This window comes from Haliotis rufescens, unplaced genomic scaffold, assembly GCF_023055435.1.
Source record: "Haliotis rufescens isolate VD_foot unplaced genomic scaffold, xgHalRufe1.0.p SCAF_58, whole genome shotgun sequence".
Taxonomy (NCBI): Eukaryota; Metazoa; Mollusca; class Gastropoda; order Lepetellida; family Haliotidae; genus Haliotis; species Haliotis rufescens.
The window spans coordinates 1802603-1923368 of NW_025964312.1; the positions used below are offsets into that span (position 1 = coordinate 1802603).

At 40.4% G+C, this 120766-nt stretch overlaps 2 protein-coding genes and 1 long non-coding RNA gene across 7 annotated transcripts; 2 read left to right on the forward strand and 1 right to left on the reverse strand.

Moving 5' to 3' along the window:
* Positions 1 to 14795: 14795 nt before the first annotated feature.
* LOC125374511 lies at positions 14796 to 17144 on the forward strand. Its single transcript, XR_007218639.1, has 3 exons — positions 14796 to 14922; positions 16647 to 16748; positions 17055 to 17144. It is a non-coding gene; the product is annotated as an uncharacterized LOC125374511 (long non-coding RNA).
* A 7945-nt stretch (positions 17145 to 25089) lies between these two features.
* LOC124149600 (SPRY domain-containing SOCS box protein 1-like) lies at positions 25090 to 38552 on the forward strand. Its single transcript, XM_046521291.2, has 3 exons — positions 25090 to 25280; positions 29973 to 30837; positions 32318 to 38552. The coding sequence occupies exons 2-3, from the start codon at positions 30132 to 30134 to the stop codon at positions 32446 to 32448; spliced, it is 837 nt and encodes a 278-aa protein (XP_046377247.1). The 5' UTR covers positions 25090 to 25280; positions 29973 to 30131; the 3' UTR covers positions 32449 to 38552.
* A 14846-nt stretch (positions 38553 to 53398) lies between these two features.
* LOC124149599 (protein dispatched homolog 3-like) lies at positions 53399 to 99991 on the reverse strand. Of its 5 annotated transcripts, XM_046521289.2 has the most exons (18): positions 99914 to 99991; positions 99490 to 99530; positions 83622 to 84696; positions 82281 to 82374; positions 73314 to 73585; positions 71779 to 71939; positions 70761 to 70900; positions 69848 to 69987; positions 67925 to 68116; positions 66480 to 66655; positions 65652 to 65910; positions 64208 to 64395; positions 62984 to 63122; positions 61410 to 61567; positions 59737 to 59880; positions 58769 to 58901; positions 57102 to 57268; positions 53399 to 55380 (listed from the first exon to the last, which is right to left on the reverse strand). In XM_046521289.2, exons 3-18 carry the CDS (start codon positions 84685 to 84687, stop codon positions 55009 to 55011), a joined length of 3801 nt encoding a protein of 1266 aa, XP_046377245.2. In that variant the 5' UTR covers positions 84688 to 84696; positions 99490 to 99530; positions 99914 to 99991; the 3' UTR covers positions 53399 to 55008. The 5 variants fall into 5 exon arrangements, with proteins under 5 accessions (XP_046377245.2, XP_046377244.2, XP_046377242.2 ...); XM_046521288.2 differs by lacking the exon at positions 99490 to 99530; XM_046521286.2 differs by lacking the exons at positions 99490 to 99530; positions 99914 to 99991 and adding an exon at positions 90065 to 90191.
* Between the last annotated feature and the right edge of the window lie 20775 nt (positions 99992 to 120766).

Genomic DNA, 120766 nt, shown 5'->3' on the forward strand with positions numbered 1-120766 from the left:
CTCCCACATTAAGCTGACACGCCGCGATATAACTGTTAAAAGCGGCGTTAAACCTAACTCACTCACTCATTGACCTTCATCCATGTCCAGCGCCGTGCGTTTCATGGTGGGAGGCCCAGTGGTTGAAGGTACAGCTGCATCCCTAGGATCCTCTTCTGAGTTTGAATCCTTTTCCTGATTATGGTCTATCGTTTGTCAGCAAAATCCCTGTGCTCATGGGTTTCACCAAGTTTGTAAATTACTCGTGACTTTCCTCACTCGCACGTGTTATTTGTAGGCAGAAATTATGGACCTCCAACAATGATTTGAGCCAAACCGCTTTGGCATTTTGTTGAAGACACTCCCCGCTATTATGTATGTTTCACCAGCATTTGTTCCTTGTCAACAAAGGCGACTACGCTTGTCGTAACAGGCGACTAACTGGATGGCGGTCAGGCTCGCTGACTTGGTTGATGCATGTCATCGATCCCAACTGCGTGGATCGATGCTTGTGATATTAATCACTGGATTGTCTGGTCCAGACTCGATTATTTACAGACCGCTGTCATATAGCTGGACTATTGCTGAGTGCAGCGTTAAACAAACAAACAAACAAACAAACCTTGTCAACAGACACACAGTGAGTGATCTCCCTTTACCAGATACACAGGGAGTGATCTCCCTTTACCAGATACACATGGAACCCACATGGAAGTTTCAAACACGGTGAGAAAACTGAGCCTGACAGCAGACATTGACTTGATGAATTATGAAGACAACATTAAACAAGTGCAACAATATGTTCTTGTTCAGCAAATATTCTTGCTGTTGTTATTACTTACAAACAAAAGGGAGTTTTTAGTGCATATTGAAGTTTCTTGATGAAGTTGTGTGGTTCTTTCAGTGAGTATTGAAATGAAATACTAACATACAAGAAACTTATCATTTGATATGCTGGAGACACTGGGATTTAAAAATAATATAATTGTGTAACGTTTTCCCTAAAAACTTAAATTGTGTGCTGAACATGCTGATGTCCTTAAAAAGCATGTGAAATATAAAGTTTATGGCTCATCCTTTCAATGCAAAAATTGTGACCGAAAAATATCTTGTCTCAAACAAAAGTCGACCCCCAACTGTATATTTACCGTATTTCCTCTATTAGACGCCCAGGCTCTAATTATTTTGGACAAGCCTTTGACCCAGCGTCATTTAGAGGCCCGGCGTCTATTGGAGGCCCGGCTTCTATTAATACCCCCATTTCACTATGACCACGAATTAAGGTCCGAAAAAGGGATTATTAATTGTATCAATTGATCGACCCGGCTTCTATTTTTTGCACTGAACAATTGACCAGGCGTCTAATAGAGGAAATACGGTATTACTCACAAAATAATCTTGTCCAGAATCAACTATCTGGACTTATGATGTGCTACTTACCTGGAAACTGTTAATGTTTCTGATATATTAGCTGATACTAACCTCAAGACTTTTCATACTGTTAAATGTACAAAGGAAGATATTGGCTAGTTTGACCTACCCTGGATCTCCTTTAGTTTGCACTGTATATATGTACTGGTATGTGTATTAGCATGGGGATGCCTGTTTCAGGTAGTTTGGGTGTCTTTTGATGGGCATAATAAGTTTTAGATGCTTGAGGTAAAGCTTTCATATGTAAAACCTTGTTGATCTATACTGCTTAACTTTTGAATTTACCGAGTCATCAGTTTTGTGATTTAATAGGAGAATGTTTTTTACATTTTACGTAAGTAGAAAAGAAGGCTTAAGGTTTAAAAGAAATTGTAGCTGTACTTTTTTTCAAGAATTAGGTTTTGAAGTCTTATTTGTTGATGGATGTAGAACATCATGTCTGGTTGTTTTTGTTACTCATTATGAAACTGTATGTTTTAACATATACCGTTTTCGACGTAATAAGAGCCCCGCTCTAATAAGCGCCCACGGCGATATTTGCTAATATACAGAGCTTGTTCTTTGCTTTAATTCATAAAAAGTATAAAATCTTGATAAAATCTGGAACATATCCCCACAAAGAAAAGTAAAGAATATTTCCTGTTTGATTTTATATCAAGTCAATAACCAATATTATGTTACCTCCGAAATAATAAAATTTGACCATAATGACATGAAATATTGTGTCCCATTTACCAATCCATCACTTTCTCTTAAAAGTTTTGCAAAATATGTTGAATAATACAGCTAGCTGTGTCCTAGTTTATATGTCTAGAGCTAGGGTTGTTTTGTTTAAGTTTTAGGGCAGGTGTCTCTTGATTTCATCTTGTTTTTATGTGTAATGTTGGTAACTGGGGGTGGATACATATCTTGTTCAGGGGGGTTGGAGGGGTGGGAATCTGAGTGAACACTTCACGCCAAGAAAGCCAAAGGCAGTTGATAGTTAAACGGTGCCATGGTATATATCTGTGTAGCTTGTGTATCGGTTGGGTCTGCATCTTTAGAAGCCAGGCCAGAGATAATTGTATTTGAAACAAGTGGAGACGACATCCCAAAACATGACCTGGATTGATGGACAGGCCGTTAGCTTGGCCAGAATCAGTGAGCAGTTAGCTGGGCCAGGATCAATGGGGTCTTTAGCTCGGCCTGGATTGATAGACAGGCCGTTAGCTTGGCCAGAATCAGTGAGCAGTTAGCTGGGCCATGATCGATGGGGTCTTTAGCTCAGCCTGGACTGATGGACAGGCCGTTAGCTTGGCCAGAATCAGTGAGCAGTTGATCAATGGGGTCTTTAGCCCGGCCTTGATTGATGGACAGGCTGTTAGCTTGGCCAGAATCAGTGAGCAGTTGATCAATGGGGTCGTTAGCTCAGCCTGAATTGATGGGCTATTAGCTGGGCCAGGATCAATCTGTTGCAAGATGGGCTATTAGCTGGGCCAGGATCAATGGGTTGTAAGCCCGGCCTGAATTGACGGGCCATTAGCTGGACCAGGATCAATGGGTTGTAAGCTCGGCCTGGATTGACGGGCCATTAGCTGGGCCAGGATCAATGGGTTGTAAGCTCGGCATGGATTGATGGGCCATTAGCTGGGCCAGGATCAATGGATTGTCTTCAGTAACCCATGCTTGCCGTAAAAGGCGACTGTTCTTGTTGTAAGAGAGACTAATGGGATTGGGTGATCAGACTCACTGACTTGGTTGATGCATGTCATCATGTCCCAATTGCGTGGATCGATGTTCATGATGTCAATCACTGGACTGTCTGGCACATTTATTTACAGACCGCCGTCATATAGCTGGAATATTGCGGAGTGTGAAGTTTAACAACAAACAAATCAGAGAATTATATCATTTTATTCATCTTCAAATCCACAAGGATGAGAAGTAGTTTTGATTGTTGCCTTGTTTGTTAGATCAGTGTCGGATTAGTTTGTAAACTTGATGCTTGTTATAGGAAAAGAAGGAGTGGATAGATGATGTGTTGTCAGCAGTAGTTTACACGTCTCACTATACATTTGCCAAATATGTCACTGTACATTTCAGCCCCTTTACACATCACCTTTGATACTTTGGTCATACTGAAATACAAATTTGTGTAATTTATTTTGAAAGAAATATATTAAAATATATATGAAATGTGGTGTATTGTTTTCTTTTCGGTTCTGGTAGAAGTTAGTCAGTATTTGCCATGATATCTTTTGAAGCTGAAAATGAAATCGATAATCTTTGTACGTCATCGTGCATGTTGTGTTCAGTTTCCTGGAGAGTAGTCATGGTTGCTGTGGGGTATGGGGTCACTGGTGGCCCACTTGTCCAAGATGCTGCATTTCACTTTTCAGAGTTACGTTTCTTGGCCAGAATTCTATGATTGTGGGTTCAAATCCCGATCGCCCCAATAATGTTTCTTGGTTTGTCAGTACCATGTCCGTGCTCATGGGTTTCACCAAAGTGGTAAACATCTAACAACTGAATCACTTTGGGCTTTCTTTCCTCATTGAGCTGACACACCATGGAATACTGTTAAAGCTCCATTGACCCGTGAACCCATCAGCAACCCATGCTTGCCGTAAAGGCGACTATGCCGACTATGCTCGCCGACTTGGTTGATGCATGTCATCGATCCCAATTGTGTGGATTGATGCTCATGATATCAATCACTGGATTGTCTGGTCCAGACTCGATTATTTACATATCGATGCAATACCATGTTGGTATAAAATTGTTCATTCCAGATGCCACTGAACTGCACCCTTGGAAGTTGAAAATATGACGTTTTATCTCTTATTACCTGCGTGACCCCTCAGTAATGATGTTCTTCAACTGTTAATGAGCCAACACGCAATCGTAAGCCTAGCTCGGAATGTATCTTGCAGGAGATGGAAAGGCGTCGGCAATGAGAGTCAGTAGCGCCAGATAGAATTGGAGAGCACGAATAGAACAATGGAGGGGATCGGGATGGTCAATGGTAGGTGTCAACGATGGAATGATATAGTGTTTATTGCCCAAAGGTACCGGTAGCAGTGAACTGGTTCTTAGCAACGAAGTCCGGTAGAGAGCAGTTGGGAGCATGAGTAAGAGTGGAATAGTCAAGAGTGTGGAGGTCAGAAACTCTGCTGTGGCTAGGGCCAATAGGAAGGCAGCTTAGCGAGACTGTTGGAGGAACGTGGCATTGGTGAGAGGTTCGTATGGATCAGCTAAGAGAGCAGACAAGACGACAGACAAGTTCCATTATGGGAAAATCCGGGGAGTGCAAACATCCTCAAAGAGAAAAGATTCCTTAGCCTACTAACGTCAGGAAGATTCCCGATTGACAATACGTCATGCGACAGAGCAGAATGGAGGGATCTGTAACCTTCGGACGTATCATGGCAGAATTTGTTATCCTGTCGTAGATGGAGCAAAACATCAGCCACCATGGGGATAGTGACAGCGCCATTAGTTAGGCCACGTCGTTTTTGTCCTAATGGTTGCCATAAATGAGAGAGGAGAAAGCTCTCCATGATCGTACCCCAGCTGAAGAGGCAGATTCAGAGAACGCAGATGCCTGCATCTTTTGCCCAATACTTTCCAGGCTGTGAGATGGAGGCTGGGAAGATTGGCGTAGAACAGATCTGATCTGGGCTTGTGCAGAAGATCTGTGCAAAGCGGAAGGCAGAGAGGATCGTCCATCAGGAGAGATAAGAGCCTGGGAAAACAATTTATCGTCCAGACCAGGGCGATGAAGATGACCATGCAACCTCCAGCCTTTGAAGCACTTTGTCTAGGAGAGGCCATAGAGGGAATTCTTAAGCAAAGAGGGCGGTCGGGTAGCCTAGTGGTTAAAGCGTTAGCTCGTCACGCCGAAGACCCGGGTTCGATTCCCGACATAGGTACAATGTGTGAAGCCCATTTCTGGTGTCCCCCGCCGTGATATTGCTGGAATATTGCTAAAAGGGGTGTAAAACCATACTCACTCACTCGTTCACTTAAGCAAAGAGACCCGCCCAATCCACTGAGAGTATATCGATCTGCAGAGCCATCAGGTTTGGTACCGGGATGACGTCATACCAGAAGCTGATGATTGAGACATGTCTCAAAGAGATCCAGATGCAGAGTATCTCAAAGCGAGGTTATCAAGGTGAAGACGTCTCGAGTCCACACCATGGCTACGATCCTCCCAATTCGGGACAAACTGTCCGCCAGTATGTTCAACTTGCCAGGAATGTGTTTCACTTCCATCCGGCATTTGAAGGAGTCTGCCAAGGCAAACAAATAAGTACTTTCCGTTATCAGAGAACAGGACATAGTTCCTCCTGTTTCTATACATAAGCAACCACCGTGATATTGTCAGATGAGTTGAAAAAACGATCCTGCCAATTTTTGAGAGCACAGAAGATTGCTTTCATCACCCTGCAGTTGATATGGAGATCCTTCTCCATCTCAGTCCCAGAGCCCTTGGCTCCCCAAACTGAGTCCGAGGAAACCGTAAAGAGATGGTGGTCGGGATGGGATAAAGTGAGAGGACAGGGTTCACAAGAGACACATCCACAACCTGATCGAGTGAGTTGGTTGAAACAGTACTGTGTGGATCATCATGAGAGCCCCTGGAGAACAGATATATCCAGCGTGTGGGAGAAATCTGGCCCCGATGTAAACAATGTCCTGTATTCCGGCAGATTTGGGCTGATGGATGATGGATGATGAAACCAAGATAAGTCGATCACGATCTGTCGTAGTTGGGAAACCTCCTGATCAGGCGCTAAGAAATCGTCCAGGTACACGAGCAGGTACACGAGCAGGCGCACCATTTAAAGATGGGCAAAACTGATAACGGGAGCCGTGATCGGGGTGAAGAGCCAAGGCGCTATCAAAATCCCGAACGCCAATACCCGGAACTCGTAGTGTCGACCGTTTATGGACACGTGGAGACAGGCGTCCTGTAGGTTGAGGCTGATGACCCAATCTCCTGTTGGACAAACAGATTTCTAAGCTGGGATTATGGAGTTACATTTTGGCTGGACTAACGAGTCTATGCATAGTCCAAAATCGCGCACCGAAATCGAAATCCGGTTCGTAAACTGTCATGCAAGGTTCGGTCGATTGTGCACCGCCAACTCGTTGTCAACAGATATTTTCCAAATCTGTTCATGTTTTTAATCAAGGTGCTCACGTGATTTGATGTACTTCGCGAAGTAAGAACCGTTTTATCACAAAATAGATCTCGATCAGATCGTCTTGACCGCGCGCGACTTTGAAGCAAATGCAGGTGATACGAGAGGTGGAATCTGATTGGTCCATATGGGAGAGGCATAGAATGGACATAACTCGTAATAGCCACTGGTGGCGTTACGATCGAGCCAAGGAATTCCAGCCTAGTTCGGCAAGGGTGAAAACTGGACTTGTAAAGTCAGTTAACGCTCTTGCCACGGGAAGATGCATTTCTGTGGAGTGTTTCTTCGGGACTTAAAAAAACGGCTGTCGTCAGAATCCCGAAGACGCCGAATGGCGATCAAGGTTTTAGTGGCGAGATCGGCTGCCACCAATTTGGCCCCCACCCGACGAAATCTGCGACCTCGTCTCTCACACTTATAGCCAATATATTAAAGTCAGTGGTGTCTTTGAAATATAATAATGCAGTTTTCCTTCCAATGTGGCTAATTCTGTGGTATGAGTAGGTCATATATAGCTGGATGATTGCTGACTAATCGTCCTCCCAGTCAACGGTGTCCATACATAAACATATGTAACCGGTTCCTTGGCCTAGTGGATAGAGCTTCTGACCGAGAACGGAAGGTCGGTGGTTCGATCCCCGACGGGTCATACAAAAAGACGTTCAAAGACGGTACTCTGCATAACGGGGTCAAAACAAGGACTGGGTTCTCTATACTGTGTCCATATGTCAAAGACCGCCTCTGTGGTCTAGTGGTAGAGCTTCCGCCCGGAGAGCTTCCGGAGTTCGATGCCCGGCTGCGTCATACTAAAAGATGGTACTTGTTGTTACCCTGTCTGGCGCTCGGCATTTAGGGGCTAAAACAAGGACTGGTCGGCTCGGAGTCAGTATACTGTGTCTGAGTGGGGTATTCATGTGAAACATCTCAGTGAGCTAGCACTATAAATCGGCATCAGTCCGGACTAGTACAAGCAGCCACACAAACACACACACGTACATGCACGTCGCTATAAAAGCGCAATAATCTTGGACGCGTTGTTAAACCCCATTTCACCTCACCTCTAAATGTCAAACTGCGGCATGGTATCCCAGTGGACTAGCATTATTAAACCGGCATTAGTCCGTACAAGCAAGTATGCAATCAAGCACACATGAACGCACGCGTGCACATACGCAAACAAATGTACAATAATCTTGAACGCGACGTTAAACCCCATTTCACAAATACAGACTTACACGTATCCAACAGTCCTACTGACCTGTGTACTTTCGGGTGAACATTGCGTGCAGGCTGTCGAATGTGTTTTATCACGAGCCTTATCAGGCAACCGTCTCACGACGGGAAACACGAAACTGCCTATACAACAAACAACATTAAAACAACGTCAATGACCTTGACCTATCACTGCACGTGAGCGTTGTTTCCGAGCAAACACAAATGATGACGACCAACTTTATTACTTTGAGTCATTAATTTCCCAAACCTACACATGAATGTAGCATTCGTCACCACTCGCCCCTTTCCGTAACCTGCAAGAAGATTCGGCTTGTCCCGGAATAACACGAGTTGGTCACGAATGATGAATGTAGCCCAATCAGCGTCTAACTTTTCTTCACATAAAAAAATTAAATTGAGGCAAAAATTGTTTTAATATGACATATGGTATCAATAGAAATGAATTACTTGAAATTTACTTTACTTTAAAAGATATAAGGAAGGCTATGCATGGCTACAAGAAGTAGTTCTGCACACTTGGTCTGCCAGTACTTGAGGAGTTGTCTCCCTTATATCTACACTGCCTCGAATTGACTGAAAAGAGACGGTTGTCCAGATGTTGGGTTTTTGAGTGAGTGAGTGAGTTGGGTTTAACGCCGCGTTTAACAGTATTCCAGTCATATCACGGTGTGTCAGCTTAATGTGGGAGGAAAGCCCGAAGTGATGCAGGTCTAAGACGTTTACCACTTCGGTGAAACCCACGAGCATGGGTATGGTGTTGACAAACCTAGAAACATAATCGGGGCGAACCTGGATTCGAACCCACAATCAAAGGTTTCTGGCGTGCCAAAGGGACTCAACTCCGCACAGCGAATCGCGGCGCCTTAGACGACTGGGCCACCCGTGCCCCTGTTGGGTTTTTGAAACAGTAAAACTAATAGCATTCACAAAATAAAAACGTTCATCGACTAAATCTACCGTCGATGTGTTAGGCGGCCTACAAGTAAAAGTTGAATTTGTATTTTGACATCGACGGTGGCTCACGGTAACTTTACATATTATCTGTTCGGCATCGGGTCCCCTGGACCCGACCTTTGGATCCGCCTATGCCTGGACCTGACAACAAATTCGACAGAACAGTTTGCGGCCGTATATGTATACGTGCACAACATACGTGCGCTTAGCTGGACGATAGATTGAGAAAGTGAGAAATAGTGTAAAAGCATTATGTTTAGTCGTTAAAAGAGTCTGGTTGGTTAAGTTGGTGATGAGTTGCGATGGGTGCAACATTGAAACAGATATAAAACAACATACCAAAATTTGAAAACTGCGCCAAATATTCTGTGATAAGCGGTCTCATTCACGTCGTCGGCCGCCGTGGAAATGTTCCAAACATGATGTACTAGATATACTTTCTAGTTCAATCAAAGAGACTATTGTTATTTAGGAACTGAAACCACGTGAATCGGTTATACTACCATAACATTAGATCAGCTGTTTTACGTGACGTCATCCACGTCACAACACGTGAGGTCAAATCACGCGCACCTGTCCAGACGACACATTCACAGCGGCGGGAAATCACCGACCGTCTATTAGCCTATACAGATAAAATTGCAGATTGTAACGGAAAAAATAAAGTTTACTCAGTGCTGACATTTCAGATAACATATCAAATAAGAGTTGCGAGAGATTATCATACGTTAATCGAGAGTACAGTGTACATCAATAATTTGTACATCTAATATTAATTATATCTAATATCCATGGCAGAATGCTGGAAATACGAGCTGCCGTGTTATAATAATATATTCCATTTTCTGAGCATATTAAAAATGTGTATTTGATGATATATATGCATTCACAATTGGTTGTCAATTATCTTGTACAATCACAGCATGATACATGTACATTGGACTCACGGAAAATACTAGTTCAGTAAACCAATCATAGCGCCATTATCACAGTTTCAATGAGAGGAAAAACAAATCGAAATCAAACTTTGCAGCATATCGTATCCATAAGCGGTTTAACCAAATGCAAAAAGGGATTGCTGTCATTTTAGCAATTGCTATAAATTTGTGTTGATGTTTTCAATAGTTGTATTATGTTTGTATCGCGTGTACCACCGACAGAAACGGGGGCCGAGCTACCACATGTGAAACCGACCTTGACACATTTGTTTACAATATGGCTTCAACTAACGTTAGATGTCGTGGCCACGCTTTTCAAATCTCCTTTTGCGACAAAAGGTGGACAAGTCGTACACAGGGTCAGGTAGTTTGATCAATCACGCATGACTCTTGGTCATTTCATGTGAAAAGAAGGAGAAGCTATTTGTCTAAACGGGCGAGCATGTAGGACAAATGGTAGACAGCCTAGCTATGAAGCGAACCTGCCCTGTCGATCACTTCTTGCATGGCCATTCAATGTTTAGGTTTTGATGATGAACTTCCTACCCATAAATATACATTATACCACCTTAATATAAACGATCATAGCTATCTTTCCATATCTTTGATTTGAATATTTTCTGTAAATCAGCACCATAAACAGAAAGGCAATCTGAAATGTCTCGTTTCTAAAACGCCATGACATACATCCGATAAACATATGCAATACTTGAACAAAAAACTTCCCTTGCGGACTAGACGTTGGTAGTCTTACGCCAATCCCTGTACAGTAGGGGAAAATAAATCTTTCTGACCAGTCTGATCAGATTTCTTTTTCCAATTTATCTGTCTGATATTACTATAGTTACGTGTATTTGGCATGGGTGCATAATAAAAAGATCGCCGTCATTCGCATGAAATTCAACATGGCAGAAAAAGGTCGAGAAGCGCGGTAACCACTTTACTAATCTCACCATATTTCGCAATCCGTAGCACTGTATAAAATATGAGTTACACGATGTTAAAGCTGAGATGATTAGAGTGATGATGGTTATAATTTTGAGTTTGCGCACTCAGTGTTTGACATCTTAATTCACAGTTGCAAAGGGACAATTTCATTATGAGGGTGTGAAAAGTGAGGGACCGACCATATATGGTTCCGTGGCATCCAAGGGGTTAACACTCTGGATGCCGATTTTGTTTATCTAACGCACATTTTCCTAAGATCTGAAAAGTTAAGGTTGTGCGAGAATTGCACTCACGCGGCACTGGATCTACCTCCGGATATAACATTATCTGATGGTATTAATTTAAATGCAAATATTAAATCGGTTTGAAAAAAGGACACTGCTTTGAAAAACAACATATTTCCCGCTTTTTAACGTACCCCGATAAAAGTACTGTCCGCCGATTTTTTTTAATTTAGCTGTTTTACAGAAACTGTGAGGGAACAAAATACTGCCTTATATCTGAACGAAATAAATATATATCAAATGGATTATTATGCGTATGTATAACGTAATACATTCAATACAGAAAATAGCCTGCCGTAAATGACGAAAACTGGTTTTCCTCTATGACGTCAAAAGACGACAGAGAGGTTACCCACGTACAAAGACAAGGGGGCATAACTCCGCTATACTTAGCACAAGTTTGTTGTAACTCAGGTCACATGGTAAGAATTAGCTGTGGATAAGGACAATATATTTTCGTGGTGATTTGTTCACGAGAAAGCAAACTAGTCCAACACAAATATCGATATTGAAACTGTATACGTTTAGGTATAAACAAACCCATAAGAAATGATTAAATCGTACTTCATAAAAGAGTAAGTAAAAGCGAAATAGATGGCCCCATCTTACCTATAAATTAGTGCTTAGATTCCAACATTCTCCTGATTGTGCAAGTGTAATTTGGCTAATGTTGCACCATTATTAATGGAGCACTAGCCTTTTCATCAAAAGTAATGAATTACTTTAAAAAAAGATATTCTATTTGACGTCATAGCTGTCTTTATGGCATTGACAACGTCGGAGAAGGATGACACTGGTTTTTTGTATTAATATATATCTACTTTTCGTTCATTGTATTGGAAATCTCGAGGCATAAAACGGAATTTGACTGCTTTTACAATGTAAATAAATTACTGAATATATAAACAAATAGACAGTTTACCGTGTATCTTAATCGGACATGACACGCACCTGTTTTGTATCAATTTTACGTAATCAAATACCCCAAAGAATATTTGAAAACAACCAAAATTATGTTGAATATTGGACATGAATTTGTTCATTATTATGTGATTTTTTCTCTTCATCTCGTCTCAGAATAAAAGATGCGAAGAATGGTCCTTTGGTAAAGAAGTATCAGGAGAATCGTATATAAGGCTCGACCAACGGGGACGCGGTTTATATTTCTTTATGCTTTTCGCAGTTCTTGGAGAAATAAAGTAACCAGTTCAATATCCTGTGATCACAATATTTAAAAAAAGGTTCACTCATTGATTATATAATACAAAACGAGAGGAATAATTCGTAAATCGTTTGTGACTACAACGCACACCTGGCGTACCTGTCGTTAATGGTATCACCTTTCTGTGTATCAATAACGAAATAAAAAAATCAATTCCAAGACCAAGACAATTCTTCTAACATTGTGCATATATTTTCAGAAAAAAATATTATCCGTTTTCCTAAAGTAATATATTCAGTTATAGTTTTAAAATAGAATGAAACGTCTGTTCATTAACCTGTTTTTATGAAATTACAACATTGACTATTACACTCCAAAGAAATAAGTACATGTTGCAGTTACATTTACATTTCATCTTTCAACACTCGTCTAAAGGAAAAATAATATCGAATACGACACTATAACTTATCAATTTCTTATGTAAACAATGTTCAAACAAACAGGAGATTATCAAAGGTTCATACATTTTGTGGCCAAAATCTACGTTCGATATCATATTGAACATTGATAAATATCCATAGTGAAATTAATTGTGTGAATTTTTTTATAAAAGGTATGCAAAATCAACATCATAATGCATTGAAACTGTCCACAGCAGGATACAATGATCGTGTGTACTTTCATTCAACATGTTCAAGGACCATGTTCATGGTAACAATGACGTCACAGTGGTCTGCAAAGCATTGTGATGCAATTTCATTGCAGCGATATCTACAGTGTAGATATCGCTTGATCTCACCCAAGCCATATCTGCTGTGGGAGCCAGTTTTGGATGGTAAATACAGACAAAATCCAAAGATGAGCTGTATAATTTACCAAACCGGTTTCACGAATTTGATTTTTCAAGAGTAGAGTTATACCGTTAGACTGTTTTAACGCAACAGTGCACTCTCACATAGTATGACGTCATAGTGCAATCTAACTTAGTGACAGCACAATAAGACGCATATAACAGTTTCTGGGGCAGGCGTACGACATATACAGAAATAAGTATTGTAGTGGCAGTATATATATAGAGAATACTACACTCATTCTCGTTAGATACCATTTTTACGAAACGAGTGGACTTTCTATGGTAGCTGATACCATAGAAAGTTCACGAGTTTCGTAAAATTGGTATCTAACGAGAATGATTGTGGTATTTTATTCATTGCCCGCGTTAAATATATATTTAAGTGTAAATACATGAGAACTTTCACTCGTTGACAGACCAAATTGAAACCGGTTGCAAATGGTTGCGCATGGATATTGATATAATGCCCAAATATGGGCATTGTTGACATTTCTATGCATACGCATTAACAACATGCGCCTGCAGTTGTGTTTGCAAACAAAACAGCACCGACGCTCAAGATTCGTTCGGAAGAATTTCTTCAACTTATGGTATTTCAAGCGCCATGTTGTTAGTACGCAGGACAGCTATAAGAAAATTTGAAAAGTCACATTAGCGCCGCGCTTTGAATATGGGACCAACAGTCGGTCACTCGCACTGACGGGGTCCCGTCTGTGCAATCAAAATGGTTCGGTATCCTTGATCTCTCAGCTGAATTTATATCACGTCCGTACCATTTTGGATGAGGGAAATCAGAGTGTTCACAAAAGAGATTCATGTTAACTGTACCACCCTATACTGAAGGCGTGAAAATCAACAAACTCAAGTCTGCTTGCATGTCAGTGACAGCTTCGAACGATCGAAGGGCAAGGTCACCACCGGAATAAGAAAAGACAACCGTGATCTACTCACAGCGTTTTACAATAGAGATAGGGAATGTTATTGTTAATATTTGGGATATTTTGGGCCACATAATCAGAAGTCAGGCACACTTCTACGGAGTTTTCGAATGATTTGTTTCGGAAATGTTCACTTTGAGTGATCTGGTCGTGTAGTTGTAAACAAACAACTCCCGACCCAGCTAACACACGACGTTGTCACAACGTTGTGGAAAGGTTGTGGAAAGGTTGTGGATTGGTAACGTCGTGAAATAACGTTGTCACAACGTTATTATAACGTCAACGTGCAACGTTATTTCACAACGTTATAACAACGTTGCACATTCACGTTGTGAAAACGTTGTGCATCGGACATCGCACAACGTTTTGTAACTACGTTTCTGAAACGTCGGTGAAACGTTATAAAGTTTGCTTCTTGATAGTCATAAAGGAATAGAACTGCTTTATCAAAATCAACATGAATTTGTCAGAATACCAAGGCAGTAATGCATTACCTGTCTGTATATTCGGCATTTGAATTTTCATCTCTTAATACTAAAATTTCCAGAACGTATTTGCGTATCTCTATTACAACGTTAGTATTACGTTACATTGTAACGTTATTCCACAACGTAACAACAACGTTGCAAATTAACGTTTTGATAACGTTATGCTTTGGACATTACAACACTTTTTGTAAATGATGTTTAGGAAACCACTTGTAGATCTACCATCTCGTAGTTGTTGTTTTTTTAAACATATATATCTATGAACGAAGTTATCTGTCTACTAAATGTTGTCTAAAGCAAAATTACAGTTAAAAACAAATTGGCGCGCATTTTTTGCGGCGTGAGAGCGACTGCTGAAAAGTTGAGCCTGTTGCCTCGTGAAGTGACGTCAAAATGACGTCACATTGTCGCGAAAGATTTGTTGTCACCAGCCATCTTAGTTCAAACTCACTCTGGATATATTACAACCAAGTGATTGTGCAGCAACGGGAACTGGACAGATGATCTGTGAATTCGGATAAGGTAAGATATTTTACAAAAGCAGTTTCCGCTTGTTGATATGTTTCTGTACATGCAGATAGTCAAATGATTTAAATGTATCGTATTATTCGGAAGTGGCGGGGTTTAGAATGCAGTTTGCCGGTCACTTTCACTGAGCTAAGCGTCAGTGTTGATAGTAATATTTGATACACAGAACGTGATGTATATAGAGGTGAAGGAAGCCCATGACTTTTTACCATATTATTATTTTATGGATACCAAGAGTAATTACCAAGGGCAAGCAGTAGGTATATATTTGACCAGAATTCAGTCTGGCGGCGTTTTGTGGTCGTCATATTATGTTCGGGTTTCGATCGTAAGCGTATAAGGTCTGTAGGCCTAAATAGGCCTAACGTATGCATCGCCTACTGACCACTGACAGTTATCGCCATTTCTTCCGTGTTATTTCTGAAATCTGAAAGTTTACATGTACTAATATTCTGACTTTTTGTGAAACAATGTGGCTCATTCAGGCCATGGGAAAGGTTGAGTAGATTTCTCTTATACAGCGAAGAGAGGGAATCAAAACAATGGAAGTATTTTCAGATCGACTCTCTGTAGGCTGCTAGTTATAGCCCTATAGTCTAAAGGCCTCAATGATGTTATGAAAAATTGTATTTTCGGGAAGAGACAGAAACATACTCGTTGTTCCCGAAAAGGCCCAATTAGCACTGACTGAAGTAGCCTAAATGTGGATCATATGGTTGTTGGTGCTGTCTATAAAGTTTATTTGAGCAAGGCGCTCATCATGGGTATTTTTAATATTTCCAAAAAAAAGAATCAATTCATCATTTTCCGATAACTAGATCTATGTCCGACTGTCTTCTAATGAAAACGAGCAAAAGTAAAACGAGTCTCGTCGCGCGCTATAACGGGGTGTTTGCGGTATTGTTCTCGCTGGTGATGATAAGCTAGTCGATAATCAAATGTTAAATATCACCATACATTGTCAGTGATTTGGTCATCGTTTGTTGATTATTAAGGTGAGATAGGTGTAGATCTAGTCAATGTGCACCAATGAAAAATACAATGGAATTGATAGCAACCATATTCGTTCGGTTTTCGATCTCCGTATGTTGCCAGGTAGGCTACCATACTACAGAATTATATTTAACGATATTGAACTGTATTATGTTAATAAACGTAGTAAGTATATGATACTTGGTTCTCTGAAACGTTTTCGCAATGAGAGAGAATAAAATGGTGATCGAAAACTGAACGAGTAAGTTCCAGTGCTAGCTACGAAATCGTACTGTAGCTAGATCTATATAAACAGCGCTGCGATGAAGATGTGAGTCGTAATTAGCTACAATGCCTGTCAAATATATCTGTTCCCGTTTGGATTCCGGTTTAGAAAAGGTCCCCAACAAACCATGTTTGTACTAACATGATTGTGTGTCATTGTACTCTGACAGAGGTTGTGAGACGTGGCTCACTATAACAATCACTGGTTTGTCAGACCGGTGTATATGTAAAACCAAATTATATTAGGTGTTTTTTTTATGATGGTACTCATAATTACTTATATCTGTAGCCTGAGTTTATTTCCGATCGGACCTTATACATGAAGACTTTAGATTTACAGTTTTCCTAAATTTTAGGCAATTATACAATGTATGTTATCTTTTTGTTTAGACTACAGATCTAAATGTATGCTTATTGAATATTGTTTTAGTTTTGACTTTTTTAATATGTTTTCGTTGCAGCAAGGGGGAAAATGTTACACGACCATTCCAGGAGATAAAATCAAGAATGTTGAATCATTGAGGAACACACCAAATAAACCGTGGGCTGTGAATTATGTTAACGTAAGTACAATTGTTTACGGTTACATTCCATTGTTTATATCCATGTTAATTGGTGGGGTTTTTTTTTGCTTGAAATGAATGCTAAGAATGTAGATCTATTTATATAAATCTATGCTCGTACCACGTTTTGTATTCAACCTGATTCTTGATGTCTCTGAATGAATGTTAAAATTTGTTTCCATCAGTCACTTGAATTATACATTATAGTTTGAATATTGATAAAACCTTATCTCGAAATGAATGTTTCTCGTCATATGAAATCTTTCAAATACCTGCTCGAGATTTATTAAGCTGTTTGTATTTCAGGGAAGTGGAAGTGAACACCAAAGAAAGAAGATTCTGGCATTCAATAATTTCGAAAAGTGTATACATTTTCTATAATCTAAAAATAATAAAATGTCAATGCAAATGTGTCTTGGAGTTCTTTGTTGAATGGTGACTTCGCATGACTGAAAGTTGAAGTATACTATATGGACTTGATTAGAGACCGACCATTTAATATTCAAGGAGGTGGGGACCTGGAACTTTTCTATGGAGATTACATATGTTTTCGGTCACAGCTACAAAAGCAGATATATGATTTTCTTTAACTCTATGAGCCTGAAGATAAGCACCTTGCACCTAGATCTATGTCATTTTTTTTGTGGCAGGCATATTTTTCACCAGGCTGAACCGTAATTATTTTTGTCAAGAATTTTCGGGGACAATATATTTTTTCGATAATATTCCAGGACCCGACCCTCCCCAGAAAATATCACATGGTCAACCCCTTACAATGTCTGCCATTCTTTTCTCCTTTTTTTCTTTCAGTACAAGCCTAAAGGGTAATGGTGTCTGACTTTGTTATAGTCAAATCATGTATCTAGTTAACAGCTCAGTGGTGTTTTTACATTTTGAACATTGTTAGCAAAACACGATCTAACTCACTGTTAACCGGGCTATTCGACGCCCTGGTTTTAAAATATTGGTAAAAGGTATCTCGAATCATACACATTCACGTGACTAAAGCATATTCTAAAACATTTCCGGAACAAGTTTTGGGGTTGTTTTTACAACATTTTAGTGTGGAATGGTCACAACCGTATTTCATCCTTGTAACACAAAGTTATTTCACGTCGTTGTGACAACGTCCATGGTAGTACACAGAATAACGTTGTAGGGACGCATTATTATAACATTGCCACAACGTAAAATACAACATAACCACAACGTCAAATACAACGTTCCCTCAACGTAAAATTACAACGTTCCCACAACGTCAAATACAACGTCATCACAACGTTGTGACAACGTGAATATGACGTAACACAACGTTAGGCCATGACGTTGTGACAACATAAATGGGAGTCCACAGAATAACGTTATATGGACGTAACATCCGCAACGTTGCCACAACGTAAACACAACGTTGTCACGACGTTCCTACAACGTAAAATACAACGTCATCACAACGTTGTGACGACGTGAATATGACGTAACACAACGTTAGGCCATGACGTTGTGACAACATAAATGGGAGTCCACAGAATAACGTTATATGGACGTAACATCCGCAACGTTGCCACAACGTAAACACAACGTTGTCACGACGTTGTCACAACGTGAAATTGTTAGCTGGGGAGACAGTGCCACAAAATACGTTTCGGAGGGGACACTGATGGCACAACCGATTCATCCCAAGTAAGTCTAGATATCTGTCCAGATAGTTTAAACTGGCTTCATTTCACCACGCTTATCCTTTTACGTTAAATCAGATTGAAAGTTGCGAAAGTGGTCGGGTGCGTCACGCTCATTGGGACCCTCGCTCTATTGATCTGTAGTCGTACATTGTAAATGGATATAGCTCGATTATATAATGTCTGTAGAAGCTCTATGCATAACTTATATAGAATGCAAACCGAATTTCATGCGTGTGACTATCTTGTTTGGTTTAATAAATTGTTTGTAAACAACGCTCTCATAAGATTGCTTCAGTTCTGCCTTGTAGTTGCAAAATGAATTATGTCTCGCGATTTTATATGAATGTCCCGGTGGGACAGAGGCCACGGTTATCCAATCAAAACGAATAAAACAAGGTCAACCTTGTACGACACACGTATGACGTTCAGAATTAAAAGTACTCATGGAAATGAAAAAACCCTGTTTTGCTGGATTTAATAATCGACACAAAGCATTACGTAGATGTAAATACGAAATAACAAAACAACTGGAAAAGTACTAGTCTGGATTTGCTAGTTTTATCTCAGTGCTCAATACAAAATGTACTTTACAGGAGGTAATTTGTAGGCACTTTCAACATTCAAAAATAAAACTAAGTCCAAATTGACATGGCAGAAACAGGCTATAGGCATTATGCAAATTAGCCTGGAAAAAAGTTATCAGAACAACAATAAAAATAACAGCTATGTTTATGTACATAATAATAATGACATGTAAGTTGTTGTTTGAGAAGGGAATATGTTACTTTTACGTTCTGATATTGTGACGATGATTCACTATCCCACAATGCCACTCACAAATCACTAACCACTGACAAATCACATGCACGTGGGTTTCAAGCACCTGTTTTCACCTGTCGTCAAGGTGTCATAGGTCATGGACATTCATCTTGATCTACTAACACCTGGTTATGCTCAGTTTCACAATAGTCTGTTTTGTTCATATTTTTACACACTTTTACGTGTAAAAAGACATAAAAACCTTTGATACGTTGTATTTGTGCCAAGGCCCAATTAGTACTAATTGAGTTGTTTCAATATTTATATATTTTGTATATTAACTGCATTTATTTAAAATCTGAGATCGAAAAAACAGGGTTTTTTTCCATTTCCGTGAGTACTTTTAGTAACTTACCACCTGCTTCTTCACCACGTGGGTAATAAATAGAGGTTATCGACGCGAGTGTGTTTGGGGATTGTAAATATCCTGCATTAGGAATAAACAAGGCCAAGGCTCGCTATATACTATGTTTATTCCTAAATTCAGAATATTTACCATCCCCAAACATACTGAACCTGACAACACAGTCTTCTGTTGCACGCCCTTTCAACGTCCACCAAAGCACCATTTGCCGCCTTTGGGACCGATACACACAGTTCAGTTCCACTGCAGACCGCCTGAGAATCCGCCGACCAAGAGTTACCAACCCTGCACAGGATCGCTACATTCGACTGTTCCACCTACGTCATCGCAATGCCACAGCTACGGAGACTGCAGGACGCATCCCTGGTTTGAGGAGGATATCGGACCAGACTGTCAGGAACCATCTTCGCGAGGCTGGAATCCGACTCAGAAGACTAGTTATCATCCCTGTTTTGCAACAGATCCATCGACCGCAACGCTTGCGTTTCTTCTTCACCGCCGAGATGGAAGACAGCGTGTTTATCGTCGTCGAAATGAGCGTTTTACCCCACATTGTGAACGTTAATTCGATAGTTTCGGTGGCGGGGGGCGGGGGAGGCATACCCTACAAATCGCGACATGAATCAAATTCTTCAACCTCACTTTCTTCCCATCATTGACCGCAAGAGGGAGCTGTTTCAACAGGATAACACTTCACCGCACACAGCTCGTGTCACGGTACACTACCTCATAATGCCAACATCAACGTTTTGCCCTGGCCGTTGAGATCTCCAGATCTCAACCCAATCGAACACCTCTGGGATGAACCCGATCGACGAGAACGTCAACGTCAGAACACGCCGCAGACACTCCCACAACTGGCCAACGCGTTACAAGCAGAATGGCGCAAAATTCCGCAGAATAGCGCAGAATTCCGCAGGAGAGAATTCGTACACTTATCCAGTCCAGGGGATGCAGAGGCGTGATTGATGCCCGGGGCGGTCACACGAGATACAAGAGTTCAGCGCAACCTTGTGGCCTTATGTGGCATGACAATGAACAATTTTCAGTGCCTTCGTACACCGACAACATGTGACTATCGAGCTCCAAAATTTTATATTTCTATCTATACACAAAGAAAATAAGTTAAGCACACCCCTATTTCTGAACCATGACAAATGGCAAAAATCATGGCATGGGATGACTGATCACAGGAGCTGGGCGATACCAATGTCATCGGACAGAACAAACATTTGACAAGATAGGTGAGTTGTGATTGAAATTTACTGACAAAAACATCATGGTAACACAGGTACTGTTTTGGACCTTAGACAATACCGTATGGTGCTGCAGGATTAAGTAAACGAGTTACGTTTGATGTTTCATGCGAAAATGTCCCATATTGTGACCAAATCCAACCTGCAATCATGAGAGATACACTCCCAAACCATTGCCTTGCCGTATGCAACAGTCGGTTTAATGTTCCTGGGGCTGTAGGCCGTGTTCCGGTGCCTCCAAACTCTCGTTCTTCCATCAGTGACGTGGAGCAGAAAGCGACTTTCGTCTGACCAATGGATCCGTCTCTAAGTTCTCAGATTCAAGTTCTGTCGCGCTATTCATCATGCTAAACGAGCAGCTTTGTGGTGATCTCTCAACAAGGAAAGCTTTATGACTTGTCTATCTCTCAGTCCTGCCGCTTTCAGTCGGTTCCTGACGGTTCTGGTGCTGAAACGACGATTGGGCAACCACAGCTGTTTCAGACGAGTACTTGTTAAAAAGAGTTCTCGGCGTATGAGACGGAGAAGGTCCCTGTCTTCGCGATGAGTCGCCACATGATCTGGGACGGTCCTGTACATCACCGGTATGAGCATGTTTCTCGACTAAACCCCAAATTCCGACCAATGGCATTACAAGATATTCCTGCGTTATGCATGCCGATTATTTGCCATCTTGTGGCGTTTGATTATCGCCTTCGTGCCATGGCCACACAATGTCATGGAATAACTGTTTAAAACCGAGCTTAAGAAAGCAATTTTAACGTTTGGATATACTGCTTTTAGAGATACTCGAGGGTAGCATGCTGCACGGGCGTACCATGCATGGCACGTGAGCTTTCGTCACGCATGACTGATTACACCATCTCGAGAAAACATAATTCTTCCCGTAATTATATCTTTCATGACTGTTACAAATATAAGGACCTAACAATAATAAAATATATGAGGCTGTGCTTAACCTTTTTCTTTGTGTATATGATATTAAATTAAATAGATTGACTTTATTAGGTACAATAAATTTACTAAAAATCTACCTGTGCGTGTCTTTATTTGAAGAGTGTATATGGAATAATCTTGAACTCGATGTTACTCTCCACCCCACCTCATTTTATTTTTTTATTAATGCGTCGATATGAGCCTAACCTGGAAAACATCTTCATATGCCTTCAAGTGACAGGCAAAATTCCGAAAAACTATAATGTTATGCATGTCATTAAGTTGCTTTTACTTAAAAAGGATCCTGCCCATTGACAGATGTGTTAATGAACGCGTAAATTCCATGTTTGTTACTCATTTTCCGCAGGGGTATTTGGATAAGCTTGTAATCCATACCGTATCATGGCTGAAGTTTTTTTTTTAAAAATGTAAAGTGACAACAAGTTTCCGACACAAATTTGTGCAGCAGCCAAATCATTGACGCAGCGCATTGCCTTGCAAGAGTTATCTCCCTTCAGCAATCGGCTTGTCTTTATTGATAAGAAGACGAAATACTTATGTTTCTTATCCTAGAAGAACTTTCAGCGGGAAATAAAAGTTGCAATAATATTTTCTCACAATTACGACTCATCAAGGTTAACACTGAAAAGTTATCATGAATATGCGAATAATATTATGATGAAAGAATAAGTTCGCTGAAAAGACACACACAAAAAAAAGAAAAACGATTTAATCGGTTTAATATGGTATTGTCAAATAAAGACCAGACAGGACTACAAAGTGCCCATAAAGTCGGTGTAATCAATGGCATATATACGCTGGTCACAGTTTGAACAGATTTGGGGAATTAGCTTGTCCACGGTCTGGTGGTCATGACCAGCGTAGGTCTAGACAATGTGTTAATGTAATCATCAAGGGCGGCCATTTTAATTAGCGGTGAGTTGTGTATAGGGTTACATTCTATATATAGAACAACTACACCCAACAGTGACTGCTGTAAACCAGCTTTGATTCGTCACGTGACCTCCACCAGAACCCGGTTGAGGATTCAAGGAAAGAATATATTTCAGTATTGACCAGTGGCGGATCCAGGGTGGCGTTTGGTTGTTTGTTTTATTAAAGTATCAGGGTAATACAGAGTAATCGCAGCTGTCATATATCCATGTTTCATGTTCTTTAAGGGGGCACGGATGGCCCAGTCGTCTGAGGCGCCGCGATTCGCTGTGAAGAGTTGCGTCCCTTGAGCAAGCCCAAAACCTATGATTGTGGGTTCGAATCCCGGTTCACCCCGATTATTTCTAGGTTTGTCAGCACCACACCCGTGCTCGTGGGTTTCACCGAAGTGGTAAACGTCTGAGACCCGCATCACTTTGGGCTTTCCTCCCACATTAAGCTGACACGCCGTGATATAACTGTAATATTGTTAAACGCGGCGTTAAACCCAAATCACTCATGTTCTTCAAACGTCTAAAGCCTATCAAAGACTTCATTGATTCACTTGTCAGAGAGGTACACAAAGTACGTGATCTAGATTACCAGTTGTCGGACTTTCATTTTGTCGAAGCTTCGGTGGCTGGGCGGGTAAGACCGCTGGCTTTGTGTGCTGGCAATTAGGTGCCTCACTCTGGCAGTGTGGGTTCAAATCCCGGGCAGGACTCAATCCAAAAAGGTACGAGAATCTGTACTTTACTAAGAAAGTGTTATCCCAAATATAACATGTGTTTCATTGACACAGATTGTTGTTCTAACTTTGTTGAAACTTGAAATAATTGTCCCTCTCTGCTACCTGATTTCTCCTTGTATCTGGTAGGGTAAAAACAACTGGCTATGTAAATATAAAACTGGCTAGTACCAGATTATATATACCCCCTAGCTCGTGTTGGTAAGCATTATTTCACACACTGGTATATATCACAATATATAAGCCACACACCATGCCGTTCCCCTGTTGACCGCCTCCGTGGTCTAGTGGTAGAGCGTCCGCCCGGAGAGCGGAAGGTCCGGGGTTCGATCTCCGGCCGCGTCATACCAAAAGATGGTACTCTCTTCTGGCGCTCGGCATTGAGGGGCTAGAACAAGGACTGGTCGGATCGGAGTCAGTATACTGTGTCTGAGTGGGGTATTCATGTTAAACTGCGGCATGGTATCTCAGTGAGCTAGCACTATAAATCGGCATCAGTGCGGACTAGTACAAGCAGCCACACTAACACACACACGAAAATATACGTCGCTATATAAGTGCAATAATCTTGGACGCGACGTTAAACCCCATTTCACCTCACCTGTTCCCCTGTTCTTGGCAACACGTTTTCCATACAATTACTAAATAAATGATGACAAAATAATATGGATGATCAGCAGTGACAAAAAAACTAAATTCGTAATCCGTATTAGTTTTTCATCAGTTACCTAACAGCTAAATGCCTCTCAAAGACATGTCAAACCTAATTCCAGGCGCTATACTCTATTACTTCGGGATTTTGTCCCCATTAACAAGGGCTATAGTGCTTGGCCTCAATTACCGACAGCTGTCCTGACGCGTGGAAGTCCGTTGCAGCACAATAGATTTCCGCTTGAGTGACTCCCAAAACGACAATCACATTTGGCACGTGTTTGCCTCGGTGTAACAACTGTCCTATTACACAACCATCACGGTGTTTCGGACTAAATCCAATTTTCTCTCGTTCACAATACCAGGGAGTTGTTTTTTGTGTAGAGCAATTCAGAACGACTTATTTCCTGTTTTTAAGTTTTTTAAACGTTTCGGCGAAATGACTTACAAAAACTTAAGACATTATTCCCCCTGACCTTTCTGGCGTTAAGGGCGACATATGTACACTCAAATAGCGTCCCTCGATTTTCATAACAATTGAGCGGAACAGCAAACGCCATCTGCCGCTCTGATGCAAGCGGACACCACAATATACGCCACGTCCCCAAAATATATTTGACTTTAGCCTGCTCCCACATTTAACAGAGACCTGATTTTCTTAGTTGACTTTAAAACAGATACCTACTCACTCCATCCATGTCCGACACAATGTTGCAATTTTGGTGCGGTCTTACGTGGTCTTAGGGTATATACCGGGATAAACTTGTATTTAGTCATTTAAATTATCTAAAGAATGAAATAGATGGCAGATAACTTGCTAAGTACAAAGAATGGGTGAATCGCAGAATCCTCTTTCCTTCTGGCTTTTGAAGTGGTGTGATTATTGATTTCGCGATTACAGCCTATGACAGAAAAGGGAAATCCACGCTGTTAAACTTGTGACGTCACATGATATTGCGAGTCACGTGATACACCAATATAGCTCGCCATTTTGGTTTTCTATTATGGCTCATTTGGACAGAATATGAGTCACTTAGAAAGAGTATATCTATTTTATTTCATTGGTTTTAGTCAGTTTTTACTCCACAGATGTTAGTAGAATGTGTAATAAGTCTGTCCAACCGATAAGGGAGCTTTCTAGACGAGGTGAGTAATGTATGTGGGTAAGTTTGCGAGAGCGACCCTTGTTTCGCTGGGCACGACCATAGTATCGCTACATATGGCGACGACGTTGAGTCTGTCAAGTTTCTCTTAGAAATTCGTGCATCCACTCTGAAAGAGTATACCTCGTGTTACAGTATCTAAAATTCGGACCGATGAATTTCCAGCCTCCAATTCTAGCACAAGGCCTCCAACGTAGCACAATTGATTTTTTTCATCGGCAATGGGTATGTTTTCGCTTGACAACAAAGGCCAGCAAACTAGTGTCATTGTACAATGGGATAATTTAACGTTGAAAGTATTCTTTGTTTTTGTATATTCTATAAATGCTAGTTCAGGTAGATGGCTTATTAAATATAGTTCATAAATACATAGAGAATCACATTCTAATCCAATTCTGTGTAAATCGTCAGCTGGGGGACACGACTTGACCTGAACAAAAGAACATGACATTGTTTGGGGCATGTGTTGAGCGAACGCAGGGAAGGGCCATACTAACTCACAGCTGATCGAGGTGTCCTATTTTTTACTCATGCTTCACTATATACATTCGTTATGTTAATTTTCATCAGCTAATTTGATTTGACGATCTTGACTTACATAAATGTCTTTGTTTACAAACATTCATTGAACAATGTTATGACAAAGATAAGCCTATGAGTTTTGGGCATAACAAAGGCATAGACAACTTCTTTGTCATAATCAGCTGTTAAATTTGTTTTTGTTTTTTATTTGGCCTAAAACATTCACATGTCTTTCAATGCTTGAAAATGGTTTTTTGACTTATGCTAATTGAGATATGTTGTATGCATATACCTTTTGTCATTTGTTTGTATTTAGGGTAGACTTTAGATTTTCTGTATTTTCACAGAAGAATCAACTTACTGTGAAATATTTTAGCTTCCTCACTACTTACTAACATGAGTTTGTGATTAACCAGCATGCATGGCAAGGGACATGATCAGCTGATAATGATGTGTCACATGTCAAACTGTATTTTCATGATAAAATTACACAAATTTAGGCCTTTTTTGTTAAGTAGGTGTTGTGAACCATTTCACAATCTATTGCCAGGATTTGCCAAATGCTGCATGTGCAAATTTTGACAATTAACTTGACCGTTGCCTTAGCACAAATCAGTCCTTTTCTAACCTAATCGATTTGGTCCCATGACTTATGCATGTACTCAACTGACTAAATAGCTGCTGGGATGTTGTTGTAAGGTATGTGATTGTATTAGTACTCTACCAGTGGGTACATTACTTCAATTTTAGATCAGGTCTTAACAAGGAACATTTAAAGCTAACGGGGGGAACTAAAATGAATTACATGTATTCACACAATATCCTTCCAAAAGATTAAAATAGAATATGCATTCTAGAGTATGTTGAGGTTAAGTTTTCTAGTTAAGCATTAATTAACACGATTAATGATTTTGTATTCACTGAACCATCAGAATTCAAAGTCAGAGTTGGGCCTCGTCAGTGTTTCCCTAAAGTTAATAAATGAGGATTGGGTTGTCAAAATGTTTCTTCTGGTTCTTAGAATGTTACCATAGTGTGTGAATTTGGTCTATAATTATAATAATAAATGGTTTGCCTAGTCTAGGGTTATTACACATCAGCGATACTGTTTAAATAACGCTGACTGTGGCTTTAGAGTTAGTAGCAGTACGTGTATTCACCTTACTTTTACTCCACAGTTGAGCTGTATCGTTTTATATTTTCCAATATACTGAATCCCCTAGAGGGGATGCACATTTTGCTTGGTTGCACACTACTCAAGAAAATACAGTATCAACATATTCTAGTCTCTATTGCTGCTATGACGCTGTAAATAAATGATTCTTTTTACTTAGAACAAACAAGCAGACACCATTCATCAGATTTTATTCTCATGAGCTACAATCAAAGTTGTTGACTTAGTGGTGAGATTAGTCGAATGTGCATCCATGCATTCTACATCCTTGAAGTTTGCTATTAGTGATGCATTAGCTGTAGGATCCCCTGGCTATTTGAACCCATTATGACCCAGTGCTGCCCCCTTGTGGGCCTCCAGCTGATGAGCGACATGTGCTAATCGGTGAATTACGTAACATTACTGCTAGAATTGTTACATAAAGCTTTTGGGTCAATTTTCAGTCAATGATACTCTGGGAGATATTTCTTTTTCACTAATTTTATCTGGCTTGCCACTTTTGGATGGTAGTTGACAACAGATGGAAGTAAGATTTTCAATTATTTTGTGTGCTACGAGAAAAGAGTTGCAAGGCTCATGATACGTCTACTGAAAGTTAACCTTAATATTTAAGTGAGTTTTTTAGGGCATTTGCTAATTAAATTTTACAGACAGTGGCTTCTTTTGCAGGATGATGGATACATATTTCAGTGTTGGACGTTGTTAGGGGTCATTGAGATTTGATGCATTTGTATTTTAATGTAGGGACCTTGATGTTCAACTTGTAACATTATGGTTAAGACAAGGACCGCTTGACGTCTTGATTTATTTTGAAATACAGAATTCGAAACCAGATGACAAGTCAATCTTGATTTTGCTATTTTTACGCATTAGATATGTTTGTATATATTACATTGTTTACCAAGCTATGTATGTAATGTATATGTATCAAAGTGTCTGTTTTGGCGGGGGAGCTCTGGTAGCTTAGTGGTTAAAGCGTTCACATGCCGAAGCCCGGATTCGATTCCCAACATGGATACAATGTGTGAAGCCCATTTCTGGTGTCCCTCGCCGTGATATTGCTGGAATATTGCTAAATGCGGCGTAAAACCACACTCACACACTGTTTTGATGTCTTTTGCCACTACAGTATACATAGAAGTATATTATCATAATTATGTACTTTTTATTCATTGCATTGCTATTTTGCTTTTGATACTTTTATATCCCATTTTGTACCCTAGAGGTTTGCTGCAATGGTAGTTGAATCTGAGGGCCTCATACATTTCAACTTTTAACATTTGTGTTATGACAAGGCTCCCATTACTTTCAGGCATTTCAAAATCTGAAATGTTTTGCAGTTAACGTTGCTTAACCATTAGTCTGAGAAAACAGAAGTAGTAGAATAAGCGTAGATTAAACACGTAAGGATATTGAAATGATATTTGTATATTAAATCAATTGTCTTTATGTCATTAGAATGAAGATGAAGGTAAGTGTCGGGTTTATGTGCCCTTTGCTAGAATTGTATCTGGTTTAGTGGTGGAGCTAAACGGCGTTACAGTATTGTATCCTAATATGAGGCCCATGATACTATACATCAATTTACCATGTTTACAAGCACTGTATCGAGATATATTTGACACATTACAAGTTGTATTGGTGTAAAAACATGAATAATAACACAAACTGTTCAACAACCAGTATAGGCAGATTCTCTGGTATTTCATGGTTGACTATACACAACATAACATTCACAGTGCCCTCTAGGCTATATTTCTACCCTACAATATCCCATCTTCCACCTCTGAAATTTAGAAACAAATGATTCAGGATTGTGATTGCCAGGCTGAAAGAAAGAATATCAACTTAATTAAAAGGAGTACCATACTGTATCGGGATACGATACGAATCGTATTGCACCCAAAGTATTATAATACTTAACATATTGTGACATCTCTTTTCGAGTTCACAATGTTGGTCAGGCTAGTGGTTGATGCCATGAGCAACAATCCATTCTTGTTAAATGCTGACTATAATGAGGATCAGGTGGTAACAATGTGTGTCTGTCACCTTTGTTTAAACATGCTCTGATGACAGGTCTCTGTGATAAAACAATATTATTGATGACTTTGGTGTCAGACACCATTCAGCTTACAGGGATCCTATCGTATCTGTTCGTTTAGGACATTGTCATCCAAATTGTCCGAAACATTTATTTTTTTTAAAGTTGGTAATGATTAAGATGATACGTTTTGTCAAAAGTTGAATAAATCAATAGTGGTCACAGGGAAGGCACTGTATTTCACTGTGCAGACTTGTATTCCTCTAGGGGGCACGGGTGACCCATTCATCTGAGGCGCCGTGATTTGCTGTGCAGAGATGCATCCCTTGGGCACGCCAGAAACCTATGATTGTGGGTTCAAATCCTGGTTCACCCCGATTATGTTTCTAGGTTTGTCAGCACCATACCCGTGCTCGAGGGTTTCACCGAAGTGGTAAACGTCCGAGACCTGCATCACTTCAGGCTTTCCTCCCACATTAAGCTGACACGCCGTGATATAACTGGAATACTGTTAAAAGCGGCGTTAAACCCAACCCAACTCACTCACTCATTGCATCCCGGTACGCTCTTTTAGGTTTCAGCGCGATACCCATGCATGGGTTTCACCAAAGTGGTTAACGTCATCACCTCAAGCTTTCCTTCCACAGTAAACTGAAATGCTATGATATAAACCATGATAACTGGAATACTTAAGTGGTACTAAAACCGAATTAACTCCTTCACTCACTCACTTAAAATGTCTAGACACCAGTTTGACTTGCAAATTCACTGACATTACCGTTGTTAGTATTACTCACCTTGGTTCATCAATGATCAATTATTAATTTGTTTGTCATATTTATGGGACCAATTCCCAGTGTAGGTGTTTTGTGGTAGTTAAGTATGGTTGTGATTGGGTTTGAGGAAAATGTAACCTGTGTGTTTTCTGTTGTCAGGAAAGGTGTTGTTGCCGGAGCCAGGAATTGTGTAAGACAGGCAGTGTTGTCCAGCTACCCACCCTGTCAAATGAGCAGTGCTAGTGTAGACTCAGTCTGCTATTTAGGATCACTGTGATCACTATACAGTTTCTGTGTACTGGTTGTGTAGTTCAAGAAATGAACATGGGCCAGAAAGTATCGGGTGGTATTAAAACTATTTCTAATTCACGAGAACCAACATACAAGGCTATCAACAGAGAGCCAGCGTACAATCCAGATTTCCAAAAACCTAGTCGTCTTGACGCACTCTTGGACATGCCTCCGGCGCCAAGGGACGTGCAACTGTCTCATGCCTGGAATCCGGACGACCGATCTCTAAATATATTCGTTAAGGATGATGATGCTATGACGTTTCATCGGCATCCTGTTGCTCAAAGTACAGATTGTATTCGTGGCCGAGTGGGCTACACGAGGGGACTCCATGTTTGGGAAATTGTGTGGAGTACACGACAAAGAGGCACCCACGCAGTGGTGGGCGTGTCTACAACTGATGGGCCATTGCACTGTGTGGGATACCAGAGCCTAGTCGGCAGTAGTAAAGAATCCTGGGGCTGGGATCTCGGCAGGAATAAACTCTACCATGATATGAAGAACAATCCTGGACTAACATATCCCACTCTGTTAAACCCAGATGAGAATTTTGTGGTGCCGGACAGTTTCCTAGTTGTGTTAGATATGGATGAAGGAACACTGAGTTTTGTTGTAGACGGACAATACCTGGGTGTGGCTTTCAGGGGACTGAAAGGGAAGAAGCTGTACCCCATAGTCAGTGCTGTGTGGGGCCATTGTGAAATCACAATGAGGTACATCGGTGGCCTTGATCGTAAGTATTTCAATATAAGTTTGGCTGTGTGTGTAACTCTCCAGATGCTGCCTCTGCAGTGTGTTCTATTAGCAGTCTATCTAGACCTGATTAGAGATCGATAGTCTTTGAAAAATGTCGCCAAAAAAATCCAAATTGGAATTAAACATTTCCGAGTTCATGCTGTTGTAGTTTGTAACTAATGTTATGGCTTGTAGAGGTGACTTGTATTTCAGGACATCAGTATAGAGGAAGGGGCTTCAAGGCTTTGTTTAACATTAGAGCATTGAATGCAAAGCTGTGATTCAATGATAAATTTGTGTTTGAGTTTTGGTAGATAAGTCCCTGACCCTTGATACTATTGATAGCCATTACATGATCTGGGAGAAGTGTAGGAATTATTAATGCCGACACTGCATATTGAAGCAGGGCTGTGGTGTTGAAGTAAATTTAATACAGCTGCCACATCTGTCACAATATAGATATTTATAGATCCTCACAAGGCATCTGTTGTTCAGCTGAAATCTATTTTTGTGTTTGCTTATGTTCAATTCTCAGAGTTAGATCCAATCCCCAAATATTTTCTGACAGCCATTGATTATTTTTATTTTGATATGTTCTGATGTGGGGTGTTACAAGTCACTTGTCTGTAAAATCTGGGGCTTTTTGTCAGCAGTCATTTTCACTGCTGAGTCGGTTAAAAAACCGCTCGAATTGCAGACTAGCTGATGAATTGAATCTAAAATGTGGAATCACCTATGCGGATCGTCAGTCAGCTTGTAGGGAAACATGGGGACACATGTTTCTGCTTTCATTTCATTAGTGCAATTCAACTGGTTTTGTTGTTGTTAGATCTAGTTATATACCAATTGTACACAAAGCAGTTTTTATGGATATACTATGGTTATCTTTTACGATACAACAGGGATAGAAATAACCTAGAAAATCTAGTTGTCGGAATAGTGATAACATTGGGATAAAAACAAAATGTCCGAATTTCTGCCAGCCCTTAGGAACCTTTAGCATTAGTGGAAATGTCGGACTAGTGCTGATTTCTATCCCTGTATAAAGTGGACCCATCTTTACATTAACAAAAGTTTTTCTTGTTGTTTTTTCGCTAAAAGGTGTAAGCCATCACAAACCTCAGTTCACCATTGTCCATTTTGGCAAGTTAATATGGAACGTGCCATCAGCGTTAGAAACTAACAGTTTTCGTCCACTAGTCCATATACATGATATAATGATAACATATAGCAAAACCCTTAAAAATGGCAGTTTTCTACTAGTCCTTGTGATACCTTTACCATTAGGCAGTTTGGCAAGGACTATAGGACTAGTGCCAATTTCTAACCCTGGCCATATGTTTAAAATAGGAACATCTCTCCATAGATCTATTATTCATCAGTTACATTTTAAAAATTAATGTAGTTGTTTAGCATGAGTTTAGCAAGTCACAATGTTCACATGAATTTTTTATTTATGATGTTCATTTCCATTTCAGCTGAGCCATTGCCTCTCATGGACATATGTCGGCGCACAGTTCGACAACAGTTGGGCAAGAACAGATTACATGAAATACACCGACTTCCTCTACCCAATTCCCTTAAGAGTTATTTGCTGTACCAATCATAGCATGGACGGACGGACGGACGACGGACGCATACACAAGAATAGTTGTGACCCAGGACCCCCCTACTGTTTGTCTGCCTTGAGGCGAACCAGTTCATTCTACTGTGAAGGGGGTGTTGGAGATGGCATGTTCCACTCTTCCATTGGGGAGGTTCTGGAATGCAATTTTCACAACACTCCATATCACCAACTTTGACACGCTGGACAATTGAGCCAAATTAGGAACATTATATATTTTTTAAACAATGATGCCGCATGTTCTATGAAATGTGTGATTTTTTTAATGAGCCGTGTGAATGCAGCACTGATAAAATGTGATTTTTGCGGTTTTACGTGGGTATGAACAATGTTTTACAATGATTCCCAATGCTGGTAATTGTTCTAGGACAGAAGATTGCATTGAAGTCTGTCAATGGCAATTCTAAAAGTTGTTTTGTCTCATGCTTTTAGATAGCAACTGGTTTTGGTGGCCATACCCCATATATAGCTTTTTTGAAAAGTATGTCTTGGACGATGGCTGCCCAATACTTCGATGAATTATCTTGAAATAGAAAGCATGTTCTGCTTTTTCTTTTATGGTAACTTGTTGAAGTTTTACAAGTTTATTGTAACATTATGGTATTAATAAGCAGACTTTTTAAGATTGAAATGTTTAAGCAGTGTGTTGCTGAGCTTTGAACACACTGCCCTTGTTATTACCACCTTTAACATTAGGAATCCAAGATTTCAGTGCATATTTGACCATGTTTGCTACTACAACTATTGCACAGATTTTACCAAATTTACTTGTTCCAATTACCACATTTTAATCCTGTTTGTCGGCAAGAAGACAAGAGCGTTGCTCAAGATAGAATTTCCAGAAGAAACCAATTTATATACAATGGTTATGTGACGGTGAGGTCAGGCTTGTGACAAGCTGTTTCTACACATATCAGTATGCAAACCCCAAAGAATGTCGAGATATTCATAGAACATGAATTTTAATGTTACCATAGAAACTGAACATCCACTATGGTCATGTGAGATTGTAGTGGTAGTTATGGCATCTTCCTAATATTCACCAAGAACGCCTCTTTGTCAAGATCGGTAAGTTTGTCAGGATGGCTCTTAAAGCTGAAGAAATGGCTATCTGTTCTTTGTAAGAGAAATCCGATTTAACAGTTAATATTCTGGTTCTCCGGGGAATGATTCTGACAATCATTTTTATGCAGATTGAAGTAATGTGTTCCATTTATTTTGAGTTGGGGCTTGAGTTGGCACTGCAGCTTTATATATCACGCTCATTTGTTCTCATAGAAGACAATCATGATGTTTTTTACTGACTGACGTAAAACACAAAATAACTATAAACAGTGAAATATTACTAAGCATTAGATTAAAATATTACATAAATTAAATTAAAATATTCCGTGGAAAAAGTCATGAATATTGTTTCTCTGTTGTACCTTAGCTGACTAAATAATGACTACACACCTTGTTAACTAAATAAGATTTCAAGACCCAATCAGATGGCTTTTAGGAAGTAGATATATCAAGACCTTCTTACAAAGTTGGCTTGTGTCACCATGCTACTACAGCGAGAGTTGGAACGATACACTGAAGTCACGATACGATACAGATCACGATACTTAGGTCACAATGGGTGCAATATTTTGAAATAAAATCTTATATATTGACAGAAAAGGAAAATCTGTAGACCTTGTGCAGATGTCAACAATTTGTGCCTGGTTTTATTACAGATTGAAGCAGATTGGGGTATTGTATTGTATCACGTCCTGGTGAATCGTTCCTCCTAACAGTACAGGACAGAGTTGTGAGGACAGAGTTGTGTCAGTCGGCTGATATGTCATGCATAAGCTTGGTTGCCGGTTTGTTATCTGGGTCAAGAACTGTAGCATTTTTGCTCTGTACAAAAAATGGTTTGAAGAATCCTTTGGGTAAACCTCTATATTGCTGTTATTTAAATGTAATCTAACTTAAAGAGTCTGATATTTATGTCAATGTTAGTGAAGGGACACTAGACCATTAGAAGGAAAACATATCCTTGCTAGCTTTGGATAATTAACATGGAACCTGTTGAAATCTTTTAGCTGCCTGAGATCTGTCTTCTAACTAAGTCATGTCTTAAACATGGACATTGCTCTTAAAACTGGCAGTTTGTGGTATATGTTAAGATGGATATGGTCACATTGCTACAGAAATTGGCAGTGTGTGGTATATCTTGCAAACATTGCTTTAGTAAGATGGACATGGTCACTTTCAACCAGGAATCAACTAAATCGCTTCTGGGTTATCAAATCTAGGTCATTCGTGAATATGATTAATTCAGTTATATGATTGATAATTCCTAGAACTCGAATTATCAGTTGGAATATTCACACTGATAACCGGCACCACGAGAATGTCAGTTTGAATATTCCGACTCCTTCCCTACACCAGATATTTTGAAAGATAACCGCCATGGTTCTTCAGCTGTCAAAATCTGATTATTCCTATCTATCTGGATGAAGAGGCTGTTCGTGTATGCTTGTCCCAGCATGGGTTTTCCTCCAGTGAATGCTAGTCAAAGAGGTGAGGTTTTAGTCAACCAGTGTACGCCAATGGATAAATTAATTTAATTTTTTACAAATGTGTCATTGTGTGTGTACATATGATGTTTACAAGATGTTCTCACAATGCAGTGATGTCCTGTTGCCTTGTGGGATACTGTGCAATACTATTCATAGCCTAAAGTGTCAGCTCTAGGAACAGGTTGGAGGTCATGTTTGCTCACTTGTGGTTGGAGCTGAAGATTCTAGGAAGGTTGTCCATATCGGTATCCTAAGACAGTTCTTCTAATTTTGATATATTGTTTTTAATTTGGGCTATGGGGGATGTATTGACCAATAAGTTAAAATTTCAATATGCTTCTATATTTAATTCATTTTAGGGCAAAATAGCATTTTCTTGATTCGCATTCTAACGAGGATCTTTGAAAAATGTTTAAATGCATTTAGAATCTATTGATTGAAAATAGCGGTTTTGACTTCCTTCCCAGAATTTCCTCTTTGATTTTGTTATCAACAAGCATCAGATGTTCTGTGTTCCCTTAACAAATTAAGTATTCAGTTGATTCAGTGCACCACTGTGTCTACTCCTGGTCCAATTGAAAGTGTCCGTATGCCACCCACTTTAGGCAGGCAGGTCGTTTCCTGTAACTGGGGCTGATAATTTGGGCTGTGCTATCTTATCTGTATAGCAACTCTGGTCACTGACTAGTGACAACCTGTAGATATGCGTTATATTTAAAACTTGCTTACTTATTAATATATATCTTTGTTGGTCATTTGATAAGTGTGCTTCTGTAGCAAGTGCTTCAGTTAGATGATGAGAATAGCTGTAGCAGGTCTGAAGGTGTATGCTACATGTCTCCTGTGGGACTTAGTTAACAGGTTAACATTACAATTTTCACAGTTAACCTTTTGTTTTTATTTTTGCAAACTCAGGAAGTTCACAATACTGCAGTTAGTAAGGAATAGGGAATTAAATGTTAATGGAGCTATGGCAATATCTTGTCCATATTGCACCATAGAGAAATTGACAAAATACCACATTGTTTTTAAACTATCATGGGATAAAGGGATGTGTTATTCATTCATACTTTAACCAAGTATTAACTTTTTGTTTGATTGCTTTTGGATATACATGTAGAATGTTAAATTTTGCAATTTCAGCTTTGTGATAATTACCAGATATCAATAGGTCAACAAATCTGTGGAGAGTCCTTATTTTCCTGCATTTAGTACATTATTGTTTGTTGGCAATTTTGTATATTTGAGGAATCTCAAACTAGTTGTACATTGTATTTGATGTTTTTAGAATCCAATTTATTGATTTGTTTTTAAATGAAACTCATTCGATTTGAAAACAAATCAGTTTATTTGATTTTAAAATTTCAATTTTGTTTTATTTTGGGGAGGTTATCATCTGCCTTGCCAACTCTCGTACCATCGCCAGAGTGTCTCTTGTTATCATATCAACACAGTCGTCCACCAGATATACTAAGTATGTTCTGTTGGATATACCCAACCATTTCATTCGTATGACATACACCTTCAGATTTGGTAGTTTGTATGTATATTTTCACCATTGGTATAGTGAGGAAGCAGCTGTGGGGAAAGGGAGGTACTACCTTGACAGTGCTGTTTATTTGGTTCATTACTACGATCCCTAGGAAGGCCCTTGACGGGGGGCAAACTGAATCAAACAACCTGCTTCGTAAGACTGTAGTAATAACTTCATGTGTCATGTGATAAAATCATTCTCATTTGACAGTAATGGCATTTAAGTGACATCTTTCAAGCTTTAATTTGTTGAATGTGTCAGTTTTATTTTCAAACCCAAATGGGTATTTCATTTAACATTTTGATGAAAGTGATTTTATGAGTTTATTCTTTAGAGATGTTAATGTGAGGAAAGAATCAAAATTCAAGTCTTGTCAAGAAACTTATGTTAAAACTGATCATTATGCATTCATTTGTCGACAACCAAAAGTTTTTTAAACATACTATCAACTGAAAAGTTAAAACTTAGATGTTGATAATAGGAACATTGGATATGGAACAAACTTTTGTTAAATTAACAGTTCAATCTTTAATGGTCAATGTTGCAGATTGTGTTAACAATGGTTTTGTCACACAAGTAAAACACAGAAAAAACAGTGTTTTTGTTGACGGTATTTATTGAATAATGTGAAATACTAGTATATAAATCCATTAAACGGTGCTGTATGTGTATTGGAAGCTTATTAAGTTGTTGAATGATACGGAATTCATTCTAATTTATAAGTAATCTTTATCCAAAAAGTGTCAATTTCTTGAACGCTGATAGGAATTTACTATTGTACTGATCCTGAGATAGTTTCTTGGAATATAAATTTGGCTTGAATTTTGATTTTGATACATCACATGCACTCTTCATTTTAGTTTTTCATTTTATACTTTTAAGTCAATTATTTTAACCAGGCTGTTTCCTTAATGGAAATGTTGATAATCATTTTAAGTTGTAAACATCCCCATAAGAAGGTCCTGTGACAACTAGATCGCAAGCGACAGCACTAAACTTTTCACACACCTAAATGATCAATTTCTTATTGTCAAATCCATCTGTTCTACACTCTAAATATTGTTCGAACCAACACTTGAACGTTCATAGAATGAACCTTAAAATGACCATGCCAAAGTGTAAGAATTAACCTTTTGATAACAAATATTATAGGCTGGACTAGAGTTGTGGTAATGTGTTGTTGAAAGGGTTAAGCTGTGCATACTGTTGTATTTATTTGCAGCTTGCTGCTAGATAGACTGATTGGGAGAGAGTAAGAGAGAGAATGTTGATGAATGAGTGAGTCCGTTGGAGCATGTGTGTTGTGTTTGAGATGGAAGATAACTCACCATGTCCCAGCACAGCACACTGTCCTGCCAAGTTTTCATGGCGGAAAGTTTTGTATAACAAAGCTTCTTTTACATAATTTTCCAGTTAGGGATGTAAATCTTACTAGCACACCGTAATATCTGTGCGATTGTTTTAAGATTAAGGTAAACACTTTCAGTAAAAAAGAATATTTCTCTTGGTCTTTGTGAATGATAATCGTTCTATGGGTGGACCATATTTGACATTTCAGGAAGCAAATTAAAATTAAAAAATCAAATCAACTCTAGAAATCTTAATCAAATTAAGATGTCAGAGTTGCAATATGATTAATTTCTTATGAAACCTTTGAAAACAGAACATCACATATTTAAAAAAATCTCAACATTTTTTATTTTTTTACATTTTGATAGATTATTCATCTTAGGCTTGCCTGTAAAACAACAAAATTGGTCCGGCCTCATGAGGATTTTATGATAGGAAATAAGTGAGTGTTGTGACAGGTGCTGTGCTGAGGATATAGTGCAGGCGAAGCTGAGCAAATTGTATATACATCCCTGCGTCTGTATGTTCGCGTGCATGTACTGCGTCCAGCGTCCCTGTCTATCTGTTGTGGGTCCACAGTCTAGATGTCTACGGTTGTCTCTGTGGCTCGAAGGTATTAATTTTATGTAATAAAACAGTCACGCAAAGCCTTATAAGTCGACTTGCTGTTGTTATTCCTTGTTCTGTATTACAAGTTGAACAGGCTCTGTTACCAGGCAAGCCAAGAAGTGCTGGTGGTGGTAAACGGAGGGATCACCTTGCAGACGATTGAGTTGGATCCCCCATGAATACAATGTGAGGCCCGTACCCCTGCTCTGATGTGGCTGGAAGATTGTTTGTTGTTATCCCCCGCCGCGCGAAAGCGCGAAGCGGGGGATATAGTATTCACGACCGTCCGTACGTCCGTCCGTACGTCCGTCCGTACGTCCCACCTGTTTGTTGCCGCGATATCTCAAGAACTAAACACTGGATTGTCTTCATATTTGGAACTATGGTGTATATACAGACTCCGCAGACACCAGTCGGTTTTGGTGACCTTGATCCCATTTTCAAGGTCACAGCAGACAAATCTGCTTTTAGAGTTGGAAAACGGTGTTGCCGCGATATCTCAAGAACTAAACACTGGATTGTCTTCATATTTGGAACTATGGTGTATATACAGACTCCGCAGACACCAGTCGGTTTTGGTGACCTTGATCCCATTTTCAAGGTCACAGCAGACAAATCTGCTTTTAGAGTTGGAAAACGGTGTTGCCGCGATATCTCAAGAACTAAACACTGGATTGTCTTCATATTTGGAACTATGGTGTATATACAGACTCCGCAGACACCAGTCGGTTTTGGTGACCTTGATCCCATTTTCAAGGTCACAGCAGACAAATCTGCTTTTAGAGTTGGAAAACGGTGTTGCCGCGATATCTCAAGAACTAAACACTGGATTGTCTTCATATTTGGAACTATGGTGTATATACAGACTCCGCAGACACCAGTCGGTTTTGGTGACCTTGATCCCATTTTAAAGGTCACAGCAGGCAAATCTGCTTTTGGAGTTAGAAAACGGTGTTGCCGCGATATCTCAAGAACTAATCGCTGGATTGTCTTCATATTTGGAACTATAGTGTATATACAGACACCGCATACACCTGTCAGATTTGGTGACCTTGACCCCATTTTCAAGGTCACAGCAGGCAAATCTGTTTTTGGAGTTGGAAAACGGTGTTGCCACAATATCTCAAGAACTAATCACTGGATTGTCTTCATATTTGGTACTATGGTGTACAGGCGGGGGATATTTCGTCACTCTGTGACAAATACTTGTTTAATGCTGCACTCGGGAATATGACAGCTATATGATGGCGGTCTGTAAATAATCGAGTCTGGAACAGGCAATCCAGTGATTGACATCATGAGCATCAATCCACACAATTGGGATCAATGACATGCATCAACCAAGTCAGCATCCTGACCACCCGATCCTGTTAGTCTCCTTTTTACGGCAAGCATAGGTTGCTGAAGACCTATTCTACGCAGGATCTTCAGGGGTCGGCTGGAAGATTGGGGGCGGTAGGGTAGCCTAGTGGTTAAAGTGTTTACTGGTCACGCAAGGGCCTGAGTTCGATTCCCTACATGGGTACAGTATGTGAAGACCATTTCTGGTGTCCCCCTGCAATGATGTTTCTGGAATATTGCTAAAAGCGGTGTAAAACCAAACTCCCTCACTCACAGGAGCATTGCTCACTGTGGCTAGGCCTGTCTTTCAGTATTATATGTGGACATTGACATTGGACCGTATTTCCAGTGTGTATAAGGCACAGTTAGGAATATTCCAGTTTTAGCACAAGAGGCCTGTAAATAATATCAGGTCTGGATGACACAGACCAGTGATTGATATAGTTTCCAGATTTGTAAGTACTAATCCCATGTTTGTTGGTTTCAGTAAAGTGGTAAACGTCTGAGACCTGCATCTCTTTATGCTTTCCTCCCACATCAAGCTGACACGCCATAATATAACTGGAGTACTGTTCAAAGCCTCGTTAAACCCAAATTCTTTCACTCTCTATTCACCCCCAAATGGGGAGGGGCGGTCGGGTAGCCTAGTGGTTAAAGCGTTCGCTCGTCACGCCGAAGACCCGGGTTCGATTCCAGACATGGGTACAATGTGCGAAGCCCATTTATGGTGTCCCCGCCGTGATAATGCTGGAATATTGCTAAAAGCTGCGTAAAACCATACTCTCTCACTCACTCATATAACTGGGGACTATGTTTGGGACGAGTCCAAATCTACTACCCGAGTATCCGACCCCCTATTACCCGACCCTACACGGGTACCCACTGCTGGTCTCAAGAGTTGGGAACAAGATGTGTGATTGGGAATTGTTTCACCGCAGCCCAGGCAGTAACTATTTAGATACATGTATCAAACGATCTGATCATGCGTACGCGGAAGCTGACTGAAGCGTTATCTTTACTCAAACATAAACAAGTCAAAAGGAATTGATGTATCGTCTGAAAGAAATGTGAACATTAGAGACATGTAGTGTAACCACTGAGCTATAGTGAGTTTTATGTCATTAAACAACAGCTCACATTACTAACCACGGGTCCGGGTAGTCCTGTGGGTACCCGCGTCCTACTCATGACCCACCGGACCCGAGTAACCGAGTTACCCGACCCTGCCCTACTTGGGACCATTCTAGACTGGAATTCATATGTGTTACTTGTCATATTTGTTAGACAAAATGCCGATAACATTATGCGAAACTTGATAGGATGACAAATTGTTCCAAGCCAAGTGGGGGCACGGGTGGCCCAGTCGTCTAAGGCGCCGCGATTCGCTGTGCAGAGTTGCGTACCTTGGGCTCGCCAGAAACCTATGATTGTGGATTCGAATCCCGGTTCGCCCCGATTATGTTTCTAGGTTTGTCAGCACCATACCCGTGCTCGTGGGTTTCACCGAAGTGGTGAACGTCTGAGACCTGCATCACTTCGGGCTTTCCTCCCACATTAAGCTGACACGCCGTGATATGACTGGAATACTGTTAAAAACGGCGTTAAACCCAACTCACTCACTCACTCACTCACTCCAAGCCAAGTGTCTTTTTATTACCTCGCACTTCTTTGGATGTTAACACCAGGAACTGAGGATTAGTTTTAATCCTAACAACTGCAAATCACATGAACATTTCACCCCATCGCAATATGACGGTAGCGACTTCAGTGGTACACAAAGGCCCAGTGGGATCAAACCGCATCCGTGGTCTAGTGGTAGAGTGTCCACTCTAAGCGGCGATGGTCGGGGTTCGATCCCCGGCCGCGTCATAACAAACGACGTTAAAATAAGGTACTTGTTGTTACCCTGCCTGTCACTCGGCATTAAGGGGCTAAAACCAGGACTGGTCGGCTCGGAGTTCGTAAACTGTGTCTGAGTGGGGTATTAATGATAAACAGCTAGCACTATAAAATCGGCATCAGTCCGGACTAGTACACGCAGAGACAGACAGACACTCACACATAGACAGCCAGACTGACAGACACACACCCCCACACACGTTGCTATATAAGTGCAATAATATTGGACGCGACGTTAAACCATTCACCTCACCTCCAGTGAGATCAGACGAGTGGGTCATCATGAAGGTCAAAGGTTACATGACCAGCAAATATTGATATGACACTAGATCTCAAAAATTAACTTTGGTGGATTTTGAGCAAATTTGTTTTTATTGACTATCTCTCATGAAATAAATTACACACATTAGACGCATCATTTTTAAGCACAGTTCATATCCTTTAGCCATCTAAGGTCAGGCTTTTTTATGGGAGGGCTTACAGATTTTTGGCCCTACAAGTCAGGTCGGTAGCTTAATCAAAATGTTTTATTTAATTTCAAATTATCAAATCAATGGCGACGATCATAGGGTCACGAGTGAGTGTGAGAGCATGTCGGCATAATGGGGAGGAAGGACTAACATAATCTTTGTTTCATATGTGTGAAAACCAAGAATAATGATGAGGGCAGATCTGGGATTCGATAAAAGGATCCTGACACACTCAAGGGATGCAACTCTGACACACTGCTCAGACTAAGAGGTGGTGAGGTGAGGTGAAATAGGGTTTAAGTCGCGTCCAAGATTATTGCACATATATGTGTGTGGCTGCTTGTACTAGTCCGGACTGATGCCGATTTATAGTGCTAGCCAACTGAGATACCATGCCTTAGTTTAACATGAATACCCCACTCAGACACAGTATACTGACTCCGAGCCGACCAGTCCTTGTTTTAACCCCTTAATGGCGAGCGCCAGACAGGGTAACAACAAGTACCATCTTCTAACGTCTTTTAACGCGACCGGGGATCGAGCCCCGGACCTTCCGCTCTCCGGGCGGACGCTCTACCACTAGACCACGGAGGCGGTCAGACTAAGAGGGAAACAGAATACTAATGATGCTACAATAAACAATAGTCCAGCTATGTCATGGCATTCAGGAAACAGTCAATCCTGGGCCAAGAAACCAATCATTGGTGGCATGAACACGGAAGCCATGGTGCTGACAAACCTAGAAACATTGTCGGGGCGAACCAGGATTTGAACCCGAGATCATAGGTTTCTGGTGTGCCCAAGAGACGCAACTCTGCACAGCAAATTGTGGCACTTCAGACGACTGGACAACCCGTGCCCTGCACAAGTAAGAGTTAGAGTGAGTGAGTGTTGTTTTACGCTGCATTCAAAAACAAACAACCTGTCCGAAGTAAACTTGTGCTTGATAAATGGAGATTACCGAATTCGACGTAATAAGCGCCCAGGGCGCTCTCAAAATTAGAAATAGGGGGCTCTTATTGGAATAGTATTTTGGTGAAGAAAAAAACAGAGTTGAAAGATAAATTTCGCGGTTTATGCTGACAGCCTGAATATTTATATGTTTATATACGACAGATATATTTTTCCAGAATTTAATTGCCCATAATTAAGGGTGCATATAACACACAAGTGCGTATTATACACGAATAAATAAGTCTTATGTACATTGATCAATCGGAAGGGGTGCTAATTGGAATGTTTCACTAGCCAATATATTAACAAATATCGCCGTGGGCGCCTATTAGAGCGGGGCGCTTATTACGTCGAATACGGTATTATACGAGCATGTGTGTCATACTGACTTTATGAAATGAGTGTCAGAATTCTTGTATTTACCCGTGCATGAACAATCAATCCATGCCATTAGGGTACGACGAACCTATCCTCACCTCAGTCGGCCATTATTAAATGCATGGGATACTGGATCCTATAGTCTTCCGAATTCCAAATGTTGATCTGTGAGAGGTCTTTTACAGCAATATAAAAGATAGCTACGCGATAAATCGCATAGTGAGTGAGTTGGGTTTAACGCCGCTTTTAACAGTAAGTCTTATGTACATTGATCAATCGGAAGGGGTGCTAATTGGAATGTTTCACTAGCCAATATATTAACAAATATCGCCGTGGGCGCCTATTAGAGCGGGGCGCTTATTACGTCGAATACGGTATTATACGAGCATGTGTGTCATACTGACTTTATGAAATGAGTGTCAGAATTCTTGTATTTACCCGTGCATGAACAATCAATCCATGCCATTAGGGTACGACGAACCTATCCTCACCTCAGTCGGCCATTATTAAATGCATGGGATACTGGATCCTATAGTCTTCCGAATTCCAAATGTTGATCTGTGAGAGGTCTTTTACAGCAATATAAAAGATAGCTACGCGATAAATCGCATAGTGAGTGAGTTGGGTTTAACGCCGCTTTTAACAGTATTCCAGTAATATCACGGCTTGTCAGCTTAATGTGGGAGGAAAGCCCGAAGTGATGCAGGTCTCAGACGTTTACCACTTCGGTGAAACCCACGAGCACAGGCATGGTGCTGACAAACCTAGAAACATAATCGGGGCGAACCGGGATTCGAACCCACAATCATAGGTTTCTGGCGTGTCCAGGGGACGCAACTCTGCACAGCGAATCGCGGCGCCTTAGACGACTGGGCCATCCGTGTCCCCGATAAATCGCAAAGACCAATGAAGAACGAAGCGTGGTTTATGTAATGGAGAAAACACTCCTCCTCGGTTTTGGTAGAGAATGTAAAACCTCGGGAGGAGGGATTTCCCGACCCCCGAGGTTTAACATTCTCTACCAAAACCGAGGAGGAGTGTTTAATCCGGCTTAGAAACCGTTAAACGTTTAGAATTACTGTAAATTTAATTGTCTCCCATTTAGGGCACTATAACGGGGATTTACTACCTCGCTATTGCCAGGATAAGCGTATAGAAAGAACCCGAACCGTGCACGTGGGATACATGCGGTAAGAACACGTAGTTGTCTTCCTCAGTCGAGTTCGAGTTCGAGACCTATTTCTGGAAGTAAGCGAGCAGCAGATTTGCGAACAAACTGGTAAGTTTAGTTCAATGTATAGGACAGTCCTTTACCAATATTTTATGATTATCACTGTTTCGAATATTATCTGTGAATAAAATGAAACGCCCTTAACAAGCGTATAGAAATGGTTAATTTTTACTATAAAAATGTATTTTGATGTAGCCATATTTTCTAAACTGGCTTAATGCTTTATAGATGTTTAGAACATACGGTTGTATACTTTGTTGTAATTAACTATAACATATTTTTTAGGGCACCGGAGTAGTGCTGTCCGCATCTACAAACGCACCAGCGACGATCTAAAGTCCAAGGCTTCAGACATTATCGGAAGGAAGATTCCTAAATAGACGGAGACACCAACTTCAGTGACTGAGACACCAACTTCAGTGACTGAGACACCAACTTCAGTGACTGAGACACCAACTTCAGTGACTGAGACACCAACTTCAGTGACTGGGACACCAACTTCAGTGACTGAGACACCAACTTCAGTGACTGGGACACCAACTTCAGTGACTGAGACACCAACTTCAGTGACTGAGACACCAACTTCAGTGACTGGGACACCAACTTCAGTGACTGAGACACCAACTTCAGTGACTGGGACACCAACTTCAGTGACTGAGACACAAACTTCAGTGACTGAGACACCAACTTCAGTGACTGAGACACCAACTTCAGTGACTGGGACACCAACTTCAGTGACTGAGACACCAACTTCAGTGACTGGGGACACCAACTTCAGTGACTGGGACACCAACTTCAGTGACTGAGACACCAACTTCAGTGACTGGGACACCAACTTCAGTGACTGGGACACCAACTTCAGTGACTGAGACACCAACTTCAGTGACTGGGACACCAACTTCAGTGACTGGGACACCAACTTCAGTGACTGAGACACCAACTTCAGTGACTGGGACACCAACTTCAGTGACTGAGACACCAACTTCAGTGACTGAGACACCAACTTCAGTGACTGGGACACCAACTTCAGTGACTGGGACACCAACTTCAGTGACTGAGACACCAACTTCAGTGACTGAGACACCAACTTCAGTGACTGGGACACCAACTTCAGTGACTGAGACACCAACTTCAGTGACTGAGACACCAACTTCAGTGACTGGGACACCAACTTCAGTGACTGAGACACCAACTTCAATGACTGAGACACCAACTTCAGTGACTGGGACACCAACTTCAGTGACTGGGACACCAACTTCAGTGACTGAGACACCAACTTCAGTGACTGAGACAACTACTTCTGCAGGTACTTCGGCAGGTACCTCTGTAGACTCATCGACTGAGGCAAGTCTGGAAGGTCTATCCCCAAAAGGGTCTCTCTACTTTACATTTAACTTTCATTAAAGGATGTTACTGGCTGTTGTTTTCTGTTGTCTTTGTGATGAAATCAGTGTGTATCGGGAATGTTTTTTTTTCAGTGGCGAGACCTGGTATGGAGGTCTTACCTTTTTACAAAGACCCTGGGATGAGGTTTTACTAAATTTACAAAAACCTCATCCCAGGGTTTTGGTAAAAATGTAAAACCTCTTCCCAGGTTTTACCATTGGCAGAAAACACATCTTGTCATAATGGCGATACCCACATCATAGGTTTCTAATTCACGATAAAACATTGTTCTATCATGACGACATTTCTGAAGATTAAAAAATACGCTCGCAACTTAAAGATGTCGTACTTTGGACAACGTTACTTTGAGAGGGAGGTGTCAAGTGTGTTGCCTCATAGATGTAGCTGGGCAACGCGGATAACGCAAAGGTCTAACGATCGCTTCCAAAACTGGGAGAGATATGACAATCTGTATTGGGAGAAAAGGTACAGATTGTCGACGTGAAAATTGTAAGAGTATGCGGGAAAGGCGGAACCCTGTTCATAAAATGGACTTGTCCGACATTGTTGCGGTCGAATTCTATTCAGGGAGTAATCATTATTTAAATACGGGTAAATATTTTTAAAACGTGTACTTTTTACTAACATCCTTAAAGAGTCTGTATATAATGTAGATATCTCATATAAAAAATAAACTCCTACTCGTTGTTAATTTCTAAATATCAACCGAGGACACTCAAAATGCTTATGTTGTACCAATGATCCCAATTGCGTAGATCGATGCTCGTGATATCAATCACAGGATTGTCTGGTCCAGACTCGATTATTTACAGACCGCCGTCACATAGCTTGAATATTGCTGACTGCAGCGTAAAACAACCAACCATCCAACCAATCTTTAGGAAGAAACAGGATACAGATTTTTGAACATGTTCACTGATAAATGTACAAATAATGACATGAATTCAATAATTTATTCAGGAATCAGTTTGTGTTTGAAATGGTTGTTATTTTTTCTGAAAACGTTCCCAATGACCCAGTTACAAGTTTTTTTTATATATGTTATCATGATAAGTATGTTTCAAAAAAGGGTTTTAAAACACCCAGACCCCACCAATAGATTCGCATACAATCTTCTTTCCGGTTCCTGCTTCAAAATCCACCCTCTAGGGGTAGAGTGTGTCCTCTTGGACGTGTCAAACCAAAAGACGTTAGAAGATGGTACTTGCTGTTACACTGCCTGGCACTCGCCATTTAGCGGCTAAAACAAGGACTGGTCGGCTCGGAGTCAGTATCCTGTGTCTTAGTTGGGTATTCAGCAGCCACACACACACACACACACACACACACACACACACACACACACACAAACACACTTGCCATGTAACAGATGCTGTTGCTTTAAATGATGATACAGCTGACAATTTGTGACAATTATCATTTTTAGAGGATGATAATTTTATTTCGGAGAATATGTTAGTTTGAAACAGGGCCAACAGACAGATGATGGCACGCAAGTAACAGCGAGTTGGGTTTATGCAGCGTTGTACAGTATTCCAGCTATATCGCGGCGTGTCAACTTCATGTGGGAGGAAAGCCCGAAGCGATTCAAGTCTCAGACGTTTACCATCCACAAACAAGGTGCTGACAAACCAAGAAACATAAGCGGGGAGAACCTACGATCATAGGTTTCTGGCGTGTCCAAGATAGTCAGTGAGTAAGTGAGATGGGTTTAACGCCGTTTTTAACAGTATTCCAGTCATATCACGGCGTGTCAGCTTAATGTGGGAGGAAAGCCCGAAGTGATACAGGTCTCGAACGTTTACCACTTCGGTGAAACCCACAAGCACGGGTATGGTGCTGACAAACCTAGAAACATAATCGGGGCGAACCGGGATTCGAACCCACAATCATAGGTTTCTGGCATGCCCAGGGGACGCAACTCTGCACAGCGAATCACGGCGCCTTAGACAACTGGGCCACCCGCGCCCCTATAGTTCCAGAGCCAGTGCAAGTGTAATAAATGAATTCTTACATGAGTTCGTAAATCAGTATGACATGTGAGTGTAATAATTTCGTTACTACCCATTATGTCTTAATCCTTCTGAGCTACCCTTAAGAAAAATGCACTGATCACCACCGATGTCCTAGAAAAACAGTTTGTCGAATTACATCGACAATCTTCAATTATAACGTCGTTTCTAGTTTGACGTCAGTCCGACGTTACGTCACATTAAGATTCGAATGAAGTCAACAATGCCATTCTGATAAGGGAAACAATAACTGGTGTACAAGAAGTGATATTTACACTAATGCAAGCATGATTTATATGAATTTGGTTATGTCTGACCCTATGGGTTATAACATGAGCATGATCAATGCCTCTAGTAAATGATGGACCCATGAAGATCCGGGGTAGAATAGGTCTTCAGCAACCCATGCTTGCCATAAAAGTCAACCCATGCTTGTTGTAAGAGGCGACTAACGGGATCAGGTGGTCAGGGTCGCTGACTTGGTTGATGCATGTCATCCTATCCCAATTGTCTGGACTGATGTTCATGATGTCAGTCACTGGATTGTCTGGTCCAGCGGTGGTTGGGGCAGTGGGGCAGCTTGTGGTTAAAGTGTTTGCTTGAGAAGATGGCCTGAGTTGGATTTCCCACATGGGAACAACATGTGAATCCCATTTCTGTGACGTGTCAAAAAATGAAACAAAAGTTTGGTGCTGATGATGGTGCCTTCAGTACCATCAAAACAGTTTACCTCCATCACTCATTCTCATCAACATCAGGTAAGATTCTCCTCTACCACTCAAAGAATATTTGTGTTCTGCAGGGGCAGATCCAGAGGGGATAGCCCCCCTCACTTCTTTTTTCATATCTGATGAGGGGGCACGGGTGTCCCAGTTGTCTAAGGCACCGCGATTCGCTGTGCAGAGTTGCGTCCCCTGGGCATGCCAGAAACCTATGATTGTGGGTTCGAATCCCGGTTCGCCCCGATGGTGCAACTAGGTTTCTGTCACTTGCAGCATGTAAAGCACTGATTTCACACTTCCAATGTTCAACAAGGGTTTACATGGCTCAATAGTAGGACTAGGGCTGTTCTCTCATAATGGACATTATGATCGGTCACTTCCTTATTCTCCAAGAGGGGGCACGGGTGGCCCAGTCGTCTAAGGCGCCAAGATTTGAATTGCAGAGTTGTGTCCCTTGGGTGCGCCAGAAACTTATGATTGTGGGTTCGAATAACCGATTTGCCCTGATAAGGTTTCTAGGTTTGTCAGCACCATACCCGTGCTCGTGGGTTTCACCGAAGTGGTAAACGTCTGAGACCTGCATCACTTTGGGCTTTCCTCCCACATTAAGCTGACACGCCGCGATATAACTGGAATACTGTTAAAAGCGGCGTTAAACCCAACTCACTCACTCACTCATATCTGATGACATTTAATATGCACATTTCGTATCATAACATGTTGATTTGGTTGTTAAGGTACATTATTAATAATGCTTTACATACAGTTTGTGCAACTATGCTTGTCGTAAGAGGCGACTAATGGGATCGGGTGGTCAGGCTCACTGACTTGGTTGATGCATGTTGGGTGGATCGATGCTCATGTCAAACACTGGATTGTCTGGTCCAGACTCGATTATTTTACAGACCGTCGTCATATGGCTGGAATATTGCTGAGTGCGGCATTAAACAACAAACAAACAAAACATACAGTTTGTTATGGGTGGGGACCCTCTCCTTCCCCTTTTTATGTTCAAATACCTGGATCTGCCCCTGTTGTGTGGGGCTTTTGTTAATATTGAAAAGAGTGAATCATATCAAATCAGATGTGGTTAAAGCGTTCGCTTGTCACGCCGAACACCTGGGTTTGAATCCCAACATGGGCAAGAAGCTAGGGCTGGGACGGGTAACTCGGGTACTCCGGTCGGTTGGGTCCTGAGTAGGACCCGGGTACCCACATGACTACCCAGACCCGTGGTTAGTCACGTGACATACTGTTTAATGACATTAACAATAGAACCCAATGGTTACACTACAAGCATAGCTAATGTTCACATTTCTTTCTCACTATGCAAGCCTTCGTTCTGACTTTTATATGTTCAAGTAAGGATAAAGCGTCTATCAACTACGGATTATACATAATATGATTGTTTTATACATGTATCTAAATAGTTTTTGCCAGAGCTGCAGTAAAACAATTCCCATTCGGACATTTTGTACCCAACTCTTGAGACCTATATTGGGTATCTGAGTAGGGCCCGGGTAATAGGGTGGCGGGTACCCGGGTAGTAAATTTGGACTCATCCCAGCCCTACAAGAAGCCCATTTCGTAATGTTGCAAGAATATTGCTAAAAGCGGCATGAAAGTGTAGCAGGGCGTGGAGTCATCCTATGGATGACATCCTTACCTTGTCAGCTTGCTGACGGGGTTAACCTCTTTGGTCATGTGGACAAGGCGTCCGACCTCTGATCAGAAGGTCCGTGGTTCGAATCCCCTCACGGGACTCGGAAATTTTATGGCCGCTACAAAAGCACACTCATTCATCCCGATGAAGACTTGTAAAGACAACAGAGAGAGGCTGTGATTGTGGTACTGGTGTTATTTCAAACAATATAGAGACGTAACAGCACCTCCAACACAAAGGCTGTCAGATTCATATAGTCAGATGCAGTAAAGATAAAATTCAGTTCCTGAGCAAATAAATCTGGCAATCTGATGAGAAAGCAAATAACTAAAATGTAACACAGACAGGGAATAGGAATGTATAAAATAAAATGAGATAAAATAGATTCATTTAAATATGCTATTTACAAATAGGAAGTATTTACATTGTGTAAAATTAGACACATAAGACATGAGAAAACTCAATCAACACACAAAACAACTATACCAGAAAACATAGACTTCTTCATGGCTGTTGAATATTACCCCCCCACAGGGGCATGGAATGTTCACTTGGTTTTCACAAACGGATAGAGTTACTTCCCTTCCTTTAACAAATTTCTTTCTTAGGCTTAAAAAAATACAAGAATTGGTTACTCAGGTAATGGGTTTTGAAACATTATGACTTTTTTTTGTTATTTGTTCAAACTAGTATGTAACCAAAAAAACACTTGTGTACAATCAACCTGGGATAGGGCCTCCCTACATAAATGTATTCCTTGATGAGTAAAATACTAGAATACAGTGGGTTTTTTAAAATGGAAATAAAAAACAAACATGCGTCGAACTTTATGATGATGTGGGCGGAACCCTGGGAACCAAGACTATTATTTTTTTAGCTTTGTCTTTTCAACAGTCTCAGTGGCATAATAAATTCCTTAATTTCCAATTTTTTATTGGCAGATCCGGGAACTTAATATTAGAAAACCCACAACTGAGTACTGTTGTATTAACTAGTGGTCGTGTAATTTAATGGTATTGTGACATCAGTGCCTATTAAAACATTTAAATTATCATGTTATCATTATCATCAATAATTTACTATACACAATTGTGTGATGAAATGATAATTTTGGTGAACATTGTTCTTGCCAGTCAGCAATATTCCAGCTATATCAAGGCAGCATAACGATTGACAGTGTTCAAGTGTTCATCATAAGCCGCATACAAACTGATCAGGTCAAACACGACATAACATCCTCACAAGCATACTCAACACAAATATATCCATGTTAAATATCTCCAATCATTAAAACATGTAACATTTAAGAATTGCACCATTTAATTACCGTATTTGCCGTAATAAATGACCTTGGAGCTTCGAAAATTGACAATACACAAGTTAAATTTGTTTGTGAAGACAAAGTGTTAAGAAATAAACTTAATTCAAACTTTGAAGTAAAGGAGGAAAAATCAATAATAGTTGTAGGCAGTTATATAACCTTTTCCTGACAAGATTTTTTCTACAAAAAATGTGTAAAATACACAAGACAATATGGCCTGTCATGTAAATTTTTCGTCTTCCATGGGGGTGTTTAAGAAGATTACTTACATATTTGATTAGAAGTTGGTCAAGGGGCGCTTACTGGAGCAGGTCACTTAATACGGTGAATACGGTATTTTATTTAAAAGGACAAGTTATTGACATCAAACATACACACAATCTTATCGATATTAAAATCTATACGTTTTTCTGGTATTAAAATATTCAGATCTGTTACCATCAATGTTTCTGCAACAAACATTTAAGAGACAAAAGACTGAAAACAGGTTCTGGAATCTTTGAAAGAGATTTTGAAAATAAAACTGATACAATCTTGCAACAAATGTTATGCTTGGGATAACACTTTCTTAGTAAAGTACAGATTCTCATACGTTTTGTTTTTATTGGTGTAAAAAAAAGGAAAAATAAAATAAAAAAAGGTACGAGAATCTGTACTTAACTAAGAAAGTGTTATCCCAAATATAACATTTGTTGCATTTCACCACTTTCTAAATGGCATTGTGTGTTCATTGATACAACCTTGTATCATGATTTGTTGAAAATAAAAACAGAAACATAATTTGGAATTCCCACATTTTGTATACGAAAGCTGTAAAAACTGTTAATTCCATGGACTTGGCATAAAGGGGATAAAAACAAGGACTGGTCATCACCCAATGTCAATATTTTGTATAAGAAGGCTATATATACTGATAATTCTACCATGTATGGCGCTGGGCATTAAGAGGCTAAAACAAGGACTGGTCAGCTTGGAGTCAATATACTGTGTGTGAGTAGGGTACCCATGCTAAACTGCGGTATGATAATACAGTGGGGTAGCACTAAAAAACGGCATTCGTCGAACTCGTACAAGCAGCCACACACACACGTGCATGCACGTCACCATTTAAGTGCAGTAACCCTATTTCACCTCCCCGATACTGATTATTCCCTAGAAATTATATACAACCTGAACAAAGTGTTTATGAAACATGTATTGTGTCGCATCCCTGTGTTACACAAGCAGAACTGTTTAAATGAATGATAGGTGAGCTGATAATTGCAAGGCTATGGCACAAGCTGCATGAGAAATATGGCACATGTAGGCTGGTTCCCTTGGAAGGGGACATCGATGTCACATTTTACTGATTCTGTTTGGTTTGAGATTTATATTTATCACCACACTCAGCAATATTCCAGCTATATGACGGCGGTCTGTAAATAATCGAGTCTGGACCAGACAATCCAATGATTGACATCATGAGCATCAATCTACGCAATTGGGATCGATGACATGCATCAACCAAGTCAGCGAGCCTGACCACCCGATCCCATCAGACTCCTCTTACAACAAGCATAGTCGCCTTTTACAGCAAACAAGTGTTGCTGAAGACCTATTCTAACCCAGATCTTCACATGTCTATTACACACGTGAAACATTACTGCTTGTGACGTGTGATCTGGAATCTAATTGGTCAGAGAACTCGCTTCTTTCCCTGGCAAAGGCCGTGGTTTGATTCACTGGTTAAAAATTGGACTACACTGCAAAGCAGATGTATGTACAGGTGGATGTCTGTGTTAACTTGTGAGATACTGACGAGGAACAATAGGATACAACCGAATTATTAATTCAATAATTATTGTACAACATAGACAAGGTACTTCAGTCAGGTGGAAACACTACTTTCTTTCAGGGGCAAACTAGACATTTTTTCTTTTAAATAAATACAAATCCATATTGCTGCTTTTCATCAATAAACACAAACTTGATGTTGCTATTTCTTCATAAATACAATCTATTGTGATGTTTTTCCTCAATAAACACAACTTAATGGTGATGTTTTCATCAATAAATATCAATCCATCGTGATGTTCTTCTTCAGTGAACACAACTTAATGTTGAAGTTTTCATCAATAAACACAACTTAATGTTGAAGTTTTCATCAATAAACACAACTTACTGCTGATGTTTTCACCATTACACACAAGTTTTCATCAATAAACATCGCTTAATGTTTTCATTCATAAATATTCACTAAACATTGATGTTTTTTCATCAATAAACATCGCTTGATGTTTTAATCCATAATATTCACTAAACCTTGATGTTTTTTCATCCATTAACATCCCCTAATGTTTTAATCCATAATAATCACAAAACGTGTTTTCTTCAATAAACATCCCTTAATGTTTTCATCAAATAATAATCACTAAACATTGATGTTTTTTCATCAATAAACATCACTGAATGTTTTCATCCATAATAATCACTAAACCTTGATGTTTTTTCATCAATAAACATCCCTTAATGTTTTAATCCATAATAATCACTAAACCTTGATGTTTTTTCATCAGTAAACAGCTGTACATTCATGTAAAAGGCCAGACCAACTTAAGTACTTGTCTTACAGATCATGTCATTATTTAGCCATTTTCTCAAAAACAAAAAACTTTGTTAGGAAACAACTGTGTCCTGTAAAGACTCCAGGAAATATTAGCACTTGAAGCGAAAGAATTATTACAAAAAACACCCAATGAACGAGATCTACATATTATGCACAATAAAACACAGTAATAGGCACAATACAGTAAAAAAATAAATCATCGGGTTTATACTCTTTGGAGCTGTTTATTGTATTTTCGCCTTCATGCATGTATTTCCTGGATAGAAATCTGTACAACAATAAAAAAAATTGGTCTGGCGTAAAATTAATATTGAGGATAAATAAATATTTGTCAACCATATCACACAGACATCAACGGAACAATTATGGAATTGGTTCAATCACAAAAGATACAAGGGGGAAAAGCACTGTTACATAAATGCCTTCCATGAAAGACAAAAAGGCATTCAAATAAGTCACACAACCTGTTGCTAAGCAACCATCGAGGGAATGCTTTGTTACCGTGGAAACAAAGGATTGCCTCCGGGTCCAGGTATATCGACAACCGTCCTTGAAATGATGAAGAGAATCAGCGTCAAAATGGCAATAACAACTGACATTATTCCAAGGGCAATCCCGGACGATTTGATGGAGCTCTTAAACTTGGCTGGTCCGATGGTTGTCAGCAGAGCTCCACACAGCAGCAGAGTGAAGATTATGGATACAGTGGTGTTGATGAGGACGATGTCTCCAAACTTTGAAAATGGCTGGATCGTGGTTTGTGTGAGAGGTATAGCTGCGATGATGGTGGTGATTGCAGAGCTGATGATGGCGACGCCGATGTGTCGAAGTGCGAAGCTTGTCCTCCAAGCTCGTTTCTCAGCATTTTTCTGTAAAAAACAAAATGGATTTCATCACATGTTGTACTGTTAAAAGTCTCAACGAGGTTAAATAACTTTTATCTGTTTTTCAGTTTTATCACAGTGTGTCAGCTTAGTGAGAACGAAAACCCTAAAGGTTTTTTGTTTTTAATTATTACTTTTTTTGTTGTTGTTTGTTTAACGGCGCACTCAGCAATATTCCAACTATATGACGGCGGTCTGTAAATAATCGAGTCTGGACCAGACAATCCAGTGATTAATATCATGAGCATCGATTCATGCAATTGGGATTGATGACATGCATCAACCAAGTCAGCGAGCCTGACCACCCGATCCCGGTAGTCGCCTTCTTACAACAAGCATAGTCACCTTTTACGGCAAGCATGGGTTGCTGAAGATCTATTCTACCCCGTTTCTTCACGGCCCACCACTTTGGTAAACAGGTTAACTTGAACACACTAACCATGCTAATTACCGGTAACAGCAGGTTAGCAGACACAAATCTCAATGATTAACACATCGACTCTACAACACTATGCCCATAAGGTGATTATAAAATGTGAATGTAGGTGAAATTCTCCTTAACCTTATTAAAATTGTTTGAAACACACAAATTAAGTCCATATGTCTAAAAAGGTATTCATAAAATCAAAACAATTCATCAGCCATAATCTATCAAAATGAATGACTATATGTTAAAGATAACACGTTTACTTAACTAGGAGCAAACATTCAAAATGTTAACATGACTCTGGCCTCAAGAGAAGATAACTCGGTTCATCAAACGAAGTTACCTCCCTTTGACCTACACAGCCAGCTCCTGTCCCGCTTGTGGCAACCTTCGTGTGCTGGCAGCCATGACTAGAATCTTAAAATTTGCCCTCTAACCCCAAATGTTGTGACATTGGTTTCTGCGTGAGGGTATTTGGGAATGGCGTAAGAGTGAATTTTGAAAAGGTTTACGAATGAATTACAATTTCCCAGTTGAATTTATGTCTTGTTTGTTTATTCAGATTGGTTCAAGATTGCAGACAAACAGAAAAGCAAAACTTCCCCTTACATTTTAACAATTACACGATAGTTGAAACGAGATAGAAATTCACTACTTCTTTGTAAACAGTCGGTTGAGAGAACAACTTCATGCATGGCAGTGGCCGCCTAGCACAGTGGGGAGCTGTGACTAGTAGCAGACCCGTGAGGATCTTGGGGAGAATAGGTCTTCAGCAACCCATGCTTACTGTTAAAGGCGACTATGCTTGTCGTAAGAGGTAACTTATGGGATGGTGTGGTCAGGCTCGCTGACTTGGTTGATGCATGTCATCATATCCCAACTGCCTGGATCGATGCTCATGATGTCAATCACTGGATTGACTGGTCCAGTGATTGACTGGTCCAGACTCGATTATTTACAGACCTCCATCATATAGCTGGAATATTGCTGAGTGCGGCGTTAAACAACAAACAAACATAAAACTAGCAGCAGTAACAGTAATGAGAGCTCTGCCACAGGGCTTTTGCTGTGAGGAGCCTGGCATATGAGTGAGTGAGTGAATATGGTTTTATGCCGTTTTAGCAATATTCCAGCAATATCACGGCGGGGGGACACCAGAAATGGGCTTCACAAAATGTACCCATGTCGGGAATCGAACCCGGGTCTTCGGCGTGACGAGCGCCTGGCATATGACTGGCTATGAGGCCTCATTTTTCCTGTGTGAAGACATCTAGCTTACCATTTGAGCTGCTTGTGGAATATATTTGATGGCGATGATGTAACCTTCCACTAGATGGATGCAGTAGTCGACGGACGAGCCCACCAGTATCGACAGCGAGATGGCTTCCACCGCACCCATCTCCCATCCAGCCAGGTAGAAGATGGCCACAACGAGGCAAATCATGGCTGCAACAAGGACATAGTATGTCAGACAGTTGTTCAATGTGGTCACATTCAGCACTAGCAGATATTCATTAGAGATAATTAAAATATCAGACATAATAGAAAACAGTAAAAATAGACAATAACCTTAAGTTCAACAGAACGCCACTTTTAGCAATATTCCAATTATCACGGCGGGGGACACCAGAAATGGGCTTCACACATTGTACCCATGTCGGGAATCGAACCCGGGTCTTCGGCGTGAGGAGTAAACACTTTAACCACCCCACTGCCCTTTCTTTAGAAAGAACATTTCAGAGTGGTAAAGGATATATCATGAAGTTTCCATATTATCGATGTTCATGTGAACAAGTTTTACACCATATCACAACATATTTAAATTATAGTTGAGGAAAATCCAGTGTCATTAAAATCAGACCTTAGTTCTCGCTACCGCTAAACAAAGATCTGAGGACATCCCATTATGGGTCACGTCAGACCGACCTTGCGCGAACTTTGACGGACCAATGGAGTGACCAATCAGAAACCAGCTTTCTTGTGCTTTACGGCACTAATTTCAAATTGGCGACTACGCTTCGAAACATATTTTGACAAATTCTCGATTACAAATTGGAAACCTGAACAAAAAAACATTCTGGAATGACTAATAGATAGTCTAGAATGTATGGATTCAGTCGTTAAACACGTAACTATTGTTCAGAATACCCCATGTTAAAGTTTTCGAGATTGCATGATTAGAAATCACATTCCGACAGTCACTTTCATAATCTGGTAAGCGACTCACTGATTGGTCGGATGAAAGGTCGTTCTGACGTGACCCCTAATGGGATGTCTTCAGATCTTTGTTTAGCGGTTGCGAGAACTAGGATCTGATTTGAATTGAGATTGAGGAAAACCAAAACAATCTTCAAACCTCATTTGCATGTATAACCCCTAACCAAACAAAATTTTCATTAAATTATTAGAAAATGTAACGGATTGATAATCGATAGATCTTCACATGAGTCATAATGAAACTATGATCATACAGATTGTATGTTGCGTTGTAATTTAGTCCCAAACATACTCGAAAACACACTTTAATGTTGAAATAACATCTCATACCTGGTTGAGTTTCAAATTCTCATGTTGGCATTAGGAATATTTCATATCGGAATTTGAAACAGCCTGGAAATAGTAAGCGAGTTGGATTTAGCTTACAGCAATATCTCAGCAATATGTCGTGGAAATGGTTTCCTTGGAAACAGTGAAACCCTGCTAATCTGTACGGTAACATACCCACTGATATCGTCCAGATTAACAAGTGTCTACATTATCGAATCAGGGTACAGAGTAATATCCCTTTATTTGTACATAAACATTCCCATAGTTAATAGATTGGATTATGGTTTTAAAATACAGGGTCTGCGCTAATAAGGTTGCACTGTATATGATTTATTTTTTTTGGTTTATGATATGGTTTTTGCAAAGTTCCCGCCTTCTCCCACTCTCTATGTGACTCACCTGTGATTGTGATGACCACAATAAACAGTAGACCAAGGTGTCCTGTAAATATCGCTATGGCGATGATACATACAACCATTGACAAGGCTAGGCCATAGATGGCGCTACTGACAGCCACCACCTCCATCATCACCTGAAAAAAAGTAGCAGACATAGTACTCTTAAACAAAGCATCACAAACATTATCAAAGATTATTCAATTATCTCTGCTACCTTACTTCACACAACGTAATTTCTTGAATTAAGGATTGTCTTAATCAACATGCCATGAAAGACAGGAAGAGAATACTCTAAAAAATAACATGTTATCAGGGTTGATGTGAAGTTCATTTCTAAAAACTCTTTTTCACAATATATCAACAAAAACATAAAGAACCTGTAAATCATATTTGAAATCAAAAACTTTTTTTTCTTGTACACCTTAACATTTTCCACTGAACATTGAATCATGTAAATTAAACAGAAAAAAATTAAACTTTTGTCATTCCATTAATTGGTATCTATATAAAGGATTAAGATTGAATGCTTAAAAATTAAACAATTCAATACAAAAATTCATGATCAATCACTAGTCCTTTGTAATCATCATTTGTTGCGATTTGTGGCAAATCTGCCAGATTGTATGCGTGCTTCACTATAGTTGAGATCTGTATGCTATGTAGAGTTATCTCCCTGTACTAAATGCCATGTGTTCCAAGATGGAGGATTAAACTAGATTGCTCCGAGTCAGTGAGTCTAGTTTCTATAGATACAAGAGTTACCTGTGTTTCAAGATAACCCACATAACATTACATCATTAATTGGTGCTTTTCATAGATCCCTTGAACAGTTTGTTTAAAGAGACTCAAGAAATAAAAGATATATCTGCACAGGAAATTGCATCCCCTTAGACGACAGGCGTCACCTAGACGGAAACAAGATAAGGACTGCATCCTCCCACCCCAGAGATTCCAGAAGAGTGTACCGACCTTCTTCCAGAACTCGGAGGCCTGGAACATGTCCTTGAGTGGTGAGTCCGGACTGAGCTTCGTCTCCTTGATGTGCTTCATGAACGCCTCCCACTTCTGGTACTGCTTGTAGGCTGTGAAGTAGGACATGCCCTTGGACGTTGTCTGCAGGAGGGACAAACAGAGCCTTGTACAGAATACTCAGACACGAAGTTGTCTGCAGGAGGGACAAACAGAGTCTCGTACAGAATACTCAGACACGAAGTTGTACTGCCACTCTTATCTATTGTGTTGTAGGTATCTTCCTATCTCGTAATAACCTCTTGGGAGATTTTACTTTCTCTTTGTAAGACCTTATCCCGGGAATGAGGTTTTACTTTTTCCTAGTAAGACCTGGTATGAGGTTTTACTTTTTCCTAGTAAGACCTGGTACAAGGTTTTACTTTTTCCTAGTAAGACCTGGTATGAGGTTTTACTTTTTCCTAGTAAGGCCTGGTACAAGGTTTTACTTTTTCCTAGTAAGACCTGGTATGAGGTTTTACTTTTTCCTAGTAAGACCTGGTACAAGGTTTTACTTTTTCCTAGTAAGACCTGGTATGAGATTTTACTTTTTCCTAGTAAGACCTGGTACAAGGTTTTACTTTTTCCTATTAAGACCTGGTATGAGGTTTTACTTTTACGGCGTCATACTGTATTGCTTTGCTATAAGGTATCTCGATGTTTTGTTATTTTCTTTTGGTATTTCTTGCATTTTGATGGTTCATAAGTGAGATATATCACTCCTCCTTGGTTATGGTCAAAACGTATGGTCAACGAGCTTCACTCCTCGGCCGATACCCTCTTGCCTCGGTCTTACTATTTCGACCATAACCGCAGAGTCGTGCTTTATCCTCTAATTATAAACCTATTCATTGGGATCGCTATGAAGTAAGAGACTTCTTTCCATAGGCATTAAAACCTATTGTGAGGTTTTACTTTCCAGTCGGGTTAAATCTCCTTAACAGGGACGTTGTAATGTCCCTGGGATTTTATATAATATAACTTCCGTTCGGATTGTAACATGTAATGAAATGTAAAATCAAATGACAAATGTTTTCTTTATATTCCCGAGGATCGAACTCACAACCTTCATATCTGTAGCCCAGTGAGTGTACCACAAGGCTACAGAGGTGTTGATAAGCCTCACTGGTTTTTAGAATGTCCTTTTCAAGATCCATACGCCAGCAACAGATATTTTACGAGCGTTTCCTAAGGTTCATGGAAAGTATGTTCGAAACATAAAAATGTTCATAAATGTTGTTTTAAGTTTCTTTTTTCGGTTTATAAGCATGGAAAAACACTTTCCCTCAGATTTGGTAGACAGAGCATGCCCTGGGGGTCGGGAAAATCCGCGGGGGCTTCGCCCCCTTGGTTTTTCCCTCCTCAGGGCATACTCTGTCTACCAAAACCTCGTGAGCCTGTTTTCTCCAATACATATTACCCACAAGGAGAATGAGCGTGTATAATAACTTCCCAATATTTTCACAAGTACATTCTAGCAATTCTTAATGCTGATTGGTCTATTGAAGTCACATGACGTCAAAGCTCAAATCAATTATCAAACTTGTATAGTATAGTATTGTAATTCCAAAAACAAATGATCAGGGACATTAAACTAATGGTGATAGAATCGATGAAAACAGTTGACTACTTACAGATTCAAACGCGAAGGCCAGCCAGAGCAGGGTGTTGTTGGGCGTCATGCCTCCTACAGCTTGGATTGGGGCTTGGAACTTGCTGATGGAGCTTGACTTGGGCAGATCCTTACACTCAGGAACCATGTGTAGCATCACGATGTAAGACTGTGGTATGACTGTCCAACACAATGTTATTGTTGAAGTTTATGTTGTGCTATGTGTGGTGTGCAATACATATGTCCGCAACATTATTATTATTAGTACCGTATTCGACGTAATAAGCGCCCCGCTCTAATAAGCGCCCACGGCGATATTTGCTAATATATTGGCTAGTGAACAATCCCAATTAGCACCCCTTCCGATTGATCAATGTACACAAGACTTATTTATTCGTGTATAATACGTGTGTTATTAGCATTCTTAATTATGGGAAATTAAATTCTGGAAAAATATATCAGTCGTATATAAACATTTTTAGGCTGTCAGCATAAACCACAAAATTTACGATCTTTCGACTTGTTGTTTTTCACCAAAATAATATTCTAATAAGAGCCCCATATTTCTAATTTTGATAGCGCCCTGGGCGCTTATTATGTCGAATACGGTATATGCGTAATATCATGCCAGGTCAGCTACATGAGTGAGGAAAGATCAAAGTGACACACGACTTAAGGCAAATAAAGTGCCGGTCAAATGAAAGTGACTACTCATGTTTCATGATGGCCAAAAACGGTACAAACAAGAAATAGTTATTCGATGGTGATGTATTTGATACGGGTATCATAGAGCTGAGACCGCCTCCGTGGTCTGGTGGTAGAGCGTCCGCCCAGAGAGCGGAAGGTCCGGGGTTCGATCCCAGGCCGCGTCATACCAAAAGACGTTAAAAGATGGTACTTGATGTTACCCTGTCTGGCGCTCGGCATTAAGGGGCTAAAACAAGGACTGGTCGGCTCGGAGTCAGTATAGTGTGTCTGAGTGGGGTATTCATTTTAAACTGCGGCATGGTATCTCAGTGAGCTAGCACTATAAATCGGCATCAGTCGGGACTAGTACAAGCAGCCACACAAACACACACACGTACATGCACGTGGCTACATAAGTGCAATAATCTTGGACACGACGTTAAACCCCATTTCACCTCACCTCATGGTAGTGTTTTGGATCTCAAGCTTGCAGTGTTTCGGGGACTGTTTTCACCCTAGTAACATGTCCATTTAATTATTTTCGTCAAATCAAATTTCGAAGTGAATACTTTCTTTTCCTGGTAGTCTGTGCACAGTTTATAGATGTTCATAGAAGTTATCCTTTTGGGGTGAGTGATTGAGTATGGTTTTATGCCATTTTACACTGTTTTTAGCAATATTCCAGCAATATGCTGGGGACACCAGAAATGGGCTTCACACATTGTACCCATGTCGGGGATCGAACCCGGGTCTTTGGTGTGACGAGCAAATGCTTTAACCATTAGGCAGGCTACTTGACCGCCCCTATCCTTTTGGAACTAAGAGAAGCAGTCAGTGAAAGTGTTGACAGTGCCAGACTAAATACAAACTCAACACCATGTTGGTGCTACAATCAGTTGCCATAGTTACCTGGAGGGAGGCAGTGGGCGCTGCCTTTCTTCACGAGCTCTGTGTTGGCTGCGATCATCTTGCACACCGAACACAGCTCCTTCAGGACAGGGAGGGTCATCGACTTCTGGCTGAACCCAAGGTCGAACGTTGTACGACCCTGAAAGGAGAAATACACCAACTGTTGATTCTAACGTCACATTTTTTCTCAAATTCATTTGGTTGAGTTCTAAAGAATTAGTTTGTGACGATTCTGGGAATAAGACGACCCCAGTACCTCGTGTTTATATCTAAGGTCCGCAGTACGCAACTCTAAATATTACCAGTCCCCACTAATTTTTGTTAGTCCCAACATTCAACAATAAAACAATGTTTGAAAATTAGTTGGTTTTAATTCTTTCAACATCATGTTCAATGCAATGACGTCATCTCTTACTTTTTTAGAAAAAAATTGATTGGTCAATAGGAGGGACATACAAGGGACATAACTCGCAATAGCCACTGGTGGTGCTCCGATCGAGTCTGGAAATTCCAGCCAAGTTCGGCATGGGTGGAAACTGGAGTTTATAGTCAGTGAACTCCCTTGCCTCCGTAAGATGGACTACACTGAACATATGGATCATTACTCAGGCTATTAGCCACCAGTTGGTGCAAGCCCAGATGTGACTGTCAATAGACTGCGGGATACGGCTGTAATATTGCAGACTGTTGCGAAATGTAACATTCACTGACTCACGCACATCCCAACCCAAACTCATTCATTTGCCACCCACCCATCCATCCAGTGATTTCACTTACCCAAGCAGTTACAAGACTGAAGCTACTCTCTCACTTGTCACTCCCTCACTCAGTGACAAGACCGAAGCTACTCACCCATCTATCCACTCAGTGACAAGACCGTAGCTACTCTCTCACTCGTCACTCCCCACTCAGTGACAAGATTGAAACACTCACCCATCTATCCACTCAATGACAAGACCAAAGCTACTCTCTCACTCGTCACTCCCCACTCAGTGACAAGACCAAAGCTACTCACCCATCTATCCATTCAGTGACATGATCGAAGGTACTCTCTCACTTGTCACTCCCCACTCAGTGACAAGACCGAAGCTACTCACCCATCTATCCACTCAGTGACAAGACCGAAGCTACTCTTCCACCCACCTGCCTGCCTGCACCCCGCCCGCCCGACCACCCACTCACTCACTCACTGACTCACTGAGTGAAAAGACCACAGCAACTCACCGAGTATTCACTCAACACATGGCCTTTCTGCACATTGCTCCGATCCAGTCCTTTAATCCCGAACACCACATAGACTTTGGTCCCTGTGCGGATATTGGGCCGTTCTTTCAGGTCGTTGCACTTGTTCCCACCGCAGGCATTGAAGTTCTCGGACACAGACCCGGGCTTGACCGTCGTCGTGGAGCGGTCTGCAAACACAAATGTGTGATAATAACTACCTAATTACAGGGAAACATGGTCACTCCAGCCTCTGGATACCTCGCCCCCTGGACTATTCTTCCAAAATGTCTAAAACATTCATAATCCCTCTCACACCATTACTGCTGGTGCTTCGGCCTGTAGCAAGCCAAAATGGTAAAGGGCAAGCTACTATTAATAGCAATCCAGTTCATGACTCCTATGTGTCAATTTTTTCTTTATTAATATGTACACTTACACATATCGTATTTGTTAATTTGTTTCAACATGCTAATTATAAAGGCTTAAAAAAAAATGAAAGATTTGGTTCTCAGGCAATGACTTTTGAATTGTTTTTTTTCATTTTCAAAATAGTATGTACAGTAAAGAAATGTGCATGTAAAGGGAAGTAACTGCGTACGATATTGGATCTCTTTGTAATTAAGCATTAGGTAGTTTTTAATTTGAAAAAAAAATGGAAATAAAAACGAAACGTGCGACTTTATGATGATGCAGGTGGTGCCTGAGAACCAATATTAGTATTTTTTAGCCTAACCATATTTAGTATTTAATAGCAGAACAAACATCTCGAGACCCATGACCCCTTTTCAAAAGTAGATGGCTCACCCTTATTTATGCAGGGTACTACTTCTCTATACTTGTAATAAACTATAGCGTCGTTTTGAGTACAGGTTCAAAAGACATGATGCTAATAATAGCTATCCAATCAAATTACATTGACTTGTTACATGATTGTTGTCTGTTTCACAGTCCCGGAACCATATTTTTTTCCCTTTGTAATGAAACATCCCTAAATGAAGCAAGTCTAGATTTTTCTCAGGTTCTGAATCTCCAATCTCACTGAGGCTCCTTTTCATTATAAACAGAGTTATTTGTTTCAATCAAAATTATATATTTTCAGAGATTAAGCGTTGGTCTAAAATGATTAAAACAAGTGGTGAAATCTCCAGTACTAGACTCGCCTTGTGAGATACGAAGGTTGCATGTTCAATCCTTGAGAATATAAAGACAACATTTGTCATTTGATTTTACATTTCATAACATTGTGTTATAATATAAAAAAAAAAATTCTAGCGAGAAACATTCATATGTTACAATTTAAACGGAAGTTGTATAAATAAAATCCCCAGGATATTATATAAAATCCCCGGGATATAATAACATCCCTGTTTATGAGAATTTAACCCTTCTGGAGAACAATAGGTCGATATCACTGGAGGTTTATACAGCTGTCGAAGACACTCACCACTGTAAGGATGGTGTGGTTGAATGTGTGGATGGTAAGCTGGCCTAAGTGTAGTAGTCGTTGTTGTTGTTGTTGTTGTAGTTGTAGTTGTAGTTGGTTTAGTTGATGTTGTTGACGTTTTTATACCTTTTGTTGGGGGGGGGAAGGTTGTAGCTCTCGGTCTGAGGGTGGCATGCCCGATATGCATGGGGGTGTCAGGGAACTTGGGGGGTTGGGCTGGGGGGCGGGTTGTCGGTTGGACTGCTTTGGTTGGCTTTACCTGAAAAATCAAATTTCACATTACATCCAAATAATCCACCAAGATACAATGTCAAGCAAACAGGCAAATCTCAGAGCCTGACTCCCAATCCATTTAAGTTGAGTGACTGCTTAACACATCACCAGCAATCTTGCAGCTATTCGTGGTGACCATTTAAGTCAAAAGTGCTTCCCTATTTTGTCCCAGAATCAACACAGGGTTTGAAGAAAATTAAATATCCCTGACCAATACTGAGCAGTATATGTCTCAAGTCACTAAGCCTGACCACCAGATCAATTACAACAGTTTCCTACAACAAGCACAGGCTACTGGGATTAATTCTTTAATAAAAAAAATAATAATAAAATAATAATATTAATAATAATAATAATAATAACAATAGAGATGCTGATAATATTACAAATATACTGAACAAAAATAATAAGGGCCCATAATTTTTTGTTCAGAATAATAATATCAATATTAATGATAATCGGGAAGATTATGACGATGACAGGGAAGATGATGATAATAATAATAATGATTACAATATCCCTATGAAACGTTGAACAGTATGAGTTTGTTCGTACATTGTAAAGCGCGGAACACTTGTAGCAGCTGAGCGACTCCAGCATGCTGAAGTTGGCCTTCAGGTCCAGCAGCTGTTGTAGGTTGGTCTCGGGACGGAACAGCTGTGGCGGGTGTGTCGCTGGCCGCAGCTGTACCATCAGACACACAGAGCCAATGAGCATCACTGTGAACGCACCTGGAAGATGAGGAATAACACATGATGGAGATACGGAGACTTATACCACAAGGGTGTGTCATTATGTTGCATTATTTCACATCATGTTCGTAGCCCAGGAGGTTTAAGTACATTTGTGCAGCTGTTGCAAGTTGTTTGGCGTAGTCTGTTTGAAGGAAAAAAAATGCTAATATTGTTTAAAGTGCAGATTGTTTTGTACTTTTCAGTTACATATGTACTAACCAAAAAATGTTTGGGATTTTTAATATTTTCTAGGATAATGTTTTTGTAGTGAAGACTGCACACACAATTTCATAATCCCTATAAAGTATTCGGCTAAATACAATAAATTTTATTTTCATATTGTGTTTGACACTGGTGTTATGATAGGTATACTACTCCCCATTTGCTAAGGACAAAAACTTTCAGGGTCCAAGATACAGTTGCTAGTTGTAGTGGTATCACGATGACGAGTAGTTAATGTCGTTATCAACAGTTACCCATGACATTATGAAGTTAAATGATTAATGTCATTACTAATAGTCATCTTTAGTCAAAGGTGTCGTCCTGATCATCGTTGAGTAGGTGACAGTAGACCAGGCTTCAAAGTTTAAATTTTTACCAAGTAGCCATATGGCTACAAATATTTTTTTCCAGGTAGCCAGTGGTAAAATCAAGATGTCAAGCCAATATTGTAGGTAGCCAAAAGCATTTGAAATTATCTTTTATCAAATAACTATTAATATGTACAAGTTATAGCACTAGTCTTGGAATAGTATTTTAGTGGAAACTGTACTTGAGTTTTCTTACTTGTCACTCAAACAATGATACAATTTATGTTACAAGATATTATAGGTATATCCTTGCTTATCCATTGAGCATTGTCAACTAAAATAAAGTACTAATTACACTAATATTTATGTATTTCGGTTCATTGTCAACTTTAGGAGGAATTATTTGTGAGTACAATTATTAGCAGTTAGCTGTTATTTTTGTGTGTGTCCACAGGTGTGTAGCAATAGAATTTAGTCGCCACAAGATATTGTAATAATACCTCTGAATTTTAGACAGTAGACAAACTCAAATTTAGGTCGCATTGGCGACCGTTTCAGTCGCAACTTTGAGGCCTGTTGGACTCAACTTTACTGAGCCTAACCAAGTCATTTATTGAGAAGCAACAACCCAAGTTTGGGATCCAAACACACTAACTGTACCCGTATTGGAAATATATAGTTATAATTGGTAGTCGTTACATCCATGTTCGTTGTTTAACAATGACCTTCAACTCACCGATGATGACGTATCTCCCCTTCAGTATGACCTTGGCCAAATACTTCCCAATAAGAATCTGGAGGGCCTTCCCAATGTAGAAGGTGTCGCTGGAGTCTGCCGCCGATGCCGCTGACTCGTTGCCGATGTTGTAGGGGTCAGGGATCAACATGGGGACATCTCCATCGTCGTCAGCTATAGTGTTCATTGGCGCTGGAATGCACATGTCTATGTCTCAATACAGTGAGCTTGAAGGATTTGGTTGGCTGGTTGGTTTGTTGTTTAACGCCGCACTCAGCAATATTCCAGCTATATGACGGCGGTCTGTAAATAATCGAGTCTGGACCAGACAATCCAGTGATTGATATCATGAGCATCGATCCACGCAATTGGGATCGATGCCATGCATCAACCAAGTCAGCGAGCCTGACCACCCGATCCCATTAGTCGCCTCTTATGACAAGCATAGTCGCCCTTTTACAGCAAGCATGGGTTGCTGAAGACCTATTCTTCCCCGGAATCTTCACGGGTCAAGCTTGTAGGGCTGTTCGGTATTACACGTAAACTGAAATATGCTTATCAAATGATACATATTGCAATACTTTCGGTGTTTCGGTATGTCGGTTAAAAATATACAAGTTTCATTATTATTGTATCATTGAACCTAAATTCTACACTGAAATTCATTCAAAAATGTTTCCCTTTGAAATTGATTGTCAAAACGGTGGAAACGAGGAAGTAATTTTTCTCTCACGTTGACAGCTCCCCTGTATCCATGGCTACCAAATGGGAGCTTGAGGGTATGCATTGAGAGCTCCCAGTGTTTGAAACACATGGAGAGGTGGTCCTTCATCAAGCTTAGTGACTACACCTGAATGGAGTCTCCTGCTCTCCAACCTACATTAGCATCAGCTTATAATATTTTGAAATAACTTTCAGCAAGCTACATTGTGGCAGTCATTAGTAACTGGGGAGCACGGGTGGCCCAGTCGTCTAAGGTGCCGCGATTCGCTGTGCAGAGTTGCGTCCCTTGGGCACGCAGGAAACCTATGATTGTGGGTTCGAATCCCGGTTCGCCCCAATTATGTTTCTAGGTTTGTCAGCACCATACACGTGCCCGTGGGTTTCACCGAAGTGGTAAACGTCTGAGACCTGCATCACTTCGGGCTTTCCTCCCACATTAAGCTGACACGCCGTGATATAACTGGAATATTGTTAAAAGCGGCGTTAAACCCAACTCACTGACTCATTAATAATTGTATCCTGCTGATCTGTGAATTATTAATCCCTCCACTGGAGTGAGTGAGTGAGTATGGTTTGACGCCACTTTTAGCAATATTCCAGCAATATCACGGCGGGGGACACCTGAAATGGTCTTCACACAATGTACCCATGTCGGGAATCGAACCCAGGTCTTCGGCGTGACGGGCGAATGCTTTAACCACTTCCCTCCACTGGAAGTGGAGGTTATCCCGCAAAGTCACCCCACTGGGTTTTCCCGTGTAATAATAATAGGCCTATTTATACTGTACTACATGCACACCACAGGGGCATGCTCAAAGCGCTACACTATTCTTACCCCGGTCACTGTATCAGAGTGCACTTAACTATCATTCTCAGCTCCCTAGGGAGTATACAACCCAAACTGCCTGTGAGGCGCTAGAAGGTTAACAGCCACATTGCCATCTAATCCTACCGGGTACCCATTCACTGCTGGATTAACAGAGGCACATTTCGAACAAAGTCACTTGCCCAAGGAGACACCACATGTGGTACATGTGCTTCAGTGTGGGGCATGACCGAAGCCCTAGAAACTCTCAGGAGCCAAGCTGCCGAAACGCGGTCACTCATCCAATGGCTCTCCGCGACCTACTCTAAACTTTGCCTGATTTGTGACCGGTGCATTGTGCACAGGACCATGTGACCACTTGCAGCTGCACATACCTGGCACAACAGCATTGTCGATGTGCAGCATGGGAACGTCATCGTCGAGGCCGGGGTTGAGGACGGTGGGGTTGGGTGCCTGCTGCAGTTGCTGGGCGTCGAGGGGGTTGACCACACGCCTTCTCTGTCTACAACGGCACCTGCAACAACGTCAGAGAAAGAGTTTTATTATCAGAAACTGGCTTCAACAGGATAAATCTCTTGGGTGAGATCAAGCAATAACACCTAGGTGATACAGCTTCAATAAAATTGCATCACAATGCTTTGCAGACCATTGAGATAAGATGAGATTAGCATGACATCACAATCAAATGACATCACTAATCTCTCTGTCATGAAAGCTGGTTAGCTGTACCTATACACCCAAAACACGAGTGTAACTTACAGTGAGAATGTGAGCCTCTCACTGGAACGTTGAGTGTTACTTACAGTGAGAGCGTGAGCCTCTCAATGGAACGTTGAGTGTTACTTACAGTGAGAACGTGAGCCTCTCATTGGAACGTTGAGTGTTACTTACAGTGAAAACGTGAGCCTCTCACTGGAACGTTGAGTGTTACTTACAGTGAGAGCGTGAGCCTCTCACTGGAACGTTGAGTGTTACTTACAGTGAGATCGTGAGCCTCTCACTGGAACGTTGAGTGTTACTTACAGTGAAAACGTGAGCCTCTCATTGGAACGTTGAGTGTTACTTACAGTGAGAACGTGAGCCTCTCACTGGAACGTTGAGTGTTACTTACAGTGAGAACGCGAGCCTCTCACTGGAACGTTGAGTGTTACTTACAGCGAGAACGTGAGCCTCTCACTGGAACATTGAGTGTTACTTACAGTGAGAACGTGAGCCTCTCACTGGAACGTTGAGTGTTACTTACAGCGAGAACGTGAGCCTCTCACTGGAACATCGGGTGTTACTTACAGTGAGGAAGTGAGCCTCTCACACTTGGAGAAGCAGATGACCCAGAGGTACAGAGCCGGGGGCATGATGAGGATGACGGTCGCCCAGCAGGAGCTGACAATCAGGGACATGAACAACCCAAACTCGTACACGGCCGGGATCTGGAAACAAGACATCAGAGTTAATCTCAGTCTGTTTGTTGTCTGAACCCAGCTGTATTCCAGGGACCCGTTCCACAAAGCGATCTTAGCGCTATGACTATCGTAAGCCAGTGTTAAAGTATGTGAATTACGATCACCTTAGCGCTAAGATGGCTTCGTGGAACGGGGCCCAGCTACATGCCTTTAAATAATCTTTAAAATCTTTAAAATAATCTTTAAAAAGTCTGGACCAGACAGAGGTTTTGTGAATCATATTTGGATAAATAGTTACCAATAAATAATTGTGTTTCCTTGTTTGTTGTTAACACAGCAGTATTCCAGCTATGTGATGGTAGCCTGTTAATTATCCAGTCAGGACCAGACAAACCAGTATAATAATACAAGCAAGGATCCATGCTATTGGTGTACAATGACATGCAATCAACCAAGTCATTAAGCCTGACCACCAGATCCATTTGGTCGCCTCTTGCGACTAGCATAGGTTGCTGGGGACCTATTCAAACCCGGAATCCCCACAGGGAGACAAGCATAGGTTTCTGGGGACCTATTCTAACCTGGAATCCCTACAGGGAGACAAGCATAGGTTGCTGGGGACCTATTCTAACCTGGATGGAATCCCCATGGGGACATACATTACACACAATTATATCTTATCTTCCCAAAAAAACAGAAAGAAAACAAACTGGTCATGAATTATGCAGATCTGTGGAATATGCCTGACAAAGTTCTAATTTCCTAACAACCAGAAACAAGAGATGTACTAGCTTCCACACAACTATAAATACTTTCAACCTTGTTAATTAACGCTGATAAAGATACATTATGTAAAGGCAAAAGAGTTGTGGTTGAGAGCTGTTCAAGCGTCACCAGGGACTCACTGAGGATGCAATGTTGGCTGCAAACGCTGCTGCGGTTGTCGCGGATGTGAAGAACGTTGCCTTCCCTGCCGTCTTGACAGTGTACAATATCCGATCCGAGTTAACCTTGAAATGACTGGCCTGCCGAAATATGTTCACGAACACGAACACATCGTCCACTCCTGCAACAGGAAAATAGTCACATGCAATAGTCACTAAGGTAACATAAAAACGTCCAGAGATCATATACGGATACAGCTTTATTTTTAAAGATGGCTTGGCAAACCAGTGGTGGATGTATGAGCAAGTCACCCAAAACATTACTAGTTGTGACTTTATGAAAAGCCTGGGGTACAGGGGATGTAGTCTGTCCTGGACTCATCACAGGGAGACAAGCACGGGGTACTGGGGACATATTCTTCCTGGAATCCCCACAGGGAGACAAGCACGGGGTACTGGGGATCTATTCTTCCTGGAATCTCCACAGGGAGACAAGCACGGGGTACTGGGGATCTATTCTTCCTGGAATCTCCACAGGGAGACAAGCACAGGGTACTGGGGATCTATTCTTCCTGGAATCCCCACAGGGAGACAAGCACAGGGTACTGGGGATCTATTCTTCCTGGAATCCCCACAGGGAGACAAGCACGGGGTACTGGGGATCTATTCTTCCTGGAATCCCCACAGGGAGACAAGCACGTGGTACTGGGGATCTATTCTTCCTGGAATCCCCACAGGGAGACAAGCACAGGGTACTGGGGATCTATTCTGTCCTGGAATCCCCACAGGGAGACAAGCACAGGGTACAGGGGATGTAGTCTGTCCTGGACTCATCACAGGGAGACAAGCAAGGGGTACTGGGGATCTATTCTGTCCTGGAATCCCCACAGGGAGACAAGCAAGGTGTACTGGGGATCTATTCTTCCTGGAATCCCCACAGGGAGACAAGCAAGGGGTACTGGGGATCTATTCTGTCCTGGAATCCCCACAGGGAGACAAGCAAGGGGTACTGGGGATCTATTCTTCCTGGAATCCCCACAGGGAGACAAGCAAGGGGTACTGGGGATCTATTCTGTCCTGGAATCCCCACAGGGAGACAAGCAAGGTGTACTGGGGATCTATTCTTCCTTGAATCCCCACAGGGAGACAAGCAAGGTGTACTGGGGATCTATTCTTCCTGGAATCCCCACAGGGAGACAAGCAAGGTGTACTGGGGATCTATTCTTCCTGGAATCCCCACAGGGAGACAAGCAAGGGGTACTGGGGATCTATTCTTCCTGGAATCCCCACAGGGAGACAAGCAAGGTGTACTGGGGATCTATTCTTCCTGGAATCCCCACAGGGAGACAAGCAAGGAGTACTGGGGATCTATTCTTCCTGGAATCTCCACAGGGAGACAAGCAAGGTGTACTGGGGATCTATTCTTCCTGGAATCTCCACAGGGAGACAAGCAAGGGGTACTGGGGATCTATTCTTTCTGGAATCTCCACAGGGAGACAAGCATGGTGTACTAGGGACCTGCCCTGGTGTTCTGACATGATTCTGTCCTTACTTACCGATACCAATGATGACGAAGGCTGCTGCTCCATTGAGGATGCCGAGTGCGTCGATGTGGAAGATGCGTCTGTAGAAGAAGAGGGCGAGGGGGAAGCTGAGGCAGATGCTGAGCATCCCCCAGAAGGTGAGCCAGATGGAGAAGGAGGTCAGGATGAACATGAGCAGGATGATGAAGCCCAGCGTGTAGTACGCCATCTTGATGTCGCTCCAGAACGTCATGTCCACCTCGTAGTCGAACAGCTCATTGCCCCCATACAGCACCTGGACTTTACTGTTGAGGAGAGAAATCAGGATATTTAAGACATATTTTGGATGAGTGAGTCAGGTGATCAGGCTTATGATATCAACAAATTAACTGTAGACCCATGAAGATCTGGGTTAGAATAGGTCTTCAACAACCCATGCTTGCCGAAAAAGGCAACTATGCTTGTTGTAAGAGGCGGCTAACGGGATCGGGTGGTCAGGCTCGCTGACTTGGCCGATGCATGTCATCGTATCCCAATTACATGGATCGATGCTCATGACGTCAATCACTGGACTGTCTGGTCCAGACTCGATTATTTACAGACCGCCGTCACATAGCTGGAATATTGCTGAGTGCGGCGTTAACAAACAAAGAAAACATATACTTTTCTCGAATTTTCTGTCACCAATGCATGGGACATAATTTTCTGTTGCTTGTTCAACCTAGTGAAATTGAACCTGGCTGGTAACTCTTAAGGCCAGCATAAGAGACTACTTAACACAATGAAGTAGAACAGAAATAGCCAATCTCAGAACTCTGATGAATCAAATCAATTATTAAAAAATTATAATAATGATAATAATTTTTAATCAAACCATGGCTAAATAGTTACATCTAGAATACATTAATATTATTTGCCATCCATTTCTAAACCAAACAACCTGCCCAAACAAATTTGTTTGAAAATATCTGAAACAGAAAATAAAATAGTAGGGTCTTATATTGATTTTCTACACCGACAAGTCAGTCAGTGACAGCCACACTGACACGGATGCAGCGTTCCCAGGGGAACAACGCGCGAACAGTAGCTAGGAATATATGGCCGATTAAGAAAAAATTATAGTCCTTGTCAAAGTATCTCGTGTTGAGAGCAAACACTGGCCATATCTCTTATCACCCAAGCCTCTCATTCAGTTACTTATGTGGGATATCTACCTTAATCCCACAGTGTGTCAAAATGTTCATCAATACTCATGCATATGGTCACGCCTCATTGACTCTAACACTAACATAGGAGCCAGGGTGGTGATCCGGTAAGATTTATACACCTGACTTCGACATGGTTATTGTTAAACAATGAGAAACATATTCGTATGTTACATATCAGACTTTTAAATTTTTTAAGTTTTCTCAATTGTATATCTAAGGGGTAGGATTAAAATAAAATGAAATTTCAAGTCCTCAATTCCCACATAACTGAAAAAAAATGTTTATAAAGAAAATTTGTTTGTTGCTAAATGCCGTACTCAGCAATATTTCAGCTATATGACGACGGTTTGTAAATAATCAAGCCTGGACCAGACAATCCAGTGATGGACATCATGAGCATATTGGGATACTATGACATGCATCAACCAAGTCAGCGAGCATGGCCACCCGATCCCTTTAGTCGTCTTTTACAACAAACATGGGTTTCTGATGACAAATACTAACCCGGATCTTAACAGGTACTGAAACATGTGTTGGAGTGTGTCTATGTGACTGGAAATCCTTGTATTCACCTCAGTCTGTATATTTGTGAATTCGGGATCTTTCGGTAATATGTTTTGAAGGACAAGGCATAAATTGGTTTCCCAGCTTGACCACCAGCTTGACCACTAACCAACAGGAAATAAATATGCAGTACAAGTGATGCCTCATGTTTAGTATAAATGGGGATATCTTTCTTGAATCAAATCTTACTGATTGAGAGAAGAGGATCTGAAATGGATTGTCCGAACATAGTGATTTCTTATCAGAAAGGAAATATCAACTTAATTAGGGCCAAACATTCCAAAACAATATTTTTGGGGGATTTTGTAGGGGATCCTACTTGTAACCATCCTCTATCCTCTATTTCTATGTAAACAGGATGTAATAGGTTGTGTTTGGGATAACCATGAGTTTTTATCAACACATTACTGGATACTTGTTTCTGTCTTAAATGATAGATTCAACACGTAAAGGAACATTTCTAAATAACCCCAGGCTGAATAAGATGACCTTAAACACTGAAATACAAGGTGACAAAAGAAACGATTTTCTTTCCTTTTTTAAATTTGCTCAACTTTTTGTACTGGGTGCAACTTTAAAGACATACTTCCTAGTTGTGACTTCTTAAAGGAGTACCACAAAGATCTATTTTGGAAGACATGGCATGCCATTTCGGAGGAAACTAGTGTGAACATCTAAGGAAGTTGACAAGGGAGTGACTGTTTTGCTGTCAATGACCTAAAAAACACTGATGTCAAAGGTCAAAGTTCAGCAGGTGATCGGTGTCCGACCCGATGACCCTATTCATCAAATGTCAGACATTCTCGGCACACCAGGAAGAGCAGTGACATAACTTGTCAGGTCAAGGCGTGTATGCTAATATTTTCAAGACCTGCCCTACACGTGGCGCAGAGCAATGGGAGTTTTGTTATTAACTGATGCTGGTTCCCCCCTAGGGAATAGCACTATTAAGAATATTGTTGACGTAACAAACAGTTTCTAACCCATGACACACCTGGTTACAGGCAAATGAAAACTTTTCAATCCGACATATCTCAAGACTTTGAAATGATCTTAGACTAACATTTAGCCCCAGAAATATAATTACCCTTTATATTTAAAAACACAAATCTACCAAATAAAAAATAAAATGCAAATGGAGCCCAAAACAGTGCTTAATTCCAGACTTAATCTAGACTTGCCAAATTGTTTTTCTCGGCTTGAGTGGGATTTTGTAATATATTCTCTGTGGTCTGGGAGACAGACTACAACGACGTCTGCTGCATAGTACAACTAGCACACATAAATAGATATTTCTTATTCAGAAAATGTATCAATAACTTTCTGACAACAATAATGGAAGGCATCCATGCTACATGCCTTGCAACTGCTATTGGTGATACAGACATTTTTCATTCAGACTTATCCAGACTTTTATGTCTGAAATGACCTGTGCTGCAGGTTGTTGAGGTCTACACTATGATACATAACTAGATATTTCTCATTCATAAAATGTCGCAACAACTTTCTGACAACTCCAGAACGAAGTCCCTGCTGAATGCTGTACAATGGTTATTGTCTACACATATACTGAGTGAGTGAGTGAGTGAGTGAGTGAGTGAGTGAGTTGTGTTTAATGCCGCTTTTAACAGTATTCCAGTTATATCACGGCGTGTCAGCTTAATGTGGGAGGAAAGCCCAAAGTGATGCAGGTATCAGACGTTTACCACTTCGGTGAAACCCACGAGCACGGGTATGGTGTTGACAAACCTAGAAACATAATTGGGGCGAACCGGGATTCGAACCCACAATCAAAGGTTTCAAGGGACGCAACTCTGTACAGCGAATCGCGGCGCCTTAGACGACTGGGCCACCCGTGCCCCCAACACATATACTGATGTTAGACTGTATTATTCCCTACCCTTAAGACATGTTTTGATGTAAGTCTCTTCTTAAACCATACTGACCCAGCCTATTAGATTAAGTAGAGCCACAAGGCTCTGTTGTTTTGTTTGGGCAGTCGGGTAGCCTAGTGGTTAAAGCGTTCGCTCATCACACCAAAGACCCGGATTCGATTCCCGACATGGGTACAATGTGTGAAGCCCATTTCTGGTGTCCCTGCCGTGATATTGCTGGAATATTGCTAAAAGCGGCGTAAAACCTTACACACTAACTGCTGTTTTGTTGTTTAATACTGCAATATTCCAGCGATGTGATAGCAATAGTCAGTGCCATAGCAAGCCGGGGGGCAGGGGGGGGGGCCGGTTGCCCCCTAGATTTTTGTATAGAAAACAGTTTTATTTGAATCAAGTTGGGGACAAGTGATACTTGTACAAATATTTGCCTCCCCTGTCAAAAAAAGTTAACTACGGCCTTGATAGTACAAAAATTGGAGCTTCTTATTTCAGTTCATTGAATTGAAATGTCCAGTAATGGTAGCAATTTAAGTGCAACCATCCAGAACTCAACGACTGCGACACACAGACAACGTGCCAGTTTCTCATGTGACCCTTATTACAACAAGCAGACTATGACGGACGATGACCCCTTGACCTCTGCACACAAGTACACACATGATGGAACAAGACTCCTGACTACTAGCACCCCTACAGGGGATAAAGTCCGACCCAGAAATCTTATACTTGTTTTTTGCTAGTCATGCAGCTTGTATTTGATACCAGCCCCGAAACGTATATGGTCACTGAAACTGCGGAACCATTTTCACAACCTAATCCCTGCTTTAGTCCCATTGTACCAGAGACTTTTCTTGACCTGAGTGAGTGAGTTGGTTTTAATATCATCACGAGGGACACCAGAAATAGGCTTCACACATTGTACACATGTTGGGAATCGTGACTTTTCGGTGACGATTGTTTCAATCACTAAGCTACCCCACCGACCTCCTGCTCCAGAAATAAAAAAATAAAAAGTTTGGTTAAACACAAAAAAAGAGAGAATTTGTTTGTTTGTTTGTTGTTTGATACCACACTCAGCAATATTCCCGCTATATGACGGCGGTCTGTAAATAACTAAATCTGGACCAGACAATCTAGTGATTGACATCATGAGCATCAATCGACGTGACTGAGTTACAATGACATGCATCAACCAACTCTGCGAGTCGGACCACCCGATCCTGTAGTTGCTGAAGACCAAATTCTAACCCTGATCTGCACAGGAGAGATTGGTCAGGAAGTCGATCAGGGAGCACTTATTGGATCAGAGGGCTTCTTATGGTTAATAGGACATCTGTACTACCTTGCTGACAGTGACTTGGCTCCAGTCAGTCGAATCAGTCAATGACACTTGTTAGAAAGTACATGTCACCTACTAAACTTTCTGCTAACACTTGAGATAGACCACCCGTTGAGGTGTTTGCTAAGCTTGTTACCTCACTCTAGTCACTGTCTCTTTTCCATGAGTGCAGTAGTATCAAATGTACCGAACAAAACACCAAATTGTCACTGACAGCTTCATTGAAACCGTCACTATCGAGGCTTTCTTTCTACCACCAACCACAAACTACTCAGTAACAATTAACCTGAAAAAGTACAGGTACTTAATTACAGTCATGAAACTGAGACAAAACCTTACCAATTGAAGCAAATTGGTGAGTTACTGCATACGTGTATAAAAGTTGGAGTATTGGCATTCTCATCATGAGTTCAAAACGAAAAAAAGATGTGTTTTTATTTGTTGGTATATTTTCTCACGGGTTCATAATTCTATATACACCGATTCACAAAATGGCGCTTCGTTGTTGATGGCAACAAAAAACGATCATAATGAGATTAAAAAAAGACAAGAGAAACAGATTCCCACATTATGAAAGTGGATGACTGGTTTGTTAAATCTTTATTAGACATAATGATGACTTTTTCAATATAATTACAACGTTTTTCATCTTATATTATTGAATATCTGCGAGGACCGGCACATGTCTTGCAGTCCGACTTCGCAGTGTTTTTTTCACTTCTTGGTTCGGCTTATCTGCGGGTCATATCATTTTCTTTTGTATTTCAATGGTCAAGTTAACACCTCGGCTTATCTAGGGGGTCGGCTTATCCGCTGTCATATACGGTAGATGTCTGGTACTGGTTGTTGAGTATTAAAGTGGATTCAGCTATAAATTATTCAGATGTAAAATATATTTCATAATTCACTTTGTATTGATCAACAATAAGCTCCATGTTAGTCAGACTGAATAATTCACAATAAGTGATTGAAAATAATGAATGTATATCATGGTCAAAAACAAAATTTCTTTGAATGTCTTATTTCTCAGGCACTAGGAATGTATTAAAATGTCCTTCCTTAATCTAGACACAGCAATACGAGTGAATGAGCGGAGTCAGAACCATCAACTCATCTGCCTACCATGTACCATGCCCTAACAGGTCTACATCCACAGACACATTGTAACTGTCAACTTCCTTGAATAACAACTGTTAGCAGGGTAGGGTGTAATAACAGTTCTTTCAACACAGTTCATAAATTACACAATGTCAGACTTACAACAAAGTGTCACACTGACCTTGTGGGACAACATGACTCAGTGAAAGGTGATAACATATATTACCTCATGTAACCATCACGACAAGTCAACAGCCAATAATTTTAGGGCGTGCAACAAAGTTATTCTGTTTGACAGTATTTACCCCTTTCGATTTTATTATCAGCTGATCAATGGTATCAAGCCGACCTATAATTCTGCAGCCTTTGATTCCCATCATTACTCAAACAGCTGTGAGATGCATCACATGTCTGGAATACTATCATACAATGGATGATGTGATTTGCTACCATCACAACTGAATCCGCCTTGTTTGCAGAATGTAGAAAAAAATGACATAATTGATTTTTTTTCTGATCAGTACTCCAAATCGTTTTAATTTAATAATGACCTATGAAACTGTTTGTTGATGGGCTAATGCTGCAGTTGGCAATACTAATGCAATATGTCACCATGGCAGCAAATGAATATTTACAAAAAATTCAAAATGGCCGCCACTGTGGCCATTTCTGAATCAGATAAAAATCATTTTAAAATGTTTAAAAGCTACTGCTGGAATCATACAAGCAAGGTTCCACTTTCTTAAGCATTTGTCATCCTTGTCATTTAACTCGTTTTAGAAATCGTTAAAGTGATGCTGATTTCATGACCTTAGTTTCAAGATACATATTGGGTTCGGACTTTTAACTGGGATAATCCATTAAAAGTTTTACTCTTATGATTTCAGAAAATGTAAGTGGACAATATATCATGAGCTATGACTAAGCACAAACCTTTATGAGTTCATGTGACCTATAATGGTGCTAACTACCAACTACCAGAGCTATTACTATTGATGTTGAGGTATAAATGAACAGAGCCAGATCACGGTCAGCTATTCCCTTGTCAGATGAACAAAGAAATTCCCATAAAGCCTGCTTCAATATTCTGATCCTGTAAAACAACAGGTGCTTGCGGTCCAGAGCGAGTCTATTTCACATGCTCTCTGCAATTGATGGCATTTCTCTCAACAAAACTGGCAAATGTCCAACAGATTGGCGTTTAGCAACATCGCTTGATATTTGAGGAGAAGACTACATATCAATGTCAGACAAATTGGGCATGGATTTAATTCAACTGGGTACAAATCTAAATATCATCCTTTTGGTTAGGCCATATTATTTTTATTGGTTTTGAGATCAATCCAAAATGGCAAGTGGAAGAAAATGAAATCTTAAAAGCAGTCATTTGTTGACGGTAAACGTAACCGTTGAAAACCATCCCACCCTCACCAACCCAAAAAGGTGTAAATAATAAAATTGCTTGTAAAGCGTCGCTTGTTTGTCCATAAAGAAAGGGAGATAACTCTCCAATAATCAAAACTTTAATTATCGATCATTCCACCAAAGCAGCTGACTGGAAAAATAAAGAAGTAGGATTAGAATTTTAAGGCACAAGGCTAGGAGAATTCATGACTATTTTTAGAGTGAAAGGCCTTGTAGTATCCGATGAGACCCATGAATTGGTCTTCAGCAACGCATGCTTGTCGTAAGAGGCAACGAGAACAGGATAGCTGACTTGGTTCATGTATGTCATCGTATCCCAATTGCAAGGATCCATGCTCATAATATCAATCACTGGATTGTCTGGTTGATACGATTATTTACTGACCGCTGTCATAAAGCTGGAATTTTTCTGAGTGTGCGTGAAACAACAAACAAACAAAGTATCTGATGAGATGACGAAATTGCAGTAACACTTATGCATGTGCAGGTCATATTTCACAGCTTCATGAAAAATCAAACATGCCAAAATATGTTTAGTACGTTATACCACATACAGTTTAATAATGATACATGTAGAAATGGCGAAGTAATGGGCAAAAATGACATTTTCTATATGTGCCAATTTAAATTAGAATGCTGTGAGGGGTTTTAAATCAAATCAGATCTAAGTTCTCGCTGCAGCTAAACAAAGATCTGAGGACATCCCATTATGGGACATGTCAGAACGAACTTTTGCGAACTTTAACCGACCACTGAAATGAATAACAAGAGTGTTGACATCAGCCAATTAGAAAGCAGCTTTCTCGAGCTTTACGGCACTAGTTTCAACCTGGTGACTTCCATTTCAGACTACACTTGAAAAATATGTTGACACAGTTCTCGATTAAAATTTTGAAAACTGAACAAACGAACATTCCGGAATGTCTAATATATGGTTGAGATTGTATGGCAGTGCTTCCCACGTATTGTGAAACGCCTCCTCCGTTCAAATGTTCATCCCACGGAAGCGTGAGATAGACGATAATTTTGACGGAATCAGTTGTCCGGGCCGTAAATGTCGCTAGGAATACCCTGTGTTGACGTTTTCGAGGTTGCATGATTAGAAAACACATTCCGACTGTCACTTTCATGATCTGGTAAGCTGCGCTTTCACTGGTTGGATGAAAGGTCGTTCTGACGTGACCCGAAATGGGATGTCCTCAGATCTTTGTTTAGCGATAGCGAGAACAAAGATCTGATTTTAATGAGATTGCCATAGATGGGATCAATCATGGGAAGTTTCATTTTCATAGACTTTGTAGTTTTAGAGTAGATGTTAAAAATGTAAACGTCAACGATGGATTAACAACTGGAAAAAACGACAGACAATGCACCAGAAAATATGCTCACTTGACTTTCAGTCAGTTGAGCTAAATACCTTTAAACCAAGAAATAATTATAAGCAGATAAAGAGTGTAACAAGTTCACTTACTCGGTGGACGCCTTGGACAGTATGTCGATATACGTGATGATAAATTCCTTAAACATCTTTTCTTGTGCCCCTCGAGTCGACCCAATACAGTAACCTGCACGGATAATTCAAAGGAATAGAAAAATAATGACAAAAACAATTTATTGCAGTCTAATGGAAAACAAAGTCTTGAAAAGACTGCGGCCTTACATATTTTTATTTGTGGATTGATAGCGGTGTTGTTTTACTTTGAACTGGCACTGGCTTGAGTTGGGATCAAGCATTCCCATCATATAACCATTAGCCTATCAACAGCCTCACTGAGAGTCTTTGAGCCTCCTGTCGTTACATCATGCTCTATTGATCGCAGAATGAAAAATGAGTTCTGGTAAGATGGTCCGGGTTACCGCTTGTGGAACAATGAGACAGCATGCAATCGTAGAGATGATATTCTCCTCACAACTGTAACCTACTTTCCTAAAAACTAATCCAGAGATTCACAACATACGGATGAAGGTCATCTTGACTTTACAACCTACTTAAGAAATTAATTTAAACCAAACTTGGAGAAATAACTGTAAGTCTCCAACTGTAACCTACTTTCCTAAAAACTAATCCACAGATTCACAACATACGAATGCAGGTCATCGAAATAACTGTAACTCTCCAACTGTGACCTACTTTCCTAAAAACTAATCCACAGATTCACAACATACGAATGAAGGTCATCTTGACTTTACAACCTACTTAACAGAAAATAATTTAAACCAAACTTGGTGAAATAAGGATTTTTACTTCTGTGTAAAAGTATATCGCACTCCCTTTATTGTTTGTTTGCTACACTAGAATGGTTGGACATCTTCGAGCAGTTGCCTACTGACAGTATTATCTGACACTGCTTCCAAACATGCAACAATGTGAAAATTTAAAATGATTCATAAACATATGCTTATGATACAGTCCCCTTTGTCCAAAACTACAATACGACAATGTGATAAAACAATTTGACAATTTAATGATACAACATGACAATACTAGAATACAAAAGAACAATATTGTAATACTATCTGAAAATAGCTACAAAATTACTGACTCTCCAAAAAGCAATAGCCACTCACTTACTCACTAAATAAATAATTAAATAAATCCCAGAGGCTTGTGGTTGTTTAAGTGGAGATTGAGAAGTATTCTAATCTTGCAGCTGACTGTTAACTTTTGGCAAGGTCTAAATCAAATATCAAAATTATCATCCGAAAACTAGTCTTCGTATGAGTATCATCCTTACATAGCCAATCATTTCTTTTTTGAAATTTGTTATTTACTAAATGATACAATTCCTATAGAATAAATGATCGTAATTACCTTCAAGAGGAGCTCCGAACACGACCTCGGTCCGCAACAACTTGCTGTGATGATAAGTACTGTTAATTTTCTCATCCACGTAATAATAAAATGTTTCTTGATTCATAGCTAGTTTCAAAGCACTGTCGACTTGATCTAAGTTGTCTCCAAGGCCATCATAATGAATACTGCCATGCACGTCCTTCGTGGGGTAGAAGTACGTCAGTAACGAGTTGAGAGGGGCACAATTGCTCTGTGCTCTGACCGCAGGGTCGATCTCACCAAGCTTATAATCTTTAAAACAGAAATCCTTAAATTGGGGATGTGCCAAAACCATTTTTTCCACTTTGTGGACAGTCTCTATCCGCTCCTTGGTAAACATATTATGATTTTCATCTCCCTGAGCTAGGAATATGACCTGCATCTTCCAACGAGGATACACCTGGTTTCCAAATATACATCCAGTATGGGCACTGCGTTTGGACCTGGACTTTTCGTCAACTTCATTTACCATTTTGGCGGCAATGGTTTCGACTTCGTTTCTTAGTCCTTCAAATGGTCTGTACTGTAATCTTTCCTCATGTTCAAAACTCTTGAAGTCTTGAATTCCTGCATCAATATCATGTCTCACACCAGCGCCAGTTAACACGCTGGACGTATCTCTACGAGAACGTCTTGGCATGGACACATTATGCTTTAAGGCAAGAGCAAAGGAATTGTATCGCATATATGCAATGTGATTTGGAATGTTGAACGCCTCTATGGAAATGTCAATGACTGGCAATGGAATCATGCTGGTAACTCCAATTCCAAGACAAACTCCAGTTGTAGCGACCAACAAAAACACAGAAACAATAATCCCACAAATTTTAGTGTTGCATTTCTGTTTAAATCCTCCAGCACATCGACACATCATACTGAAATGGCAACAGAGTTTTGATCGCCAACTTTGGGAGTCAGAGGTATCTTCCGTGTCATTTTCGGCAATGAATCGCGCCAGCTCATCAAGTCCCATTTCATTATCCTCTTCGTCTGATGGCAAGGCTGCCCATCCCTCGCCACGATCATGACTCCACATGCTAGGCATTGTGGGAATCTGAAAAAATAAACCAAATATTTGAACAATGCTTACATGTCATAACATTATCAGGAAACTTTCAACATCGGCTAAACAGGTCGGTGTTCATTGGTGTAGCTGGTACAATGTGTGAAGTCAATCTCTGATATTGCTGGAATATTCGTGGAAGCGGCATAAAAAAATATTCACTCACTCACTCGTAGTGAGTCATTTTCATGATTCATTTTTTATATTGCTGGAATATTGGTAAAAGTGGCACAGAATCATATTCACTCACTCATTCACTCACTGTGAATCATTTTTCATTTCATTTTTAGTGATTCATTTTTGGACAACTTTTGTAAGACGACCTACACACAAAATAAATTAATAATGTCTAGCTTCTTTAGGGTAAGCTTGATTTCAAATTTTGAGTAAATATAAAACATTTTCATTTTGTAAAGAAGTACCAATCATTATCTCTTCGAAGTCAATTTTTCTTCATTAAAACAAATCTCACCCAACAACAAATTCTCACACAAAAGATATCCTCAAGCTTTGAGTAGCGTGAACTACTTATCACATGCGGCAACAAACATGTACCCCAGATAGAGACATCTACCATCTAATTCCCACGGTAATGACAGTGGCAATATGTTCAAGGGAAGAAATGACGGCAGTATGTGGAAGAGTTGATTACAAAGGATATCACATATTCCACAGTGACCTAAGGAAGGCCACACATTTTTTATTTTTCGTTTCACGGGCCCGCCCCTACTGAAAAGCAGCTGGAAAAGAAATTTATTAAACATAAACATATTTTTATTGTGTCTCCCACTAGTAATATAGATCATCTTATACAATATAAAATGTTATACATAATTTCCATGTCCACATCACCATCAGTGATTCAAGAAGCCAGCTGCAGTTTTAACTCCACGGCAGAATGACTTTCATATTAATAAATAAATGATTGACATAGCTAGTGATTGATATCATGAGCATCGATCCACGCAATTGGGATCGATGACATGCATCAACCAAGTCAGCAAGCCTGACCACCCGATCCCGTTAGTCGCCTCTTACGACAAGCATAGTCACCTTTTACGGCAAGTATGGGTTGCAGAAGACCTATTCTACCCCGGAATCTTCACGGGTCTGGCCATTAAGTAATCGAGTTTGGAACAGACAATGCTGTTGGGGTACGACCTTGTTTGAAAAAGCTAAAAAAAATGTGAAACAAAAAATTTAAAAAGTGTGGCCTAACCAGTCACAAAGCATTGCCTGTTTCATCATCGATGATGGCGAGAGTGCACAATGGGCGTCATTTCCTCGCATTGAGTGGCCTGATGGAGGACTGAAAGATGACTACAGATGAGAGGCACAACCGGTATATTGCTCCTTCCCTTTCCTCATAAGCTCTTTCATTACGCCGATGGAGCATAGATACTTCCTTGTTCATCAATAATTAAATCTAATGCCTTTAAAGTCTGCCTGACGATGCTTTCACCGTGTGAAGTATCACTGAGCACGAACCATAAGTCTTAATTCAAATTCAGTCGGGGCGGTCGGGTAGCCTAGTGGTTAAAGCGTTTGCTCGTCACGCCGAAGACCCGGGTTCGATTCCCGACATGGGTACAATGTGTGAAGCCCATTTCTGGTGTCCCCCGCCGTGATATTGCTGGAATATTGCTAAAAGCGGCGTAAAACCATACTCACTCACTCACTCACTCAAATTCAGTCTTTGATTTAGAAGTTCCTGGAACACATTCATTAACGTTTTGTTTTTTTAAATGCTGCACTCAGCAATTGCCCAGCTATATAATGTTGGCCATTAAGTTGTTTGTTTGTTGTTTAACGCCGCACTCAGCAATATTCTAGCTATATGACGGCCGTCTGTAAATAATCGAGTCTGGACCAGACAATCCAGTGATTGATATCATGAGCATCGATCCACGCAATTGGGATCAATGCCATGCATCAACCAAGTCAGCGAGCCTGAACACCCGATCCCGTTAGTTGCCTTTTACGACAAGCATAGTCACCTTGTATGGCAAGCATGGGTTGCTGAAGACCTATTCTACCCCGGAATCTTCACGGGTCTGGCCATTAAGTAATCGAGTTTGGAACAGACAATGCTGTTGGGGTACGACGCCAGATTATCTACCAAGTCTGACCACCGGATCCATTCTATTGCTTTTAATGGCCAATATAAGCTGCTGGCGAAATTCTTACCTGGAATCCCTATGGCCGTTGAGTATAAGGACATATATTTATTATTCAAATCATAAAAACAGACTAGGCAATGAACGCCTCCAAGTTGCCATGAGTTGTCTAACTTAGCTGCATCAGGATGCTGGCCATAGGATCAAAACCCAAATTGGCCTGGTTTGGAAACGTCAATATTCTGAGGGATCCCTATATTTTGATATAACTTTGAAAATGACAGAAAATGCATTCAAGCAAGAATTTATCGTAGGATTATAATTGTTTTCAGACATTATATGTTTTTGGATGGCCATTTTATCATTCGAACTCGCCCATCGGTTTCTGGCCCAGCAAATTGTCACGGCTTTGACGACTGGGCACAGGGAAACCTACAAGTCAAGGTCACAGACTGGTGCTGTTACCAGAAGGACTCTAATCAGATTATCAATATTTGAAACCAGTAGACCTTGCAGCTAAGGGACACAACTCTGTACAGCAAATTGAACGTTTGAAAAGAACATACCCATACTCGGATTTCCCAAATTCCAGGAACCTCATGAAGAGGTCTGTTCAAAATATACTCAAACAGAATATAGGAATAAAGCATTTTTTAACCGTTCCCTTATTTATTGCCATCAGAATACATGGCATGTGGAAAAAAAGGGCAGTTGGATAGTCTAGTGGTTAAAGTGTTCACTCGTAACGCTGAAGACCCAGGTTCGATTCCCCACATGGGAACAATGTGTGAAGCCCATTTCTGGTGTCGTAAGCTACGTAAAACCATCCTCACTCACTCACTCACTCACTCATGTAAAAAATATTACTGAAATACAAATGAAATACATACATTTAACATACCAGTAGAAAGAGAAATTGGAATCTGTTTCTTCTTGGACTAAGCTGACGAGATGACCCTCACCATGTTTGACTAAGTTTGTGGTGTGCATACTGTTTGCCTTTGCGACAAGTTCCTCGCTCTATTCAACACCCTATACATGTTTACACAAACCTACATCCACATAATAGCTGCATTCGCCACGGCAGGGGCTCAAACCTGTACGCCTTTCAAGTAGCCACAATCCAACCATGCATTTGTCAATGACAAGGAAGCAAGTTAGGGTTTTCACGACATGTATTCCAATACTTGACTCACTGGTACGCTTAATGACTAAACGTCAATGTAATATGGCTTAAACATAAAACAGCCTTAAGGTGTTAACGAAACAGATTGATTTTCACAGGTCTAATTACTGTATTCTACATAATAAGCGCCCAGGGCACTGTCAAAATTAGAAATAGGGGGCTCTTATTAGAATATTATTTTGGTAAAAAAACAACAGAGTTGAAAGATTGTTAATTTCGTGGTTTTAATGACAGATGTTTATGTACAACAGGTATATTTTCCAGAATTGAATTGCCCATAATTAAGGGTGCATATAACACACAAGTGCGTATTATACACAACTAAATTTAAGTCTTGTGTACATTGATCAATCGGAAAGGGTGCTAATTTGGATTATTCACTTGCCGAAATATTTGCAAATATCGCCGTGGGCGCTTATTACGTCGAATTGGGTATTCATATTCAGGTTTTCATATATCCTGTTTACCTGCTGTACATTCAAAGCAAGCTGCCGTGACTAACTGAAATATGTATGCACTATTATAAAGAGGTGGAGTGTAGGCAGGAGGTACTTGTGTGAGGGGCTGATTCAGGAAGTAGGTTTGTAATGGAGACAGTATGAGCATCTGTTCAATCCGGATGTAGTATGAACAAGCCTCAAATCAACAGAATCGAGTGATTTCTCCGACTTAAACCATGTTATTGTAGCAGGGCGTGGAGTCATCCCACAGATGACATCCTAACCTTGTCAGCTTGCTGACGGAGTTAACCTCTTTGGTCATATGGACAAGGCGTCCGACCTCTGATCAGTGAGTGAGTGAGTGAGTGAGTGAGTTTTACGCCGCTTTTAGCAATATTCCAGCAATATCACGGCGGGGGACACCAGAAATGGGCTTCACACATTGTACCCATGTCGGGAATCGAACCCGGGTCTTCGGCGTGACGAGCGAACGGTTTAACCACTAGGCTACCCGACCGCCCCTGACCTCTGATCAGAAGGTCTGTGGTTCGAATCCAATCACGGGACTCGGAAATTGTATGGCCGCTACATTATGGTTGATATATAATGTCTCCATAATTATGCAAAATGACCTATAGATGTGTCAGTTATACTTGTTTAAAATGCACGTGAAGTGAATTTCTGGCTCAGATTCCACTTCAACAACCATAGCGTGAATCATTTTAATGGTTTAATTACTGTTATGTAGCTGTAATATCATTAAAAATGAACACGGATAGAAACCTTGAAATTCTAATAAATTTGATAACACGAAACAGAATATTTGAAAAAAACAAAACAAAAATGGCCAAAATTCTGTCAAACCCGATAATACCTGAAACATATCATCCATCATACCATCATAATGAGGGTAAATTTTCCCAAGTGTGAAGCATTTACAGGGATTTTTACCTGGACTTACGAAATATATATTTAAGGGCCCTTGCAGGCAATATGTGTGTGTGTGTGGTGTGTGTGTGTGTGTGTGTGTGTGTGGTGTGTGTGTGTGTGTGGTGTGTGGTGTGTGTGTGTGGTGTATGTGTGGTGTGTGTGTGTGTGTGTGTGGTGTGTGTGTGTGTGTGTGTGTGTGTGTGGTGTGTGTGGTGTTTGTGGTGTGTGTGTTTGTGTGTGTGTGTGTGTGGTGTATGTGTGTGGTGTGTGTGTGTGTGTGTGTGTGTGTGTGTGTGTGTGTGTGTGTGTGTGTGTGTGTGTGTGTTGGGGGGTGGGGGGGCTGTAAAGTCATGAAATGGTGTAGTGTACAGTATGTTTAGATAATTACTTCAGAGCCTGGAACGAATCAATGATCAATGACATTGGTCATGATTGATGGATGAAATAACAGACATCCATCACTGCTATTAATACACTGTAGGTACAATGAATGTTATTGTGCATCCTTCAGGATGCAGTTTATATTTTTTCTGTGTCAAATCTCTACATCGCGTAAAACCTGTATTTGCGGACCATATATACTTGTTTACCATATCCATATACGAAAAAACACATCACTCAAAAACAAACCCATGTTATTGATACAATTTTTTAGATTTTAGAAACATAATTTTAAAATGATTTACCAGAGCATCTACTCCTGCAGGTAACAGCTCACAAGATGTCAGGTGTGCCATCAGCGACCGTACAAAAGGATATGGATTACGCAACCTGCTTGAGCCCACACATGCTAGCCAACAATTTCCTTTTCAAACTGTTATGACGAAGACTGTGGTTTACCACAGTCACGAAGTGGTCTCGCATCAAGGGTCTCAGTCTCATCAAATTGTACATCATGAACTCCCATATCAATGGGACATGTTATACAAGACTTCAGTTTACAACTTCACAATCTACATTTTCTATTTGTGTTCAATTTTACAGCATATCCCATACCATATCACTATTCACAAAATATTATCAAAGAGGCCTTTGAAACATGTAATCGATTTAACACAAAGATTTATCCAAGATTTCAAACTAAGTGCCCTAGGCAGACAAAATGGGAAACAATAATTATTTTTCTTAAATTGATCTGAGAAAAAAAGAAGTCATATCTACAAACCATAATATTAGTTAAAAATATATATTACTCAAAAGAAGTTAAGGACTATCTGATTCATTTATTTCACGATATTGTACTATAGTTTATCATGGCATGACATATTAACTACAGTAATATGGAAGAAAAGGGTGGTCCTTAACTTCTTTTGAGTAGTATGTAAAATGAACTGGGAAATTTGTAATCCTAATTTGGGAAACTGACGGTCTCTGATCTGAATTTGACTCGTGTTTTCATATTATCATATTCAACTGACAATTGCAAACATCCTAATTATCTAAACATTTATTCCAACATGAACGCATTGTGATTTTAATTCATATTTTATAACTTCAAAGCCGCCACTGCTCCCTTTTTTTGTAATTGATTTGATAGGAAAGTTGAGAATGATATAATACATGCTATTTACATATCAGGAAGTTACCATATTCACTGTAATAAGCGACCATAGCGCTTTGAAAATTGAGAAAGGGGTGCCCATTTTAAAACTATACACAAGTTCGATTCGTTTTCAGTGGTCGAGCGGTAGGGAGCACACAGCTAAAGGAATTCAGTAATCGTCGCTTGGCAATAACATAACCCTTCTGCTCTGCTGTTGGTTGTAATACCGTATTCAACGTAATAAGCGCCCAGGGCGCTCTCAAAATTAGAAATAGGGGGCTCTTATTAGAATATTACTTTAGTGGAAAAAACAGAGTTGAAAGATAAATTTCCTGGTTTATGCTGACAGTCTGAACTGTTTATATATACGACAGATACATTTTTCCAGAATTTAATTGCCCATAATTAAGGGTGCAGAGTGTGTATTATACACGAATAAATAAGTCTTGTGTACATTGATATATCGGAAGGGGTGCTAATTGGGCTTGTTCACTTGCCAATATATAAGCAAATATCGCCGTGGGAGCTTATTAGAGCAGGGCGCTTATTACGTCGAATACGGTAAATCTATAATATTCACAAGAAATATGGACTGTCATAATTACTTACAGATCGGTAAGGGGGCATGTAGTGAAGCAAGACACTTAACATGGCAAATACAGTATGGATTCCAAACTAAGTAAGCCTGGCAAGCAAACTGAACAAAACAAATGAATTATCTGTTAATAGTCTGATGTTAACAAAAGTGAGATGTTTTCAACTCTGGTCAAACCTGTGAGCATGGTTGGTTGGTTGTTGGTTTGTTGTTTAAAGCCGCGCTTAGCAATATTCCAGCTATGTGATGGCGGTCTGTAAATAATCAAGTCTGGACCAGACTATCCAGTGATTGACATCATGAGCATCATTCGATATGGGATACGATGACATGCATCAACGAAGTCAGCGAGCCTGACCACCCGATCCCGTTAGTCGCCTCTTACGACAAACATAGTCTCCTTTTACGGCCAGCACGGGTTGCAGAAGACCTATTCTACCCCGGATCTTCACGGGTCTATGAGCATGGTAATGGTGCTGACAAACCAAGAAACATAATCAGCGCAAATCTGGGATTCGAACCCATGATCACTGATTGCGGGCATGCCTAAGGGACATAACTCTGCACAGTGATTTAGGACACCACAACCAGCTATGCCCCAGTGACTGTCATAAATGACAACATTGTAGAGGACAGACAAGCCTAACAGCTACTGGGTCAATACAAGTTGCTATGGAGATGATAGCCTACAGATGACTTGCAGATGCTATAACCAGTTATCACACATGGGTGGGGCATCATAACAGAATGTCTGTCCATACAGATTAGAAACAGGTTTCAACCATAGCTACAAGTAGAAACATGAAAAGAAAAAAATCAATAATTGTTCAGCAATATAATGTTGCAGGGATAACAAAAGTAACCAGTAGATACACAGATATATTCCCTACCCAAGGTAGTGCTGCTCCACTTGACACAGAGCAGAAAACATGGGCAGAGAGAGCTTGTAAAGGATGAGGTGACAGAGTTCAAAGAAGACAATCAGATAAGTTGGTTGGTTGGTTGGTTTGTTGTTTAAAGCTACACTCAGCAATATTCCAGCTAAATGACAGCGGTCTGTAAATTATCGAGTCTGTACCAGACAATCCAGTGATTAATATCATGAGCATCGATCCACGCAATTGGGATCGATGACATGCATCAACCAAGTCAGCCAGCCTGACCACCCGATCCCGTTAGTCGCCTTTTACGGCAAGCGTGGGTTGCTGAAGACCTATTCTACCCCGGAATCTTCACGGGTCACAATCAGATAGGAATGACAGAGGGTAATGATGAATATGTATTTCAATAACTAAAAGGTACCAGTATAATTTCTTCTTCGTGTCAGGGGCGGTCGGGTAGCCTAGTGGTTAAAGCGTTCGCTCGTCACGCAGCAGACCCGGGTTCGATTCCCGACATGGGTACAATGTGTGAAGCCCATTTCTGGTGTCCCCCGCCGTGATATTGCTGGAATATTGCTAAAAGCGGCGTAAAACCATACTCACTCACTTCTTCGTGTCACTGGGAACCATATTTGTGATTTCAACAAGGTGGGGAACAACCATTCACAGAAGATGAGCGTTGAGACATAAATTGTAAAATTTAAAAGAATTATTGACAGATTTTTATTTAGGATTCAAAACTAAGAGGCACCTCCCTTGCAGGCAAATTTAAAAGAAAATAGTTTTTTTTATTCAAACTGGAATTTTTTTAAAAGTTCTTTTTTTCTAAAATTCAGAGGTATTTCAAATTGTGTTATGAACTTGAATTCGATGCTATAATATAAACAGTAAACATTAACACCTTTTTCTCTTTATTGGTCCTGTTATCAGTGAAATACGGACTACATCTGGAAACCAAACTGGGTCGTTTGTCGTCCTCTGAGCTGAGGTCTAGATGAATAGATGCAGTACATCCCACAGCACCAGCTTGTATACATAGATATGTATATGTAGCAGTCAGCGTAGGAGTTTGTATTAGTCTGTATTACAGACCCTGATACAAATATATCAAATACAGCCCATGCAAGTCTATAATGTTTGGCAAGTCTAGATTACTGCAGTATCTGAAAATGAAGAGAGTCTCTGGGCTCCTTTTTATAAAAATTTTTAAAGATAATTTAACAACTGTTTTTTTCTGTATGATATGTTCATTTCAGAGACTAGATGTTAGTCTAGAATTTTATCATAAGAACACTGGCCAGGATGTTGCAAGCCCCCATCATAATTTACTAGCCCAAACACTCCCCAAACACTTCTGACAAAGTATGAAAGGAAAAGAAAATGACAGCAGACATTGACATTAAAAGACACCTTAACTGACTTGATGATTCGTAGAAATAGATATTCACTGACCACTGTTTTCAACCAGACATAGACTAACATCTAGTCTCTGAAATGAACCTATCGTACAGAAAAAAGCAGTTGTTAAATTATCTTTAAAATTTTTTATAAAAAGGAGCCCAGAGACTCTTCATTTTCAGATACTGCAGTAATCTAGACTTGCCAATCATTATAGACTTGCATGGGCTGTATTTGATATACAGTATAATTGTGTCAGGGTCTGTAAGACAGACTAAACCAGACAGTCAGGCCAGCTTTACTTAATGTTACTAGCCCAGTTTAAAAGTCACTGGCATTTGGCTAGCGGGCAGGCAGCTATTTCAAACACTGCCATCTGTATTGACATTTAGTATGGTATTTAACCTATAATCTAGTGGTTATGTCATGGGTGCATCCCTGTCTTGTTTACACTGACCCTGATGTCCCCCCATCCCCCCCCACCCCCCAAACTCCCAGACAAGCCAGGGCAATAAATGTGTCAATCCTACTCTAAGGGTCCTCGTGCACCTTCTGACCTTTGGCTATCTTAACCGGCCAACCACGAACTGGCCAGCTGACATTCAGGAAGTGTGTGTTCATGTCTTGGTGAGAAATATTCAGAATCATCTCCAACAGGGCCATGTCAAAATTCCAAAGACTTTTTGAAGAATGAGAGTTATGTCAAAATTCGGACAATGTTTTTAAGATGGACAAATAGCAGATGTTCATTTTATTCTTTAACTCCCCAAAATAACAACAAATTGATCTATTTTGTCATAACATATTACCTACAAGATGCAAGAATGCCATTCTTATTTTCATTGACAAATTCCCTGTTTTAGAAACATTAATTACAAAAATGTTTATCATCATCCAACATAATCTGTCTTTACTATACATCAAACATGGTAGTTTACTCCATTAACTTTTTGACATTTTGAAATGTGCATAAAATGATTTCTCATAAATAATTGGTCAGTTGAAATCACATAACAGCATAATACTACATTGTTGAGAACAATGAGAAATATTATCCATTGTTAATGATGTCACTGTAACTTAAGCTTACCGGGTAATAATAATGTTTATTCGTGGAGCAACATTTTAATTATTTTAACATTGTTACCAATATGCCTTATTGTCTAGGAGGGCAACACAGAAGATATAGAATTACCTTCACCAAACCTTGAAACAAAGAAAAGCTCTTGGGAAAGAATGGGGCAATCCCTGCGAAAAAGGATCAGAACTTGTCACCCAGACAAATAATTCATTATGGTTTAATAAATATTTTATAATATTATTTTTATCATAATTTATATATAAATAATATAAATATTTATAATATCAACAAATTAATTGTAGACCCATAAAGATCGGGGGTAGAATAGGTCTTCAGCAACCCATGTTTGCCGAAAAAGGTGACTAATGCTTGTCGTAAGGGGCGACTAACGCGATCAGGTGGGAAGGATCGCTGACTTGGTTGATGCATGTCATCGTATCACAATTGTGTGGATCGATGCTCATGATATCAATCACTGGATTGTCTGGAGATAATGTCTGTCTTTACAGACCACCATCATATAGCTGGAATATTGCTGAGTGCAGCATTAAACAAAAAACAAACAAATAAATTAATTATAACAAAAAACCTAAGTAATTGCTCTCGAGTAAACATGATAGATAGTCTTTCTCCAAATGAGGAGGGGTTTTAAAGCGGGTCACGGAGGAATATACATTTGACATTGTATACATGCAGGAGACAGATCGCTGCAGCTTGTAAGAGATACTCAGAGTGGCAGCCTACACACAACTGTTACAGCCGTCAGGGTCATTCTTGAGTGGTTTATGAGAGCGTATCAAGTGTAGAGGAAATAGTTCATTCAGTGTGTTTCAAGTGAGCGGGGTTTGGTTTCTCCGAGGTACACCAAGGCTGGTGCATGGTGCATTCATTGCACACGTGAAGATTTGAATCCTGATCTTCTTCGGTAAAACGCCAGAGCACATACCTTTACACCACTGACCGAATCCATAACTAACACAGTATAAATACTCTGGATATCACTTTTGTGATTAAGCAAAGGCCTTGTTTTCATTTGTGAATTTGGTTTTTTTTCTACTTGTTTTTGCTTTTGTTTGTTTGTTGCTTAACACTGAGCTCAGCAGCTATATGAAGGTGGTCTGTAAATAATTGAGTCTGGACCAAACAATCCAGTGATTGACATCATGAGCATTGATCTACGCCATTGGGATACGATACATCAACCAAGTCAGCGAGCCTGCCCACCTGATCATGTTAGTCGCCTCTTACGACGAGCATAGTTGCCTTTTACGGCAATCATGGGTTGCTGAAGACCTATTCTACCTGGATCTTCACAGGTCTCTTTTTCCAAGTGAAACTTATATTACCAATACAAGTAATTATCTACAATAACACTTGCAATTACTTTACTAGGAGCATAATTTTTTTGTTTCAGGCACATAATTTAAATCCAATCAGAGATTACTTTCTTATTTGTATGGTGAAGCATCTTTCTACATTTCTTAACTTAAATCTTACATTTCAGTCTTCTTTATAAGCCTTGGTACTGACGGAAACACTAATGACAGGTAGAAGTGTCAAATAGGATTTGATACCTGTAATTCTGCCAACTAACAGGTAGTTTCTTTACTTATTTGTTTCATGCCAGTCAGCAATATTCTGATTATTTTTGTACAGGGTTGCACAGGGTTATATTTTACATGTAAATTGGAAAAAAATTATATTTCAATTATATCATAGGCTGTTAATTATTCAGTCTGGACTAGACCAACAGGAGCTGAGCAATATCCTATGACATTGGTGTACGCTGACAATCAGTCAAGTCACAGAGCATGACAACACAATCACTTTAGTCACCTCCTACAACTAACAATAGAGTCCTGAGGACCTTAGTCTCTCATACAGATCCCAGAGCATATACCGTACTCGACGTATTAAGCGCCCAGGGCGCTCTCAAAATTACAAATAGGGGGCTCTTATTAGAATATAATTTTGGTGAAAAAAACAGTTGAAAGATAAATTTCATGGTTTATGCTGACAGCCTGAAATGTTTATATACGAGAGATACATTTTTCCAGAATTTAATTGCCCATAATTAAGGGTGCATATAACACACACGTGCGTATTATACGCGAATAAATAAGGGTTGTGTACATTGATCTGTCAGAAGGGGTGCTAATTGGTATTGTTCCCTAGCCAATATATTAGCAAATATCGCCATGGGCGCTTATTAGAGCGGGGCGCTTATTTCGTCAAATACGGTATTTAATATAACATTAACCCTTTCCACTCTCATCTCCTTCTAAACTCCAGCAGGCTGTAGTCATCCCCCTTTCAGCCTGAGGCTTGAGGGTTCCTAAATATTTTAGGGATCACTTACAGAATTAAATTTAATCAAACTTTATTTCAGGAACTATATGTAAGTCCATAGGGACCTGTTCTAACTGGGATGAAAAAAAAAAGAATTAAAAAAATGTTTATGTAAGATGTAGTACTGTAACCATGGAAACAGTTAACCTCGCGGTGTCATTTTAATCAAATGTCCCCTGTTATGCATCATATTGCTCGGCTAGGTCAATACAAAATGGTACCTGTACATTATGGTTGACTTCATGACTTCTGTGTAAATAGAAACTCTCAAGAAAGTTTAAACATGCACTTAACGGACATATTTAGAAAATACAAGGAAATTACTTGAATACCTCATCTTACATTTCACATCACTTATGAATTCTACATTATGGCAACAAAAATCATTCCAGGAACCAGAATGTGAGTGAGTGAGTGAGTGAGTGAGTGAGTGAGTGAGTGAGTGAGTGAGTGAGTGAGTGAGTGAGTGAGTGAGTGAGGGTGAGTGAGTGAGTGAGTGAGTGAGTGAGTGAAGTTAGGTTTAACTCTGCTTTGAACAGTATTCCACTCATATCAAAGCGTGTCAGCTAATATTGGAGGAAACCTGAAGTGATGCAAATGACCATTTGAAAAGTAGTGGAATAGATTACCAACTTTTTCAATATCAACAAAAGTAGAATCTGGATTAAGCTATTCAATAATCATTCAATAACTAGTCGACTAGATTAACAAGTTTTCAACAACAAAATTAGAATCTGGATTAAATTATTCAATTATCAAACCTATATAATTTTATAGTGCAATTAAATATTCCCTGAAGACAGACATCTTGGACGAACGGAGGCTGGGTTGGTGTTGTGCCTGCAGCCACTTCACACCTACTGGTATACCAGGATAGGGCAGAGAGAAGCTGCCATCAATCACACATGACATGTCCACAACTAGGAAGAGAACCAGGGGAGGGAGACCAGTGACCTCAGGCTGCAGTCAATGGCCAGGAACTGTAGGAATCTTCATCTCTGTCACCTTCAGTATGAGTAGCATCCCTATTCATTCATTCATTTCTGGATTCTGCAATACCCTGGCTGCAGAGCATTCATTCATCCATCCATCCATCCAACCCTCCATCCAACCCTCCATCCATCCATCCATCCCTCCATCCATCCATCCAACCCTCCATCCATCCATCCATCCAACCCTCCATCCATCCATCCAACCCTATCCATTCATCCATCCATCCATCCATGGATTCTGCAATACCCTGAGTTTAATTTGTAATGGAATACAGAAACATAATTCTAAAATAAAAATATTCTTTTCAAACAATATTATTGTATATCATCATCATCCCTTAAAATGACTGTTTAAAATTAACCATGGACCTCAAATGCAGACATGGGTAAGTATTGGTCTTTAGCAACCTATGCTTGTCGCAAAAAGCAACTAACGTTATGGGGATGTCAGTGTTTGACGCATGTCGTCGTATCCCAAATGTGTGGATAGATGTTCATGATATCAATCACTGGATTGTCTGGTCCAGATCTGAATATTTACAGACCACCGTCATATAGCTGGAATATTGCTGAGTGTGGCGTTAGACAACACACAGACAAGAGTAATAGTCCTAGGTAACCTATGCTTGTTGAATGAGCATTAAAGTGGATCACGAGAAGTACAGACCAAGTTTTACACAGAAATCCATACACGTTTTGAGAAAGAGTGACCACACACGTTATTGTGATTTTAGTGAGTCTGGTGACTCTGATCATGGGAAAAGGCCATTTGGTAGAATAATTTCTAATGTGAATAATCTTCGTGTAATAGACAATCGGTAAAAACAGCAGTCGAAATTCAAAAAAACCTTATAGGTCCCATTTCACAAGGCCACTAAAGACATTCACAACACAAACTCGACCTAAGAGAACACACCACACCACACCAAATAAAAATAATATTTGTTCATGATCCCTTCCTAATAATAAACGACTAGTAACTAAATAATGTCCAAATTAATAATTGTTTTATTTAAAAAAAATGTTTTTCATAATTTTTGGTGACAGGAACATCCGTAAAGTGAAACATTCGCAAAGTGAAACATTCGCAAAGTGAAACATTCGTAAAGTGAAACATTCGCAAAGTGAAGCTTCCGTTTCTATTACCAGAAACATATTATCTTGGTCGTCGCCTAATCGATCCACATTATGATGTTTTTCTCAGGATTATGCATTAAATACTTAGATCTACCGCCGCGACAAGGAACGCAAAACAAAAAATAGGAACGGTACCTTCTGACAGAAATGATTATCCAACAAACTGGCGTGCGTTACTGTAATAAATATTAAGATATCTTAATATTCATGTCGCGTTTTATCACCATGCGTGAGGAATCAAAACAACCATAGGAGAATAACAGCGGGGGTATAAACAATCTGTATACCCTACCGAGGTGATATAATTCAACAAACACATCCATATAGCCCCGTTTCCGAGTGTGCGATATGCAGCCGTTATGTACGCTAACACTTAGAGCGAGTCCCTCACAGCTGATCAAAGACAATGAAGCTCAATGAAAGATCTCTAAATTTAGACACAAAGACTGAAAAGCAAAATTGAAAATGGTACTCGCTTAACGAGAAAACGACTAGCTTATGGCATTAACTGCTTTTTAGGATAAACATATATAAAAACAGCGTTAGAAAGATGACTTACTTGATTTCGTCCTTATCACGCTCGACGTTGTGATTTTGCTGCGAGCTAAACATCCAACAGTAAACACTCCAATGTGCTGCTGGCCTACAACTACTTATATATGGTAGGAATGCTTGCTTGGGTCGTTCCGCTTTAGTGCACTACCCGGGAAGTGAATAAGCAATTAGCGCCGGGTTTATTTAGTGGGATAATTAAAAACACAGATAAGGAGGTCTCTCTTTTATTCTATGGATAATTAGCGATAAAAGAGCTTAATTTCAACAGACAATGTGTGTGATTTAGTCAGTAATTAACACCCGTTTTCTCACAGAAAGTTAACAAAAACCAAAAATGACAATATGATGCAAAAACTAATATTTGCAATAATATCGTACATATTAAAACTGTAGAAAAAACGTTATATATTATCAGTTGTATTGTAAACAGCTTACAGATATTTATAGCCCACATCATGACGTAATGACAACACTGCGATGCCCAAACCACGTGGTTTACAAACCGTTTACTGTTTACAGTGTACAAAGCGAGCCATATATATATATGAACCTACATCTTCATAATAACATTTATAATATTCAAGAAGTAAAACTATACTCAATCAGATATTTTCAGTGGCTTTCCTCATTCTGCCATGGAATACAAAAACGAAGTCATATCTTTAACACATAATGTATGTTAATTTACGGCTATACATGAATTAAATACGACAACACAGGTTTTAAACATCTAATTACAACAACATTCAGACTAAGGAAGCAGTAGACGGTTCACAAGTTAAAAGTAATCGGTTGACTAAGTTCAGGCAGGATTTTGTTGCTCTCACATTTTGAAATGTAATATTGTATTTTAATGGGTCATTTATCTTGTTATTATTATATAATGTACGTTTTTACATGAGAAAATTCGTGTCAAGTGATTATTTCGCGAATTTCTTCATATAAAAGCTACTGTACACTAGTCAGTCTCCAACTTGATTCGAATAAAACTGTTCTATAAAAAAAAATCGGGGGGGGGGGGGGGGGGAGCAATTGCTACAGTATAAATGTAGTCTTTAAAATCACATTCGTGAAACCGGTTGAGTAAATTATACAGCTCATTCTATCTATCTATCTATCTATCTATCTATCTATCTATCGAGAGAGAGAGAGAGAGAGAGAGAGAGAGAGAGAGAGAGAGAGAGAGAGAGAGAGAGAGAGAGCAGTATATCACGCACGCACGCACGCTCACCCCAACCCATCCATTATGAAATGGGAAAAAACAAAAACAAAACAACAACACATACACACATAATGAGTATAATTAACATGAGACAGCAATAAATAATTTATTCTTCAATCTTTTAACGCTGACCCATTTCGAAAACCATGTTACTTTTATAGACATGATAGAATTCGTTGACCAACTGATCTACTTAATGTCGCAGTCTACAAGCACCTGTTAACTAAGTCAAGCAAGGCGGGTCCACACTGGGCAGTACAAAGGCAGACAGGAGACTGGGCTTGTGGGTCGGCCGACACAGATAGCTGTTAGGAGTTACTGGACTGCAACATTTAGGGGAATCTCTTTGTGGTAGAGATGATACGTCATTGCTTTAGTATGACTCGACATTTTTATATCATCTTGAATACAGACTGTGAATGATATTATTATACGAAGTCGATGAGAGTGATATTTCAGTTTAGGACAGGCTTTTTTGGGGTTGTTGAGTTTTGGGTTGTTTTTTGTTTTTATAATATCTTGGTTTTTTGTTTGTTTGTTGTTTTTTGTCTGTTTTGTTTTGTTTGGTGTTTTTTTTTGCGTTTGTTGTTGTTTTCTTGTTCTTTTTTGTGTGTGTACGGACCTTTGACCAAAATATCAGGGTGCCGTTGTTCAAAACAACCTTAGCGCTACGACTGTCGTAAGTCTTTGTTAAGGTATGGTAGTTACGATCACCTTAGCGCTTGTACACTAAATATATGTAATGGTGGGATGCCACATGTTGTATTTACAAAGTTGTTTGTTTGTTGTTTAACACCGTACTCAGCAATATTCCAGCTATATGACGACGGTCTGTAAATAATCGGGTCTGGACCAGACAATCCCGTGACTGACATCAAGAGCATCGATCCACGCAATTGGGATCGATGACATGCATCAACCAAGTCAGCGAGCCTGACCACCCGATCCCGTTAGTCGCCTCTTACTATAAGCATAGGTTACAGAAGAACTATTCCGCCCCGGATCGTCACGGGTCATGAAGGATGTGTCTGGGTTTGAGTATACGAATGTACCTGGTGTAGCAGTTCGCGGGGATATTGGATGCTGTTCTGTTAACGTGGATTAGAAAACCGAGTGTTCTAGATATCTATATGCTGGAACAATTTTGGAAGGAGACTTTCGATTTTATACCTATTTAAATTCTTATTGTTATAAGTTATTAAAACCAACGAACGTGGTTGAAACATACATGTGATCAAAGTACATCAAAGTACATCAAAGTTGTACATGAAAGCAATTTATCAGCAAAAATATTGAACTATTTGAAAATACCAGACTGTGTTTCCCAAAGGGAAATTAAACATTTTTAACTCCCTTTTCAACTTGAAGTTTAATGTTCTGAAAATTAATACGTATCTTTAAGTATGTTCACTTGAAAAATGTTCGTATCCTTTTTTATCTTAATTCGGTTGTAATTAAACTGTGAGTTGTCGAATCTTCCCGAAGCTTTTCGAATGGCAGTTTGACGCTACGGGTCAGCAATCAGTGTCAGATATGACAATTAAAACGCTTGTCACTAATTAATCTGAGGCTAATTAACACCAACTTGATACCTCGTTACATTTCCAGTCTCGCATGAAATTAAAGATAATATAGGTGTAACTGGCAGGTTATCGGATAATCCTTTGCATTACAATTAGTGAGTTACTTTGTGCCAAATGAACTTACATCAAAGGACGTCATGATCACAATTTTTGGGCCCAAAATAAAAACATACAGAAGCGAAATATTAAAGTCTGATTTAAAAGCAACAACAACAACAACAACAACAACAACAACAATAATAATAATAATAATAATAAGAAGAAGAAGAAGAAGAAGAAGAAGTGCATTTCTAATGCGCCAGATTCCACTGACCAAGTGGATGCTCATAGCGCTACACTATTCTTACCCCGGTCAATGGATCAGTGAGCACTCGATTTTCATTCTCAGCTCCCTGGGGAGTATACAACCCAAGCTGCCTTGATTTGGCTTGACAACGATATAGCATCTATACCGAAATGTCGATTTTACAGTATAATATAGAAGTTGTTATCTACTTTGGAAGTGTGATTCTGTTATTTTCCTGATGTGTTTTGATGGTATATTTTAACATAGCCACCGGGAACCTTTGATAGTGGGTTCGAATCCTGGTTCGCCCTGATTATGTTTCTAGGTTTGTCAGCACACGTGCTCTCGGGTTTTACCTAAGTGGTAAACCTCTGAGACCTGCATCACTTCGGGCTTTCCTCCCACATTAAACTGGCACTCCGTGATATAACTGCAATGCTGTTAAACCCATCTCACTCACTTACTAACTAATAATTCGACCCGTGAAGATCCGGGGTAGAATAGGTCTTCAGCATCCCATGCTTGCCGTAAAGGGCGACCATGTCGTAAAAGGCGACTAACGGGATCGGGTGGTCAGGATCGCTGACTTGGTTGATGCATGTCATCGATTCCACATTGCGAAGATCGATGCTCATATCAATCACTGGATTGTCTGGTCCAGACTCGATTATTTACAGACTGCCGTCATATAGCTGGAATATTGTTGAGTGCGGCGTTAGGAAAACAAACAAACAAAAACACTTTCCTCCCACATTAACGTCACAGGCCGTACCAGTAACTGAAGAATATCTTGCTACAAAACCAGAGGTTTCAACTTGAACTCTTAAAACACAAGGGGACACGGGTGGCCCAGTCGTCTAAGGCGCCGCGATTCGCTGTGCAGAGTTGTGTCCCTTGGGCACGCCAGAAACCTATGATTGTGGGTTCGAATCCCGGTCCGCCCAGATTATGTTTCTAGGTTTGTCAGCACCATACCTGTGTTCTCGGGTTTCACCGAAGTGGTAAACGTCTGAGACCTGCATCACTTCGGGCTTTCCTCCCACATTAAGCTGACACGCCGCGATATATAACTTGAATACTGTTAAAAGCGGCGTTAAACCCAACTCATTCACTCACTCACTCAAAACACAAACAGCAGGTCCCACATTTACCGATTATGAATTATGCCTAACAGATGGCAGCATAACAATCATCCCATACAAAACATTTTGCTAATATATGAATATTAATCTGCCTGTTTATTTCAGCTGAAGCACAAGCAGCATGTTTGCCAGCTATCGCAATGACCGTTACCTTTTCTTGTCAAGAGCAGTTTATTTATATAGAGAATGAGAGTGGTCTCCCTTTGATTGCGAGTACGCCGTGTGAAATATAACGTCTAATGGAGCGAGTACCTCGTCTTTTATGTATAGCACGCTAGTCCATTAATGAATGTTCCATAACTAATGAGAAGAGAAAACGATTCAAGTGTATTCTGTCAGTGTGAAAAATACTCAACGTCGTTTGCGAACAGAAATCTTTTTGTAGATTGAAGACCGACTTCATTTTCAGGTTGTAATACATGTTTACATTTGACGTCTACTGCACGTGCCGGACTATTTTCCGCCCATGCCACACATGCACCCGAGTAAGAATCGGCAGTGATGTGACTGTGAGCGGTTATATTTAGCAGTGAACGTGGTCAATAGCTTTCAGAACTGCATTTGCACGTGTTTTTCTTTCAGTTCTTGCTTGTAATGAACGTATACGCAGCACACGTGATGGCTAGGCTTACCCGGATTTTAAGCACGTGATCAAGACTCAAGTTTAGTTGGTTGGTATGTTGTTTAACGCCGCACTCAGCAATATTCCAGCTCTATGACGGCGGTCTGTAAATAATCGAGCATGGACCAGACAATCCAGTGATTGACCTTCATGAGCATCAATCCAAGCTATTGGTATCGATGACATGCATCAACCAAGTCAGCGAGCCTGACCACCCGATCCCGTTAGTCGCCTCTTACGACAAGCATAGTCACCTTTTACGGCAAGCATAGGCTGCTGAAGACCTATTCTACCCCGGATCTTCACAAGACTCAAGGATGAAGCAAGTTTGTCATTACTGTAGGTAATATTCCTCATCGGCGGAATGGCTTGGTTTTACTTAATAAGTATTGCACAAATGTAGAAATCGTCGTTAATAAATCATCGCGATATCTGTAATTCTATTTCAAGAAACGATGATTATATAGTGATAATCCAGGGTAGAAGGCGACTAACGGGATCGGGTGGTCAGGCTCACTGACTTGATTGATGCATGTCATCGTATCCCAAATGCGTGGATCGATGCTCATGATGTCAATGACTGGATTGTCTGGTCCAGACTCGATTATTTACAGACTGCCGTCATATAGCTAGAATATTGCTGAGCGTGGCGTTAAACAACAAACAAACAAACAAAACATGAACCACAATTCCGAAATGAGGTGCTGTCTATTTGGATTTGACCCACAGTGTCTACCCCCGCTATACCGTGACACTTTACAGAAGATGGCTTTCAAGATATAACACGGAAATCATGAAATTGAACAAGGAAACAGCGACTTCCCGGAACGGCCGCTTCCATTGGTTGAGGTACATAAACCATTGAAGCGTGTTGATTGGTGAAACAATAGAGGGTCCGTCTCACACGCAAATAATCTAGTGAAAAGAGAAGTTGGAAGAAATGATTTCAAGCTGACTTACGCTACGTGGAGGCATAGCGAGAGTAAACCAAAGAACCGTTTTAACTTTCAGAGTGATAATTGTTTATTTGTCTTAAGACGGCATATACATATAAAAACATACAAGACATACACACATAATGCCATCTTCCAGCCTTCTTGGGCTTATAAGACATGAACATTAAAATACAAATCATAAGACATGGAAAAATAAAAAAAATAAAAAAATGATAATGATGATGATAATATACACAACACAATAAATACTAAAAAGACACACACACGCACGCATACACACAAACACACACTCGCACGCATAAAGAGCATACACAGGCACATAGCAAATGCACAGGTGTGCGTAATAAAATGCACGCGTGCGCTCACGTGGTATCGTACAAATCATTGTACAAGCTCATGCACGCATTTACATTCAAAACAACTTCCTGCGGGCATACATTTTTACACACATTTTGCCAAGGGTAGGAATGAGGCTGTCATCTTGAAGCAGACTTGGTAGGTCGCACTGGTCACGGAGTTCTGGGAGGAGGCTGGGCAAACATTGGTTTCTGATGTCGTTCGTTCGTTCGTTCGTGAGTGAGTGAGGTTTTACGCCGCTTTTAGCAATATTCCAGCAATATCACGGCGGTAGACTAACATCTAGTCTCTGAAATGAACATATCGTACATAAAAAAACAGTTGTTCAGTTATCTTAATAAAAATATAATAAAAAGGAGCCCAGTGACTCTCTTCATTTTGAGATACTGCAGTGATCTAGACTTGCCAAACTTTATAGACTTGCATGGGCTGTATTTGATATATATTTGTATCAGGGTCTGTAAGACAGACTATCACGGAGGGGGACACCAGAAATGGGCTTCACACATTGTACCCATTTCGGGAATCGAACCCGGGTCTTCGGCGTGACGAGCGAACGCTTTAACCACTAGGCTACCCGACCGCCCCTGATGTCATCATAAAAACGACAGTATAGGAGGAAATGACCTTCATCTTCCACACGGAAGTCGTGACAGAGTTTACAGATTCTCAGAAGACAAATTATACAATTAGTATCGCTACGGATATCCAACCACCTGGCATTGTGTCTGTCTGCTAATAACTTGTCCTTGTGATTTTCACGAGCCTCGGGGTAGCACTTTTATCACACGCTGTAGTCTGAAATAATATCGTAAACAATATCAGTTGAATGATATCACCGTGCAACATTTAGACAAGTTTGTTTGTTGTTGAACGCCGCACTCAGCTATATTCCACCTATATGACGGTGGTCTGTAAATAATCGAGTCTGGACCAGACAATCCAGTGATTGACATCATGAGCATCGATCCACGCAATTGGGGTACGATGACATGCATCATCCAAGCGAAAAGAACATCGCAAAGTGTAAGAACCGATTAATGTGCTCAACGCGTATGGAAGCTCTACGTGTTATACTGTCAGCAATCGCCTAAGAATGTTTAATCACTAAAATCCTTTCGAAAACAGGTGGGTTTAACGTCGCGTCCAAGATTATTGCACTTATATAGCGACGTGCATGCACGTGTGTGTGTGGCTGCTTGTACTAGTCCGGACTGATGCCGATTTATAGTGCTAGCTCACTGAGATACCATGCCGCAGTTTAACATGAATACCCCACTCAGACACAGTATACTGACTCCGAGCCGACCAGTCCTTGTTTTAGCCCCTTAATGCCGAGCGCCAGACAGGGTAACAACAAGTACCATCTTTTAACGTCTTTTTGTATGACGCGTTCGGGGATCGAACCCCGGACCTTCGGCTCTCCGGGCGGACGCTCTACCACTAGACCACAGAGGCGGCTCTTTCGAAAACAGCGCCAGATTCCTCAAAGTGTTCTAAGCGCTACAACTGTTTTAACTTTCATTTACATGTTTAGAAAAAACAGCATAGCTCTCTAAATTGTGTTCACAGACATTTATACAGAATTGCAAATTTTTACACATCTTCAAACTTTACATATATCATGTGACTGTAATTATCTTTATCACACAACCTACACGTTATCTTTGACAGGGTGCGACTAAAACAAAGGGGGCGATTATCGTCGCCAGTAGGAATGTTTCGAAGACATACGGTTCATGGAAGATTTAAAGCCACCACGCTACTTGCATATAAGTCTTCCCCAGCCATGACATGTTCCCTTTATGTCAGTTTTACCCGATTCTTGGAATAAATATTTTTTTAAACAATTTTGGGCTCGAATCCCAGTTTCCCTTGATTGTGTTTATAGGTCTGTCAGCACCATACCCGTGCTTGTGGTTTTCACCAAAGTGGTAAACGTCTGAGGCCAGTTTTATTTTGCAAATAGCGCCCCCCCTAAAAAACAACAATAAAACAAACAAACAATAAAACAAACAAACAACAAAACAAAAAACAAAACCCAAAACCACCATTCATTCATTCAAAACCCACCAACTAATCCAAACCCACTCACAAACCCATCAACCCACCCACTCACTCACTCACTCACTCACCCACATACCTTCAAACCCATCCACTCACTCACCCTCACACCTACAAACCCATCCACTCACTCACCCACAGACCTACAAACCCAACCACTCACTCACCCACACACCTACAAACCCTTCCACCCACACACCTTCAAACCAATCCACTCACTAATCCACACACCTTCAAACCCATCCACTCACTCACTCACCCACCTACCTACACACCCATCCACTCACTCACCCACACACCTACAAACCCAACCACTCACTCACCCACGCACCTACAAACCCTTCCACCCACACACCTTCAAACCAATCCACTCACTAACCCACACACCTACAAACCCTTCCACTCACTCACTCACTCACCCACCCACACACCTTCAAACCCTTCCACTCACTCACCTACACACCCATCCACTCACTAACCCACACACCTTCAAACCCTTCCACTCACTCACTCACCCACACACCTACAAACCCTTATACCCACACACCTTCAAACCCATCCACTCACTCACCCACACACCTACAAACCCTTCCACTCACTCACTTACTCACTCACGCACACACCTTTAAACCCATCCACTCACTCACTCACCCACCTACCTACACACCCATCCACTCACTCACTCACCCACACACCTTCAAACCCATCCACCCACTCACCTAAACACCCATCCACTCACTAACCCACACACCTTCAAACCCTTCCACTCACTCACTCACCCACACACCTACAAACCCTTATACCCACACACCTTCAAACCCATCCACTCACTCACCCACACACCTACAAACCCTTCCACTCACTCACTCACTCACCCACACACCTTCAAACCCATCCACTCACTCACCCACACACCTACAAACCCTTCCACTCACTCACTCACTCACCCACACACCTTCAAACCCATCCACTCACTCACCCACAGACCTACAAACCCATCCACTCACTCACTCACTCACTCCAGGAAAACTTCGTAACATACAGACAAACTCATCTTTGAATTCTGGTTTTAAGAAACATCTGGTGTGGACTTGAGTTAGATCACTGCCGGTTTCCCCAGCCTGGTGCTGTTAGCTATTCATGATTTGTTTCATTGATGACCCCATGTCGTGCTGCACGCAGGGTATCCGACAGCCATGCCCCGACGATCGATTGTCGAAACCCAGAACTTCACAAGCTCACAAGCTTAGGTCAGTGTCTGCTTGTCCATCGTCCGTCTGCCTCTCCCAACCCCTTCACCCTTTTGAAAATTACACATAGACATGGCATTAACCGACACCCTATTCCTTGGTATTATTAAAACAATCATTCATCGGTATTTGTGTTGGGTTTTAAAAACAATTGAACGTATAACAGAATAATTTACAAATATAAGAAATAGCAGAGACCATGTAATAGATCTATTATATGGTCTCTGGAAATAGCAAACATGAGTGATCTTTTTAAGAAAAAATAACCATGAGAAAGTCCTGGAACCAAGATGTATACATATTTACATTCCTGTTTCTCGCAAGAGGCGACTAACGGGATCGGGTGGTCAGGCTCGCTGACTTGGTTGATGCATGTCATCGTATCCCAAGTGCAGGAATGTTTTGTTGCTGTTGTTTAACGCCGCACTCAGCAATATTCCAGCTATATGACGGCAGTCTTAAATAATCGATAAACCACCCGATCCCGTTAGTCGCCTCTAACGACAAGCATAGTCGCCCCTTACAGCAAGCATGGGATGCTGAAACCTATTCTACCCCGGATCTTCACGGGTCGATTCAATATTAAGTGAGTGAGTTAGTGGGGTTTAACCCCGTTTTAAACAGTGTTGCAGTTATATCGCGGCGTGTCAGTTTAATGTGGGAGGAAAGTCCGAAGCGATGCAGGTCTCAGAGGTTTACCACTTGGGTGAAACCCACGAGCACGTGTGCTGACAAACCTAGAAACATAATCAGGGCGAACCAGGATTCAAACCAACTATCAAAGGTTCCTGGCGGCTATGTTAAAATATACCATCAAAACACATCAGGCGACTAACAGGATCAGGAGGTCAGACTCGCTGACTTGGTTGATACTTGTCATCGTATCTCAATTGCGTAGGTCGATGCTCATGGTGTCAATCTCTGGATTGTCTGGTCCTGACTCGATTATTACACACCGCCATACATCTTCCGGAGGCAAGAGAGTTAACTGACTTTAAAGTCCAGTTTCCACCCTTGCCGAACTAGGCTGGAATTCCTGGGCTCTATCGTAGCGCCACCAGTGGCTATTACGAGTTATGTCCCTTCTAAGCCTCTCCTTTAGACCAATCAGATTCCACCTCTCGTAACATTTGCATTTGCTTCAAACAAAACAGTGGCGCCCAGTCAAGACGATCTGATGGATAATCAAGGTCTATGTTGTGATAAAACGGGTCTTACATCGCGCAATGCGTGAGCACCTTGATTAAAAACATGAAAAGATTTTGAAAATATCTGTTGACAACGAGTTGGCGGTGCACATGCTTTGCAAATCCTGCAATCGACCGAAATCTGCACGACAGTTTACGAACCGGATTTCGATTTCGTTGCACGATTTTGATTGGACTATGCATAGACCCGTTAGTCCAGCCAAAATGTAACTCCATAATACCAGCCTAGTTCGGCAAGGGTGGAAACTGGACTTTATAGTCAGTTAACTCCCTTTCCTTGGGAAGATGACCGCCATATAGGTGGAATACTGCTGAGTCATTTCTTTCATAATGAACGTAACTTGAACATCAGCAATAGATTCATTACTGACCAAACGCCATTCAGTTCTGTCAACTAATTATTTGTAATAAGTTCAGTGTTAAAAATGCTTTGTATGTTCATTAAGAAAATCAATAAAGTATTATATTCTATTTACAAAACATAATCTGTGTACATTAACATTTTCGCCAAGTTTCCATCTGTCACTGTGAACCCCCCTCCTGTGACGCAGCTTGGCGATTTATGAGCGAATAAAGATGTCGGTCAAACCACCCTTATCAGGTATAGTTTATTCTGGAACTAGAGGCCGACATACAATATAGGGGTTGGTATGTGTTAAGTCAAGCATTATTATTATTACCGGTATATTAAGGATAGTCTGTCTTACAGACCATGATACAAATATATATATCAAATACAGCCCATGCAAGTCTATAATGTTTGGCAAGTCTAGATTACTGCAGTATCTGAAAATGAAGAGAGTCACTGGGCTCCCTTTTATTATATTTTTATTAAGATAACTGCACAACTGTTTTTTTCTGTACGATATGTTCATTTCAGAGACTAGATGTTAGTCTATATTAGACTGTATTAATATTTGGTTTACGGAATTATATAAAATACCACTGGGCCTTTGTCACAAAACGAAATATGAAATCAATAACACACTTGCAAATTGCATTTTTGTGGTAAATAGCAAGTAAAAAAGTTACTCGTCGCCTTTCCAAAATGTTCTTTTGTGTACCTGAACACAGTGCAGGTTTCTATTGACTTTTGGATGCTATTGAAAAGTACATTTATATGTTTTTAAGAACTTGTTGGGAGTCAAATCTAGCACATCTATCAATATCAATATCAATGGTCTATGGTGAATACAGGATCTATCCAAAGCACATATATAGTAATAAAATAAAATATTAGATAATATTGTTGAACATTCTGTTTCATTGATACACTAGAATATGTCACTATGTGATGCTGAATCGTCGCCAGGACGGGCTTTAACACAAATTTTAAAAAATGCTCTTTCAGAAATGGCCTCATACTCTCTTTATTTAAGACCACCCATGTTTATTTATCTATTGTAATGTTATTACCGAGCAGTATTCCTTACGAAAATAAGGCTCGGTGGTGCAGCCTAGTGGTTACATCGTTCGCTCGTCACGCCGAAGACTAGGTTTGATTCCCCAAATGGGTACAATGTGTGAAGCCCATTTCGTGATATTGCTAAAAGCGGGGCGGTCGGGTAGCCTAGTGGTTAAAGCGTTCGCTTGTCACGCCAAGGACCTGGGTTCGATTCCCGACATGGGTACAATGTGTGAAGCCGATTTCTGGTGTTCCCCGGCGTGATATTGCTGGAATATTGCTAAAAGCGGCGTAAAACCATACTCACTCTTCAATGAAAGTGCTATTCAAATCCTGCCAATAATAATAACAGCTAAAACATATTTCATCTCTGGTTGTGGGTGCGTGGGTTGTGATGATGACTTAATGATGACATGATGCATATAACTTCTTTTCTCCTCCAGGACCTAGGGCTACTGGAGGATCGTCAGTGTTTGTGAGGCAGGGTGTTATACATAGCCCTGTTCCACTTGATACACCACTTCAAGCTGTTGCAGTCCGTTTAAGCCTCAACATTGTTTTCACATTGTGCTCGCTTTATGTACCTCCATCTTCTACTCTTCAACAAACTGATCTTCAGGCACTCTATGACCAGCCCCCCAAGCCCTGTATCATTATGGGCAATTTGAATGGGCATAAACCACTTTGGGGTAGTGCTGATACGAACAGTAAAGGTAAGATTTAGAAGATTTCATTTCGAACAACGATTTATGCATCTTTAATGATAACTCATTTACATCCTGGGACAGGCACATATTCTTCTCTCGATTTATCACTTACTAACTCTGATCTGTTAAATGAATTCGAATGGTGAGTCCACGACGACCTTTGTGGAAGTGACCATTTTCCGACCATTCTTCAAACAATAATTCCAACTGATGTTCCTCCATCATCACGATGGAACTTCACAAAGGCTAACTGGCCTTTGTTCAAATTACTCTGTATGAACAAACTAAATCCTGCTCCTTTTATTGATGTTCCTGATTCTATTGAGGTGTTCACTGATGAACTGTACAAAATAGCTGACGAATGTATTCCAAAGTCCTCTGCAAATCCACACATCAATAAGCCATGGTTTGACAATGAGTGCAAACAAACTAGAAAGGCGCGGAAAAAGGCTGAGCGATATTTCCGTCGCCATCCCATGGTCCATAATTTGAATCAATTTAAAATTTTAAATGCCAAAGCCAAAGCCAAAGCCAAAGCCAAAGCCAAAGAATCGAAGTACTGTTGACCATTTAGTTCGGATAGAGTCATTTGTAAAAAATGCAATAATTAATAACCAGCATGCAGTGTCTATCTTTTTCGACTTAGGAAAAAGCATATGACACTACCTGGAAACAAGAGATTTTAAAAGATTTACGTGATTTTGGATTGAGAGGCCGTTTGCCTCAATTCATATCCAGATTTTTAACTGACAGACAATTTCAAGTCCGCGTGGGTTCAACCCTGTCTGATCATTATCATCAGGATCAGGGTGTCCCACAGGGCAGTATTTTGTCTGTTACACTATTTAGTATTAGGATAAATAGTCTCTCTAAGGTTTTAAATGATTCTATAGACGGATCGCTTTTTGTGGATGATTTTAACATATCTTGTCGTGGTAAAAATATGCATTCAATAGAAAGACAATTACAACTATGTCTAAATAAAATTCAAAAACGGTCGCTAGAAAATGGCTTTAAATTTTCTAAAGCCAAGACAAATTGTTTACATTTTTGTCGAAAATATAGGCCACATCAAGATCCTGAACTATATCTGGATGGCACACCTATCAAGATTGTAAAGGAAGCCAAGTTCTTGGGTCTTATTTTTGATAGCCATTTGACATTTAAACCCCATATAAACTACCTGAAAGCAAAGTGCCTGAAGGCGCTCGACTTATTAAAAGTCGTTTCAAATTCAAAGTGGGGAGGTGATCAGAAGACCCTCCTCCAACTGTATAGAGCTCTCATACGTTCAAAACTCGATTACGGCTCCATCGTTTATGGAGGAGCAAGCAGAAGTAATCTTAAAATGCTTGATTCTATTCATCATCAAGGACTAAGACTCTGCCTGGGATGCTTCAGAACGTCTCCAATAAATAGTCTATATGTCGCTTAACCTCCGACGTATAAAATTATCTTTACAGTATATCACTAAATTATCTTCAAACCGATCTAATCCTGCATACGACTGCGTTTTTAATCCTCTCTATGAGGAACTTTATCAGAAGAAATCCTCTCTTATTATCTAGGAATACGAATTAAACCTGCTATTTCTGCCTCATCTATAAACCTTGTTAATATTTCTCCTTATCGTCTTCTGTCTTCGCCTCCTTGGCAACTGATAAAGCCAGAGGTAGACCTGACTTTAACAACACTAAAGAAATCACAAACCAATCCACTAATTTATCAACAAGAATACAACCAACTGCGAAACAAATATGACACATACAAATCTGTTTTTACTGATGGATCCAAGGATGGTGACGCAGTTTCTAGCGCTACTATCATTGGATCCAGAACCATCTCGTCCAGGTTATCACATGACAGTTCAATTTTCACCGCAGAATCACATGCCATCTTAACAGCTCTTAAATACATTCAAAATCAATCTAAGCATAAGCAGTTCATAATATTTTCCCACTCTCTTTCGTGTCTTCAGGCTATCAAAAATATGTCATGTGCGCATCCACTTTTAATCGACGTCGTTGAATTATATAATGATCTTGCTACTGGCCAATACGACATCATTTTCTGTTGGTTACCAAGCCACGTTGGAATAACTGGTAACACAATGGCAGATGCAGCTGCAAAGGCAGCACTCAACAAATCTGTGACACCACTTCTAATCCCATATAGTGATTGGAAGCCTGCTATTAGATATTACATCAGAGATCTAATGCAAAGGGAGTGGGACACCCAAGTAGGTATCAATAAGTTACATGAAATTAAACCAACTATTGGTTACACCTACCTGGGCTGTCAGTCCAGATTTGAAGAGGTCATTCTAAGACGATGTCGTATTGGCCATTCCCGATACACCCACGAGTATTTATTGAAAGGTGAGGATCCTCCGTTTTGCATCCCTTGTGATGAGAGAATCACGGTCAATCATGTCCTGCTTGACTGCATTGATTTTGCCATCACAAGGGATCAATATTTCAACGTTTCATCACTCAAGGATCTTTTTAACTTAAACTCTCATTTAATTCTTGGATTTTTAAAAGAAATTGAATTGATTAATAAATTTTGATGTATAAAGTTATATATTTTATAAATTGGTAGTATATGATTATGAACTGAGATTGTTAGTGGTTGTACCCTTGATGGGGGTTGAAGTAGCGTAACATTATTGTCCCCTTGAGAGGGTGCGTAAACCCACTTCATTCAAAGTATTTTATATATACCAGGTTTTTAATCGTAGAATTTTTGTTTGTTTTAATTTTGGCTAAACTTCTCCATAATCACCAGTAACTAAATGGATGGTGTAAATCCTGCCGGGGTCCATGTAGGTAGCAAAGTACTGTAAGTCCCCATGGTCCCCAGTATGGTGGCCTACCTTTCGGTTGCTGGTGATATATAGCCCAATTTTACATTGTATTGTATTGTATGAATTGTGAAGTTCTATGGGTGTTTGAGTGCCGTGTCACGGGCAAAGGGGTCACTGACCTACTTGTAATGGGCATGATGCCATTCACCAGACCCGTGAAGATCTGGGGTGGAATAGGTCTTCAGCAACCCATGCTTGCCATCAAAGGCGACTATGCTTGTAAGGGGCGTCTGGCGGGATTGGGTGGTCAGGCTCGCTGACTTGGTCGATGCATGTCATCGTATCCCAGTTGCCTAGATAGATGCCCATGATGTCAATCACTGGATTGTCTGATCCAGACTCAATTATTTACAGACCTCCGTCATATAGCTGTAATATTGCTGAGTGCAGCGTTAAACAACAAACAAATAAACGTTATACAATAATGCATTTTTTACATAACAGAATAGTAGAAATATACGATGCATAATTTGAGTAAGGTTGGCTTAACGCCGCTTTGATGCAAGTGATGCAGGTTATGATCATCACAGTGTCAGTATTGTATGGCAGAAAATGCCAACTCATCCTTATGAAACAGGGGATTTCCGTTCTTACCAGATCTTCAAGAAACCGCACGGTCCAGTAATGGACCAGTAATCAGTGTCAACGTGACAACGAGATAAGGGTCGTTTCACATACCATTGACAGCATCTTTAGTCCCAAAGCATCAGACCGACAAGGTGTGGCGACCCCGAGAAATAAAATGTGTAACAGTAGATGCTGAGCATGAACTGGGTCGGTGTTTGTACTGGTGGGCTGAAGCCCCCGACTTTCATCTTAAGCCCAGTAGCATCAGTTATCTTGAGTAAACTACAAAAGAAATATTTGGGCCGTGACATGAAAACTTTGACGCAAATCTTAAAGGGATATCAAAGCCTACATTACTGTGTCACATACATCCAGATTATCTTATGATCAGACCAGTGTTCTTCTAAAGTTAGTCAATAACACACACACACGCACACACACACACACATGCACACACACACATACACACATAAACGCACGCACACAGATACACACAGATACACACAGACACACACACACACACACACACACTGGGCAATGTATATAGATGATTTATTTGCCAACATATCAAGTTAATTAAGTATTATGTGTTCACTATTTTAAAAAAATATCCCAGTCATCAAAGGGCACCAGTTCATCACGTGACTGATCTGTAGGGCAAGTTTCATCCAGAAAGAAGATAGAGTGATCTGTAAAGCAAGCCTCGTAAAACACATTCAACATTTTGGAGTTCTGCTCCGGAAACGAGCGCTACTCTCATTTTCAGATTTAATCCAACTTGTCTTGAAAATAAAATAAAATTAGAAATATCCCAAATCGTCAAAATGCACCAGTCACACCAATCTGTATAGCAAGTTTCAACAAGAAATATTCAACGGTTTTGGAGTTTTGCACCGGAAAGGTGAACAGACGGACGGACATGACCCCGTTTTTCTGGGGGAATGCAAATTCAAACAAAATACATAAAATCATCACTCACAATTTTTCTTACATCTTTACCATTCCGTTTGAAATGGGATATATAGGATTGATATTTTTGACATCAGACAAATGCTGCACTAATGTACCTGAAAACATCTGGCTCCCTAAATTATACGCTCAGCTGTTATGATCAATACACACAATCGTCATCTTACGCGATACATTTGTTCGTTAAACGCCGCACTCAGCAAAATTCTAGCTATATGACTGCGGTCTGTAAATAATCGAGTCTGGACCAGAGAATCATGTAATTGATATCATGAGCATCGCTCCACACAATTGGGTATGTGAGTCAGTTGGGTTTAACGCCGCTTTTAACATTATTCCAGTTATATCACGGCGTGTCAGCTTAATGTGGGAGGAAAGCCCGAAGTGATGCAGGTCTCAGACGTTTACCACTTCGGTGAAACCCACGAGCACGAGTATGGTTCTGTCAAACCTAGAAACTTAATCGGGGCGAACCGGGATTCGAACCCAATAGGTTTCAATAGAACCCAATCATAGGTTTCTGGCGTGCCCAAGGGACGCAACTCTGGACAGCGAATCGCGGCGCCTTAGACGACTGGGCCACCCGTGCCCCACACACAAATTGGGATCGATGACATGTATCAACCAAGTCAGCGAGCCTGACCACCCGATCCCGTTAGTCGCCTCTTACGACAAGCATAGTCACCTCTTATGACAAGCATGGGTTGCTGAAGACCTACTCTAACCCGGATCTTCACGTGTTCCGCGATAAGTACCTGTGAGGTAATGACGATCGTTACTCGACCCAGTTGTCTAAATCTTGGAGCGAATGTTTAAGTACCACAATATTTTCAGTAAACATTTCACAGTTAATTTGAGATTTCCCTCCACCTTGTGCAACAGCCGCCCACTGATGTAGACAGGGAAAGGTACGATAGTGATTTATTGCCTCGGGAAAATCCTATGCTGTATTAGTTTTGATACAGACTCAAATTGTACAAAGAGAATTCCACAGATCGTAAATCCTTTACCCGTAGTTGTTTTTGTTTAAGTAAATCCACCCATCACGACCTTTTGTACTTGTCCAGCAGCTGGCCAAGGGATAATCTCCATCCTGTTTGTTTATTCAGTGTTAAAGAGCCGTCACCACTCGCCCCTTTCCGTAACCTGCATGAAGACTCGTTCCCCTAGCGATGAATGTTATGTGCGAAAATACGACAAACCAATCAGAATGCGCGTATGATTTCAAGGTCTTCGTCAAAGAATCCCTCAGAAATATATTTTTATTTTACATATGTCTTGCATCTAAAAATATACCAAAGACGCAGTTGAATGTGTTCAATCATACTGTATAACTTCGCATGTCCCGATGTGCTTAAAATTGCATCTGAAATATATATAATATATGGGGAAAGATCACGCAACGAGTTAACAATTGTTTTAGGTATGCCCGTTTGCGGAACCCGGTCGCAAAAATGTCAACGAGAGGGGCACGAGTCGCTATTCGGCTTGTCCCGGAATAACACGAGTTGGTCACGAATGGGTAAGAAAAAAAATCCCCAAGATATGCCAGCGGAAAGAGGCGACCACACAGATCGGGTGGGCAGACTCGGAGACTTTATTGATGGCATGTCATGGTATCCCAAAACCAATCACTGGTTTATCTGGTCCAGACTTGATTATTTACAGACCGCCGTCAAATTGCTGAAATATTGCTGACACGGTGCTGAACAAATGAACACAAGGTTAAAGCAGTTTACTTGGCTACCCACAAGAAATGTTTAGCTAATAATTATGCCAACATGTATTTGTTTAACAATACTCTCAGCAATAGCTAAAGGATAAAAAGTGGCGGCCTGTTAATAATCGAGGCTGGACCAAACAATCAAGGGGTTGATACTATGAGCATCGATCCACACAATTGGGATACGATGACATGCATCAACCACCAATTTGACTTTTGATTATATTTTAAAACGACAGCATCTTCGGAACACAAAAACATAATTCACAAACACAGATACATGACATCAAACCCAGGGACTCATTTTCCGGACTTTTTACTGTTTATGTAAAAATTGCAGTTTTTAGGCATAATATCAAAGTAGACTTGTATGCTGAAAGGTTTTAAATAATGTTTTCATTACTAACGAGAGAAAAATAATATTGTTTTTACAGTCCGCACTTTCAGGACGATAACCCTTGTGTCAGCCGTAGCTAACTCCAGCAGCAAGCCATCATCATGATGCAATGGCCAGCCATGAGTCCTGTCCGTCCCCACACAGAGACCCATGAAGATCCGGTGTAGAATAGGTCTTCAGAAACCCATGCTTGCCGTAAAAGGTGACTATGCTTGTCGTAAAAGGCGACTAACGGGATTGGGTGGTCAGGCTTGCTGACTTGGTTGATGCATGTCATCGATCCCAATTACGTGGATCGATGCTCATGATATTAATCACTGGATTGTCTGGTCCAGACTCGATTATTTACAGACCACCATCATATATCTGGAATATTGCTGAGTGCGGCGTTAACCAACAGAGCACATATGGGAAGAAATCGGGAGGTGTCTTGAAAGAAAAATCGTGGACCAGCATGAGGCAAACAGTATGTTGTCTTGATAATGATAGTACTGCCCAGTGACACTTCGTGGACAATAAGTAGTGGACTAATGGCAGCCAAAGTGATCCCAAGCCTAAATTTGCCATGTTGCTTTATCTTAAGGTGTCGCGAGTTTGGGATTTACTCCACCATGATGTGTTATATCCATTGCTGTGCTTTGAAGCTACCCGACGTGCACATGCTGAGGTCGGATTTGATTTAGATGAGAGGGGAGAAAGTCTCGGTTAAGGGTTATGCATTACTGTTTGTGTTTGTCGAGCATTGTGTAGACCATGTTGTGGAAGTGGGTTAGTCTGTTTCCCAGAATACAGTGCTTCTACATCTTGCAACAATCTACCTAATGAACTTAAGGTCTCACCATCACTCCAATCCTTCAAGGCAAATCTAGAGACCTACCTTCTCAAGCAGTCTAAATTCAACAACCCTCAGCCTCAGCAACAAGTTTTTACTTGCTGTAGATTAAAATGTGCGCCAAAAGGCGATTATGCTTGTTGTAAGAGGTGACTACCTGATGGGGGGATCGAAAGGTCAGACTCGCTGACTTGGTTGATGCATGTCATCGTATATCACCATTGCGTAGATCGATCTCATGATGTCAATCATTGGATTGTCTGTTCCAGAATGGATTATTTACAGACCGCCGTCATATGGCTGCAATATTGCTGAGTGCAGCAAATAGACAACCTGCTTCAATGTAGCGTCATCAGCAATAACTTGGTGAATGGTTGCTTTGGTTGGTTGGTTGATTTACGCTGCACTCAGCAATATTCCAGCTATATGACAGCGGTCTGTAAATAATCGAGTCTTGACTAGACAATCCAGTGATTGATATCATGAGCATCGATCCACGCAATTGGGATACGATGACATACATCGACCAAACAAACAAACAAACAACCTGCTTCAATGTAGCGCCATGAGCAATAACTGGTTAGTTTGGTTTGTTTGTTGTTTTACGCTGCACTCAGCAATATTCCAGCTATATGACGGCGGTCTGTAAATAATCGAGTCTTGACTAGACAATCCAGTGATTGATATCATGAGCATCGATC

Excerpts from the sequence above, each read along its gene's own strand:
- LOC124149600 (XM_046521291.2), top strand. The coding sequence starts at position 30,132 with ATGAACATGGGCCAGAAAGTATCGGGTGGTATTAAAACTATTTCTAAT. Across the intron at positions 30,838-32,317 it reads GTACATCGGTGGCCTTGATC|CTGAGCCATTGCCTCTCATG; the intron begins GTAAGTATTTCA and ends TTTCCATTTCAG.
- LOC124149599 (XM_046521286.2), bottom strand. The coding sequence starts at position 90,115 with ATGGCACACCTGACATCTTGTGAGCTGTTACCTGCAGGAGTAGATGCT. Across the intron at positions 82,375-83,621 it reads GTTCGGAGCTCCTCTTGAAG|GTTACTGTATTGGGTCGACT; the intron begins GTAATTACGATC and ends TTATCCGTGCAG. Across the intron at positions 69,988-70,760 it reads GAGAGGCTCACTTCCTCACT|GTGCCGTTGTAGACAGAGAA; the intron begins GTAAGTAACACC and ends ACGTTGTTGCAG.